Genomic DNA, 144,179 nt, shown 5'->3' with positions numbered 1-144,179 from the left:
AAACTGGTAACTAACACCCTCGAGGCCCAGACTCCTGCCTGAGGCCCATTCATCCATTCCCTCATTAATGAGTCCGGTGCTAGTTTAGGCTCCAGGGAGCACACTCCAATAGCGAGAGCACACGCGGAAAGCAGGCAGCAGCTGGGTTAAGAGAGCCATTAAGAAAGTTGTGGGGTGTTCAGTGACCTTGGGCCTCCTCTCCTTCAGAAAGCTCAACTCCACCCCCTTCGGAAGGATCCCATGCCTCTTCCCAATCCAGGAAGGGCCAGCCCCAAGCAAAACCAGAATCACTGTGGTCTGATCGATCCTGACCCTGCAGGGCTGAGTAGGTCGACCCCTGAAGGTTTCCAAGGGAGTAACTCTGCAGACTGCAAATCCTCCTGAGCAGGTAAAGCTCATGAGTTTGCAGTTGGCCCATCCTTCCCTTAGTAGCAAAGCCTTTAACAGAGTCTCCGGGGCTCCACCTCCCCCCTCCTGGGCTCTCAAGGCCAGGGGCTCAAAAATGGGTGCACAGGAAACGTTGGTGGGCCCCGAAGGGCAGAAGAGTGCTGGGGTTTTAGCTGACTCCAGCAAGGTTGCCCAAACTTGCTAAGAACAGCCGCCCCCTCCTTGCCTTTGTTTTTCCTCGCAGGATGGAAAATGAGTTTCGATCACTGCTCGGGAGCCTGCTAAGTAATTGGAAAGCATGTTGAACAATGTGTTTGGCTGGGCAGCGGAGGCAGGTTTTTCTGTTCCTTCAGCGGCTCACTTGGGCGGCTTAGCGCCTGCTCCTGCGTTAGCACCCAGCTCAGCCTCCAGCCGGCCCCCACCCTCAGCAGCCCAGGCCCCGACTCCCCTACGCCCCAGGTGGCATTCTCCAAGCAGTCTGCCGGGAGGATCAGCAGAGGGCCCCCCGACCACCACCCCCCAGTCTCAGGTCTGCTGAGGGCTCCACCCTGGCCCTGACCTTCAGGAATTCGCAAAAGCAATGGCTCCAGGTGTGGGCTAGGGGATTATGTACCTGGGACACACCTGGCTGGCGTCGAACTGGCTGAATTTCCAAGCAGTTGGGGTCGGGGGGGGGGGGGGGGAAGCATGGAGCCGACTCCAATGCTGTGACAGTCGCACCCATCGATGACACCCAAGGCACCCACTCTGAAGTTGTCATTGAGAACACGGCTGGGGAACAAACTGGCAGGGACACCCTGCCTCCGCCCCTGTGGCAGCTGGGTTTTCAGTTTCTGGGCCCCGCCCCCCCAGAGCCTCAGCCCAGAGCCTGCATCTGGGGGAGAGTGTAGGCTCAGAGGCAATGCCCGGTGTACCAAAGTCGCAGGCAGATGTAAGGGTGAGGACTGAAGGAGCTAGGGATCCAAGTCTCCTGGCTGCTCTTTCAATGTCTCCCTCCTCTTTCCTACCTGCCAGGTTCAGGCCTGCGTCCCACATGCTCGCTGGCAGGAACCTAGCCTCAGGCTTCCTTAGACTTCTGTAAGAGACTCAGTCAGCTAGGACACAGTTTTCTCCAAGCCTTGAACTCCACTCAGTGTCCAGCCTTTGAAGGTAAGAGCATACAACCCCTGTGAGACCAACGGTGCACCTTGTTCTTCTGAGAACTGGTTTGCTCCCACTGCCTAATGGTCTGCTGCCTCGCAGATTCAGGGAAATCCATGGATTGAAGACTTGAACCCATCCCTCCAGCTCCGCCTCACTTCCAGAGGCTGGAAAACCCAAACCCCGTGTACTGGCGTGGATTCTGACTCACTGCCCCTATGGGCGAGAGTAGAAATCCTCCTGAGGCTTTGAATTGCTGGCCTTTCCGTTAGCAACCCAGCATATTTCACCTCCCCAGATGGGTCTGAACTCACAGAAGAGCACCACCTGAGGCTTCTGCTCCACACCTGATGTGATCCACAGGATTCCTAGCGTCTCTGTCATTCACCAGAGGGCAGAGAGTCGGCCCAGGAGGTTGTCCCTTTTTTCTGCACTGGACTCAGCTAGGAAATTATACACAGAAGGAGGTAGGCCAAGGCCCACCCCCAGTCACCACTACTGTCACCAGCACCACCACCAACTACCACCACAATGGCAGCAGTCGCACTAGCAGTGCCAGCAACAAAAATAACTCCTGGCCAAGACCTTAGAGTGCCTCCAGCCTGACCCACTCTCCCTAGACCTGCCCATCCATCTCCCTCACGCCCATCCCCCAACAAAGGGATCTGTAACCGACAAAACCTTTATTAGCACTTTCAGCTCCATTTAACTACAAAAATGGCTTGGTCACAGCTGAGTAGTCCCAAATTTGCCAGTGATTTCCTTTTAATTTACCATGGCTCAGTCCCCCTGTAATACAGGTAGAGGAGGCATATTTGTTCCCAAACTCCCCTCCCGGGGTTAATCATGCACAGAACAAAACTCCATCTGAGCTACTTAATGATTTCATTTCCACCCTAGGTTGGAGGCGCTGTGCCCACAATATTAATGTAGGCGCTCTCTCCCCACACCCCAGATGTCTGCATGTGAGAAAGCACACGGGAGCCTATGAGCTCCCAAACGATTACCTCCCAGGTAATAGCAGCAAACAATAGGTTTCATTTCCCGTCGGCATGTGTCAGATTTGTCCTCTATTCCAAACGCCAGAATCTAAAGCTCAAACTCAGGGCACATCGCCCTCCAGCAGAAGTCTTCCTTGATCAGCCTCTTTCTGAGCCTCTTCCCTATGGGTCCCCAGCCAAGTTTCAGGGGGTGTTTTGCATCTACCCCCGCCCACCTCTGAACCTCCTGTCACTCCCTCCACCATACCTATAATCCATGCACAAGTCCACAAAAGTCCCTTATGGCTCCCTTGTCTCCCTATGTAGGTAATCCTTCTGTCCAGAATGCTTGTGACCAGGGCAGGTGGTGTCTCTGAAGTGTTGCCTAGCCATCACTTCCTCTGGGAAGTTAGCTCGGCACGTTTCCTCTCAATCAGAGAACGCCGCTTTTACTCCGTTTATACTCCTGACTTGTTTCTCACACAGTTTAGCATGACTTGTCTGCACACGAGGCCCCTCCATTACTCTGCACTCCCTGAGGACCTGAAAGACTCTTACCCAGATTCTAGCACAAGGCCGGGGACAAGCATTCAGTCAACGCTCTGTGGACGGATGCAAAACAAACAAACTCACTGCCATCAGTTGACCCTACCCAAACTGATAAATCTTTATGATAGCAAACAGCCTCGGCTTTCTTCCATGGAGAGGCTGGTGGGTTTGAACCAGTGTCCTTTCAGCTAGTAGTCCAATGTCTCACCCATACCACCTCCACCACTGGGGCTCATTTCCACCCTACCACAAACCCACTGCCATCAAGTCGACTGTAATAACGCCTAGTAAATCTACATATGTAAGCAAATCTTACGTTCAAGACTATTTTGCACTCGACTGTTTAAATCTATAGGGACTCATAGCGACCCTCTAGGACAGAGCACAATTGTGCCTTTGGGTTTCTGAGGTTGTAAATCTTTACATGAGTAGAAAGGATCACCTTTTTCTGGTGGATTCAAACTGCCAAGTGTGTAATCCTCTAGACCACCATCTGCTTTAGAACAGGCTAGAGCTGCCCCTGTGGGTTTCCAAGAGGGTCCGCCTTCACCAGAGTAGAAAACCTCCTCTTTCACCTGGTGAGTGGCTAGCGGTTTCAAACTGCTGACCTTGTGGTTAGTGGTTACTCCCAATGGAAACAGTACTGGAAGTTGTGGCATACAGCTCTGACACAGAAGACCTGTGGGGACTGTGTGCGTTTGCGTGGAAACGGCGCCATCTGGTGGTTTCTAGCAGAAAACCTCTCTGTCAGCAACAGAAAGGTTTCCCCCTTTCCTAAACACTACTATCACCAGGCTGGGAGGAAAGAGCTCCTACAGGACCCACTGGTCCTCACCCAGCTGGCCTTCCAGAGCCACGATGGGGCTGGACACAGAGTCACCCCCAGAACTGTGAAGCATGGCCAGCTTCCCTCTCTTTCATCCCTCATCCCCTGAAATCAAAGCTACTTGCAGACCCTGAACATCCTGGCCCTTCCTTGTTAGCAGGCCTTTGGCACTTCATTTCTTTCAATGTTTTTAAACTATGAATTAGGTGAGGGCTTACATTTAAGACTGCCTATTAACTCCCCAACCGTTTACCACCACCACCCCCATACTTCATTTGACCTTGTACATTCTCCACGCTCTCAACTTGGCACTGCCAAGCCCTGGAAAGTCATTTGCTCATTTGCTATCACCAAGGTGACTCACATGTACCTATGCCCATGAGCCCACCCCGCACACCCTTAGATCTGCACATCTGCACACAAAGGCACACTGGCAACCCTGGACTCCCCGGCCTTGTTCTTCCCCCTCATTTTCCACGTGCATCCATCACCACCTCACCTTGGTTTCTTTCTTCCATTCTCCAAGTGTGTCCATCTCCACCCCGGATCTCTGCGTCTGCATCCATTCTGCATTAAACTGTTACTGAGGTACCAGATATAACCAAACCCTTTCCACTTGAATCTTGGTAAATATGTCCCTCTGTGATATGAGTTACATTCGCTACCATCACAGGAGAGACCAATCCCTGGGAAAGAACATCATGCTTAGTAAAGTCCAAGGGTAGAGAAACAGGATGACCCTTAATGAGATCGACGATTGGCACAGTGGCCGCAGCATAACAATATGGACAACCATAAGTGTGCGGATGGAGCAAGAGGAGGCAGTGTTTCATTCTGTTGTACATAGGGTCACTGTGAGTTGAAACGAACTCACCACCACCACCACCACCACCACCACCACCACGGCTGTGGGGTCGCTATGGGTCAGAATTGACTCAATGGTAGTGTGTGTTAAAGGAACTGTCCAGTGCCAACAGTTTGCCAGCCCCTGAACAGAAACTGACCGTGGCAATAACACCTCGTTTCTTCCTCGCCCAGTCCCATAGAACTAATTTGTCTTTATGAATTTTCCTTTTTGACATATTTAATATAAGTGGGATCATGTACTATTGATCCTTTCACTCTGTGTAATATTTTCAAGGTTCATCCATGTAAAAGCATGTAGCAGAATTTCACTTCTCTTTATGGCTGAATCATATTCTAGGCCTTGGATGGGCCTTGTTTTGCTTCTTTTGGGGGCATTTCTGTATTCTCACCTTTTGGCTAGTGTGTACAATGCTGCTGTCATCCTTGATCTCCGTGCATCTGTTTGAATTCCTGTTTTCAAGTGTTTGGGGAACACATCGACTGGACTTACTGAGCTATCGGATCACTGTATCTTTAACTCCCAAACTGCTCTTCAGAGTGGGTACATCATTGTACCTTCCCAGGAGTACTAAACAAGGGTCCCAGTGTCCCCACACCCTTCACCAACACTGGCCAGTGCTCAGATCAGAGTGGTCTCATCCCATTGTGGTCTCAAATTGAATTTTCTTAAGAATAAATGGCATTGAGCATTTCTTTGTGTGTGCTGGGCATTGGCCCATCTCCTTTGGTCGTTAAGTTGTAGGACTCCTATGTTCTGAACATTAAACCCTTGTTAGATGGAGGATTCCCAAATATTGCCTCTAGTTGTCTCTTGAGAAAGTCCTCTGATGAATCAAACTTCTCCACTTTGACGCTCATCCATCCTTTTGCCCTCTTCCATGCTGAGCCATTCTGCCACTCAATGTTTCCACACGGAAATTGTGTGGAATCACGTTCTATTCAGGACATCCTATAGATGGCCCATCAACTCTAAGGCAAGGCCTGGCTCCTTGGTAAGGAGGTCATCCTCAGAAAAACCTCCTCTTGGTAGGTCTTTCCCTTGCTCTCCTGTACAGCTCTAGTGATGGATTTGCATTTACTCTATCATACCCTGCTTCTCTCTTCTCAGAGCTCCCTCTGCCTGGTTCTTAGTCACCTCCTATCTTCCTCTGTAGTGCAGGCAGGCAGGCAGGCAGGCAGAAAGAGGCTTAAGAGGGAAAGACAAGGGAGGGGAAGGTGCATGTGTTCCTGACTTCTGGGAATAGTGTACTGCCCTACCTCTCCCTTTCTCCCTCCCGTGCTGTCTGTCGGCCTGATTCCATTACTCCCAGCACCATCAACGGAAGGTCCCTCACCTCAGCAGAGTGCTGCATGTATGCTTAAGGGCGTTGCTCGACCATGAGGCTCCAACACTAAACTCCTGGCTCTACCACTTAATGGCCACACGACATCCATAAAATCACTTAATCGTGCGGAACTTTCAATGCCTTACCTGCACAATGGGGGTGACAACTTAATAATAATAACAACAATGACAAAGTTTTCTTTTCTAATCAGGGCAAGTTCCCATAATGCGCAGTACTTCTCTTTGCAGAGTTAGGAACACTGTGACAATTAGTCGATTTAATATTAGGCTACTCTATGAAAATAAAAGATGTGAAGGGGGGGGGGATGAGGGGCTGATACCAAGGGGTCCAGTAGAAAGCAGATGTTTTGAGAATGATGAGGGCAACAGATGTACAAATGTGCCTGACACAATGGATGGATGGATGGATGGATGGATGGATTGTGACGAGTTGTACGAGCCCCCGATAAAATGATTTAATTTAAAAATTTTAAAATGTTTTTAAAAGAAAAAAAAGATGCATAAGTCAGAGGCTGCGTGGGTCTTTCTTCTGTGTTCCCTGGCCAAGCCAAGAGGACAGCCACAGCAGAGCAGAGTGGTTGAGACCCAAAAGACTGGAACGCTTACCCAGGGTTCATTCATTCACTCTTCCATCATGAGACTTTAGACAAGGTATATAACCTCTTTACCTTATTTCTTCGATGAAATCGAACAAAAGCAGCAGTGCTAAGAGCCCAATAAAATGATTACAAATAAATAAATAATGTCAGTAGTAATAGCAATGATGATGATTCAAGTAGTATCTACCTCAGAGGGCTGCTTGGAATGGGTTCTGGGGTACACAGAGCGCACTTAGATAGTACTGTGTGGCTGTGGACTACTATCAGCTAATGCCTGACTCACGGCAGTCCCCCAGGCACAAGGAGATTAATTGTTTGATTCATAGGGACTTTATTGACTGATTTTTGGTTAAGTCAACAGACATTTCCCCAACTCCATCTTAGTCTGGACGCTCTACTGAACCCTGCTTACTATCATAGCAACACACAAGCCTCCACTAACAGATGGGGAGTAGATGCACTTGAAAGACCTTGGCTAGAAATCTAACTGGGGTCTTCTGCATGTAATGTGAGACTGCGCCCATGGAATTCCACAGGACCTTAGGTGGTACTTACTCACTGCCATCTGCTGACTCATAGGAACCCCTGAGGGTTGCCAAGACTGTAATTGCTTACAGCGATAGAAAGCTCAGCCTTTCTCCCTTAGAAACTGCAGTGGTTTCAAACTGTGGGTCATGTGGATCGAAGCCCAATGCGTAACCACTGTGAGTACCACACAGTAAGTGCTCATAGACATCAGCCTTTATTATAGCCCATCCTCAGTGCGTTTTTAATAGAATAAGCAATCCCTCCCTATCCTACCCCACCCCCAGTGCAGATTAGAAGCCCTCTTTACGTGCTCAGAGTGCCCCCTACCCCCAGGGCCTGTTTCACCCCAAGTTGTAGCAGCAGTCAATCAGCTCTGTCTCCTTGGCCACACTCCAGAGCCAGGCCCACATAGGCAGCAGCGTCTAACAATGAATCGGTTAATGACGCAGCACCCATACCCAAGATTCAAGAATGGCTCTTAAATAGCATGTCTCTTTATTAGCAGTTTAGGGCACCCACTCCCACAATAAACGATCTACTGCTGAGACCCCTCTGCCCAGGCCTCAATGTTCTGGCCCCTCTTCAGATCAAAGGAAAATAGATGTGCTTACACAGGCCACTTCCGTGACCTTGAGGTACACCAACCTGTAAGCAGAGAAATGCCGATGAGACTGGGACACGTACAAAAATAGAGACTGTCTGAGGCACAGCCCCTAATCAATCTCAATCTCTCTCTCTCTCTCTCTCTCTCTCTCTCTCTCTCTCTCTCTCTCTCTCTCTCTCTCTCTCTCTCTCTCTCTCCTTGGTGGGCAGAGGTACAGCTCAGGCCTGGGCCCTGGTTCTTTTTCATGAAGTCAACCCTGGCTACTTATTTATCCCTAGAGCCTCAGCCCTAAGAATCTGCTCTTAAGGCTCATCAAACGGGAATCCTATTATTATAAATGTCTTTTTCAGAATATGACATAAAAAATGCTAACCAATGCCATCATAACCTCTCTATGGCCCCCATTTTTAAAATTCATAAGAACACACTAACTCCCTGACTACCTCCTGATGGGGGCCTGCATCATGAATCACCCCATCACGAGCCTTCTATCCATTGCTGTGATCACTCAATACCGAGTGCAAGACTACAAAACCAAACCAAACTCACTGCCATCAAGTCGATGCCGACTCATAGCCACTCTATAGGACAGGGCAGAATCATCCCTGTGAGTTTCTGAGTCTGTAACTCTCTCCGGAGCAGACAGCCTGCTGGCCTGCAATGTTGGCACTGTAGTTAGCTGCCGAACAGTAACCACGACATCCCCAGGGCTCTCCTTACCGCGTGCAAGGGTGGAGGTCAAATGACCCAAAGTGATCGCCCCCAAACCCATGTCTCCTCTTCTACTTAAATGCTGTCAAAAGACCAGCAGCACATTCCCAGGTAGCCTTCAGAAATGCACAATTTCAGGGCCCACCGCAGACCCACCAGGTCAACATTTGAAGTTCCATCAGCTCTCCCAGGATCCCAAGGCAAATGATTGGCTTGTGGCACCACAATTGGGAGAGTCTGAAGTTCAATGTCAAATTCTCCCAGGAATCTGAGAGTCTTTTAGGAGCATAAGGCAGTTGCCATCCATCCTCATTGGTCCTGAGTTCAGACCCCCTTATCAAATCCCCACAGCTCAGCACCCCGTTTTTGCTGCTCAGTAGAACCCTCTGCTCTGTTCAGCCCTCTCACCTGTCATTCTTAGCAGTCTGAATAGGAAGATGTGATATATGGGTGACCCGAATCAACTGCCAGGTGCGATATGCTACAAAAGAACAAAAAAGGGAGAGCAAGGGGAGGAGGGGGATGGGCCAGAACCTGCACAGGGCATGCTGGTCATGGCTTGGAGGGGGTATGGGCAGCCACACCAGAGGCTCCTGACCCATTGGAGGCCTGTGAGTAGAATCTTGCAGAAGGTATCCACCTGGAATGGCTCCAGGCCAGCTGGGAGAGGGGGTGTCGGCAGGAGATGAGAGGACAACAGCCTTGCGACTGCTTTTGTCTGGTTTAGCATTGAAACAGTGTACAAGTGGGATTTCATATGCAGCCCAAGACCCACTCCCAATCCTGTCTGTCTCTGCTGAGGAATTTGCACCATGCTGGCCAGGATGCTTACCTTCGTCGCACCTGCTCTATCCGGTCTCGAAGAGCATCCTCTCTCACCTCACTTGGAACTTGGAAGATTCGGGTATGACTGCAAAAGGCCATTCAAACACAGGGACTCTTGAGTCTTGTCTGCCCCTCCCCACTCCCACCCCCAGCATGGTGAAGCTGCCAGACTTGGGTTATATGAATAGTGGGTCTGGCCCCCATCACCATCGGCTTCTGAGCTGACCTCTCACCTCTCTTGTACAATAAGCCCCAGAGTTTTTGATTTTGCTAATCCAGTACCTGCTACACAAAATCCACTGCCATTGAGTCGATCCCTATCTATGTAGGACAGAGTGGAACTGTCTTCGTGTTTTCTGAGACTAAATTTTCACAAGAGCAGGGTGACGCCTGAGGGGTGTCTCTTGGGTCTGAAGTGCCTGCCTGGTGATTTCCAAGCCAATGCTTAGAGACTGTGCCACAAGGGCCCCCTCAAATGCTTGCTTTCCAATAATCATAAGCACCTACAAAGGGTCCTAGGAGGGTGGAGGAATCAGAGAGGTTAAGGACCTTGGCTAGAATTGCACAGCAATAGTCTCCTCCTAAGGTGCAAGTCACACCTTCTGAATGCTTCTCCAACGTCCTTGGCAGCTCTCGGTGCAATGCCAAATCCACTGATGCATGGACGTGATTATGAACCAGGTCAGCACACATGTACCCAAAGCCAAACCCACTCTCATCAAGTCAGTCCTGACTCATAATGACCATACCGGGAACAGAAAAACTGCCCCTTGAGGCTTCTGAGACTGAAAATCTTTACAAGAGTAGACAGCCTCATCTTTCTCCCTTGGGTCCCCCCATGGGTTTGAACCACCAACCTTTTGGTTATCAACCCAATGCTTACACACCTATATGACTGAGGAGGGTTTGAAAGAGAACAGAATGTGTGGTTTGGGGCTTGTTGTTGATTTTCTTTAATAACAAATTCCTCTTCATTCATAGAGTTGCTAATAACCACTGAGAGATATTCAAATTGATGTTGATTAATTTTATCCCGCTTCATTTGCCTTGCTGAGTACAAGCCCCTTCTTATTCTCTCTAACTCCATGTTCCTCTCCTCCCCTAAGGAAGGCCGCATATTTGGTACCCCACTTCTGATTCTGGTGAAGGTTCCTTCTCTATACAATGCCTGACCCTAGGTGCTTTGAACTTTTCAAAGTGGGGAGTGCTATAGCATGGGCACTGCCTCCGGAAATGCAGGCTGGGGAGGAAGACATGCTGATAAATATTGCTCCACAAGGTGGACCAGCAAGGGAGGTGCCTAAAGAAACTGATAGAGGAGGAAGGGGTTTCAGAGGAGCAAGCAATTGCTTCAAGTTTGAGGGGATGAAGGCGAGCCTCGGAGAAGAAGGGGCCTAAGCAGGCAGATCTGGCCAGTGGGAATAGCCCCAGGGGGTGGAAGAGGGCTAGCCCTTTCAGATGCCCCACCATCTTGAAAACTACAGCTTAGCTGGTTTCTGCCCAATTCCGGAGCCTACAACCTCTCGCGAGTACACTCACTCCTGCCTAGCGGTGCTCAAACGGCTACACCCCGTCTTTTCTTAACCTCTCACACACTTTATCTGCCTCGCTAGCCTTTTCTCCTTGAAATTGGAAGGTGAGTCTAAGTCTTTTCTATCTCTTCTGGAAAGCTTAGCAATAAGTAAGTGGTCAGCACATGGCTATCAAACCAATGAATATCAAAGGATACTCCAGAAAGGGACGTGTATGTCCTGACTACTTGGTAGTAAATCGGAGAGGACGTTTGAACTAGTGCCCAGTGCAGACAGCAGCAGAGCTTGTTTATCTTTCAGTCTCCATAGAACTTCTCCATGGAGAACTACATAGATACTGGGCAGTGGCTTCTACAGCAGCTCTCAGATGTGTACTCTTTATGATGCACAGCTAAGATGTGTAAGATGCTGGCAGCTCTGTCCACATTATCCAAACCAAGTAACGCCGCCACATTGAGGGTCCCGTGGTGCTGCCCAGGTAGGCCCTGGGCAGCCTCCTCAAACCCCTTCCCAGGGAGTGCTCACATTCCTTCTGCTTTGTTTTCATTCCACATCAGAATTCTATTTTAAGATGCTGGTGCCACTGGGTTGGATAAACCTATGAAAAACCTTTATGTGGAAAGAAACACATATTTTTCAAGACCTGTTAATGCTCTTGGTCGTGAGAGCAAAGGTAGGCATGGGGGCTTGGGAGGGCAGAAGGCGGTACCAATAAGAGAAATGACACCTGTGGGTTCTGTGAGGAGAGTTTAACCTCTCACGCCCTCTCCTGGGAAGGGATGTAGCAGAGAGGGAACAAGAAGTCCTGGCCTGCCCCAAGGAACAGAGTCCACCTTTCAGTCGATCTCCTTCTGTCTAAAGTGTCCGCATGCTCAGTGGGGCTGCAGTTCACAGTGTAGGAGCCCTGCGCAAGGTCAGGCAAACAGCCCTAATCCGGCACATACGATTTTTGACTCGGCCACTGAGAAATCTCAATACCTCAGTGGAGGGGCTGGCTGTGGCTCCTGCATTTTAAAAGTTTATTTCCCTTTAGCTCTTTAAAACCCAGCCCCTTCTAGCAATTCAAGTGCAAAATTAACAGAAGTTTAAAGCTTCTTCAAAAGCATTTAAGAAATGGTGAGCAGGCCCAGTTTTCATCCTTTGAGTCATTTAAAAATGCAAGAATCCACTGGGGTTCCAATAGAGCAAAAATATTCCCTAACACCCCAAAGCAAGGCGAGACATTTCCAAGCCAAGGAAGGCAAGCCTCGAGGAGAGTGTTCATGGGCTTGGTTCACCTTGATTCCGGAAAAGAGGGTCCATGCCTTCCAAATGGGCTATTTTACCTCCATCTTATGAACTGGATCCTAGTTCTCTCCTCCAGAACCTCTTGACTCGGGTTTGATAGCAAATCAGCCTTTGAGAGATGGTGCTTCACCTAGGAAATCCAGTCAGAATCCACATGATTTCTGTCAAGTCTCCGCCAAGTCCCCTCTCCACCTCCCACCATGTACTCCCGCCCACCCCCCTCTGCACTCCATACACACACACACACACATCTTAGAAGTATTTCTAAGACTTCTTCCCATCCCCCTCCCCTGACCAGTAGCCTCGTCGGTTACCACATCTCTGGTCACATGTATGTCTTGTCCATGGGTGGGAGAGCAGTTGCTGGACATCTTTTCCTTTATGCCTTGGGAAGCCTCCTCTTCAGTCTGAAATGCGAGCACTTTCCTCGGAATCAGTGTCATTCTGCAGCCTCCCCGACTCCGGTTCTCACCCCCACCCCCTTTTCCTCTCCATGACAACATAGCATACAAACCCACTTCACACCTCTTGGCTTCCGCAAAAACTGAACTGACTGCAACTGTCCTGTGAAGTTCGCTAGGTCTCTGGTTCCCACCCCCAGCTATTTCAGAGACATCGGTGAAGTAGAAGTAATGCTCATACATCCGCTCAACCCAGCACTGAGGGCCTGAGGGGCCCACTAACAAATCTTTCCAGGAAACCAGCCGTGTCCTCTAGGATAGGTGGGTGAATTAGCTACACCTCTGGGAGGGTAGCTTGGGGAAAGTTTAATATCATATTAAACATGAGACTTCACTTCCCAGTTCTCTGGAGAGGTAAGCCCACACCTTGCACCCGCTCTAGAAGGTTGGCTAATGAACCAGACGGGGTCTTACTCACTTTTTTCAACCAGTGCTGTACCACAGACACAGCCTCGCTTTCCACCACTTGAATGTCCTGGAACAAGTCGGGAAAACAGAGCCTTCAGAATAGAGAGAAGCCCAGTTCCCTCTCTCTGCACTTTGATACAAAGTTGTCTATTACAAGATGGCTCTGGAAATACAGCAGGGGGTGCCAAGGAAGAAAAGACATGTGAGGAAAACATGTACCTGGCTGTCACCAACCCCACTTACCGAACTGATTTTTGGTGGGAAGGGGAACCCTACACCTTTTCGGGCCAGAACATACACAATCCATGTTGTGATGATCATATTTAGACTGATACTCGGTCTCCTTCTTGGCTCCCGCCTCCCATGGAAGCTGCCTCCAAATGCCTATGGAACAGAGCAGTCATCTAAGGGAGGTGAGCACCTGATTGGCTCATCATTGATGATGTCACAATGAGTTCCCTTAATCTCCAGGGTCAAAGTGGAATTGAAAAAGAGAGGTCAGAGGGTGACGACCAACAGAAACATGGGTGAAGGGAGACAGCGGATGGTGTAAGATATGAAAATAATAATAATTTATAATTATTATTATAATTATCAAGGGTGCATGAGGGTGGGAGGGAAAGAGGAGCTGATACCAAGGGCTCAAGTGGAAGGAAAATGTTTTGAAAATGATGATGGCAACAATGTACAAATGTGCTTGACACAATGGATGGATGGGTTGTTATAAGAGCTATAAGAGCCCCCCAATAAAATGATTTATTTTTTAAAAGGAAAGAAAAAATAGAAAAGAGAGGTCAGAAACAGAGATAAGGGGCTTGGGGCTGGGGGGTTAGAAACAGGCAGGATCAGCCTGGGGCAAGCACACAATGGAACAGTAACACAAGCCATAGCTAGGAAAGGCCGGGAGGGAAGGGAGAAAGCTGATGACAGACCACCAGGCTTGAGAAAGGCTGAAGCAAAAAGAGAGTTTACATAAGGGGAGAACAAGGATGTGGCAAACTCCCCCAAGTCTACTAAACACAGTCAAAGCAATGCCACAAGCACTTCCTCGCCTTAGCCTTCTAGATCACCGGCAAAGAGGAGCCTGGTCTCCTCCAAAAGACCCAGGTAGGGGAGCCATCTCAGCAGGGCTGTTCGCTTCATTTTCCCTATCTTATGTATGTAAATGAGTCAAGTAATTTCTAAAAATACAATCTATTTGGAATCTTCTTGTGACCCCAAATACTGTGTAGTTAAGTCTTGCTTCCTGCACCGAAGAACGTGACGGCTGTTGGGAAACGGAGACTTCCGTTGGCTGAGTTGATGAAGTCATGACCACGAAGGCCAGCAAAGAGAGAGGATTTGCTATTCCCATAAAAACTTTCTGGCTCTGAAACTCACAGGGGCAGTTCTACCCTGTCCTCCTGAGGCACCATGAGTCAGCCCCAAATCCGTGGCAGTGAGTTTTGAGGGATTTTTTTAAAAAAAATCAGAGTTCTATTTTTAAGTTTTTGAGGCAGTATCAAATACCATTTTCCACAATGACTATATCATTTTGCATTCCCACCACCAACAGATAAGGGTAACAGTTTCCTCACATGCTTGCCAATGTGTGTTATTTTCTGTTTTTTATCCCACTGTTGTGGCTGGGTACTGTCGAATGGCAACAGTGCACAGCGCCTGCACAGCCGACTGAAGCACAGCTTGGTCCTGCACGGTCCTCCCAATTGTTCCTCTGCCTAAGCCCATTGTCTCTGTCGCTGTGTCCATCCGTCTCCTTGAGGGCCCTCATCATTTTCCACTGCCCTCCACTTCACCAATCCTGATGCCTTCTCCAGGGATTCGTCTTTTCTGACAACATGTCCAAAGTATGTGAGATAAAGTTTTGTCATCCTTGCCTCTAAGGGGCACGCCAACTGTTCTTATTCCAAGACAGGTCGGTTTGTCCTTTTGGCAGTCCATGGTACTTCCCATCGTCTTTGCCAACAACACAGCTCAAATGTATCGATTCTTCTTTACTGAATGGCCAACATCCACATGCATAGGAGGCAATGAAACAGAGCGGCTTGGGTCAGCACATATTTTGATCTCAGCTATGTTTGCTTGTTTGTAAATGTTTTAACAGTTTTATTGCTATAAATTGCACATATACAATTCAGTGGTTTGAACAGCCATCCAAAGTTTGTTGGTAGCTGCTATCCAGACGGTTTCTGAACAAAGCCCTGCCTAGGCCTGTACCACTGCTTGAGGTGACTGTCCCAGCCACTGGGTCAATTCACCTTGTTGAGCATCTTCCTCTTCGTCACTGGCACGCTACCAAGCCGGATGTGCTCCTCCAGGGACTGGTCCCTCCTGATACTGCGCCCAAAGTAGATGAGACATTTGTCACAGCTTGCTCCACTTTCTAGTCCCCCTAGCAGTGTGTGATGGGTGCAATCTCTCCACAGCATTTGTTGTTTTCTGGGTTTGGAGTTTGATTGGTTAGTTTTGTTCCTGTTGTTTCTATTACTTCTGGTGAGATCATCTCTCACTGGTGTTTTGATTTACATCTTTCTAATTAGTAATGAGAGAAAACGGCGAGGCTTTCTATTCCCAAAGAGACTTAGAAACAATCAGAAGTCATTCTACCCTGACCTCTAGGACCATTCTGAGTCAGACTCAGTGTAATGGCAGCGAGTGAATGACGAATGAGCATTTCTTCATGTTTGCTAGTTGCCCAAATGTCTTCTTTTTATGTTTTTGTGAACTATAAATATACATACAATTTAATGAATAATAATTGTATACAGAACTAAATATTAGAAATAAAGGAGTAACCATTTTAGGTCTAGGAGTCCTGGTAGCATAGTGGTTATGACGTGGACTGCGGTCCTCAAGGTCAGCAATTCAAAACCACCAGCAGCGCAAAAGAAGACAGTGAAGATTTCTACTCCTACAAGTAGGTACAGTCTCCAAAACTACCCTATCCTTTCAGGATCCCCACGAATCAGCATTAACTCGGTGGCTTTAACTCGAGGTTAGTTGTTTTGATTTTTAATCTCAGGTAAATGTCTTAAAATATTAAGGGGGTATCTTTTTATTTTATTTTCTTGTACTTTTAAAATATATTTTCTACTGTTGAACCACCTCTGCATTCCTTGAGTAAATCCTGATATCATTTATTTTTTAAATATTCCAAAGTAAACTATACAATGAAAAAATATTGGAGAAGTTTCATCTCCTTCCCTATCCTTTCAACTCTGCCTTATCTCAGAAGTTAAAATTTTAATTAGTGCCTGGGCTATACCATTTGTGTGTATGTTTTTAAGAAAAGGCATATACATAAATCGAGTTGTAGCTTATTAACATCAAGTGCTAAAATGTGTGCCATACTATGTACAAATACAAATGTGTGTGTGTGCGTGTGTGTTTCATCACCACCAAGCTTAAGATATGGAGCATTGGCACGACCCCAGAAGGCAGTTCCTATCATGAGTATCCCTGGGCAATAGTGCCCAGTAATGATAACCCCATTTTATCCTGGGCCCACTTAAGTTTTGAGGCACACACAATAATACTCTTTGCTCTGGGGTCTCCTTTACATAACAACATGTGGAAGATTCATCCGGGTCGTTGCATGAAACTGTAGTTTGTTATTATTTTATATCTGGATTGCAGTCCACTGCGGTACTGCAAAATGGTTCCCTTTTTAATTTTACTATGGATGGGCATTTGTGTTCAATCTACTTTGATTCTATTAAAGCAATATTGCAATTCATATTCCTATATATATACACACACACGTGTCCGTTTGTTGTACTCTGGTGGCTTGCGTGTGGCTGTGATGCTAGACGCTATGGCACCGATGTTCCAAATGCCAGTCGGGTCACCCACAGTGACAGGTGTCAGCACAGACGGGTTCTCTTGTTCCATGAACAGAAGAGTGCGATCACAGGTGCGGTGGTTCTGAGTTAGGCTGCAATCACAAGCTTGGCAGTTCCAAAGCACCAGCAGCTCCTCAGGAGAAAGACTGGGCTTTCTAATCTCGTAAACAGTTACAGTCTCAGAAATCCACAGGACAACGCTAGGGGTCATCATTGATTCGATGGCAGGGAGTTTATTTTTTCCAAGGAGCATTGGTGACCTTACCTGTATGAACTGCCTTCATTGGCCTTTCATGAGAATCCTTAGCTTGCAGTCTGTTTTTCTGATATTATTATAACCGCTCCCTCATGGCCATTTGTTGGTCTTGGCTTTTAATTGAATCTGTCAATCTTGATTGCAGTTTTATTGCCTTTATGTTGGAATATTAGAATGTTTGATCTATTCACATACAATGCCATCATTAATATGGTTAAATTCATAACTGCTATTTTCCCATTCAGACCATGCCGAAAGGGTGATTTTGCTATCCTTGAGGGACACAAATGTGTGTTTTGTTTTCCATTGTTTCTTTTTTTATCATTTTATTGAGGCTCATATAACTCATCACAATCCATACATACATCAATTATATAAAGCACATTTATACATTCGTTGCCCTTGTCATTCACAAAATTCTCTTTCCACTTGGGTTCCTGGAATCAGCTCATTTTCCTTTTTCCCCTTCCCCTCCCTCCCCCTCCTTCATGAATCCTTAATAATTTATAAATTATTATTTTATCTTATCTTACACTGCCCAGCATCTCCGTCCACCCACTTTTCTGTTGCCCATCCCCCATAGAGGAGGTTATATGTAGATCCTTGTGATCGGTTCCCCCTTTCTACCCTTCCCTTCCCTCCTGGAATCACCACTCTCACCGCTGGTCCTGAGGAGTTCATCTGTCCTGGATTCCCTGTGTTTCCAGTTCTCATCTGTACTGTGGTGCATCCTCTGGTCTAACCAGGTTTGCAAGGTAGAATTGGCACCATGATAGTTGGGGGGAGGAAGTGTTTAAGAACTAGAGGAAGGTTGTGAGTTTCATCATTGCTACACTGAACCATGAGTGACTCATCTCCTCCCCACTTCCCCTCTGCAAGGGATGTCCAGTTGTCTACAGATGGGCATTTGGTCCCCATCATGCACTCCCCCTATTCACTATGATATGATTCCCACCCCCTGCCTTTGGTGCTTGAAACCTGGTCCCCTCGGCCCTTCGTGATCACACATGTTGGTGTGCTGCTTCCATGTGGGCTTTGTTGCTTCTCAGCTAGATGGCCACGTGTTTACTTTCAAGCCTTTAAGACCCAAGACGCTATATCTCTTGATAGCCGGGCACCATCAGCCTTCTTCAACACACTTACTTGTATGCACACATTTGTCTTTGGCATTTATGTGGGGAAGGTGATCACACATGATGGTTTTTGTCCTTTGGTGTCTGCTACCTGATTCCTTCAACACCTCGTGTTCACACAGGCTTGTATGCTTCTTCTCTGTGGGCTTTGTTGCTTCCGAGCTAGATGGCCACTTGTTTGCCTTCACAAATGGTTTTTATTAAAGTATTGTTTGAGTCTGAGAAACAGAAAGAAATCTGAAGGGGCAATACCAAGGCTGTGAAATGGATTCAGTAAGGTTTCCCAATGGAATTCTCATAGGATAGTCTTTGCTACCCTTGAGTTGACAGGTGAGCTGTTATGATGGGGCAGGGGGATGGGGGGGGGTGAGAATCCCTTGGTGCAATTTTCCTGGCCTTTCAGTTTTCTTAAAATTTCTTTATCATAAAGCTCCATGGTTGTCCTATGTTATTCAAGAGAATCTGTCTAGATTACCCTCTGGAGATTGAAAAACAGTCATCATAATCTGCTGAGCTGACCTCTCTGCCTTCAATCTAACTAGTCCCATGAATCCCCTCAGAATCCAGTGGTTTTTTTTTATATTATTCTCTGGGTATTATTGGTAAATCTGAGACTCAACTCCAGTTGTGATTCATTACATAAAATCATGTTCATTAGCTTAGAAGACTGATAAGAAAATTCTCTTTTTGAGCTAGCTGATGTTTGTGCAACACTTCTGGCACCATCAAGCTAAAGGCCACGGAGGCCAAGATGTGCATTTAAAATGGAAAGTGTCAATTCACGGCATCTACCAACTTGATTGTTGTATCGATGGTAATTCCACAGTCTTCTTCCACCAGGACTTCAGCCACGATTTCTTCATTTATTGAGATTGACAGTCAACCTTGTCTTTGTTCATCTGTTGGGATCTTCCCAACTTTCCTAAAATCACGTGATCCATCTAGAAATTGTTGTTATATGATGCAACATTTCCAAAGTAGTCTGGTGGGTTGCATACGTACTGTTTGCCACAAGGTCAGCAGTTCAAAATCACTAGCTACTCCATTGGAGAGATGTTACCGAGAGGATGCTCAAATGTTCGAGTGTCTCCAGGCCTCCATTCTTGTCCTGATTACAAGAAAGGTTCAGGCAAGGGACAAAATTCAGACCAGAGTCAGAGAAAAGGTTTGAACTGAAGGCATGCATTCATTAAAGGGATACTTAGGGGAAGAAAAAGTCCATAGGTCCTTAGCTAATCTAAAAGTCCTGGTAGAAGGTAGAGGACCTTTTATTCAGCAATGGAGGACCTCCTGTGGGCCTTCTGTTATAGGCAGGTCTGTAGGACACCTCCTTTTCTCAGGTAGGTGTGTTGCAGCAGCCCAGACTGTATGCTTAACCCTGGTCTCCAGACCCAAAACCAAATAGTCGATTCGCCATCGTGGATTCCTTTGATGAGGAAAGTTGTCTTACCTTCCCTTCACCTTCCTTTGTGCAGGAGAGGTATGCTGGGGGGGGGGGGGGAAGTGTCTCCCCTCTCCTTTGTATTTCTGCCAGATTCCGGCAATCATTGCCTCCTCTGGCCTGCCATTGTCTAGCTGACAGGAAGGTGAGGATTTTGTTCCCACAGAGTTATCATCTGAGAAGCCGGCGGGGCTGGGGGTCGCCATGAGTGGGAAGCAACCCCATGGCAGTGAGTTTGGTTTGGAGATGGTTGCAAAACTTTCATGATTTTGGAAGCTGTTCATTTGAGTTTTTGTTTAAAATAAATGATATTAACCCTGCCTCAAAATCATTTTATTCCATGGCATAAAAAGTACTCTTGTTTTCTGAGGACAGTCTAATGAGAGGAAGGCCAGTGTGTTACTGCGGTGACATGTTTAATCATATTTTATTTGCAATAAACCTGTGCATGTATAAAATGGAACTGTAATAGCATTATTTTTTACTTTCCCTTTAACATCTTAATTTAGCCTAATCTACTTCAAATTAATAGTAGCCTAATTCTGATAAGTTATTGAAACTTTGTGCCAGTGTAACTTCACTTTCTAATGTATTCCATCTAGCAATAATTGCTGGATCTCTTGCATCTACATATGTGGTAAATCCAACAGAACAGTGGGCACTGTGTACTCTTATACTTACCCACACAGTCCAGCACTTCAAATGCATTGGATCTGACTTCTGACATCTCAGATCATTCATTTAATTTCTGTTGTGAATTTCTTAGTGATTGTGCTTTCATATTTCAAATTTTCCACGGAGTTCTTTATATAATTTGTATCTCTTCATTGAAAATCTGTGTGCTGAGTTCCTTCCTCTTTAGCCATCTGAGGTGGTTAAGATTGGATAATAACTTGAATGGGTCATGATGCAGTTTGGCAGTTATGATGTAGTTCTCCATCGTGAGCTCTACTGTAAACAGAAAACCAGTTGAACTGGAGTTTCTGCAGGGCTGGGACTTGCTTCTGTTATATAAGGATGCACTGGTAAAGCTCTCTTGCTTTACCAGACCTGATTCTGGCATCTGGCTCACCATTATCTGGTCTCCAAGGTCTTTAGACTTGAGCCAGTACCTTGAGCCTCCTACTCATCCAGAGAGTCTTGTCTCTGTAGCCTAGGAATCTGTAGCCTGCCATCTTACTTGCTGACTTTGGATCCATTTTCCTTCACAGCAAAGTGTGCTATCTGACCTGCTGATCTTGGGTTTGTCACCCCCCACAGCAATGTGAATCAGAAGTCTCTAACTTAACATGTCACTCACAGACTTGGAACCTGCCAACCTCTACAACTATGTAAGCTTTTCCTGAGAAACATAAACATAAATATAAATAAATGGGTGTGTATGTGCTGAGAATGTCTATTCTAATTAAGCTTTCTGGGACGGGAGAAATCACTATTTGGCATGTTCAGAAAGTAGACAATATGCTATTAGAGGGGCGTGGTGGGAGAAATGGTTGGCGTTCGTTATAATTTAATAGTGGTGAAGGAAAAATGGACATTGTTGAGGACTAGAAAAGTGAATATAAATATTGTGTGTTGATAGAGTAAGCACTCTGCAACTTTACTAAAATGATTTTTAAAAGCAATCTCTAACAGTTGGACAATAAATAGCATACCAAGAAAATACTCCCAAACAAATCTACCATCAAATCAATTCTGACATCAACCTTATATGAGGTTTCTAAGACTGAGAATCTCATTGGAGACAGACAGCCTCATCTTTTTCCTGAGGTGTGGCTGGTGGATTTGAACCCTCAACGTCCTGGTTAGTTGCCTAACTCTCTGCACCACCAGGGATCCTGCCCAACATAGGAAGGAAGCCACAAAGTAAAATGAACAAAAAAAATAAGTTAGAATGCTAAAGTGTAGCAGGTGTTACTCTGACTATTAATGAGTTGAATGTTCTTTTTAAAAGCAGATATAATCAGAGTACAATAAAGAATATATTTATTAATACACTATTTGTTATATATTTTTTAAAACACCTGCATATTTTAAACAAAGAAGGATTGGTAACCTAGTCAAATACGTAGCCTAAAAGGCCTCCTGCCTGAAATACCTGGAATGCGGGATCAAACGCAGCAGGTGTACTGCTGAGTACGTAGGTAAGTTTACAAGAAGCATAAATATTTCCTAGCAGCTTAAGATCAAGAGGAAATCGAAATGAGGGCTCTGTGCAGGAGGCAAGGATGAGCTGATCATAAAGCTAGCAAGGGAGATAGACGTTCACCTGGAGATGTAACACATGTGGATAACGTGTGTGCCACGGCCTGCGAAGGTAGAGAGTTGGTCCCGAGGAGCCACATCTCAGGAAAAGGAGCAAGGAGAGGAATTGAGCCACTAGCAACAGGGAACACAGTGCATGTCTGGTCTGCGGGTCCCATTTATTAGGCTTTCCCTTATGTTTTCCAATTAAATGTTATCATTTTATCCATAAAGGTAATCCCGAGTTTAGTTAGATTTATTATTTTGTAGTTGTGTCTTCACTGTTGTCAAGGTACCCTTTGAAAATGGCTTTTATTGTTGTTGTTGCTCCTACAATGGATACACCGTTCATCTTGAATCTCGCCATCCTAGCGAGTTCATAGAGTCTTGTAGATTTTCTACTTTCCACCTCCTAGAAGAGAAACGAACACTGGCTTAGTGGGGTCATGCTGAGGCTTCATCCTAATGACTGAACTGACGGAGACAGGAATAGTGGTTGGCGTTGAGGCAGCCAGACATCTGCCTCATTTGAGGTGTGTACATGTGTACATCTTCTTCAAACCAGAAGGGGATTGTATCCTTCACCAAGGGCATTTTTGCAAGACAAGAAGTTTCGGAGGAATTGAGTTATTCGAGGTCTTCATGAGTTTTCTATATATTCCATTCCAAATCTCAATATCTGACTCTTCCTGTTGACGTCACGACTGGCATAGAAGAGCCATCCGGCCTGAAATTCAAGCTGCTTCAAAATGTTGTCACTGTTTCACATAAGTTCCTGGTCTTCTTTCTGTTGTGAGACAAAGGTGTCTCTGCAGCAGCCCTGGAGGCTTTTTGACTCTCACCTTTTATTTTAAATTAGTAATCAGTTGCCCTGATTCTGCATTTTGTCTCTTCACACATTCATTGCCACTCTTCAACATCCACCCAATCCCACAGTTCCCCTCAGTACTCTCTCTCTAGTGCCTCTGAGCTATAAGATAGTCTATGAACCAGTACATCGCCTTTCGCTGGCATTCAGTCTCCAGCCGTCATATGTGATGATCTTGGCACCTGCACTCTTAGCACATGCCAAGGACGATGAATACTAGATCTGGCACTCTAATGGAGCCCTACTATCTATCGCAGGCGACTCCAGAGTCCGATTCGTGGATAGAATGCCTATTGATAAGCCGAGCCTGAAACAGGTGATTGGGTGGGAGTACTTCGAGGTAGCGATGCTCTTCAAAAAAGCACATGTAGGCATTAAGGATGGTAAGACACGAAAGGGGGAGCAATCATCCTAAATCTGGTCTCGGATGGGTTCTAGCATTAGCCTGATCCATGGAGATCCAAACAATGTGCTCTGAAGCATAAATCACACTTTAGAGGTGTCTCCCCTTGAGGCAAAGAGAAATTTTGTCTCCTTTATCAGTTCCCAGCTAAGGGTGTGGGGCCCCCTGCAGCACGGTCTATAATATGATAGAGAAGGAGGCCCTGTCATTCAGAGGACTATCTTCGGAGCTAAGAAGGGCTGATCCAGTAGAGCCGCCATGGAGAGAGGATCTGAGTGGTACCCCACCATGGGGAGAGGATCTGAAAGGGACCCCATCGTGCTTTCGATGCACGTAAATCTTTAAACAGTGTCCTGGGAAACGCCCACTCAGTGATCAGCAAATGGCCCTGATAGCGAGGCTCTCCTCCCACCCGCGAGCCAGAGGTTAGTCAGTGTCTTAGATTGCTTTTCAACCCACTTCAACTGCCCAACTATTTCACAAGCTGCCTTTTTCACCACCGTTAATCTTCCGCCTCAGTTCCACCCACGCGCGCTGCGCCACTCCTCTTCATTTCTTCCCTCCGCAGCACTCATTCCTCTTCCCGTCACTGGCAGCCCTTGCCACCTGGTATTGAAACACCTTCCCCTCAAAGATACTCCTGACCCAGCCCCACTCGCCGTCTGGAGTCCCGGTGTCATACATACCTTTGCCTATTTGCCATCGCCAGCGGGATGTGAAAGAATCACGCCAGGCTTTTTAAAATAACCTCTTGACTCCCCACCCCCGTCCCATCATCTCTTCCGTCGGTGCGCCTATCCTTGGTTGCTCCCGTCAAAGCATGAGAGACCCTTCAGGACATCACTATCAGAATAAAATCCACATCCTAAATCTGGTTTATAAAACCCTATTTTCCATCCACAAGCACTTCCCTTGGCATTCAAATCTCATCATCCCTTTTTCTGTTTCTCAAATTGAGCAAACTCATCCCTGTCTTAATGGCATTGGATTTCCTGTATTCGCTGCAGAGGAAAACAACTTCCAAAACTGAACCTGTCACTCCAAAAAACCAAACACTGCTGTCAAGTCCATGGCGACTCAGTCACCGCGCAGGACAGGGGAGAACGGCCCCTGTGAGTTTCTGAGACGGCAACTCTTCACAGGAGCACAGTGTGGACAAGAGGCCTGCTCCGTCTCCTGGGGGTGACTGCTGGTTTCCAACTGCCAGCCTTGTAACGAGCAGCCAACCGTGAGAGCACTGAGCCCCCAGGAACATTACCAAAGGGTTTCCAGCAAGGCAACAAAGCTTAAATGTTGCCTAGGAAAGTATTCCCTAGTTACCTAAAATAAAGCAGCCAATCAGTTGCCCTGTAGAATTCTATCCTATTTAATTCTCTAATTGATTGGCTGTCTTCATCCACCGGAAAGGACAGATTATCTGCTGTTCCCGAACCATTTATTTTCTCTCAGCCTATCCCTTTGAGAGTCCTGCCCAACAAAGAGAGCGAGGATGTGACAATTCTCCCTCTCCTGTCGATGACATCTCCCATCGCCAAGATTCACTTTCATTTATTAAAGGTATTAGCATTTGCCTCATGGTCTGCCCCTGTCCCCAACATCCATCAACACTCTCCATGATCCCCCGAGGTGACCCACCCAACACATTGGCCTCTCAGCATCTGAGCGCCTCACCTCACCTTCAGTAAATCTCTACTTCACTCTGCCTGAGTCATTCACTCACTGTATGGTCACTCCAGGACTGGCTGAGCTTATTCGAAGTTCTTCTTCCTTTAACATTATGTCCACCTCCACCAAACTCCAACGATGTCCTATTCTTCCAGCACAGTGACTCAACCCCAGCTCCACTCCAAAAATTAAAATAAATTAGAAATTAGTACTCCAAACCCTAGGACCCCCTCACCTTATTTTTATGCATCCATCTTGTTCTTCCCTAATGACCCACTTGCTTTCCTTGGTTTATTGTTACTATTGTTTTTCTCAATGACCACGTCTTTCTCCTTCCGTTGTACTTGCCTGGGAAAATCCACAACCCCAGAGAAACCACAATATCGTGGTCATCACCAACCTCAAACTGACACACAACTCAGCACAATAATTCTGTGCATTTCTCCAGACCAGCTGTCTCCCATTCCTACCTGATCCTCCAACCTTGTAGCTCTCAGCCATGAAGACGAGCCATCAAAGGAGAGCTCTCCCTGCTCCTATGACATCCCTCCCGCGTCTTCCTTCCTGATCCAGGGGAAAACCTTTCTTCTCTTTTCTCAAAGTCCAGGCTATACTGGCAGAGTCTAGATCTCCTCCATTGCTTTATTGCAGACCTTGTTTCTATAGCGACTACCTTGCGCTTTGGCATCAGACACTTCCCTTTCTGTTGAACAGAAAATAGCAACATAAATAGCAACATAAGCTGCATTTTATATCTCTTAACATAATCAGTTAATCCCACCCAAGGACACCAGGCCCTTACCAGCTACTCACCCATTTCTCTGCTCCTGTTTGCTACTAAGCGCCTCAAAATTATTGTCTATGCATGTCTCTGATTCCTCATTCCTAACTCCTCCACTCACACCAGTATGAATTATGCTACCATCTTTTATTTGAAGTTTCTCTCATTAAGGTCACCAATTACCTACAAATTATATGATGGCAAATATAATGAGCACTTTTTCTATTCATATTTATATACATATTTATTGAATATCTCGTTATGATAGGCACTCTAAACAACTTTTGGACAAGTAGAAGTCCTCCCGAGGAGCTTGCATCAGTGAGGCAGGCGCCCAAGTAACAAGCATAACAGAGTGGTAGCGGACAATTCCTGTTGCCTTCAGGTTGGTAACAAAGACCAAAAACTGAGGGTAAACAGGAACTAGGTGCCTCTCAGAATATGCTCATTTCTCAAGAGGACCAGCTATCTCCAGTATAACTTGGTGAGGGGTGCATAGCTGACCATCTCACAACACCCCACTTCTGTGTCCCCAGAGCCTGGGAGGGAAGGGAAAGGGGAGTGTGGTGTGGGCATCCAGAGCAATGGTCCTTGAGAAGAGTGCAGGTGGACAGGAGGCAGCTTCCTCCTGGCTTTTGCTACCAGCTTCTCTCTCAAAGAGAAAGGAGATGAGGCTTCAAGGGGCGGGGCAACTTACTCCTAGAAGAGCTAGCTGGCTGAGATGCAGAAGCTTGGGGACTAGCCTCGACCTGCCAAGGGAGTGCCTGGGAACATCTATGTTTGTGAATATAAAGAAGGTCTGATTCCCCTCTGGTACCTACTCTGGAGCATGGGAGCTGACAAGAGAACCTACTTCGCTCGGTGGGGTCTAGTGTGGCCCACACTGATCAGCTGCAAAGCGGCAACTTCAGCATAAGGATGCTTTTCCACGGGGAGAAAGAAAGCAAATCATTGTAAATGCATATGGTTTATAGGCTGGACTTAGGAGTAAAATGGAAAGAAGTTTCTCCAAGCAGATTGATGAATTTATGGTGTGGGACTTCGGGGTCTTGTGCAGAGGATCTTAGAAACCAAAGCTTCTTGAGATCTTCAGTTAACACCTGGCTTATCGTCAGAGTACAAGGCCTCTGAGCATAGGAGGAAACGGTTCTGTTGAAATGGAGGAAAGACTTTGCCCACAAAGGGAGGCTGGGATGCCAACTGTGTTGGACCACTAACAGCCAGGTCAGCAGCTGGATACCTGCAGCTGCCCCCCAGGCGACAGAGAAGATGTTCTACTCCAGTACTGAGTTAACAGGCTCAGAAACCAAAAGGGATAGTGGCACCCTGGCCCTGGGTCACTATGAGTCAGCACAGACTCAATAGCAGGGAGTGATCTAGTTCACAGGTCTGAGTCAGGTTCCTCCTGCACTCTAGAGCCTAAAACATACCTGCAATCAGTGCTGTTTTCAGGTTTCTAAAGTCTACCAAGCACACTGTCACATGGGTTCTCCCAAACCTTTTGATAGTATACTTCATTTGATGGTCCACTGAGAGCAGTATTGGCATGACTCGCTAGTGTTCCAAGGTGTCACCTTAAAGAATCAATGGCAGTAGAACTTCATCTGGGGAACGCAGCAGCCTGGAAGATAAGGGCCAAAATAAAGGTCCATGATTTGAAAATTGGGGGGCTTTGTTTTAATTTTCTAAGCAATTTCTTGCTGCTTTTTAGCACTGTGAAACAAGTTGCGGTGTGGGAGGAGAGATGGACGGAAAGAAAAGAGACTGTTTAAATAGGAGACTGTACTACACGGTGTGCCTGCCTGTAAAAAGCAAGAACCAGAGGATCTCAGAAATACATATTTTTAAAAGATTTTTCATTATGACTTCCTAAAAAGGAAGGGGGCAAAGGAAAGAGGAAGTGGAAAGCAGATAATGTAGAGACTCGGACAGCCCACTAAAACAAGGAAAAACTCTACAGATACACTAGTATACTCCTAGTGCAATGTTCCCTTGATATAGCTTTGGGGGAAGTCTATCTGGAAGTCTAAAACTGGGGAATGTTTTGTTCATTAACAGATCTATTGTTCCTAGTTTGTCTTGTTGGTTGTCTTGTTGGTTGGTTAGTTGGTTGGTTGTCTGGTTGGTTGGTTGGTTGGTTGGTTGGTTGGTTGGTTGGTTGGTTGGTTGGTTGGTTGTCTGGTTGGTTGGTTGGTGTATTTTTCTTCACCTGGAACAACAGGCAAAAATAGGATGGTTGTACTTTGATTCCTCGCACCAAATGTAATTAGAAGGAGCATAGAGTAGAAGTGATCAATAGAGAGCAAGGTGAAAATGATGGCAGCCAAGTAGAACATAAGGAAGAAAGGATGCCAAGAAAGGAGACAGGCGTTGAGGGGAGGGTGGGACAGCATCCACTTAAGCAGTCAAATTAGCCAGATCCACTCAGATGACTAAGTTGTAAGTGTGCTCATTCCTTCAAGTGAAAGGAAACCCAAAATTCCATTATAGGGCCATTGGCACCTTTGACTGGCAGTGCCACTAGGTCTTCTATATGAATTTCTGCCTAGGACCAGATCCTGTTACAACTGGGGACACATTTAGACAAAGATGGAGTCAAACCATCAAATAATTAGGCAGCACACCTTCCCCTAGAAACCTTGTCTGCTGTTGCTATCTGCTGCTGTTAAATTGGCCCCAGCTCACGTCAACTCCATGCACAATGCAACAGCGCAAGGAAGCATGCATGGTCCTGCACCATTCCTGGGAGCGCCTGTGTATTCAAAACGATAATATATAGGCCTGTCTTCTTGATCAGTCTTAGGCCAGAAGCTTTGCTGAAATCTACTCAGCATCACAACACACAAGCCTCCTCAGACGGAGAGGTGGGAGCTGCACACCAAGTTCACTGGCCAGGAGTCAAGCCCAGGTCTCCTGCAAGGGAGGTGGGAATCCTGCCACTGAACCACAAATGCCTCCAACCATAGATGCTGTCTAGCGGAGCCTGGCCCCTGGAGCTCTGTGCGTGTCAAGGGAACTGAGCTGCACAGGGTGTTCGGTGGCTGCTTTCTCAGAAGCAGATGGCCAGGTCTTTGGATGGACCTTTGATTAGCAGCAGGATGTGTTAACTGTTTACCCCACCAAAAGGCTCCGTTATAAAAAGCCTATAAAGGGAATTAAAACTCAACCAAATTATTGTGCAGTTTTATGTGCATTCAGACATTGGGATAAGTTCTTCTTGGGAGAGAGGCAGAATAAGTTTCAGCTTCCCCTGAAGCCCCACTGCAAATCCTTTAAACTACAAAGAGCATCAGCCACACTCTAAACATCCCTTAAATTGAGATTCTCACATTACACTATGTAATTTTATTACTGTCACGCTTGTTTATTGTCTGTCTCCTTACCACTGGATATGAGCCCAATAAAAGCAGAAACTGCCTATTAGGCGCACTGGTGAATCCAAAGTGAACCGGACAGTGACTCCCACATACCATACATTCAATATATATATTTGTTCAATGACTGAAGAGTAGCTACGTGATTCCCCAGCCTCAATTCCATCCGGAGTCAGGTTGAGGCATGAGTTGAAAATGGACTGACTAGGAGCACATACAGCCAGAGATAAAAGCAGATCTCTGAAGACTTCTGATAAAGAAATGAAAATTAGAAAATGACATGTTTTAGCAAATGTTTATTTATATCAAAATACAAAACATTTCTGAAGCAGAGTAATGTTACATGAGAAGCAATTAAATACTAAACTTCTCGCAATCGGTCTAACTTGCAACACTTCCAGGGGCCTTCGCCGGCCATACCACTAGTCCTCAGAGTTGCCTTTTTACTTTGTTTGCTTATTTTAATGTTCAATTCAGGATGGATATGGAGTGTCACTGGTGATGAATTGGTTGGGACTCAGCAAGCCTGAAAATACCAGCGAGTGGAGCCTGACATGACAGCCTGGGCACGAAGCAGGCTGCACATTGGCTCCCTAATTGATTAAAGGGAGGGTGTCATTTAGTTTGTCAACTGGCAAGAGTCAATGGCCAGAGGAGTCACTACCCTCCATAGCCAGGGCAGGCATTATTGCTTCGTGGTCTTCACTGTGGACCGAGAGAAAGGGGCAGGTCAGCCCATAGCAGTCCACCTGTGTGTAGTGACGGCAGCTAGAGCAGGCCTGGACCCAAGAACAGGGAGCCCAGGGAACCTGCAAGAGGAGCCTTCTCCCCGAAGAAACCAAGAAAGCTTGGGCAGGAGAAAAGCCCTTGCTAGTCTGCAAGTCTGTGATTCGATTGTTGGAGGTACCCACCCCTTGGAAGGGCCTTTAGTAAATCCTTAAGAGTTTGGATATTTTGAGGGAAAAGCACCTGGTTGAGAGTGTAGCTGTTTCCAGTGCGTCTCCATGCCCTGATAGAGAGAAAAGGGAGGGAGACCGAACACAGGGGAGCAAACACTCTCCCCATCCCACATCCATCCACTCCCCGAGCCAACGTGGACCTCCCTTTCCGGGCCCAGTTCATGGATTCACTTTGGCATTTGTATCTTTAAGCATGCCTTCACATGTGCACACACACGTGTTCAAACGCAAAAACCCCCACACATAAACATGAGTGTGCACACACACGCCTGGTTTCCTTTCACACTTGACTCAGGAAGTAGAATGGTGGCCCACATGGTCACCACCCCCCACCCCCATCTTCTCCAAGGCTTCTCCTTGGCTCACAGGTGCCCCCAACCCAGCCCCAGGCTTGGCACAAGCTGGCATTCCCAGGCTTTTGAGAAGAGGGTGAGAGAGCAGGAAGCTCAACAGAGACAGAGTATACAGAATATAGATTACGTTCATATAAGGCTTTGGTACAGCACCAATTTAACGTTCCTAAAGTTTATATTTCTAAGTTGTCTTTTGGAAGAAAAAAAATGCTTACTGAAAAAATAGTGTTTTTATTTACTTTTGAGTTACATACCTGAAGTTTAAAAACTAAGCTTCTAGTTGCCATTCATATTCCCACTCCGTGGTGTTCTTCTATGTGCAGCTGTACAATTTGTTGGTCTGTCTTTTAATGTTGAACCGAAGCTGACCAACACCCCCCCACCCCCCCTAAGAAGCCAGCTTCTCATTAAAACTGACTTTAACCGGCCCATACACACGAAGAGAGAGAACACAGAACCACCCCCTAAATTTCCCACCCCAAACCCCTAGGGAGAAAAAAATAAATAGAAGAAAAAAATACAACAAGATTTAAAGAACCAGAGGAAGGAAGGCGTTTCAGTCCAACCGGACTCTTCAGGAACAGCACCATAGAGCACCCTGGCGCAGTTACATTGTAATACTCAATATTCAAGAAATGGAAACGAGGTTCAAATGGTCGTCACCAGAACGTCATCTGGCATAGATGAGGGGTAGCCCCCAAAGAAAGTTAAGGAAGAGAAAAAGTTCGAAATGAGAGTAAGAAATCCCATGACGAAACAGATAGTCACATCCAGACTTATCAGAAAAGAAAGACTGATGTAAGAGGCCACTGGGTGCCTAGAGGTACTAAGTTCCTAAGGAGTCTTGGGAAGGCAGCATCGGAGTCCCTCCCAACCCACTGCCTGTTCACCCCCCGAGCCTTCTGTGGGTTTATAGACCACAGGATGAAACGAGGGAAAGAAATTCATATAAAAATTACCCCCATGTGTGCAATGGAAGGATTACATACAGAATGATGAAGTCTTTCTGGGCGGTGGAAAACTGTTGAAGAAAAAGGGGACCAGATGTAGTTGGCATGAAGGAGGATGTGCCCCCTTCAAATTAGGCTTAGGAAAAGAAGGAGCAAATGGCGAAAGCAGCACCCATCCATGCCCTTGGTCACTTGGCCCATGAATCGTAGGTAGGAAAATAAGTCTGGATGGAACAATAGGTACGAAATTAGGTCTGGGCGCAATTGTAGTTAGGAAATTAAATCTATTTTCAACATTGGATATATCTATAGAGATATAGAAAGATATTTACTCATGTAACTTGATGAATAGTGATTTAAATTGCTATTCTTCCTTCCAATGATCAAGATAATTCCATAAAATACCCAGTCCCAGTCCCGAGACACAGTCATCATTTCCTGGACAATACTCCAACACTGTAGTCAATCCCTTACTTACAAGAAAAGTGCTGCCTAGATATCCCCCTCTTAACTTCTACATCCCCAACGGGCTCAACATGACCAGCTATAGCAAAGAGGAGAGGTAGGGCCTCAAAAAAAAAAAAAATCAATGTGCAATCAAACTACTGGTTGGTGATAAAAAGTAAACCACATGGCCTCACACTGAGCCTTGGGGAAGCAATTCCCAGTTGATTTGTCTACTCCCAACTTTTATTTTTTATATAGCTGGAAAAAAGTAGCAAAACTATAACAAGACTCTAGAGCCCCTATCTTCTACCAAATGGTAAGAGCACCAACGTTCAATATTCCTTCTACCCAAAGTAACATACCAAAGGGGTGTGTTCCAATCACAGGACCAAGTCTCCATCCCTGGTAGTGACAATCCATTCCACTACCTGAAAGGTTCAATAAGACAGGAAATAATGCTTGTTCCACCTACAATCAAAGTCCAAATCACGTTGCCCCACATGCCTTTGGAAGTAACTGGTCCTTTAGAGAAACTAGATATTTATGTTGGGCTACCCCTTGAACATCTGTCCACCATCACCTGTCTGAGCATGAACTCATGGCCAGGATACTGAAAAGAGAAGAGCGAGCAGAAGTTCCTCCCAAACTCCAAAATTTCCAGGTAACAGATATGACCCTTATCTTCTCTTTCCTCCCAAAGGTGAAGAGTGGCCCACTGAGGAATTGGGTGGGTTTGTGGAGGTCCCCAACCCTTTTTGCTGAGGTTTCTAAGGCTGAAGCCTTAGAAGGAAAGTTGAGTTTGGGACTAACTCTGGGATGACTGGGAATCTTAGTCTCGAGGTGCCTATAGTGCTGGAGTGATCGATTGTGCTGGTTGTATGTGTGCCAGAGGGATAAATAGGCTATGGAGACATGGGGGCGGTGGGGGGGGTGACTCCAAGAGTCAACAGTGCAATGATGTAAACTCCTGTTTGTGTGGATGCTATGGTGGGTTCCAGGAAGTCCCACACTGGGATAGGGCATAGAATGTGAGCTTTATCATGCTAACCTCTCTGAAGAATCTTACTGCATACCCCCCTGATCTCCTGCAGACACTATGGAATGATCTGTCACCTGCCAACATGGACAGTGCCACAGGGGTCCTGTGTTGAAGGCCCGCCAAGCTCATGTTCTACTGTGGCATTGAAAATGGGAAGTATTGTGAGCACCTGATCTTGGCGCCCTTCATGAGTGGCAGGACTCCATAAGGTTCATCGAAAGTCTAACAACCAGGAGTCAGATTTCAGCTCCACCCCAACCTACTCTTCCCAGAACACCCAAAAATGTAAACAGAGCCCTCCCCACTCATGAGGCCTCTTAGCTCCTTTCAGGATCAAATTCCCTAAGACAACTCTTGGGTAGCATCATATTTTCTTTGGGGGACGAGGATTGGTATTGCCTTTTTGTTCTAGTTCATGAGCAAGGATAGGGCAGGGAGATGGCAGCCAGGCACTGTCCGGCTGCTTGCACCATCTGACCCTGCACCATGTGTAAACCCATCCCTCTGAGCTCTTGGCAGGTATGAGGAAATGGCTAGCACCCAGAAGACAGCTGCCAAGACTTGCAAGGGCTTGGCCCCTGTAGGAAATATAAGGTCTGGAATTCTTAGGGCGGCACACTGATTCCTGCTCAAATACGCCAGAAACACATAGCCTGGGTGAAGTTCTTCTAAAAGGCAGTACAGTCCTATAAAAGGCACAGGCAAGGTATCAGGAGAACCCTCCTGCCCATCCTCAGGCTCCCAGCCATGCCTATCACTACCGCTTGGGTCTCCTCTCACACACAGTGTCCCAGGAGTGGGCCAGCTCCTTTCTGGTGGCATTTAATTTTCCAATTCAAAAGAATAACTGACTGAAAATGTGGCACAAAATGCTGCAAGCCACAACACTTCCAGGATCACTGGCACAGATCTCTGGGACCTAAATCCTGGTGGCAGCCTCTCAAAACTCTCCCCAGATGCCTCCGCCCCACACTATTCCTTCGAGGTGCGGCTTGGGTCAAGGTGGTGCAAGCCAGCACAGGCAGGACTCTAAGCCTCCAGCTGACATTCAGCCACGCCCTTTTGATGCTTTTGAGCTAGATTGCTTCAGAGGCACTGGATTCCACTCCAGAACAATGTGGGGATGAATGAGCAGGCTCAACTGCCCATAATCTCAGTAAAGGAAAAACCTGTAGCGATCTAGTATGATCTCTCACAATTGATTCGCTTGCCCTTTCTGCGAGTGTGTTATTTGCTCTCTCTCTCTCTTTTTTTCTTTTTCATTTCTATCCAAAAGCCCCAAAGGTTACTGAAAGGATGAGAAGTAGAGGGAAGAGAGGCAAGGAAGAGATAGCAGGACATGAGCAAGTATCTCAGACCACTGCAGGAAAGGTAGCAGTGCTCAAGGTATATGCATAGGCATAAAAATAAAGCAAACTATGACTTCATAGATAGATAGATAGATAGATAGATAGATAGATAGATAGATAGATAGATACCAGTAAATAGACTTTATATAGGTTTTCTTTATATGTGTGTGCAGAAATCTAGGGTCCCCATGTCTCTTGCCTGGATTTAATCTCTTGCCCTCCCATCTCCCACACCTGAAATGTCCCACTGTCTTGTCTACCAGTCACTGCTATTGCATCTGATCCTTGCTCCCCACCCACCCCCTTATCTAATAAGTCCCCCTCTCTCCTTAAAATATAACAAATTATATATATATTTATATAATTTTATATACAATCTCCATAAAAATACACTAAAGATGGTATAATACTAATTTAACCTTCCTTTTGAAATGTTATCTAGAAGACCAAGAGTCAACCAAAATGAGAATTTCCAAATTTTGGTACTACTGAGGAAAACGGTGTGTCCCTACCAGTCTCTAAGATACACTTACACACACACACAACTTCCGGAACCCAGGAAATGAATACATGGCACAGACCCCTGGCTGTGGCTCAGAAACCTGGAGAAAACCCGATGGCTAAGAGGGAAATGTGAAGCAGTCCCATTTCTGACTCAGCCATAAACTGTCCACTCATGGCAAACCTTTCGTAGTGTCTTGTTTGTCATAGACATACAAAGAGAGAGTGAATGATGGACAGGTCCCCTCTCAAGGATAGCCAGAAGATCACGAGGAGGTCTGTCCTCTCCATCAAAAGGAAATGTTTGCATCTGCCCTAAGCCAAAAGGTAGTTAAAAGCCTTTAAGCCCCCATCACCAATACGAGGTAAGGTAGGGCATTTGTCCCTTACACCTATTAGAGGACCTTGCACATGACCCGAAAGCATGCTCATGGTATTTCTAAGGCTGACAATGCAATTCGCCCCACCAGAGTCCAACCCTTCTCCCCTCCCAGATTCTCTTCCCACCCAGCCACCTCCAATCAGAAACCATGCACAAGTTCAAGATTCCTAGAACCATTTTAAAAAGGGGGTGAGCAAGGAAAAGAAGCCAAGTTGGTGTGTATATGAGGGTGCCAGGGGAAGGGGGGAGCAGCAGGATGGTGGGGAGCGAGGCTTGGCCTAATTCCTAAAACACATCTGGGTAACCCAGTGACAAGAAGAGGTGGAAATGGTGGAGTACATTCCTCCAAGCCCTAAAAGAAAAAGCAGGCCCAGGTGACCATTCCTGTCACCATCTCTTGGGATGGGGAAAGTGGGTAACCAAATTACCAAAACCAGGAACTGAGAGCTCGTGCTGATTTACTCTAACCCCCAATCCAGCTCTCTGAGCCAATGGTACAAGACAGATAACATTTCAACATCCTCTTCAAAATCCCTAACTACAACTACTGACCCGTCACCGAAAAGAACACGCAACTACGAATTGCTGTCCCACGAAGTATTTATCAGTCTCAAGGCACCCTGCCTCCTCTTGTTATAATATATGGCAAAGCATTAATAATAGATGCATCAATGTGTAATCCTTCCTTATCCTACACAGAAACCCGTTGGGGAATGGAGATGTCTTCACACTTGACTCGGTCTGTGCAGATCTATTCCATTAGCTTCTAAGAAGGACATGAAAACCTTTTCTACTCTCTCAGCAGCTCAACATTCAGCACTCAAAACATCCCATGGGGATGTGATATTTGCTCAAGTTATGTTTTATTCTAAAGTACAAGCAGGAGGAAACATGATATTGGCCCAGAGTAGATCCATTACCATCTAGAATAAGGGGTGGTAATGGTCACCCCTAAGGAAATAGTAAGTTGGCAAGAGTGGCAAATTCCAATCTGGGTTTTGGTCCTTGGTTGACTGACTTCTTCTAAAGAAGGCATTTTTAATTCTGCCTCTTGATCTGAACAGAGGTCAACCACGGTGAATAGAGTCTCTGATTTCCCCCCTTCTAACACAAGCACAGCCTAGTGGTTTCAACTGATGAAAAGAGAAGATGAGGTCAAAATGTCTAGGTATAAAACCACTTTGAAGCTTCTTGGTCTGAAGGAAGCTTAGCTCTTCAAGAAGAGAAGTTGTGTAATGCAGAAGTAAATTCCTCCTCTCCATTTCTACCACCTTACGAACATTCCGAATGGAGAGTAGGAAAGGTAAGCTCACCACTTCTGCTTGTGAGAAGCAACTCAGGAAGCCTGTGGAATAAGTCCCTCTCTTCCACTGATATAGAGCTGCTGATAGGATGAGGATCTCAAGACAAGCCTCCTAAATTGGACCTAAAGAGCACCAAAAATAAATGGGTAACATAGATATACTTGTACATCCAAAGAAGATGCCCATGTTCTGTTTGGGCACTTCAGGGTTCCATGGTTATCTAGAAGCAAGGCGGGGTGGCTCAGAAGCAAGATCTCTGCCAAGATCCCATCTGGGTCTCCAGGCCAGTACTCCACCACCATAATAGTCTTCCAATGACTCTGCCACCTCCAACTCGAGCCCATCACACCCCAAATGATTTTCACTGCTGCTACTTTATGTCTTGCCTTCACTCAAGAGCCATCAGCCCTCACCTTCTTGGGATGGTCTCACACTTGATACTCGTATCCCTAGGGGGAACTCAGTTATCATAAGCCCCAAAGAGAATGATAAAGCTTGGTGTCCCTGTTTTCAAGTTTATTGCCACATCCTAGCACCCCTGGTTGGTCCCTGCTCCATGACTGGTCTAACACTATATGCCCCTTAAAGCCTATATACACGTAGTAAAAGAATGTTGCCTTTTCTAACTCCCCCTGCCAAAACATCCCTGGTCCCACTAATGACCCCATTCAAATGGAGCTGGACATGAGACACCTCCCATTGCCCCCTCTCTATAGAAAGAAATACAGTCATAATGGAACCACACTCCATCCTACTGGGCTCTCTGTTTTGGAGAAGGCGCAGGCAGACCTGATGTGCCAGGGGGAGCAGTCATGGGGTATACTTGGGGGCTGCCCACATCCCTCTCCATCTCAGCCTCTGCCTCCTTCCTACTGCTCCTGCAATCCCTGCGATGGCCAAAGCTCTTTTACATGCAAGCAAAGCAAGCCGAAGATGAACCATTAACTTTTCTTTGCCTATGTTTCTCTACATGGGTATAAAATGTCCTTTATGTACAATTCTCCCCCAGCCCACCCCAACACCCCCAAAAATCATTTTCTAACAAAATTGGAAGAAACAGCTCCAGCCACACACATTTCAGACCTGGATTCAAATCCAGCAGCATAGCAAAGAAGCCAGAAGACTGGGAAGTTCATTTCTTCCCTAGAAAAGCCACTGTTTTTCAACCTTAGCAAAAGGATAAAAAAAAAGAAAAGGTCAAGACAGTCTTCATCTGACTGCTGCCCGGTTTCTTCAGCATGAAAAGGGCATAAGACTAAATAACTGAAAGGAGTTCAACTCTGGGTGTTTCCGCTCACAAATCAAAACAGAGAGCAGGGAAACGACTTGTAATTGTCCACCCCAATCTACCCTGCGGAGCCTCCCCCCAACAGAGTGAAGCGACCCCAGGCACTATAGCTTCCTCGAGGAGGGTCCTGGCTCTATTAGCCCTTTGGGCTGCAGAGAAAGTGGGATCCCAAACAACCTCTCATCCCCGTCTCTCAAGGAAACTACTGGAAGGGGGCAGGCTGCTCAGTAGGAAGGCCTCCCTAGCCAGGCCCAGGGCCCCACATGGCCCATCCTCATGGCTCCTTTTCAAGTACAAAGCCAACTCAATACAGGGCGGTCAGCGGGTCTAAAACCCAGGTTGCCGCCTCTTATTGTTCATTTTCTCTCCCTAAACAATGACAGATTCAAATCCCCCTCAAAGGGCCTGGCCAGGTGTCCATCAGGACTCCTGAGACAGCCGCAGCTTCAAGTCCAGATACAGAAGGCAAGGGTAGCTCAGAAGTGTGAAGTAGAGGGGTAAGTCTTCAGCTGATTTCCTCCATGTTAAGGCTGCTGAACCAGAACAGGGGAGGTTAAGAAGATACATTAAGCCTCCCACATGGTGGGGCGTGGGGCTCCTGGGGAGTGTAAGAGTGCACACTGCGACTGTCCCAGCCAGCACTGTGGGCAAAGGATGCCCGAGGATGGGCACACCCCGTGAGAGACACCCTCCAGACCCATCTTCCCATGTGCACATACGGGCAATGATGGGCATGCCGCGAAGTCTTCACTCCCGTCCCACTGCAGAAGAGATCACGTCCTGACAGTTCCCATTACAGTCCTCAATGGAAGCACTTAAAGTTGCTCCCAGGAGTTCAGGGAGGCCCTTGGCCTTTAGGGACACTGGCACAAGACACAAGCCCTCTTAGTAGGGGAAAAACGAGGCCAAAGCCAGTCTAAGAAGGTTGACGGTCGTTCCTTCACCTCAAGGATGCCACAGCAGAGCAGCCACCCAGTGGCCAGCAGAAAGCATCTGGTCTGATCTGACAGAGGAGAGGGAGGAGGAGGGAGGCAGCCCTTTGCTAGCCTGGGACAGAGCTCACTGGGGCTCCCAGGGCGCACACACTGCCAGTCTTCAGCACCTCACCCACTCTCTGAGCAAGTGCGTCTTCCTCCTCATCTTTTCCTTTGTGTTTACCCTCAGACTTGGACTTCCAGGGAGGCTTGGCCTAAGACATACTAGGGTCTAACAGCCTGACATTCCACAGCATTCATATTGCAGCCTGGGATCTGAGCGGACCACAGGTTTTCCTCTGGTCAAGAACGCACAGCAGGAAGAGCCCAAACAGGCTATAAACTGAGCCCATCTGAGATCCCGCTCCCGAACTTCAGGCAGCCCTGGCCCTGGTGGTCCTGGGAGAAAGGCTCAAGGGACTAAACTGTGGTGGTTCCGGGGGAGAGATGGTTCTGCCTTTGGAATGACCCAACTGTCACTCATCATGGCCGTGGGCACCTCTGGAGGGTGGCGTGGGGCACCGTCCTGAAGGCCCTGTCTCAGAGTGACCAGGCCACCCACATGATGAGGGCAGAAACTCCGCCCCTCGGCATGCCTCCCACACAGTGTGTTTCACATAGACGTGAATTGTGATCATGGGAACCACCCTGGCTGAATCTCAAGGGATTGTAGTGGTCTCTGCTCGCTCAGTGGACAAGATGCAGGAAGCGCAGGCAGGCCTCCAGCAGAAATGGGCCAGACCATTCAGCAGGATGCCTAGGAAAGCGTCGCGTCCCAGCAGCGGCCATCCTGCATAAGTCTTTGGGCTAGTTGTTGATGAGTGCAAGGAGACTAAGAGAGCCCCTGTCCCATGCTTCCACGGCTCCCAAGCTCGGCTAAAGTCCACGCCGATGGGGTGGAGGCATTGTCCCAACATCCACTACCATAGTTGCAGCACCAAGAAGAAATACTTCAAGGACCCCAGTAGCTACCCCCATGCTAGCCAGAAGGCCAGTCTCCTACCCAAGGAGAGCGGAAGAGATGGCAAATGTCTCCACTCGCCCCCGGGCCTCTGTCCTACTCCTGGGCAGCACCGGTACCCGACTGGAAGAGATTCTCATCTTCAATATCTATGAGAGGGCTCCGGAGAAGCTTCTGGAGCTAGTAGTTTGAGCTAGGATAAGTTTTTGGCAGAGGAAGATTTATAACCTGGCCTTCAGAGCCCTCCAGAACCGGGGAGAAGGGAAATCCAAGGCACCCCAGGGGCCTTTGATTCCATCCCATGGGAGCTGGAGGCTGGAAGTGGAGGAAGGCTCTAGGGCAGAGAGAGGATCACAGGCAGCTGAGAGCCGAGAAAGAGCCCCAAGGAGGGGGGGGAGGGTTGGGGGGCTCTGCACAGCCACAATTAACCAATCTGGTGAATTGGCTCCCACAAAAGGGAAGGAGGGTCCAATCAGTCACTTTGGAACAGACTCCAGAGGCAGTTATAAATAAAGTCTCGCAGCCGCAGCATGGCACTGGCTGGACTGACAAGGGAGCCGAGTTTGGGGCCCTGAGGGCCTCACCCCTCTTCCCTACTGCAGAGCAGCTCCTGTTTCTGTAGCCTGAGCCAAACTGGAAGGAAGAACAATGCTGGCCTGGCCCTTTGCCAGACCACCCTTTCGGCACCCGGGAACCAAGAAAGGAAGGCTTCTGTGTAGTTCTGTGGTAACACACTGCCGAGCCCCAAAGCAGGCAGTTTGAGTCGGGGCAAGACCCCGGGCCTGCTCTTGATGGGGAAAGGCAGAGGGCAAGGTTCACTCGGCTGAGAAGGCCACCACTGAGCTGGCCAGCTCGCTGTCAGCTACCTCGCAGTGCTCAGTGTCTGCGGTCTCCTCCTTCCTCCAGCAGCCACAGACATAAACAGCGCTTTGCTTCAATGTACACATATATACACATAGAGAAATTCACGTACTACGGACATAGGCATTGGTGTCTCTATCTCTATATATGTAGAGTTTGGAAGATGAGCTGGAAGTCAAGCCCTCATCCAGAACCTGAAAAACTGAAATAGAAGCTAAGAGCCAGTGTTTTCCTCTTCTGCGCTTACCAAGATCTTTGAAGAGAGGAGGAGGGAAATCAATCTACTGAAGGAGGCAGATCTCCCCATCCCAGTTCATTTCCCATCCTCTGCCCAATGCCCCTGGGGCTACCCCAGCCATCCTCTGAGAATCAGCTGGTCTATGCCTAGAGGGCAATGACCTCTCCACAGGGCAAAGAGCAGGCAGACCGGGATCTGGACCATCCTCAGAACAAAGGCCAGGGCGACCCACACTTGCCAAGGAGGACAGGTGCCCACCGCACACCATGTCCTCACGCAGCCTTTATCATGTCCCTCCCCTTGCCCTTCTACCCGACTCCCTGCCCTAGAGTACGTGGGGCTGTGTGGCGCTACAGCAGAGTGGCGTGGCCGGGGTCGTCATGGTCCACACTGTTGAGAATCGCCGTCTGGTCTTCTGGAAGCTGGCGGTGACACAAATCAGAGAGGCGGGCAAAGGGATCGGGGCGAGAGTGTCGCTTCTTCTTTCGGAGGCAGACAGCTTCATCGGGCCACAGAACCTGAGAGCTTGGAAGCTGCTGAGCCTGGGAGGCAGAACCGTCTAAGGAGAAGGGGAGAAGTAGACAAAAGCGGTGAGTGAAAAATGGAATGCACCAGCGCGCACACCTTTTCCCTGCCAGGGCATATGTGCTGGGCTCCTAATAGGAAGCAAAGGAATCCTGCCCGGTGGGAGCAGAGAAACCAGCTTCTACCCCCAACAACAATACTCAGCCCTGCTCCCCTCACGCGAAGAAAGCGGACCGGATAGGATGTTCCTCTCTGTAGACCCCGAGAACCAGTTGACAGGTGTCGTTGCACATCTTGGGCTCAGCGCTTCTCACAATGGGCAGGGCTTCAGCACCCTTTCACCTGCCTCCTGCCACAAGGACGGACGGGCTGAAACGCCTTACGCAAGAGTTCCATCGCCTACAGCACCGTCAGGGCTGGACTCCTCCTCGACAACCAAGGCCGCCTCGCACTGCCTCGGTGGTTCTTCTGGGGAAGCAGTGGGGAGCTCTCGCTTTCTAAAAGATGATGCCCCAGGCAAGGGGCAAACTGTGAAGACTTAAAAATTATTTCAAAACAAAACATTAAAGATATTAGAAGTGGCCAAAAGGAAAATAAAATAAGGTTATGTGGTGGAAAATGACCAGGAGACGGCTTTTTTTATGATTTGAAGGGCTAAGAATTGAGACTTCAATCATGAGAGGTAAACAGCCTTCCAGAGATCTACAGGAAAATGAACCTCCGTAGAAGGAATGGCAAGTGCGCAGGCCCTACGCTGGGAACAAATGAGACACGGTGCTGAATAAAAGGCAGGCCACTGCGCTGCGGAAGGGTACGCAAGAGGAGATGCCGACTAGGTTGGAAAGATGGGGAGGGCCTTCTGGTGGAGAATGGGTCCTGTGCTAGCTGCAACAGGAAGCTTTTGCAAGATGGACATCAGAAGTGTGTATCTAGTCCCATGTGCCTTCGTGTTTGTGTGTACATGCTAACGATGAAGGGAAAGAGGATCTGATTGGCATTTGTTTTTTGAAAGCTCATTCTGTTTGCTGTATATAGATCATGTGATACAGGGAGTACAGGTGGGGGCAGGACGGCAAGTTCAGAGTCGATGGCAATGGTGAAAGCAGAAGATGTGAGCGGCTGAGGAGTGGGTTTGAGCTTGTCAGGACAGTGAGCAAAGGGTCATATTCAGGATAGGTCATAAAGGGTGACTCAGATGGACGAGATGTGAGCTGTGAGGACCTGAGAAGACTTGAGGATGACATGGCCTGAGCGGCTGAGTAAACTGTAGCATTAGTAACAGACTGAGGAAGTAGCCCAGGAGTCGCCGCGAATCGAAATTAACTAGAGGGCAACGGAGTTTGGTTTGGATCCATACAGTAGATACTAAATATCTGCAAAGAAAACAGCTTAGCAGTCTTCCTTTGACACACTCCTAAAGCTACTAATTCAAAGGGTATTTTATTTTGTAAGTCTTAAGTAACTTCCTAAAGTTTAAAAAAAATAATTTTGAATTATCTTAGGAGGCCCTGTCAATGTTCGATAAGCATTGGTTATATTTCAACAGAGGCATCTTTCTAGAACATATGGAGATTTTTACTCTCTCTTGCTGAGAAAATTCTGGCCAACCTACAGAGGCTAGATGCATGCCACAATGTACCCTAAAGCATGGAGGGTCACACCATTTACCACCAAGTGGCTCTGTGGGACAGACTACAATAGCCTCGCAGGGTCTCTAAGGCAGTGCAGCTTGAGGGAAGCAGACTGCCCCATCTTTCTTCCATGTATTAGCTTGTAGGTTTGAACTGCCAACCTGTAAGCTATCAGCCAAACACTTAACTACTGTGCACCAAGATCCCATCATTCCCATGGCCAACTACAAGCCCTGAAATAATAAAGAACTATAGGGATATTTCCAAGGTATGTTACAAAATGGGGGAGAATATATGTGCTATTATCGATGTTAGTAAAAAACACATTAAAGATTATACAGTAGATTTTCTAAATACGTATGCACAAAGGTCCTGAAAGCGCGCGCACACACACACTCACACACAAACAGAAAGAAGTGATTCCCTTCTGTGGGAGGAAACAGAATTGCAAAAGCAACCAGAGATCTTAACCTATCTTTCTAGTTTTTTTACAGGAAAAAAATATATTGGTGCATTACTGGACAAGTTTTATTCAAAAAGAAACAGAGACCCAAAGAAGCTGGTGGACATCCAGTTCTCGAGAAAGCCCAAGGTTGAGACCTTGAATCAAACTGTTCTCAAAACAATGGCAACGCGAGGCGGAAAGAGAGGAGCAGGGCTGTTGCCACCATTTACCGGATCGTTTCTTTGACTTCGAAGAGCCCTTGGATGACTTTTTGGGCTTCTTTATCCGTTGGTATTTCAGCGCCTCCAGCCTCTCAGGTGCAGCAGCATTCCCGGGCGCAGGTGGATGTGTCCTGGAAGGGACAATTAGAGAGGCACAGGTCAGCTCCCAAGCGGGAGCTTCTGCAAAGGGGCTGGATGAAAGCCAAAGAGCCAGCCACTGGCGAGCAGAATACAGTTCTGGGAGTCCAAGATGTCCTGGCTGCTTCCTTGACACCTGCCTTCCTACTGCTCCTGGAAGTGAGAAAATCCAGTCGAAAGCTCCAGCAGTGGGGGGTGGGGGGCCTACCTCAAATGGAAACCAATCGGTAGAGCAATCAGAAGACCCTAGGAGAGGAAGAGAGAGACTTTAATAAGAAGCCCCATCACATACAACTCAAGCTGGAGTGAGTAAGGGTCAGAGAAGGAGGCAGCCTCACCATCTGAAGTTCCTAGAAAATCATCACATTCAAGACCTTTGAATGAAAGGCAAAGGGTAATTAAAACAGAAGGCAAGCCACCGATTATCTTGCCTACAGAACTGCCCTTCTTCGCCAGGAAAGGGAAGGTCAGAGCTAAGTCAGAAACCCACTACTCAGTGAGATGAAGGGGATACACAACCCAACTTGACCAGGCTGCTGCTGCCTTTCCACCTACAACATCCAGGCAAAGCCCCAAGCAACTGCCAGCAGCAACCCGGATCCAAGGCCAACAGTCTCAGCAGGGTGTCTCCTGGCCCTCAGCAGAATAGGCTCCGGGCTCCTCAGTCAGATGGAAGAGGAAAGAAGACGATAGAAGAGAGAGCCCCTCCCATCGGTAACAAGTCTCTATCTCTTAAAATTAAACAGAAAAACGGGTTACTGGGGAAAGAACCCATGTAGGTCTCTCTTCATCCCAATTGCAGAACAAATTTTGTCATGTTCCTGATGGGTTGATTGCCCAGCTACGACAACGTAGGCAATAGTAACTGGAGTCTGTGCTGCCCAGTTGACAAAGGGGACCAAGTAGAGATGAATGAAAGGGTTCGCTGTGACAAGGTATGCATGCTGGGATAACTGTCAAGAGTCATCACAAGAGAACAATCAAGAACATATCTTATCAAGGCTATTTCTTCTCAAGGTAAGCCCACCTTGGACACGAAGGGATAAGGGGAGAAAGAGAGACAGGTCACACTTTGCCACCTGTACTGGCTTTAGCACATGAGCAGGAAAGGAGAGATGTCTGGGGCCGGAGATGGAGGTGAACCACACTCTTCTCCTCAACCCCGCCTCCCCTCCCCCATCTCCAGCAGAGTCCATTTTTGGTAAATCCTGGCTAAAAGGAATCGGACATAGGACGACCAGCCTTATGAGGAGAAAAGAAGTCCCCAGAAGGTCGGCAAACCATCGGAAATGAAAAATGATGGAGAGAGACGGGAAGAATGCAACCCCACCTCCTCAACAGGGGATATCCTCACGGGGAGGCGAGAAGGGAAAACTTACAGACTAATGACAGGCAAGTCTCTGGTCCTCGGGTTTCCTGCATTACTTGGTGATGAAATGACATCCATCTTTTGAGGAAGTTCAGAGAGCACCAAGAAGCGCTAACAAAGTTCAGGTCAAAGACAACTCCTTGAACCCCATAGCCCTCCAGCAGCACCAAGCCAAGAAGCAAACACAGGACCACATACATGAGCACATATACACATACATACAGCCTCTTAGGGAAATAAGTCCACTCACCCATCAGATGTAAATCAGAAGTAAAGTTTGACCCCCAAACCCTATACACCAGTGTCACATCCCTTCGTCCTTCACAGACCCCACAAACTACACATGCAGATCCTGCACAAGAGCCACAGCAGCCGCAGCTGAAAGGGAACTTGAAAGGAAAGCAACACGTAGGGATGTCCTGGGCCCGAGGAATCATAATTCTCCCCACCGCTAAGGGGTTTCTTGACCTGCTGGCCCCTCCTCCTCTGCATGCTAGCTGAGAGGAGAATCAGAGACATGAACCCACCTGCTTAGTTTATCTGTCTCCGGGTCCTGGACAGCCTCTTCAGAAAGACCATACAATGTGACTGCCTGATGGTGGTCTGATGAGGCAAGTGACCCACCTGGGCATGACAGAAACTGGTACAAAGAGCCCCTGAAAATTCCTAGGAACGTTTTCAAGCCAGGTAAAAATTTCAGAGATTAATATTGTTACTACCGTCAACACAGGATCACTGTTTTTGTTGTTCCTATCATACAATACTTATTTTGCACGGAACCATGGCAGGCACTGTGCTCTGCAAACCCTATCAAATAGTTTTCTTTAATTCTTACACCAACCCTGAGAGATCAATACTATATAGGATTCTATTTTTCAGATAGATAAACTGGAGCTTACAGTAAATTAAATACCTTGCCTAACTGTCCAGTTTGTTTTTATTTTTGTTGTTGTTGGTGGTGGTGGTGGTGGTTTGGTGAGTCATGATTCTTGCAATTACACGCCACTGCTTTCCAAATGGGTAGATGAGGATAAATCAAAAAGTATTGCTACACGATCACAGAAACCTTTATTAAAAAAAATTAAAATGTCAAAACATGAAGCTCTTCCTTCTTAACAAGCCCTCTGTCTCCATCTACGCATTTTTAAAGGCTGGGTTTCCATCTCTCCTAACCCTCCTCAGGATCATTCCATGGTGCTCAAGGTGCACTACTTTAACTAGCACTGTGGCATCCTTGAGGGATACGGATCAGGTTCCTTTTACATGTCCTTTGAGTTTGGGGAACAAACGGGAGTCTGAAAAAGCAGGATCAAAATTACAAGATGGATGGGCATCGTCATGATGGGGAATAAAGAATCCTGGGCACAATTGTCCTAGCCTTTTTGTCACCAATACATTTTTCAATTTTCTTAATATTTCTTCCGACCGTGTCCCCCCAGTCACGCTGGGTCCTTTGAGAGAGACTATCTAAAGATCATCCCTTTGTGACCCCAAAGGACAGTTGCTTCTATAACTTTCTGAGCTGACCTCTCTGCCTTGCATTTAACTGGCCCAGCAGATCCCCTCAGAGCCCACCATTTTCATTGGACCTTTCTGTTTTACTGGTCTAATGACTCAGAGACATGTGTAGACAAGTTTCCTTTGGAATGAGCCCATGCATGTGTCCCCTAGTAGCAATACTTTTTGGTTACCCTCATAGAAGCTGCACAGAAGAAAAACACTGCTTCTACCCTGCACCTGGTAAGTAAATCTTCCGTGCAACACAACAGCGACTGTCACCTCTCACCTTCTCTGACTCTATGGCAGAGTAAGTGTTGGACCACAACAGATTAGAGGCTCAAGCTGTCTCCAGGTAAATAGTTCCCCAAAGTGATAGTCCAGGGATGGCAATAAAATAACTTCTCCCACATGAAGCAGTCCAGCTGCTGCCACCCTGACACCTGCTTACCCCCTGTCTCCAATCCTAGCTCCATACTCAAACACAGAAACATGGCAGGAGAAGGCTCTTAGAAGCATCAAAAAAACTCCCTACCTACACAGGAGAAAGACGTGAGGGCAGGGCTACATGTGGGTCTTTACGTTTGGAAAATTGTACAAAACAACCATGAACTTAGGCACAGCAGCGTTGCTTCTGCTTCCACTGCTACTGGCAATTGTCTGGAGTTTAATATGCCAATGTCCCCTTCATTTCCAATGGATATGTGAGGAGAAGTCAAAAAGTATTGCTACACAGTCATAGAAACCTGGATTAAACAAACAAACAAAAGTCTCAAAATGGTCAACTATTCTGTCTTAGCACCTTCTCCTCATATGTTCAGCAGGGCACCTGAAGAAAGACATAGGTATGTTCACAGAGCAGGGACACCCCCCCACCCCCGCGGGGAGTCACCTGGCTTGATGCCCTGCAAACTAACCACACCGATACACTTCCCAGGTACTTCTGCCAATTGGGGAGGCTTTTTCTCCCCTCCTCGGTTACCTGAAAGCAAACCCGCCAAGTGGTGTGGGTCAGGGACAGAGGACCCTCCCTCACGTGGGAGGGAGAGGCAAAAGGGAAGCCCAGGAGTCCGGAGGTCAGCACCTGCCCAGCTTTCACCCAGAGATGATGTCTTTCTAACGGGCTCCTAGTGGGCTTCCAAATGTGAGCACCTCCCTGGGGTTCCCCTAGTCGAAGGGGCCATGTGCATGCCTCAGACCCACCTGCATTGCTCAGGGTCCCAGTACACATGAATGAGCAAGAGGGTGACTTGAAGGTGTGAGACTAGGGTACAGCTAGTATCAGGGAACTGAGAGAATGGCTCTGCCTCCCAGCAGGCCACGACAATGACTAGTTCACACAACACAACTCCCCATTCTGAAATGGGGGCTGGGAAGAGAAAAAAGGGAGAGAGGGGAAAGAGGAGAGATGGGGGAACAATTACAGGAGAAGAAAAACGAAAGACATAGAAGGAAGAAGAAACAGGGAGACGCAACGTAGACAAGAGGCGCCACAGCCTCCCCAAGCAAGACCAAGTGGAGACATGCAAAGACGCAGCATGAAGACAGCTTCTCCAGAGGGCCCCACAGCTGCCACGCCCTGGGCGCCTTCCACAAGCAAGCGGGCAGGCAGGTGGCCCTGTCACCTAGTCCCATGAGGGCTGCCTTTCTCCCAGGCTGGGGGTGTTGGTGGCTCCACATCTCTGCCCGGGGTTTCAGGGTTTGCCACAGAAGAGCAGCGTTAGGAGCATTTGGAGAAGGGGCTCCGGGCACTTTGGCAGAGCTGGGGTTGGAGAGCTCAGAGGAGCTCTCACACCTCCAAGGTCCACACAGGGCCCATTGCTTGGGTCAAGGAGGGCAGACAGGGGCAGAGGAGGGTGCTCCAGAGCTCTCATCCTAAAGAGGGCCCTCAGCAGGGGAGCTGGCACCACTTCCCTTCCCACCCAGTCTCCAGAGCCCATGCTGCTGGGTGCTCTCAGCCAGCCTCAGACCAACTCCATCCCTCCTGGCTGCTGCCTACATGTTAGCCACACATACTGAGAAATGTCCAGGCAGCCAATGCCTTTTCTGGGAGGCAGTTCTTACTGAACCCTGAGTTACAATCGCCTTCCCTTCATGTTTCTAGGTGGAAAGAGATATAGATACTTCTCACCTAAGGAGGCCAGACAGAGCCAAGAGGAGAGCCCTCTGGCCTCACCAAGCAGCTGGCACTCACAGGACATGTCACTGAGGCATTGTGACAAGGAAGTCTCTTCTGGAGGCAGCTCCTTTGAGAGTCACACGGGCAAGCTTCTTTACGAATCTGACACGCCTTGAAATGTCCAGGTTCCTGGAGCTGCCAACCCAGCAGAGCAGATGCCCTTCCACTATCTCTAGGCATTTCTGCTGCTTATCTTATGCCTGGAGACTGTCTGCCTTCCCCCCCTAGAATGCTCCTCAAAATACCCTTCCCTAGTGCTTGCCTAGGACCCAGCCAGTGGAGGTGACTAGTGAAGGAGTGTGAGTGTGAGGGTAAGGCAGTGCACCCCTCAGCCTTGCAGCCCTTAGGAACAGGCTACAGAAAACGGGGCCCCTAGGGCAGCATGGACATGTCCCCTACTCCCAGCCCTCGGCCTGGCAGTGGGGACAGTTTCCCACTGCAGAAGGAAGAGCTGAGCCATGGGCCATCCTAAGGGACCTGTGATTCAGAGCACAGCGGGTGGCCCGGGGTCTTCAGGAGCAGAGGGGCACCATCATGGTGGCTGCTGTGGGGAAAGGGAGGGGGTGTCCAGACCCCAAGGATACAGAGATGCAGAGCAGACCTTGGGCTTCTAGTCCTTGGGTGCATGCAGCCCAGGCTTCTGTGAGAAGCCAGTAAGGAAAACTGCAGGGGCTTGGGGGGGTATGGGGGGGCGGGTGTTCTCCCAGGCTGCAGGCAGGCAGTGACAAAGCGAGGCCAGCGCTGTGGAAGCAGTACTCCGTGAGGGACCCAGAAGCCTGGCTACTCGTGCGGCGGCAGCAAAGGCTGCCACCCTAGAGAAGGAGTGAGGGGGAAGATGGCATGGCTGGCCCCTCATGCCCCTTTAGAGGAAGCAATGGCCCTGGCGAAGCCCCCATCCGTCTGTCCGTCCACCCACCCCCAGCCCGGCCCCAGCCGCGAGGGAGCTCCCTTACCTATTGAGCTGAGGAGAGGCTTGTCTCGACAACACTGCCCAGATAGCTGAGATCAATCAGAAACAAAGCGGTTATCAGCATCGGCTCGGGGAACCGCCCCGCACACCCAGAGGGAAGGAAGGGAGGAGGCAGGGAGCAGAGAACCGACAGGCAGCCGAGAGTGGGTTGAGGGGAGGAGAGGAGACAGAGAAGCGACGGACGATGGGCCAAAGCAGATGAGCGCGCAGCACAAAGCACAGACGACAGGGCTGGGCTGCTGCGACGGCGCACCACCTCCTTCCTGCACACGGGCTCTGACTGAGGGCGCGGCTCCTCCAGGACCACTCCCTGCTCCTCCCACAGGCAGCCACAGGGGTGCTGAGGGCGGGAGGAGAGGCTTGCACTCCCAGGTACCAGAGGGCGGAGGGGAGCGAGGGTCCCTGCAGGAGGACCAGGAAGAATGCTGGGCGCCCTCCTCCACCACCCTGCCTACCCGCCACCCAGTCTCCTCTGGGCCTCTCGGCTCCCCTCCACGGTGGGGCTACACCAAGAAGAGACCAAGGACGAAACCAGCGAGAGAGAGGGAGGGAGCGGCTCGGGGGACACTAGGAGATGCCACCGGCTACTCTGAGCAGGTCACTCCGAAGAAGATGGGGGGAGAGAAGAGGTCCACACAGAGAGAGAGACTGCCACTGGAGAAGAGAGGAAGGGCGAGGAGGAAGACAAGAGAAGAGAGGCACAGACAGTGGCCCAGGCTGACTCGGGTACCTGGAACACCAGCTGCTACAGTTTAGAGGGTGCGGTTTCAGTCGGGCTGCTCCTGGGAGCTGATTTGTCTGTCTGTCTGTCTGCAGCTTCCTGCGAGGCACACAGGTGGGGTGGGGCGTGTGCCTCCAGGGAGAACATTCAGCAAGCCTGAGAGGTGGCTCCCCACCTTCAGGATGATCCCTTAGGGGAGGCTGCGGGGAGGGGGTGGGGGGCGCTGGAGGCTGAAGCTCGCTAGGACTGCTGAGGGGCACTTTGGGAAGAGGAAGCCCCCCTTGCGCGGTATTGCGGGAGGTCACCCGGCTGGGTCCTGCACAGCAGGGAGGAGGGACCAGGGGAGATACGGAAGCTGGACACAGACTTGTGGGCGTAGCCCCCCTGGGTCAGCCACCGACCCCATGATGGCAGACTCTCAGCGGAGCGGAGCGGGAGGACCGCGGGAAGGCACCCATCTGTGCCCGAGCTCCGGTGGCCCCCGGACTGCCTGCAGCGAGCTCCGCGTTGGCTGGGGAGGGCCCTGGCGCTCCGGGCAGGTACCTGGACCGCTAAGCCCCACCCCCACGCAGTGACCACGCCCCGCCAAGGCCAACCTGAAGCGCCCCGAAGGGGCCGCTGCGGCCGGTCCAAACAAGCCCTGTCATTCGGGTGGATGGACCGGGCAGAGGGCAGGGCAGGGCAGGGAATGGGGAGGGGGGGGAGAGGAGAGGGGGTGGAGGGAGCACGGGAGGGGGCCGGAAGGGCAGGGCGGGGGCTCGCGGCTCCGACTCACCCTGAAGTAGGTAACGTCGGGGCGGGGGGCTCCGGCCGGAGCAGCTCCTCCCCCAGGCGGCGCGGGGCAGGCGTCTGGGCGAACACATCCAAGCTGTCCCCGGGCCCCGCGGGGCCCAGCGGCGGCGAGGGGTAGCCCGTGGCCAGCGTGGTGAAGCCCATGGCCGGCCGGTAGCTGGGGCTGCCGCTGCGGCTGCTCTGCGATGGGGAGCCCGTGGAAGAGGGCGTGGACTTGCGGGAGAAGCTGACGGCGGCCGGCGGCTGCAGCGAGATCTCGGCCACGTCGGCCTGCTGCACCAGGCCCGGCCGCGGCCGGGCGCGCGCCGCCAGCTCGGGGGAGGCGGTGCGCGAGCTCAGAGGGCTTTGGGTCAGAGGTGAGAGCCGCGAGGGCTGTAGCACCACTTGATGTAAACTGGGCTCGGCTCGCCGGGCCTGCCGGGGGCTCGGCCGGGGCCGGGGCTGGGGCTCGTACCACCGGGTATCCAGGCCGAAGGCGCTGGGGCCCGCCCGCCCGCCCGGCTGGGCCGGCTCGGGGTAAGGCAACACCGGTATGCCCATGCCTTGGCTGGTGTGTCTGAGCTGCCCTTGGCTCACCAGAGGTTGCATAGGCTTGTCCTGCCACTTGGCCACGGCGGGCCCCGAGGCGGGGCCCCGGCCGGGAGACTTGCCTGCCCAGCTCTTTGGTGCCTCCAGAGACAGGATGCCCGGGTAGGCCGCGGGGACCTGGAGGGCAGCCGGGGGCAGTCCTCGGGGGAGACAGGCCTGGGACTGCAGACTCTCAGCTACCTCGCAGGGGTGTAGCTGGTGAGGGAACATCATGGTCGGGGCCTCCAGCCCCCCGAAGGGGAACTCTGGTCGGCCCCAGGGCTCGGGGGAGCGACCCCCGGTGGGCGTCTGAGTCAAGGGCAAAGTGCTGTTGGACGCATTCTCTCCGTTTTCCTCGGGAATGGTGGGGTGGCCGAAAGGGCCCTCCGTGTGCAAGGGTGGGGAAGACATGACCGAGCTCAGGGGGCTGCCCACCTCCGGCATGTAGAAGGGGGGCGGCTCTACCTCCCCGGGGCTGCTGCTGCTCAGGTACCCGTAATACTGGCCGTGGTGGAAGGGCCGGGGTGCTGGTGGCCGGGCTTGGCCTGTGGCCTGGAGCCGCCCTTCCAGGCTGCTGGGGCCCTCCAGCCCCCGGGGCTGGAAGCGAGGGCTGTATGCTGGTGGTGGCAGGTAGGACTCCTGGCTGGACGACATCGGGGTCAGCTGGGATTTGAGGGCGGCCACAGAGGTGGGCACCAGCGGGTCATCATTCTCTTCATCAGACTGGCGGAACTCGGGGTACATGTCAGTCTCCTCAGCAAACGGGAAGCCCTCGATCCGCCTGCTCTTCATGGACGGCTCCATCTCCGCAGGGCCCATCACGAAGCGCCCGTCGGGGCCCCTGCTGATGAGCTCGATAGGTGTGGTGGCTTCTGCATCAGCCTCGGCCTTGGCTACACTGTACTTCTTACTGCTGATGGCCCTCTTGGTCTTCTTGTACAGCGACAGCTCCTTCTCCCGCGTGGGGCTCAGCATCCTTTTAGCAGCTGGCTGGCCCTGATCGTCGGAGGACTCTGATGGAGCCCGGAGTGTACGAATGCTCTCAGGGCTCACCTTGCCGGAAGACAGGCTAGAGAGGGCGGGAGCAAGCCGGAGGAGCGAAAGCGTAAGAGAAGGAGCCCACCCTTCCTTATCCTGTTAGCAATTACAGTAGCACCGGACTAAGGCGCTCGGGCCAGCTCCATGCTCTGATGTGGGGACCCCGGGCCACTCGCGGTCATTTGAATGTGCATCCCCCATCCTCCAGACGAATGCCACATCTCTGCTACCACTCACTCACTCAGGCCGGTGCCTGCTACGGGAACACCTGTGGTCCTCCAGCCTCAACCCCATGGGCGTAAGTTAGAGCTCCAGAAATACGAGCTCGTTTTCATATGAGCCTAAGGAAAAGGTATGAAGGCAAATCTGGGACTCACAAATTAAAGACTATCATCCCCCTGCGTGCTGTGCGTCTTTAAGAAAAACCATCTAGGAAACCAAATGGTTCCTCCTTCTAAACCAAAGACAAGGAAGTGAGGGGGCTGGATTAACAGAAATGAAACACCCAGGACAGAAAAACCTAACCCTTGTCGCTGAATAATCTGGGTAGAAATGAGTAAATGGGAGCCCTTAATTGATAACATAACAACATACTGTTAAATACCTATGGCGGGGGGGGGGGAGGAGAATCTATTGAGATGAAGATGTCACAGATATGTGGAGGTAAGTCCAAAAGCATGCTACAGACTCAGAGAAACAGTTCTTAAACAACAATACCAAAACTCAGAGCTCTTCTTTCTCAATAGCCGAAGGCATTGCTTCCATCCCTCTGGGCCTCCCCCAAAGAATTTCACATCACTTTTCCATCGCGATTTCCCATCATTGAGGGAGGGTCTCTAGTCTAGATCTTTTGAAATGTCCCTTTGAGTTTAGGGAATGACATGGTGCCTGAAGCGGTGAGGTTGTGGTTTTAAGATGGATGGAGTAAGATCACCCAGTGAAATCCAGTGTCCGATGTACAACACTCCTGGCCTTTTTCTCATGAACGTAGTTTTGAATTTTCTTGAAACTTCATTATAATAAGCTCCTATGTGTCCTTAGAGAAATTCTATCAAGATCACCCCCTTTGGGGATCCACTAAAAAAAATCATAATTTTCTTAGCTGACATCTCTCTCTACCTTGAACTTAACTGTTCCAATAGCTCCCCCTTGAAAGCAAATGTTTTGAAAGGACCTTGTTTCTCTTATGGCGCCGTAATACAACTCAAAAGAGCCCTGGTGGTGTAGAAGGTTACAAACTGGGCTACTATCTACAAGTTCAAACCCACCATTCTCTTCGTGGGAGAACAATGAGGCTTTGTACACCAATAAAGATCTCCAGCTTTTTTTTTGTCATTCATTTTGTTGTTGTTTTGTTTTCTTTTGTTGCTTTGTTTTGCTCTGTCTTGTTTTTTATACATATTATTAGCTCTGCAGGTCTATCTAGATAAGATAGGCAGGATAAACAATCTGGAGGAGAAAACAACGGGACTGATCTGGGGGATCACGGGAGAGGAGGAGGCGGGGGAAAGGTAGTGGGTGTTAACAAACCCAGGAACAAGGGAACAACAAGTGACCTAAAATCAATGGTGAGGAGGGTTTAGGAGGCCTGGTAGGGCTTGATCAAGAGCAAAGTAACCCAGAGGAATTACTGAACCCCAAATGAAGGCTGAGCATGATAGTGGGACAAGAGGAAAGTAAAAGGAAATAGAGGAAAGAACTAGGAGGCAAAGGGCATTTATAGAGGTCTAAATACAGGCATGTATATATGTGAATATAGTAATAAACAACGGTAGGGAAATAGATCTATGTACATTTATTTATAGACTTAGTATTTACGTTGCAGATGGACATTGGGCCTCTACTCAGGTACTCCCTCAACGCATTCCATGATGCTCACCTTCCCAACACGATAGCTGGGGGCATAAGCAAATGTGGGGAAGAAACCTGATGGTGCCCGGCTATCAAAAGATATAGCACCTGGGATCGTAACTGCTTCTAGATAAACAAGCGGTCATCTAGTTGAGAAGCTACAAAGCCCACATGGAAGAAGCACATCAGCCTATGTGATCATGAGGTCTCGAGAGGATCAGGTATCAGGCATCAAAGACCCAGAATGAAAAATCATATCATTGTGAATGAGGCAGAGTGCCAAGTAGAGAGCCAGAGCCCATCTGTAGGCATCTGGACACTGTCTACAGAAGGGTCTCTGGGAGGGGATGAGCCAGTCAGGGTGCAGGATAGCACCAGTGAAATATACAACTTTCCTCTAGTTCTTTAATGCTACCTCCCCTCCACTATCATGGTCCCTATTTTACTTTACAAATCGGCAAGACCAGAGGATGTACACTGGTACAGCTAAAAGCTGGAAACACAGGGAATCCAGGACAGATAAACCCCTCAGGACCAATAATGAGAGAAGAGATACCAGGAGGGGAAGGTGGGGGGAAAAGGTGGGGGGTTCGGGGTGGGGAGAGGGAACTGATCACAATGATCTACATATAACCCCCTCCCTGGTGGATGGATAACAGAAAAGTAGGTGAAGGGACACATGGGTCAGTGTAAGGTATGAAAAAGTAAAAATTTATAAATTATCAAGGGTTTGTGAGGGAGGGGGGGAATGAGCTGATACCAAGGGCTCAAGTAGAATGAAAATGTTTTGAAAATGATGATGGCAACAAATATACAAATGTACAATGGATGAATATATGGATTGTGCTAAGTATTGTAGGAGCCCCCAATAAAATGATTTTTAAAAAGAGATCTCTAGCCTCGGGAAGCCAAAGGGCCAGTCATACAAGGTCACCATGATTCAGAATCGATCGGTGGCAGTAAGCTTAGTGCTTGGAGTTTTAAAGAAACTAAGACAAGTAGATCACTAAGAATACCCATATATTGCCATCCATTGATTTCAGAGTCACATTTAAACTTGCTTTCTTTGGAATAAATCTGCATGTGTATACGCTGGAACCCCATAGCCAGACTTTTTGACGTAGCCTCACACATTTCAAAACTAAAGGGAAATGATTTTTAGGTTATCCACTAATTTGGACGATCCCAAATCTGCTCTCCTCCGTTCATGTGGAAAGCGCACAGTTAACACTTGGATTGACCAGCCATAACCAGCTTGGACACTGACATTCCATCTCTCCCCATAGACCACAAATAGTCATTTCTCCTAGGTCAGAGACACTTACGGAGACTCCAGACTCTTTCTGCAGTGAGTTATGGAGAGTGGGGGGTCTAGAAGGAAAAGAGAAGGAAAGAGAAATACTAAGGCGGAGATGCCATGGACCCCACATGGGTGGCCCCAGGTACCACCCACGGGAAGGATCCTGACAAAGGACAAACTCCTCCTCGCCTCAGGCACAGCACCATGCCCGGCCTCCACGCAGACTCTCCCGAGCCACCCATGTCTCCCACCTCAGTCTTTCAAAGTGACTCCTGCCAGCTTCCATATCTCCAAGGATGACCCTCATTTATAGGAGAGGAGCATTTGGAACCAGGCCAAGAGGGTGGAGTGAAACCCACCTTTTTTACGCTTCAGCTTACGCTTGCGCTGTTTGTTGACAAAGCAGGCTGCCAAGGTGCTGAACAGGATTGCCGCCGCCAGGAAGCAGATGGTGGCCACGATGCCGGCCAGCACCGGCCGAGCAAGCCCGTCCTCAGTCAGGTCCGGCTGGGGGAAGATGTCTGTGGAGGAGGGTGGGGCACTCAGAATGCCACTCCGGTGCCCCACATTTGTGACAGTCTCCCAAGATGCCGCCCATCTCTAAGGACAGGCAGTGTCGGGTCAAGATGCCTCTCTAACACTGCAGACAAGTCATCAGTAGAGGAGCGGGAGTGTGTGGGGCAGCAAACTAATTTCTGCGCAGCATGGTAAAGAGTCAGTAACATCCGTCGCTTCTCCCCATGCGCATACACACTTGAACAATGAGCTACACTGGCCTAGTGCCATACATGTTATCAGTTCTCCTCAAGGTAACGTCTTGAGGTAGACGGCCCAGCTGGCAATATTTTCCTTCTCCAGGAGGGAAAACTGTGATTTTCTGAGTTTGAGGGAACTAGAATCCAGATGCTCACTGACTGCTAGTCCAGTCGCTTCTCCCTAACACCAGGCCATCTCATTAGAGTGAGGGGCCAGGTGTACAGATACCTGAGACCCAATACTGCAACCCTGATCAGAGTGGTTACCCCAGAATCCAAGTCTAGCCATCTCTGCGGTGCGGGCTTTGCAACTTGGCAGCCTGTCTTTCCTCTCAGAGAGGGAACCTGAGAGCTGGGAGGGACAGAAGACACTTTACAGATAAAGAGTGGAGCCCCTTTCTGGTCCCAACCCACCCAGCTAGTTGGCGAGAGACCAAGACTAGCCCCAGGTCTCCTGCTTCTCATGTGTTGGATGATACCTCACAGGAGAGGCATGGCAGACAGTGCGACTTGGCACTTGGGTTCATCACAGGGACAAGCCCAGAGCTGTCCAGGATGCATTGCTATGTCTATACTCGAGGGTAAAAAATAAAATAGTCCAGATCAGGCTATGTGGTGGGGTGGGAAGTGAACGCTACAGCCTGGGGGCTGCTGGACCGAAAAGGAAGTGGACTGGAGTCACTGCATGCTCACCCCCCAGCCGGAGGCTTTGAGAGTCGCTCGTGAAATGAAGAGTGCACAGAAGTTCCTGAGAACGAGCCTGTGAAAACCCCAAGTCTTCTATTCAGCTACAAGCTGTTTGCTGCTCCTCCATCTTCCTGCCTCCTGCCTGAAGGAAAGCTAAGGACAGAGGAGGCTGGGATCTGCTACCTATTGGGACTACCTTTGTATATTTGGGGTTTGTTTATTTTTTAAAAAGGTTCCAAATATATAACAAAAGTCTCCCTTCCCTTCTCCATGTCCCTTCCCCCACAGGACCCTCTCCTGTGGGCCCCACACCAGCCTGAAAACCCCAAGAGTCCCTGAATGTGACTCTGAGGGTTCTGTCTGTCAAGAGGGTGCCATTGCTGAGGCCACTGAGCCTCGTCCTGAAGATGTGTAGGGAGAGGAAGGCGATGAGGGGTAAGCACCCAACAGTAATTGTATAAAGAAACAGATAAACTATGAGGAAGTCTTAGAATAGGCAATCAATACACATGGATAGACCTGTCGTCTCTTCCCTCCGGTTCCCCATCCCACCCCCATTAGGGCTAACAACTGATGGCAAATAGCAATTAAATCGAGTTCTTTTTTGACCACTAGCATGAGAAGCCGGTTGCAGTTCTACCTGGGAGCATCCTATAGAACCTGTTAGTATCCTGTCTTTTTAGCCAAATAAACTATGAAAGCAGAAATGTAGGTCTCAGGGGTGTAAGAAATGCCATAGCTCATGCGCTTTCAACTGGGGTTGGGTGCCCTCCTTTCCAATTAGTTGTTCCACACAGAGACCCGCGCTTGCCTCTGGGGCGCCCATCCTGAGAGTCACAAGATGACCTCCCCCAGAGTACCTGTGCTGGAGACGCCGGCAATGTTGCTGGGCTCGCTGATCAGATCCTGCATGACAGCCAGAACCCGGAACTCATACCAGGTGTCCTGCAGTCCGGGGACAGCACCCTGTCAGCAGGCCCAAGACCCCCCCCTGACTCCCTCCAACCACAACATATGGCCTTTCACAGACGAAAGCCCCGTTTGGAGCAGTTGCCAAGTTATGAGGTGTAGATCCCAACCCAGGGCTGATTTCAAACCACAAGCATGGGATTGCATCTTTGGCATGAGGGAAGACATGTGTTCGACTCCAGCACCTCAGGCAGCTACAGTGTCAGGAGAAGAGGATGGGAGCATCGGTCTCAACAAGGCCAGCTGCTTTCCCTCCCCTGGGCATGGTTTTGTCAAAGCTTAAAGAGGGTCAGCTGGAAAGAGAAATTATTTTCTCCCCCAGGGGCCCCAAGTTGTTGATGAGGAGATCTTCCCTGGCAGGTAATCCTGGGAAGCCATCGATCCAAGCTGAGGCAGCCTGGTAGCCAGGACTGAAGCCAGTGCTCTGAATACACACAGCGGGCTCCAGCCCGCTCTTGCCCATGCCCATGCTCCGGAAACCCTCAGTACAGAACATCCCTCCAATGGGCTTCCACTGCCATGCTAGGAGGAGTCCAGATCTTGGGAGCAGATATGGGAGACTACAGCAATAGGTTCGGTGTTCCTCGTCACCCCTAGCCTGAGTTGGGTTACTTGAAATTCCCAATGGCCCTAGAAAGAGGCATGCTATCTCCAGAATTTAGGTGGGGGGAGAGGCAGAGTAAATCAGGTCCTTACCTGTGATAGGTCCTTTGCAAAGAATTCTCCCTCGGTGCCTGGAATGATGTCATCCAGGGTTTCCCAGCGCTCCCCAATCCGGAACTCCATGATGTAGCGGTCAATGGGGAAGCTGTGGTTGGCAGGAGGCAGCCAGGACAGAAGCACACCCTGCTGGGTCCGGTTGGCTGTGAGGCACCTTGGTGGAGTAACCAGCACCAGGGGTTCTGGAGTTGTGATAGGGAACGCTGTGACCAGAAAGATGGGGAGGGGGTTGAAGGAAGTGCAGAGTGCCTGCGTCCTCACCCTCCCACTGTCCTGCCCAGACACACTTCCCTGGGGCCACGGGTCCCCCGCACTTATGCATCGCCATTTCAGGGGCAAGAGCATGTCACATCACTGGTCTGCCTGCCTGACCCCAGGGTGAGAATTCCGGTCCCAGAGGTTGGTGGTGCTCCTGTCAGAGGCTCTCCGAAGAACCATGGGGAGGCATGAAGTCAAGAACCACAGTGCCCATCGGGATGATTCTAATTCACAGCAGCCTCGTGTGTCTCAGAGTCGAACTGAGATCCACAGGGCTTTCAAAGGCTGGTTTTTGCCAAGTAGATCACCGGTTGACCTTTCTTACAAGGTGCCTATGCATGGATTAGAAGCCTCAACCTTATAGTTAGCGCTTGGGCATATTAGCAGTTAATACCCAGGACCCCAAGTCAATTTTGACTCGCAGTGACCCTGCAGGACAGAGCCGAACTGCCCTGAGCTGCCAAGGCTGTCCACTCTTATGGAAGCTAAATGCCATGACAAATCCTCCCACGGAGTGGCTGGTGGGTCCAAACGGTCCACTTTTCTGCTGGCAGCTGAGCACTCAGCTGTGGTGCTGCGGGGTACCGTAGGAGGAATAGTCTGCTCAGAAAGAGAGGTAGGAGGGGTAGGGGGAACGTAAAAAGAAAAAGAAGAAGGTTGGGGCATGGATATAGGAAGAACCAAATGTAATTAAAATGTCGTCTGTTCTCTTCCAAGAAACTAGGGCTACCTTTTCCATCCTGTCAACCCCCTCCTTGGACAGGTGGAGAAGCGGGAGCCCAAAGAGAGCAACTGAGGTTAGCATCGCATCAGCGCAGGCCCCTGGGTGGTAGCAAAGCAGAGTCTGAGAACGAGGCAGGGCATCTTGGGAACAGTCGGTTGGAGCTGCTTGCTCTCTGGCTTCAGAGAGAAGAGCCGTTCTGGCTGGAGCCAGGTGTGGCAGAGTGAGCAGCCAGGCCCAGCAGGAGATGAGCAGGCATATAGCAGGGGACTCAACAAGGGCAAGAGCCCCACACGAGCCACCACATGAGGCCACAGGCCAAAAGGAATGACCACCAGGCAAAACAGAGGGAGGCCAAAAGGGTTTGCTAATTGCCTCAGAAAGCTTTAGCGAGATGCCAGCATGTGGCCTACCAAGGAAGGACAGACTCCTAAGCCTCCACCTTCCACCTGGGTATCTGGCCCAATACAGCTGCTCTAAACTGAGACTAGGCGCTTAGGAGCAGGCAGAACTCACAGACTCCTGTATGACGAGTCCTTTGAGGGCCATCAAATGACATAACCGTACAAAGCATTTAGCAAGGGGCCTGGCACATAACAAGCAATGGATGGTGCTTGCTAAGACCACACCTTCATCATTCGGTTCATCTACCTCGGGGTAATATCCTCTAGAGACCAGAGCCCCCGGCCCCTCACCTAAAGTGTTCACAGTGACCACCTCACTGAAGGCGCTCGTCCCCAGCTTGTTCTGGGCCAGCACGCTGAACTGGTATGCGGTCTCGGGCTCCAGAGTATCCACCAGCAACCAGTTGGGTCCCGGTGGAACGGGCAAGGACAGCCAGTCGTGGGGCCCAAACTGTGCCCGCTTCATCCTGGCCAAAAAGAAATAGAGAGAGGGCAGGGCACAAGGGGACAAGGTGGGTTCCACTGGAGAGAAGAGAGTGCATGCAGGGTCTTCAGGAAGATGCAGAGGGTGGGCTTCCCCAGGTTCAAGGGCAGGAGCGTTCTGGCCAGAATGGGCTGGTATTGCCCACTGCCCTTCTGGGTCCGGGCCAGTCCCGCTGCTGTAGCTGCTGATACCCCCTGTACTGAAAGGGGCTGGGAGGGTGATTCATACTAAGCTAATGATGACATGGCCCATTGCACTGTGGGCTACTCCCTCAGGAAGAGGGCGCTGCCAGGTATGGCGGGAGGGAACACTGGGAACAGGCATGCACCTCACATGAGCCACTCAGCAGTAGAATCCTACAGACGGAGGCCAGGGGGCCTAGGTGACCACTCCCAGGATCACAAAGAAGGGGCCCAGACTAACCAGAGGGCTTGGTTGAATCATATTTGAATGATCTGGGCACATCCCAGGGACGTATTCTCTTGGACATATGAGACATATGACAAGAAGGATCAGGGGCACTCCATTACAGGACAAGGACCCCTAAAGCCTTAACAGCCGCAATGTGCATGAAAATCCCCGCCCAGGGATGAGTGCTGCCATGGATCAGCATGCACCACAGACACAGGCACAGAGCTGGCTGTTTTAGGTGCAGTACCAACTCATGACCACAGGGAGGAGACACCAGCCCACGGGACTTAGACCTGCAGCCCTCCTTAGTTGCCAGCTAGATAATTGAGCGCATGCCCAGGAGGCTCCCCTCCAGGCTGAGGGCTCACTACGGAGTGGGCCCAGAAGGGTGAGCTGAGGCTGCTTTAAGCAGAGCAAAAAGCAGCTAGCTAGCGGCAAATGTCTGAGTCGATGCACAAAGAGTTAGAGACGGAGACGAGGGAGGAGGGCGCTCATGCCTGGCCTCCACCATGCTCTCACCCTCCGCAGGGCACCAAAGTGAGTTAGCTGTGTTAGGAAATGATGCCAAAGAGGAAGCCTGGAGCAGAACCACAGGCAGCAAAGACACCCTGTCTGTCAACTTAGGCATCCCCAAAGATGATGCCGCCATGCCAAGTTGTGCCCTCCCCTGGCGACCCAGCTGGGAGCCCCATGGGCCTGCAGAGGCCTCCCTCAACTCTATCACTGAAAGCCTGAGGTGGGGTGGAAGGTGGGTTCTAGCTGCGACCCAGAGAGGACAATGAATCCAGGCCAGCTTGACATCTGAGTCCACATGCCTACCCAGAGCTCAGAATGCCCAGGTGAACCAGGGTCTGGAAGCCATCTACCATAGCGCCAAGGCAGGCTATGGGCAGACTCCCTCCCCTTGTGCCAAGCAGTCTCGGTCCAACCACTACAGAAAACAGTATGATGCTTCTGTAACAAGCGAGTGACAGAAAGACCTTCTGACCCAGCACTCGCGCTTGTAGGCATATATCTGACCGACACAAGGGATGAGACACGGACAGTCTGCCTTCATGGCCTCAGTGCACCAAGCACCAAAGGACGGACAATGCCTAAACGCCCATCAACAAATGTCTGGATAGCAAAGGGGGGCCCAGACCAAAGTACAGCAGGATGCCGCTGTGAGGACCACACCATGCCCTCGAGTGTCACAGAAGGACACGCGGTACACGGTCTGAAGAAAAGGCGTGCATATCGAAAGCTGTACTCTGTGACGGTCACTAGGGTCGGACCGGGTGGAGGGGGAGTTACTTTGTAGAGAGTAGACACTTGCTACATGGTCCTGGGTGTTGCATAGAGTCATATACAATAAAGCACATGGGGGGGTGCATAGTTACAGAGCCTGCCGAGACATATCCAAATACCTCATGGTTTGCTAGGTCAAAAGGCTTAGAAAGGTCATGGAGTCATGGAGCCATAAGGTCAAGTGGGATAGCACAGTTCGGAAAGATAACTTTGAGCATCCTCGTTTGGCGAGCAGCAGCTGGAGTTTCAAAAGCTTGCCAGCAGCTCGCTATGATGCAACTCTTGGCCTTCACGCATCTGGAACTAAAGAGGCTGAAGGAAATGGAATATTATAAGAAGAAACGAGCCCATAGGCCTCTAATAGTTGGCCTAAGCCACGGTCTCATCTAGGCCAAGACCAGAACAACTAGATGGTGCCAGGATACCCCTGCTGACCATTCTCATCAGGAACAAAACGGAAGAATCCCTGATACAATGACAAAAAATATACAGAACAAAACTCAAATACCCCAAACCAGCCAGACCTTCTGGACCAAAAGAGATCAGAAGAACCCAGGAGACTATTGTCCTAAGACATCCTTTGACCCTAAAACCGAAGCCACCCCAGAAGTCACCTTCCATCCAAGTGAGATTGACTTTCAAAGTAAACCCTATCACCTGTGAATGCTGTGCCCCTTAAATAGTCAACGCTACAAGGAAGCTTCAAAAAGTTCATGGGGAAAAACTAATCATTATCTTTTCATTCTATTTTGCCACAAACTTTTGGAAACTGCCACCTAGTGAGCCCAAATGGCCAACATTTACCCTGGAGCAAAGATGAGAGGGTGAGGTGGGGCAGGCCAACAAGATTAAGGAAAACAGAACAAACAGAATGGGCACAATGGGAATGCAGGCACCTCATGGAAAAAATGGAAACAACGCCAGAGAGTAATTTTTAGAAAATTTCTTATGTAGGAACCTAGTTTTTGCCTAAAACACAGCACAACATTATTTTTTAAAAGAGGTCTCTGAATCCCCATGAGATCCCTCTGGCATATGCATATCGCCCCGTCCATTCCCCCACCCACACCCCACACCTCCTCGGCTCAGATGGAGCACGCACGGCTGGGAACATTGCCCAGGTGAGTCATGGTTGAGATCGTCCAGATGACTGCCAAACCCCAAGGACCGGGCAAAGGACCGAATGGCTGCATGCAGCTAAATGAGAAACGGCATTGACGGCCGTGAGCCACGTATCCTAGAGCACATGCAGACCCGGAGATAAGGCCAGGAGGGTGGGCACCACTGCCCACTCTGGTTCTGAAACGGCTGGGGAAGGGACGGGAGATTATTTAGCTCTAAGCCTCGGACTGGGCTCTTTACAAAGCCCAGAGGTCAGAGAAACCTGGGGAAAATGATGAGCACTGGACACACACACACACGCGCGCACACATGCACGCACACACATGCACAAAGGCAGTGAGACCACCAGGAGAGGGCAGGAGAGGGTGCTGGAAAATTGAGGCAATAGCCCAAACAGGTCCCCAAACCTTGACAGCTGGGAATTTGCCATCTCCAAGCCCCTCCCAGCCATCATCATCCTGTACAGGATACTCGGCCCTGCCTCCAACCCACCTCACTGTCTGGAAGTCTGGCAAGCCAAGTGCCTTGTCCCGTCATAACGTTTACTCCCACTCCCCAGGGGCAGACTGCAGTTGGGAGGGGAGAAGCAGAGAGCAAAGCATGCGGGGGTGACTCACAGAGGTCCGTACCAAACTGAGAATGTCTGCTCATATCCTCCATCATAGCCGGGCTCCCAGGACACGTTGGCAGCTGTCATGGAGACCTGGACCCGGACGCTGCCCGGGGCATGAGGGCTGGTGCCTGGAGATGACAGGGGACCTCTCAGACGGCACAAAGCAGCAGACAGTGGCACCAGATGCCCATGGACTCGATGGAGGCCAAGATGCTGTGGTCATTGTAGCAGAGTCCTACGTGTGAGCAGTGGGGGCTTGGAGGAGTGGCGAATTGGGGGCGGGGGGAGACCCAGAGGGGCTGACCCTCTGCTTGACCAGATCCAGTCAGTCTGGCAGGTACCAGCACGAGTGTAGGAACACAGACCAAAGAGAGAAGGCCCAGTCCTGCGGACTCTACTCTGTTGGACAGACAGAAGTCCTCCCCCTTCACTTCAGAGGCAAAGACAACACGTCCGTGGCCCACGGGACTTCTCAAAGATGGGACGAATTCTGCTCAGCTCAGCCAATCCTGCCCGCAACAAGGACACTGATGAAGGACTTCAGCTCCAGTTTCTGAGTTCTGGTCTCTCCACTCTCTAGCAGTGTGCCCTGGGACAAAGCATTCCCTCCCCCTTGACCTCCATGTCCACCGATGTGACATGAGGAACACGCTGGCTCACGTGAGCGGTACACACCAAATGGTGCAGCACCTCCCACGGGCCATCAATGCGTCCACGAGCTAACTACTAGCACGGTACAGCTCTGGGACCTCGGGAAGGAGGAGCTACGGTGCCAAGATATCGAGATCCTGCGGGCAGCTCAGGGAACCGGAAATAGATGTGTGATGCTCAGGTGCCCCGGGAAGCTGGGAGACAAGCCACACCCCCACCCCTTCCCCAAGCCTCCCGCATTCTGTCCTCCCCAGTCCCAGGGCAACACAATTCTTTGCTGCTGAACCCTTTCTCCGGACCTTCCAGCTTCCACTTGCTGCTCCGGATGACTGAAGGGTCAGCATGACCCAGGTGATGGGGTGGGGGTGGGGGTGCAGGTGGGAGGAGCACGGCTTATGTCTCCTTTCCATCAGGCAGCTGCTGCGAACATATTGCCCACCTCTCCCCCATCGGAAAAAAAAAATCCCCTGAGCATGGGGCCCGCGTGGCATTTCCTTCCACGATGTCTGGAGTGGGGTCTGCCCCCAGTGGAATGGGCGGGCACAATAGACCATCCTGAGCCAGCAGTCAGCACCTGGGAGGGGCCCCTCAGAGCTCACCTACCTATAACGGTGAGGTGGGTACTGGCAGTGATGCTGGTGACCACGTTGGTGGCGATGCACTCCCACTCCCCGTGGTCTTCCTTGCTCAGTGCCCGGAACTGGAGGCCCCCACCGGGCAGGGCATTGTGCTTACTTCTGCTGGGCTTCCCTACCTTGGCCAAGCCGGGGGTCGGGGAAGTGGGTGAGGAGCAGGGTGTGGGAAGAAAGGGCCACGTCAGGACTGGGGAGGAGATGCCCCACCACCACCTCAGGAGTGTGTGCCCAACCAAAGCGGGGCAGCCCACCCCGCTCTGCCTGTGCGCTGCGGAGCACCCCTCTGCCCTAGGCTTCCGGCCAGCTGGGGCAGGGCTGTCGGGTTCAGTGGGTGGATTGGGGGTGGGAGTGGGGGTGGGGCTAGGGAACCAACACCCAGGAAGCCAGCGCCCGCAGGTACCTTTCTCCATGTGATGACAGGGAAGGGGTCTCCGGCTGCTGCACAGGGAATAAGCAGCTCCCGGCCGGCCTCCTGCCTGTACTCCCAGCCTGGTAGCACCGTGAAATATGGAGGGTCCTACGGAAGGGCAGCCTGTGAAGCCATTGTACTCGGAAGGGCTCCGCTATGATCCCACGCAGCCCTGGAGCCTTACCTTCAGGACGAGTCGTGCAGGTGCAGACTGGCCCATGGTCCCCAAGGTATTGTAAGGCACACAGGTATAAGTGCCAAGAGCCTCCTCTGTGGCCTCCTCAATCCGAATGGAGCCGTCATCCATTAAGGTCCAGCCCAGGTTCTGCTGGAGCAGATGAGGAACAGTGTTCAGAGAATGGACACTCTGCCCCACCCCCACCCGGCCAGTGGAAGAAGCAGCGCTGACAGAGCACACGCTGTGGGCTGGGGGTCCGAGCGTCACAGCAGGTGAGCAAACACTTTGAGAAGGCCAACACCTGCCTGCCTGCCACAGACCACTAGAAGCAGCTCTGCATTGCTCCCGGTGTTCGAGCTGGCAGAGAACCAGACCCCCAGAGGAAGCATGGCCCCATAGGCCGAGGCCTCTCTGGCACCTTTTCAATCTGTAGCGGCCGGCCATCCTTGTTCCACTTGACCGTGGTCGCTGGTGGCTCTGCGTCCACGGGGCAGCGGATATAGCCGTGGATGCCCACGGGCACGTAAATCACAGGTGGCATGTTGAGGACACGGGCCGGATCTGCAAGGGATGAAACAGTGTGGGGCAGGAGAGGAAAAGACACAGTGTGGGGAGCCAGTGAGACACCCAAAAGGAGGCCAAGCCTCCCACCCATCCCTGCTTAACCCTGCATAGACCTGCCTTCACATGCTCCCTCTCTGTCGTCAATAAGTGTGGGGACGACACTAGATGATGCCTGGCTATCCGATAAAATAGCGTCTGGGGCAAGCAGCCTTCTCAGTGCGATGTCAACTAAGTCCACAAGGGAGAAGCACACCAACATCATTCACCGAAGGATTGTATCAATCATAAAATCTAAAGTCGAATGAGGGAATAGCATCCGAGGCTAAATTGTGAGACTCTGGTTGGCAGCAGGCTATGGATGACAGTGGAAGGCCAAGATACATTTGTAGGATCTACAGAGGAAATACACCTCCAGTGATTTCCCTCTCTCCATAAGAGAGGGATGGGAAGATCCTGGTTACCAAACACAGAACATTGGAGAGATGCGTATGGAAGACCAAAATGAGAAACCTAACTTGAATAGTCAGAACCTTATCCGTCAGTTGTGCCCCACCCCCACCCCCTACCCCGGATACACATTAGGCCTGATCTGGTTTTCAAAATTTTCTGTATTGGGGTTTTTGTTTGCTCATATTGGGGGTTATCTCAGATGTGTTGTGTCATTGAAATCACCCTCTTGAATTTCTGTTACGTGTTTTTCTGTTTTCCAGTATGTAAATCCCAGGATGGATGACCCTATAAGGAGAGCAAGTAGACTAAAGATTTTAAGGGGTGCAGTGAGGGAGGGGCTGTGCAGTGGTGGGTGAAAGGGAACAGATGTTGAGTTCAAGGAGGACGGGACTGCGTTGAGACTGGGTGTAGCGGCAATTGCACACTAAGGCTTGATGTGATTGGACTATGGAATGGTATGATATCTGGATTAATTCCCAGCAAAATGGTTTCGGAACAGAAATAAACAAAATTGAAATAAACACTTCATGCTCCCAGGAGCTAAGCATAAGTGCTTGGGCGGCCAGAAAGACTAGCCCCTGCCCTCCGGAACCTACAGCCCACAGGTCCCAAAGGACCCCCTGCGCTTCTCTCACCTGTCAGCCTGTCAACTGTCAAGACTGTCTGTTTTCCATGCTTGCAAAGAATCCAGATCAGGTTCTGGCATGCCCCCGTCTGTGAATCCAATAGCGCCCTCCCATCGAGTCCCTTCTGATTATTAGTGAGCCCTGCATTCCGTGTAGAATTGCTCCCTTCTGGGCTTTCTTGGCTATACTCTAACGGGAGCAGGTTGTTGGAGCTCTCTCCTGTGGGGTCTGTACAAGTCCAACCTTCGAGCTTGGCATGTGCACCATCCGCTTGTAGCATTCCTTGGATGATTCTACTTGCTCATGGCACCTGTCTGGTAAGGACTCTCAATGTGCCACCCCCACCCCCCGCCCCAGCTGTTAGACTCCTAGCTCAATGCCCACATCTCATCACACCACCCCCACCTGTTTCTTCTCATCAAGTCCATCGTGAGCAGCAAGTAGTTCGAGCTTTCCCCCAAACCCAAAGCCAAAGCAAAATGGCAGTTCCCTGGATCTGCCAGTCACCCCTCTCCTCCCAGCCGGTTTTCCAGCTTCTCTGGGCTCAGGCTCCCCATTTGTGCAGCTGGAAAGAGGCCGCCAAAGGAACGAACAGAATCGAGGGGGCGAGTCAAAGGGTGAGCGCATCCTGTGACGTGGGCTGAGTCATCGCCTCTCCGCTTGCCCCAGTTTCCCCAGAAGACTGCAGGGAAGATGCGGGACCTCCAGACAGTGAGGGTGAAGGAGTCGGTACCTTTCAAGCATTCTGAATTGTTCTCAGCATGGTCTTACATAAATGCCAGGCTGAGGTATATATTTAGACCTAGCTTCTGACTTTTTGTCGTCATTTTGTTTTGTCTTGCTCCAGGGTTTTCAAAGGGTTTGCGAATGGGAAATACTCTGAACTGCTTTGCCGAAACAAAGAACCGTGGGTCATCTGCCTGCAAACCCCAGTGCCCTGGATTCCCTTTGCCGGTGAGTGGAAGTAGCAGGGAGCACGTTACAGGCAGATGTTGACAGTTGAGGGCACTGGCAAATCTCTCCCAACAGAAAACAGCCTGAGCTGAAAAGATGGGACCTGTGCCCCTAGGGGTACAGCGCCACTCAGTCACCTTCTTAACCCTGAGACTCGAGTCAGCATCCCGCTGGACTGGGTCTTCCGTCCCGCCGAGGTAGAAGAACCAACCACTCACTTCTTTGAGACCTCCACCTTCTAGCACAGTTTGGGGGCCAAAGTAAGTCTTTTACAGACAAAGTTCTGCTTGTTTTTGCTAACTACGGGTCTGGGTGGGGTAGATATTGATCAAACATCTCTTGGCAGCTTAAAATACCTCATGCTCAAAGTCCTCTTAGTACAACACAGTGGGAGTGGAGAAATGCTCCGTCTTGCCGCAGCACCGAAGCACTGTCTAGCGATGAGAAAGCATTTGGAATGTCAGGTCGGTGAGTCCTGCACTCCACCTACCTAGCCTGGAACCACCTCACAACTGAGGGGTGAACAGACAGCAACATCAGCTCTGCTGGGCAGTCGGAAGATGACCTTGGCCACCTCTGGTCACCGGTTGTCCGTTAGCTTCTCTTGTGAACTCCTGGATGCCCTTCTCTTGGCTGTCCTACTTCTGCCAGCTGCCACTCCCTGCCCCTAGGTGTGAGCAATCCTCCCACATGAGCCCCCCCGGGATGGAGAGTCTGGGACCACAGCAGCCTGGGGTGAGCCTTTATTCCTGGAGTGATGGGCCCAGGCACAAGCCAAGAGATGAAATTAGTCCTCGTTACTCATCATTCTTTCTTCCTCTTCCAATGCTGAGCTTGCCAGGGGGCGGGAAAGCAATGGGCTGTGGCTGAAGGATGAAAGATTAGCAAGGCGAATTTATGTCCTCACACAAAAGCCTAGATTGTTCTGGCACCAGAAGAGCAGCTGGGTCACGGGGTTTCCGGCAGCTCCAGAGCAGAGCGACAGAAGACCAAGCGTGAGACTGATCATGGTGAAGCGGAATCGGGCCAGGCCCGCGCAGAGTCTCCAACACCCTCATCCCACACCAGTCCACAGATGGCGGAGGCAAGCGAGGAGGGCAGGGCATCAGTTGATGCACAGTTTCACGCTTATACACGCTGACAGAGATTTTTGGGGGGGTGGGGGGAAGCACTAAGTGGCAACTTGCTCGAGGTAGAGAGGTGTTGGCTGTGACTTAGTTCAAGGACAACTGGTCAGAAGGCAGAAGGGCCCTTTGCCCTTGAATTCAGCTGCACTCAGTGGATGGTATGAATGAGCTAGCACATGGAGTTACATGTGGCCCTCAGAAACACAGTATGTGATGCATTCCTGCCTACTGCCCAGTCCAGGTCTCATCTCCCCTTGGAATATCTTTCCATCCTTCCTCCATCAGCCACTCCCACCACACTCCCTTGGAGAACTCTAGCCTTTGCTGCCCACAGCCTCCAGGCTGGCTGCAGGGGCCTGCACCCTCTGGAAATCCCCCCAGGGTGGTCCCCCCTCACCCTACTCACACTGCACTGTCAAGTAGGCAGAGGCAGAGGGCGACCGCCCCAGGCTGTTGCTGGGGACACAGGTGTACTTCCCTGCATCCTCTGGCTTCACCCGGAAGATGATCAGCGTGCCATCAATCAGGATTCGTACCCGCAGCTTCAGGTCACTACAAGGCAGACAAAGAGAACAGAGGGGGAGTGTGGGGTGGGGGCTGGTAAATGAGGGCTGGGTCTTCTACCAGCCACCAGACAAGGTCCTGGCGTGACTCATGCTTGTTGCCCATGGGGGAGGTGGGGCCTTCAAACGGGATCGAGAGAAGCCTTCCTGACCCCTCTCTTGCCTCAGCTTATGGGCCATGTGGGCGGGACCACCGCACTGTCTCTACCCAGAGGCCTCGCCTGTTGGCCCAGGGAAAGACCCATGAAGGCAGGAGCAGGGTGCTCACTTCTGGAAGTAGACGTTCTCATCCTGCCAGTACCAGGTGTAGGTAAGGTTGCCAGGATACGCCTCGGCCCGGCAGGTGAGCAGAGCATCCTGGGATATGTTGACAGTGATGTTCTCAGGAGGGGAAACTATGAAAGGAGGCCCTGGGGAAAGAGAGGGATAAACAGTTACCTCATATGAGGAGCGGGGAGGGCACTAGGGTGAAGGAAGAGGAGGAGAACAGCACCAGGGCCTCCCAAGAAGCTCGGCAAGGCCTCCAGATGCCCTCAGCTGGAGGAAGTGGGCTGGGAGACAGCACTGTCCAAGAGTTCTAGCCAACCCAGGTAGTTGTCATGGAGACACCGCAGCTGGTTCCTGTGCCCAGGTTCCTATTCTCCCAACGGCTCTCACAAATGCAGGAGACCCTGAAGTGTGGCCAGATGTGCCCCATCCCCTGATGTGGCTGCAGGTACTCCCTTCAAGCACATATAGGCCCTGCTGTGCACGCGCGCGCACACGCACACACACACACACACACACACACAAAATCTTATAAAATTCTGGCTCTCCAAGCCAGCCATCTCAGTACACACACACACACACACACACACACACACACACACACACACACACACAATCTTCTTATAAAATTCTGGCTCTCCAAGCCAGCCATCTCAGTACGCACACACACACACGCATACATACACAATCTTCTTATAAAATTCTGGCTCTCCAAGCCAGCCATCTCAGTATACACACACACACACACACACACACACACACATCCATCTTGGTCCATCCTTCCCTTTAACAGAGCTTCTGAGCAGAAGGCACACAAGATGGAAACAGGCCAGACCTTAAATCCATAGCAAAGTAAACCCTGGTCTCTGGAGGAGCAAGAGGCTCAAGCTGCTTACCTGCCAGGGCCAGAACCAGTGGTTAAGAGGACAACTTAGGAAAGAGACCAGCAGGGAGGAGAAACAAAGGGGGTAAAATTCCAGCCGGCCCTGATGCAGGTTTTTTCCAGATGGACACCTCCGTCAGTTGGTTGGGTCGCCTTTACAAAAGGGGCCAGCTTTAATCAAGGCTGCAGCGGACCTCTAATCCCAGCTGCTGCCACTATGCAGTATTCTGGGAGGGGGGCACTGAATAAACATGTCCTCAGGGGCTCCCTGCCACCCGGACACAGGCCACACGCAGTTTGCCACTTCTGTCCCTCCAGCAGGTTGGTGGGAGTGAGGAACTGGCTCAGTTCGGAAGCTAGAAGGGGCCGCTCCTCAGACAGTGTCTCAGGCTCCTGGCAGGGAGGCCTGCCATCTTTCTGGGCTGATGCAGCAGACCCCAGTTCTGTCTAACGCTCTGGGTCTTTACTGAAGAGTCTGGGCACAGATTACGGCTGGAAGGTCGCTTCCTGATGCCATCGCTAGTGGGCCAGTGACCCCAGGGGAGGCCCCTCTCTGAAGGAGGCAGGGCTATAGCAGAGGAAGACCAGAACTTCAGTTACCATGGCGCCTTGCTGTCCCCTCCTGGTGACCCTCTCCCATAGGCTGCCCTGGGTGTGCCCTGGAGGAACCAGGTCTGCAGGAGGTCCCCTGACCATCTCTAGCCCGCTTCCACTCGTCCCCGGGGAGCTGGGAGTTCCTTGTACAAAGAGCCTGCTCACAACCGGCTTACCTTGGACAAGCAGGTGGGTGGTGTGGACAGCCTCCCCCTGTATGCTGTATGCTCGGCAGGTGTAGGCACCTCTGTCTTCCCGACTGACTTCCTTCACGGTCAGTCTCCCATCACTCACCTGGGACCAAGAAAGACAGAGCTCAGCACTCTCATCCCTGGCCGCTGAGATGCTCTCCGCAGCCAGGGTGACGCAGTCTAAAGAAGTTGAGGGGAAGTGGCCTCAGGGACGGACACCCGGGCCTGGGGTATTTGACAGGAAATCCATCTCCTTTCCCACCACCCTCCAAGGTGGGGCACAGCCCCTCCCACCACGCCAGTTTGTCGCCTGTCCACAGACAGCGTCCCGCCTCTACCTGGTGCCTGCGCACACCGTTCGGGCACTCACTGAAGTGAGAGACTGCTTGCGGCCAGCCGAAAGGAAGCAAAGGGAACTGTGAGGGGACCGGAAGGGACATAGCTCGTAGTGGTCCTATCGAAGAACGATAGTTACCTGGTATTTCCCGCTAGCACCTAGGAGTGTCCCCTCCTTGAGCCAGGTGACAATGGGCTTGGGGTTCCCAAAAGCCGTGCAGGTCATGGTAATACTGCCACCCTCCTTGGCCTCAATGTACTGGGGGGGTGTTTCTGTAAATGTGGGAGGAGCTGTAAGGGAGACCAAGAAAGTGAGTGATGGAATCCAATCAGGCGGTACCACAAACCCACAAGAACCACAACCTTGGGGCCATGGACTTGGGGCCTGCCCTGGGCCATGTGCTGCACCTAGTCCCTTCCCTGTGGAAGCCCCACCGAATCTTTGCAAGGTGAACGTTATATTCCCTAGTCTACAGGTGAAAAAAACAAAGCCCGAGCCAGACAGAATAATCTGCCCACCAATAAGACAGAGGCAGGAGAGGCCTAGCATTCAAACTCTCTGTGTCCCACATTGGCTAGCCGCCCGTCTAAAGGACACCAAGGCCAGGATCCTCTGCAGCCTCGCATGGATCAGGGAGCCAGGTCACCCAGCATCTGATATTCCCACATTCTGCACAGAAAGGCATGCTTCTTCTGCCTCCTTCTCTGGCCTCCCCACAGGTAGGCAAAGAGTGCGCTCTGCAGACTACTCAACTTTCTTCATTCTCTTCTGAGGATGTCAGCTTAATTCCCTTGCATTGGGGTCTTATTAAAACTTCGTCTTAGGGGCAACCAGCTTTTAAGACACGCAGTCTTCTCTGCTTGAGAAGCTTGGAGAAAGAACCCAGTGACCCTTTCACCCAAGGACCATGCTATCTGTTCTGAAATAACAGGGGTGGGGGTGGGGGGCACATTTCTAAATGCCAGCCCGAAGGGTCCTGGAAATTGCTGCAAGAAGGGAACCGAGCGTCTAAAGGCCTCGGCTTGGAGCCATCGCCCACGGCAGGCTGGGGCAAAGGCTCCCAAAGCCCAGAACCCAAGTCCGGGTTCTAATCTGCCGCAGCTGCTCAGCCTTGGACAACCTCTCTGGGCTTCACCCTCCACCCTCCAGCACTGAAGTGAGGAAAAGATGAGATCATGCTTTGCGAACGCAGCTTGCAAAAGGAAACGTGGCTTAGTGTGCCGTGGGTGTCCTCAGGTTCATCCGGAGAAGCGTTGAGAGACGTCTTTCCTCCCTAGATCTCAACCAGACTAGGCAGAGCACCTTAATGATGGGCCCCGCCCACTGCTACATCACGTCTTCTCTTCCCCCTTCACATGGTTCCTCAAATGTGCCCGAACGAACCTTCCAGACCAGGGGCGTGGCACGTCCACTGCCTCACTTCCCTGCGCCCAGGTCTCACTCCCTGGCTTTATCCCAGAGTTTGCTATCACGACCCTTCCCCCTTCCGCCTGCCCAGCCACCCACCTAAGACTGCAGCGCCTGCGCGCTCCATCCGCTTGTGCTGTGTAGGGTGCATTAGTAGAAGTCATTTTCAATGAGCATCTATTTACCCACTTCGTGTCTGCGCTCCTTACTAGAATCCAGGACCCTTGAGACCCGGGACCGCGCCACACGCCCAGCTTTGCCACGCAGTAAAGGTCTCACCAGATATCTGTTACATGAATAACTGAATGGACTGAATAAGTCGATGAGTGGAGGCAGGTGAACTCGTAGGCCAACATAAACACCAACACGCGGGCTTCTTTAAGGGCAAGGGTATGGCAAGACCATCGTCCTCTTTCATCTGAATCCCCGAGGCCAGTGTGGCTGTCATCAGTGGGAGGCACTCCCTCGGTAAGAATGGAATGAATCGGAAGCACTTTTTATCGCATACCAACAAAAACACACAATGCCCATCGAGGAGAAAATCTGTTCTCATCCAAGGCCTATGGATATACTAAACCGAATAGCAACGAGTGTTCCAAGTCCTAAAATTGAGACCCTGGGTTCTTAAGTGCCAGGCATTTCTTCCACCACCCCCCACCCCCGCCCCCAGCATGTATGCTCATCTCCCAAGTGAGCCTAAGACCAAATACCCTGGCCTCTGCCAGGCCGGCCCCCGGAGACACGGCCAGCACAGCCCTGCCACTGTTACCTCTGGTGTCAAGCTTAAAAGAAAAGATAATAAATTAAATTACGTCCTGAAGTGACAAATTAATTGCTAATTACATAATTACTTTATTATTTAGGTGCTAATCAGGAAAGTACTTTGAACAATTTCGAGTTTTCAGAAAATAACGGGTTGACTCTCCATTATTTACTGGATTAGGTGTTAGTTTGCCAACTGCATTTCCAGGATTAATTCTTTCTTCCTTGTTTTGTTTTTTTCTTTTACAAGTACACTATAATTAATAGTGCAGGTTAGAAAAAGGCCGGCCCCTCCTGCGACAAATCCACTGACCTGAAGTGAGGCTTGAGCTTTGGAGCGATTTTGGAAGTGATAAAGAAATAATTGGGCTTGTTTCCACCCAACTGGTCTTCAAAGAAAACACAGAAGGAGAATGAGATGATTTGTGATTCTAATTTTTCACTGGCCTTTCATTTTCCAAAGGTGAGCCCTGTCAGAAAAGGCCTGACATTAAACATTCTAGTGTGGAAGTGATGGAATGTTGGGCTTGGACTTTTTCTATCAATAATGAAAATATCCATGCGGAATTCGAGACTCGGAATGAAGGGACAGGAGAATGAAGGGAGCAAGATTTCTCTTTCGCCTCATGACGCCTCTGGTCTCATCGTCCCCCTTAGAACCCAGGACAATGGCACAATGTATTCGATGACAGCCCTTAGTTCTAAAGTCTGGAGCCCACTAGACATTCTTAGCTTGTCTGCCTCACATTTCCATAGGAGCAACATGCTGTGCTCCCTGAATTGCTATCCCTTCTCCCACTGGGCTCCCAGTCCCCACATGCTGATACCTCTATGGAATAGCTCCCCCTCCTACACCTGGCTAGCTCCTCCTCCCACTTCAGGTCGCAGAATACAGGACATCTCTTCAGAGGTCTCCCTCGTTTGTGCTTCCAAAGCCCCTGTCATCATCATCATTGGCTCTGTTTATGTTCTTTCTTTTAAGTTTCCTTAGGAGCCAGGACTGAACCGTGTCTGCAGCTGTGTCCCCAGAGTCAACTGGATGAAATGGACACGCAAGAATATGTTTTCCATGGCTGGTTACTGGTGTACAGCGAAGGATTTTATGTTGGCCAAAGTCCTTTCCAGCTTCCAACATGAGAACGGGTCCTTCTTAGGTGCTAGCTGTCTCCCTGCTACTTACATTCATCTGATTTGATCTCTGCTCTCTTGAGAAGGACACTGGTGTTTGCAAACAGTGGATGTTCTCACCATTGCTCAAGATACACCCTCTCAGAGCATTTCATTTAATCCTTCAACAACCCTGCGAAAAGGCAGGGCTTTGCTTCATTGTTTTTAACCAAGGAAACAAAAGCAGGGCTGAAGCCCAGAGAGGTGACTTAGCTTGCTTAGGATCACACAGCTATGACTGGTAGATGCGTGAAATAAGCCCTTTTCCTATTGGCCATCAAAAACAAGCACAACAAACTCGTGGCCATCGAGTCAATTCCGATTGATAACTAGAGACCCTATAGGACAGGGGAGGGGTTCACTGCCCCTGTGGTTTCCAAGATGGTACCACTTTCTGGCCTCCCCTTTCTCGCTGTTTCTGTGGCCACAGTTCACGCTGATGCCACTGCAAACATGAGAGGTTCCTAAGGCAGACAAGCCTCGTCGGTGGACATGGTGACGGAGGGGTAAGACCTAGACATTTCCAAAGGGAGCTCCACCACCCCAATACAGGAGGCCAACTGAGCTCTTGCTGCCACAGCTCACCTGGAGAGAGACCCCCCCACCCCCTGAGCGCCCCCTGCCCCCCACCCCACCACCCCCAGCAATACAACGGAAACAGTGGCTGCGCCTCCAGGTGCCCGCAACAGTGAGGAAAGGGCAGGGAGGAAAACAACCGTCAGGCACACCTGCCGAGGGGTTCAGCCAATAAAACTTTCAGTACCCAGTTTTCCATAGGGGGATGCTTTTCGTGGCCTATTATTTATTATTGGAGCCAAAACTATTGGCATCCAGCAATTAGAGAAATACAAATTAAAACAACAATTAGAAACCACCTCACGCTGACACTCTTAACAAAATGTTAAAGAAAATAGAAAATAATGCACGCTGGCAAGGAAGCGGAGAGATTGGAACGTTCCTCCTTTGCAGGTGGGGCTGTCGAATTGTACAACCGCTATGGAAATCAGCATGGCGCTTCCTTAAACAAATGCAAATACAAATATCCTAAGCTCTTGCCATCTCTCTACTTGGTCTGTACCCTAAAGAAATAAAGAAGAAAACACGAACAGACATGTGCACACCTAGGTTTACTGTAGCAATCTCCACAAGAGCAAAAGGAGGGCAACTATCAAAAACTCCAACTGCAGAAGAACGGATAAGCAAACTCGGGTCTGGTACATTCATGCAACGGAATAGTATACACGCTTGAAAACATCAGTGAGCCTGCCAAACACCTTAAGACAGGAACAGAATTGGAGAACACCGTGCTTTGCGAAGTGAGTCAATCTCATAAAGATCCACATTTCATGTCACCATTGTTATAAAGGAAAAAGAAAAATGGTTTTCACACCAACGGATAAGACCTTAAAGATGACAGCATGGCCAGGGCCAGGAGGCTGGGAGAGACTATGGAGAGAGGGGGAGAGAAGGGTGGGAAGGAGACAAACAAGAAGGAACCACATGCGAGAGTGAGGGGCAGGTCCATGGGACACTGCTACTGACTGGATCGGGTGAGCTGAGCTGTGTCACAACATAGAATGTGTGTGGGGGGGGGGGTTGTTTTTGGTTTTTGAAGTTAGATAGACAAACAAAAGGGAATATAGATATTATATATGACCTATATAATATTATATAATATATAAAAAATCAACAAATAAAGGGCTTGAGGTTTTTTTCCCAGAGAGAGACAGAAGGGTCACAACCTTAAAAGAAACTTCCAGATTCCTTAGACCAATGGATCTAAGCATCAGTCTGAATGGCTATAAAAGGAAGGAAAGCAAAACTGAAACGGATTTGGATTCTTTTGTGACCCACAAGTTTACTTCAAAGTAAAACTTGCTAGCCGTAGATAAAGCCAACCAGCATCTTACATGTGTCCCCAAAGCATCCCCTGGACTGACGTTGAATGGGGAGGGCGAGGTTAGCAAGGCTAGAACCCACACTGCCCAGGGCCCCATCCCTACATCCTCTGTAAGTACAAGCCCGTGTTCAATCAGACCCAGAAGGGGTGTGAATCCAACCTAAGTCCTGGGAGGCGGGTACTCAGTCCACAAGAGAGGGGGGCAGACAGGGCTTTCATTCAGGGCAGAGAAACACTGAGAGCCAGCAGCAACACCAACTAGCATCCCTTCCAACCACAGCCACTCGAGTTCCTGACATCCAAACAGAAGGCCTTCGAGCACTGGGTGGCACATCCCAAACCTGACCTCACTGTTCACATTGGTGATAACCAGGAGCATGTCTAGAACATGACAGTGGTCGAATAGACCGCTGCCACATGTTGAAGGAAGATAAGGGTCCTGGTTTAAAAAAAAATCACCCATCTCCCCCTCTGGAGACAACTTCTGGGTTTTCTCCAGAGTCCCAGCTTCCTTAAGGTTCCCTGAGAGAACCTGCTCTTACATGAGGACACAGAAACACAAGGAACGCTCCAAGAGACTCCAAGAGCCCATACGTTGGTACTACTGTCATAGAGCCACAGATTGCCCCAGGCAGGCCCAGGGGCCTCGGCACCAGCAAGTGACCTCAACAAATCCTTCCCCTGACTCTGACTCTTGAAAAGTATCTGCACACAGCAAGATCCTCTTAAACCGGGACACCAAAAACTGTGGCCACGAAAAATGAAAGTCCTTCCCAAGACCCTGCTGGGTTACAAGAGCATGTACTCCACGCGGGCAGGGAGCGTGTCTGCATTTGCCCACCATTGGCTTCTTATCGTCTAGCATCATGTGCGGGGAACAGCAAGTCTCTGCACATTTCTCAAATGAATATCGTGGAAAAGCAAACAAAACATTAGTCTAGAAAGAAGGATGATCGCGTGGGGCTTCAGGGATTCCACTACAGGGTGGGAAGGCCTTTCCCTATGGCTGGGATGAGGCCAGGGGTAACTGATGAATGATGCCAGGAGAAAATCCAAACCTTCTTGGTTTCAAGAACCAGGGTTCTACCTTCCCAATAAGGAGCTGTATCACCACCACAGCCAGCAACCCCTGCCCCAGCCCAGGGATACGTCCTGCTATGGACCCACTGACCACAGTTGCTTTAGCATGAGGGGAACAGATATCTAGGGAGGCCAATCCCTGCAGAGGTGCCTCTACCGGACAAGGACTGGGGGGGGAGGACTGGGGCACAGTAGAGACAGAAGTGGTCTAAAGCAGGACCCAGGAACGGTCTTTCTGAGCTGCTTCCTGGGGAAAGATTCATACTCACCATTGATGGTGAGATGGACCCAGCTGCCATTGTGGAAGGTGTCGTACTGCTGGTCCAGCATGAGCACTTTGCACTCGTACCAGCCTTGGTCCTCCGAGCGGACCTGCTCCAGCCGCAGCGAGGCTTTATCATGAAGACTGGCCCGGCCTAGGGACAGAGTGGGAAAAGGAGCCCCAGGTGCCATCAGGCAGGCAACAACTCATCATTCCCCTCACCCCCAGCCAAAGGAGGACATTGCCCCATGTCCCATGGCAGGGTCCCCACCCACAGAACAACTGGCACCAGCCTCCAGCCTGGCCACCAGCCACTCTCCCTGCCCAGATCCCCAGCCCCAACTGGCCCCATCCCAGACTACCTCTGCAGTTCCATGAGTTGGAACTGAGAAACGCCTCAGTTCTTAAGACAACTCCAGTTCTTTGGGAGAGCTCTTAAGAGAAACAAAATAATGGCTACAGAGCCGAGAGGAGGCAGGAGAGAGAGAGAAGGTATGGACAGAAGAGGGTAAGGTAGAGAAGCCTCAGGCAAGGCCCAGAGCATCTTCATTCAAGTGAAACAACATCCCTGTCTCGTCTGTGTCCCTGTGACCCCAGCATCCTGCCTCTGTCTGACTCTCCAGGGGTAAGGACAGAAGGAAGCAACCTAGGGACCAGGATGCTAGCATCCCTTTCCAGTTGGCCACCACTGCTAGAGAGACTGCATATCTTGCCACAGCCCAGTGACTGCAAGTGTGGTGAGCAGCAGGCTCTGCAAAGCTCAAGAATGGGGAGAAAAATGGCAGGTAGCAGAAAGACTCCCAAAGACCCCTTCTATAGCTCTATCCACCCCCTCCATGCCCACATTTGTACCTGCCCTCTTTGGCTCCCTCGTGGCAGTGAGTGGGGAAGGTTTCAACATAAGTCAAGCAGGATTGGAACTAGCCTCCCCCTTTTGCTCTATCAGTCCACCCCCTGCCAATGGGGCTTCCTTCCACCTCATCTACTGCCTCCCAAGCCTGCATCATGACCTGACCCACTTCCCTCCTTGTCTGGACACTGACAGCGTTCCTGCGAACGAGACCATCAGCTGTAGTGTAAACAGAGTGCAAGGAACAAGCAGAGGAGGAAAAGAGGAGTGGGTGCGAGAAACACAACTGGGACGTCAGGGTGCCAGATTAATGATAAAAGTGATGTGTCTTGCCTGCTTCCTCCCTTCTTTTAAACCCCAACACATACAAACATACACACACAGACATCTACACCCAAGCACGGTCTTCCCCAACCCACAGCACTCTTCCCTGGCAGTGAGTCACAGACAGTGAGGCCACTGCTCGAAAGAGTAATTGCAGAGCAAGATTCAAACGGGGCCAGGAGGAGGGGGAGGATGGAGTGACAGGGGAGGCACAGAAGGCAGGCAGGCGCCTGCCAGTAGCCAGGAGGCATTGGGGAAGGGGTGGGGATGAAGACTGGGCCAGAGGAGGAGTGGGGATGGCTGGAGACACATACTTACACTTAGGGATGGAAGGAGGCCCAAAATCAGAGCCAAGATGTAGAGAGTGGGTGAAGCCAGACAGAGCAGACTCTGCGGCTGCAGTCAAACCTGGGAAGGGGTGGAGCTGCTTTTCTGCCCCCACCCCACCCCCCACTCCAGCAGGGGGAACCTCTCTCTCTCCCTACTGCCTCCTGTACTCATCTCCGCGGGCCCTCTTCGTGCTCCTAGGCTGTGCTGTTTAGAAAGGCTGTCTGTCTGCAGGACCGCCTGGTCCCTCTTCTCCCCACCGCTTAATTAAAGTCTACCAGGGCCAAAAGGCTGGAATGGGGGGAAGCAAAGACCCGAGGCCCAGAGATAACAAACAGACCAGTCAAAAAGAGAAAAGAAGCGATGGAGAGCAGGAAGGAGCAGTGCCGTCCTGAGAGCAGGTCAGACACGTGCACATGGGGAGTGGCCAGGATGCCTATCAAACTAGGAAGGAGGAACCTAGTCAGGCCCAATGCTCACCTGCATACTCAGGGTCCACGTGCGGGGGATAGTAGCCAAACTTGATGAAGATGGGAATAGGGACCCCAAACTTGAACCACTCCACGACATAGGGTGGAGGCTGCCCTGTCACCGGGTGGATCACGTCGCATCTCAGGACCACACCCTCTCCAGCACGAGCAGTCACGAACTCAGGCTCCTCACGCAGTCCCTGGGCGCCTGGCAGGACAGAGAAGTGAGGTAGCAAGGGGAGCCTCCTTCCAGCAGCCCCTCCCGCTTCTTCTCTGCATGGCACTACCCCTCCCCACTCCCCTAGGTGGGCCATCCCGTCACTGACCTCCCCAGAGGATGCAATGACGGTCCCCCCAGCACCCCCCACCCCACCCCCCCACACACACACTCTCTGCCCTATCACAGATCTGAGAATAGAAACAAGAAGAGGAAAGGAAAGTGGCTCCTCTATTCACCCTCACAGCCAAACCTCCAGCCCAGCCCACAGCCCAGCAGTCCTCAGGGTGGTCTCACCCTTTGACCTCCCCCAGGGGCCAAAGGCGCAGGGATTGGTGGGGACAGAGAGAGGGGGGCAGGTCTGGAGAGTGACTTAGTCTCTATGGAGCTCCTCACCTGCCCAGGGCACTCCCGCAGGAGCGTAGAGACAGGTGGTGACAGTCAGCCCTCCCTGTCTGTCCCACCCTGAGGCGGCTTGAGGTTAGCAGCACAGGACAGGTGGGCGGACTCCACATGACACTGGGATCCCCAACAAGCTAAGCAGGCTGCTCACAGCAACTCCATGGGGAAACCTTTCAGGCTCGGCACCTCTGTATCCTTCAGCTTGTATTCACGCCACCAGGGAGAGGAGGCCTGCGTGGGAGGAGCTTGGCCTCTGGATTTCAAGCCTGGTAACCGTAACCGTGCAGCCACCAGACTGTCTTAGAAGCCTGCCACCACCCTGGGACAGCAGGGCGCTGGAGCAGAGGAGAGGGGCCCTGGGGCTGCTAACTTCCTTCCACAAGGGAGAGAGAGACAGAGAGAGAATAGACAAACTACTAGGTGGGGAAGCACATGGTGGCAGGTGGGGGACACAGGATGGAGGCCAGCGCAGAGAGACCCTCCCTGCATCACCAAGCTGGAGGAGGGTGGTGAGCAGAGCCTGATGGCAGCGGGGGCCCAGGGGGGATGCAGCCCCCACCTCCTCCTGACATTTCTCCACCAGCCTCCATGCAGCGAAGGGCCAGGAGGCTCACAAGGTCACCTTGTCCAGCACACTTCCAACTCAGAGGCTGCCTGGGAAGAAGCTTTCCTGCCTGTCTTCTCCGCATTTCCCACACTGCCCTCCTGTCCCAGTGGGGCAGTACCTGCAACAGCAGCTAAGCACCCAAGCAGCGCAACCTTGACTGCAACCTTGACTGCAGGAGCAGGAGCAGGCTGGCCCCTCCACCACCACCACCACCAAGGGGACGCGGAGCCCAGCAGTGGCGGCGGCTTCAGTGCTGCTCAGGGCAGCTCGGGCTCTACCTCTCCCTGTGTGTCCCTCCCTGCCTCCATCTTTCCTTGTCTATGTGGCTGTGGGTCCCTCCCTCTCTGGCTCTCTTACTCTTGCTAATACCACCCCCACCCCCCTACTTTCTGTGTCCCTGTCTCTCTCTCCTTCATATCTCTGTCTCTCTTGAGCTCTCCACCATTTTCTCTCTGTCTCTGTTTTCCTCTCTCGCTCCCACTCTCTGTGGGTGATTTTGCCCACTTGCCTTTCTCTTCCTGTCCCTATGTCTGTACCAGTGTGTCTGTCTGTCTCTGGGGTGTGTGTGTGTGTGTGTGTGTGTGTGTGTGTGTGTGTGTGTGTGTGTGTTTGGGGGAGGGGGTAATCTGGATTTTTATTTGCAGGGCCTTTGTCTGCTCTGATGTGGAAGGGCCCCTTTCTCTCTGCCTGTGTCTCCGTGTGCCTGTGTTTGTCTGTCCGTATGTGGTCTGTGGGTCTCTGGGTGTCTCTCCTTCCAGGTCTCCTTCCCCCTTCCCCTTCCCCTTCCCCTTCCCCTCTCCGGATCTCTCCCTGCAAGTTGCAAAGAAGGAGGAGGGAGGAGGCCAGCCCTTCAAGAAGCGGATTGGCTAGCGGTGACATCACGGTTTTCTAGAGAAAGAGCTAAGATGACAGAGTATTTTGGGAGCAGAGCAGAGTGAGGCACTCACCTGCCTGAAGCCCCAGCAGGTTCCCCACCCCCACCCCCACCCCCACCGTGCTGGGGCTAAGTTGGAATTCAGGTCCCTCAGGGAGAGCAGGAGAGGACCCAGCTGCCACAGCCCCTCCTCCACAGCCCTAGGGGCCTCCCCAGGGCACCCAGACACGGACCAGATCTGCCTCCAGTAATACTGGACCCAGGAGGGGCAGGAAAGTCGTAGGCACTGTGTGTGTGTGTGTTAGCAAAGAGGTGTGTGAGTGTGCACACATGAGTGTTGGCAGCACAGACTTGGAAAGAAATCAAAAGGGAAAAGCAGAAGCTACTCCCTGAGGGAGGTAAGAGCTATTCTAAGAAGCAGGGACCTGGGGGCGGGGCGAGCGGGGGCGGGGCGAGCGGGGGGGGGGGGGCACCACTTCACAGAGAAGGTGGCTCCTCCCCAAGGCTTCTGTCTAGGATTTGGGGTGAAGGGAACCCCAGCAAAGTTCTGATCTGGAGAGCTCTGGCTGAGGGTGGAGGAGCTTGGGGACAATGCAGAAGGCAGGGTGGCGACAAGGGGGGCCAACTCTGGCATTGGGCTCCTATAGCCCGGCTGCTCATTTGCACCTAGTTCTGCCTCATTCTCACCGCATGGGCAATGAGGCGGCACCTCTCACACCTGCTAACCCTGGCCTTGGCCCCAGGGTGTCTACCCAGTCCACTGCCCCTGGCAGTGTTCTCTGCGCCTCCCAGGAGCTTCAGCCCCAAGGCCTCAGGTCCGTGCCCTAGTATCTTTTCCCAGGAGTATTTTCAAATCCCTGGGAGTCAGGGCCCAGGAGCAGCTCAGAGAGGCCTGGTGGGTTAAGCATCCCAGAATCCTACAGAAGACAATCAAGACGGAAGGAGACATACCTCCGAAAACAGAGAGCAGGAGTGGGAGCCCGTGTCACAGCCCCCACACGCCTGCCTTCCTGAACTCCACAATATTTATTGGTTTTTCTCCATCTCTTGACTACACACATGCACGCGCGTGCTCGCACACACACACAAATAGCATATTCTCTCACTCCATCACACCCACAAACACTTCTCCCTAAGCCTGATCCTTTCTAAGCCAAAGTATGTCTAATAAAACACTTTCTCAAAAAAAGGAAAAGAAAAATGCAAACAAGCAAACAAAGCCGCCGCCACCCCTCCCCAAACAAGCTAAGCAAGGTGAACCCGCTGTAGTAAAAGGGGGAGAGGAGCTGAATGGAGAAGAGCTAGGTGGGCGCAGATATGAGAGGAAGCCAACCCCCAACCCAGGTGTTGGAGATACAAGAAGCAAGTCAGAAGTCCGATGAAAGTGGCAGGGATCAGAAGGGTCCAAACAGGACCCAGGCAGAGCGAACACCTAAGGAGACTGTGGCCAGGGGCACAGCACAGACCGCCACGGGGAGATGAGGCGCATTAGATGGCTCGGACCATCAAAGTGCCCAAGAGGCTGAGGGCAGACAGCCAGGCTACCTGGGGCAGGTGGGCTTCTTCCTGGCAGAGCTGGCTGAAATAACTAACCCAGGATCTGAAGGGGGTAGGAAGGAAGAGGTCAGAGGGGGAGTGAAGACCAATGACGGTGACCTAAGAGAGTGTGGCTGGCATCAAGGAAGAGTCTATGGCGTCACCTTCCTCCATCACTGAGGACTACTGCAGCCCCTCGGACACCTGCTGCCAAGGGCCCAGGCTTCTGCCTCCGAGCGGCAGCCTGGCATTTACAGGGGTGAGAAGGGGGAAAGAGGCAGGACACAGGTTTCTAGTGTCCTCTCCAGGGAAGACAGGAAGCAGCAGCTCCCAAACCTGGCCTGCCTGCATTGAGGGACCATCCAGCCTGCTTTGGATTGGTCTGCCTGTTGGGGCGGAGCACAGTAGAGGGACAGGCCAGGAGACAGGGGGACCCCTGCAGTCTGGCTGACCTTTTGAGGAGCCTGCAGGGTACAAATCTCCTGCTCTCAGGCCAGCTGGCCCCCAGTGGGAAGTGAGTCCAGGCTGCCATTGCGCCCCTGTGTGCACCAGGGGCTGGCAGTCTGCCCACCAGGAAGGACTGGGGAGGGGAGAGGAGGGGGAAGGAGGGGACTGAGGACAGGCAGCACAGAAGGCCAGGAGAAGGCAAAGCAATCCTGACCAACAGTGGTGCAGCTGTCAGGCAAACACATAGAGATTACAAATGCCTACTGAATGCCAGGTCCTGTGCTTGGACATGGCACACACAGGAATTTTCACTTCATGCCTCGGCTTTCATCTGCTTGTTCAAGTTGTCTTGTCTCTCTTGTAAAGGAGCAAACCAGGGGGCTTAATGCTCCCCCCAAGTTCGTCGGGGAACAGGTCGTGGGTTTTCTCCCGTGGCTCTTACTCTACTATACCATCATGCTCAACCAACGTCACACCTCTAGGGGACCCCCAAACTAGCCCCACCACCTCCTTTACTGAGGCATGGCTCAAGGCTACCCCCACCCCAGCCCATGCTCTAGCAGGAGGCAGAGAGGACCAAGAAGGACTAAGGGGGAAGCTGCTGACCCACCCTGGGGAGCATTTCATTCTGGGCAGCACTTCTGCCTGAGTCCTGGAGCCCTATTGGGTCTTGTAGCTGACATGGGTGGACACAGGACATGGGTGCTGGCATCCCTCCAACTTCCTGAATCACAGTCCTCAAGGGAGCCACCTGCCCCTCCTTCTGTGGGCACCAGACTCCAAACCTCGGGCCTGTTATCTAATAATACCCGCGACAGCCCCTGCCACTTCCATCTGCCAGCCTAAAAATAATCCCTGCTGAGTCCCAAGCACACATAACCCCTAGTGGTCCCCAATCCCTCCTCCTGGACAAGTCAGGAGGCTCCAAGAGACTCTGAGACCCAGAAGACTCAGAGGAAAACACCTGGGTCCCCACCAGCCAGGATGATCTGACCCTCTGATGGTTCTTCTCAGACAGCAAGTGGGATGGAGGATCTCCCAGACAACCACCCCTACCTTGGACAGTTCCTCGGAGTAGAGATCTTTATTCTTCCTGACTTCTCCCTTGATGTCCTCACAGTCCTCCTGCCCCCTGCCCCCATCCAGCTTCCCCAGTGGGGGTCGAGGTCAGGTGAGCCCTAGACTGGCCTTGGCCAGAAAATCTCTCCTAGCCCTGTTAAGAGGAAGGTCCTCAGAAGGGAGGACCCACTTCATTTTGTGGGAGCCTCTCTGCTCTAACCCCTCTCACCCGGGCTCCCCCAGAGCAGCCCAGGAGGCTGTGGTGCTATTAGCAACCTTAATTTGCTCTCCACTCCATTGTATTTCCAAGAGCCCTTTCCCCAGGAGTCGCTGACAGGAAGGAAGTCAGTAATTCAATCTCAGCACAGCTCCCTTAATGGCTCTGCTAGGCAGAAATGATAAGCCACACCCACCACACACACTCCTCCTCCCCTTGGCCATGCATCCCCACTCTCCACACACACACACACACACACAGAGCACAGCACATATAGGAGGCTAGGGGACCCAAACAGGTCCACTCCGAGGCCATGTTCCTTGGGTGAGGCTAAGGACGTCAACCACCTAGGTCCAGTGCTTACTCCTGGATGAAGACCCACCATTCCTCGCTCTGAGACCATGAAATGTGGGCACGATTCGCCTCCATAATTTCTGAGGACATGTTTGTGTGCCGGCTATGTGCCCACCTCCTCTTGACGGGTGCCTGTGACCAAGGGGTGGGAGCCGAGGAAAGAGAGGAGTGGCAGAGAGGGGATATCCCCAGCCCCCTCTCTTCTCAGACTAGCCAGACCTCCTTCCTATGCTGGTCCTGCAGGGCATTCGTCTCCAAAACCTTATGAAGAGAAAGCCCAGTTTGTAACCATCCCTCCCACTTATCACAGAGCAAGGACAGAAAGCAGGAAGATGCCTAAGGAAAATGGGTCAATGCCTCTGGCACACGGGGCTTGCACAGTTGTTGACAGCGCCTGGAGGAAAAGAGGTTACAAACGGCCTTCCCTGCCTTGGCATCCCCCTTTCCCTCAGGGGTCCGCCCCTTCTCAGGACTATACACAGGCAACGGGCATCTGCTGCCACACCCACTCTGCTGCCCCTACCAAAAAGCAGATCAATTATCAGCGCACCCTACACTAGCCTCATTTGGCCCCACTCAAGCTTCCCTCTTCCAAAGCCCTGCATTTGGGACCCCAAGAGGGTCCTGGGTCACCTAGATTCCTGTGCAGAATGAGAAGACTCACAAACAAGGACTGGCTGGAGGTGGGTTCCCATCCTGTGCCTGCAGATCACTGGGCCCTGGAGGCTGCAGGACCTCCCTGCCCATCCCACCCATGTATGCAGGCCCACACGCGCATACATATCCACATGGATCCACACACCTCTCTGCCTAGCTGGGTGCTCTTGCTAATTACAGATCTTTCGCAATCCAGATTCACTGTCAAACAAGCTGCTTAACCAATCCCAGGGTGCAGAGGGTCCTTGGATACTTTCTCATAAGCCTGTGAGGGTCTTGAAGTTCTCAGGATGTTGGTGGGGGGAGGAAAGGGGAGAATTCTGGAGCAGAGAACTGTGAAACACCAAATCTGGCCCCTTCCCCTTGAGGTTTCTTTTCCATCCCACCCCGTGGGCATACAGGAAAGCTGTGGGCTATGAGCAGGCACCTAGTAGGGCCTGAGAAGGAGGGGCCCAGAAAGAAGACACAGCAGCCATCTAGACACTGAATGCTGGTGCCCTGGCCAGGAGGGCAGGTGGGGAGCACAGCAGAGCATGAGCACAAGGGCTCCCGGAGGCAAGGAGTAGGCATAGCACGTAGGTGCTGTGTTCGAGCATCCCCACAGAGGTAGCCTCTGTTCCTGGGTAACCAGATCCCACCTAGATCTCAGACCAGGAACCTGACACCACCCAGGAATGAGACCTGACAATGCCACGAATATCAAAAGTCAGCTACAGAAAGGAGATTCTTCTCCTGCCCTGGCCAGCTGACAGATCCGCCCCACTTCTTCTAGGGTGCAAGCTGCAGACACACCCTGCCCCCAGCACGCTTGTGACACAAACTCCTTGCCACATCTTACTTACAGGTTGTCCGTGGGTTCCTGCTCATAATTGATAGGTCTAAACCTCTTCCTTTTAATCTTCATGACCACAAGGAAAGAAGGAAGGAAGGTCAAGACCAAGCAAAGAGTAGAGGGAAATAGTCCAACTCCCACCAGGCTCTCAGGCAGCACCCCACTTTGTTGAGGGACAAATACTCAGAATTGGGAGTTGGCGGAAGGAGACGGCCTTGGCAATGAAGCCCCGGATAATCAGCTCCTCTAGCCCAAGCCCAGCATCAGCCAAGCATGGCCCAGAATCCTCACACCCAGTGGTGAGCTCCCCCAAGTGTGCCTGGGACACATGTGGGATACTAACAGTCCAGCCGCCCCGCCCCCAGGCTTTCTGTGTCCCTGTCTCCTCTACATTCCTCCCAAGCTCAATCACCATCTAGATACACATCATTAAAGTACAAAGAAGGAGCCTACCCCACTTTTATCTTCTCCCCACAAGTCACCAGAGCACAGTTTCCTTTGATAGAGTCCCAACCAAACATCAATGCCCCCACCGCAGGGACCCAAGCAAGTTCAAATCCCCCCTCCCTCCTCAGGACCTCAGCACTTGCCTCTGGAATCCCCCAGGAAGCCAACTCAGCCAGTCAGAGGAGGGGAGACCCTCTCCCACAGGGCCTGATCAAGGCAGGAACACTGCATCTCTAAAGCAAGCAGGACACAGCCATGCCGGACCCTCCTCCTTCCTGGGAGCCTGTGCCCTAGCTTGCCTCCAGTGCTCCCTGCATCCTCCCCCCCCCCCACCCCACCCCAGTGTTGCAGGTATTTCCAAGGATTCCCAAGCAGCCCTGAGGCTGGCATCCTATTCCACATCTCACCAGATGAAGAGAGACGAGACTTCTTCTGACATGTAGCTTTCTGGATTTCCCCCACAAGACAGTCCCAATTCCCCATACCCTCAGGGACTCAAGGGAAAAAATCCAGACAAAGATCTGGATTCCCACAAATTTAACAACATTTAGTGAACTAGGTTAGTTCATCTTTTAAATAGCACTAATGATCACACAAATGCACACACACACACACCTTAAGGTCAACACTGCTAACCTCATTTCTGATTGAAGCCAGTGGCATCCAGAGACTGAGGAACATGCCCAAGGTCAAGGGGTCAGCAAGTAGCAGGACCAGGATTTGAATCCAGGCGGTTTGACTCTACACCTAGAGTCAAATCTAACCACCACACCTAGCTTTAAGTTAAAACAAAGCAAACCAATAAGGTCCCACCCCCCAACCACCCCTGTTGCCAGGCAAGGTAGCATGTCAAGCATTGTAACAGAGGGGGAATCTCTTGGTACGCACAAAGAAAGCAGCACATCCTTTGCTCCAACAGCCTGCAGAGAAGGAAGTCCTTGGGAAGTCCTTCTTTCTGTCTGGCCATTCATTGTGTTGCTACAATATCAACCCATGTGTCTTTATTCTATACTGTGACTTGTCAAAAGCCCATTACTCTGGATATCTCAGCTGTGAAGGCTATTTCAGAGTCTTCCTTCAATGTCTCTGTTCTGCTCTAGTATTCTCCCGTGCTCTGGGGGGTGGGGGGGGGCAGTCCCACAGCAGGAGCATACCAAACACTGCAGGGGAGGATGAGGGCACTGGAAGACTACATGGGGAGTGGGGGTGGGGAGAGAGGTGGCTGAGGCTGTTGAGACAGATTCGCAAGCGCAAGCCCTATCCACCTAATTAATACCCATTCCATGAGTTTTCCTGGTCATCTAGCCTCAGTTTTCCCACCTGCGAAATGGGGAGTTTTAAATACCTCCCAAAGCAACATGCCGCGTTCCCTGTTCACGCTGGGTTTTTGCCTTTCCTTAGACCTGTGCTCAGACCCCCACGGAGCAAAGGGAAGAGAAACTTTCTCAAATCCCTGCCTCCACATTCACTAACACTCCCCACACCCACCAACACACACACACACACACACACACACACACAAGGTGACCCTGTACAGGTGCGCCTGCGGCCACTGCTCTCACACCATGGGGAGTGGATTCTCTAGTTGGAGGGTCCTTCCTGCGACTCCCACCCACGCATCACTCCTCATCTCGGCTGCCTGAACTTGGCCGCAGCCAGCCGGCTCTGCACCCCTGCACCTCTGCACCTCGGTGTGGGGGTGCAGTGCACCGAGGCCGAGAGCTCCCAGTGGTGGCACCGTCGGGCTCTGCTCCAACTTCCATTCAGGAGCCGAGAGCAAAGGTGCCACCCAGAGGCTTGTGGATGGCTTTGCCCGTCTCCAAAGCAAATGCCCGCGCTCGCTCGGGCACGCGTCGCCCAATTCTCTGGTAGCTTCCCTTTGCATCTTTCTCAGCTTAAAAGAGGAAAAAGCGGAAAGAGACGCGTCCCACCTCCGCGCGGCGCTCCAACAGAGGGAATCCCCCGCCCCCGCCCCGCCCGCAGCCTGCTGGGCCTCGCAGGCAGGGAATGGACCCCGCCGCCCGACTGCGGCTCCTTCCCGGGGAACTTTTCCCCGGCTGCGGCTCAGCTACAGAGAGGCTGGCAGCGCCTTCGCCTTCACGCCCAAGCCCCACGCTCCCCAGGCCAGGCTGGGGCACCATCCCGCTCCGCTAGCTCTCCTCCTTTCCCGGGGCTCCGAAAGTCCCCTTTTCCAAGGTAACCAGCTACCTGGACCTCAGGCTGCTGGGGGTGGGATGGGCGCGGGGGAGATGGAGCAGAATAGGGATGCGCCGCAAGACGCTTTGCAGCCAGCAGGCTGCGGACGGCTAGACCCCAGATGCGGATGGGAAGAGTTTAAGCGCTCGGTCCGCGCGGCCCACAGCAGAGGCGCCTCCCGAGAGCTGCCTCCCGGCGCGGGGCTTGAGATCAGACAGCCTGTCCAAGTCACTGCCAACTGCCCGGGGACCCTGCCAGCGGTCGCGAAGCCACCCAACGGCGTCCCGGGACCATCGCTTTCGCACCTGGGGCCATCGCTGCACGGGCCGACCCAAGGCTGGGGGGCGGGGGGGTCGACGGCGGAGCACCAAGATCCGGACACCGCACAGCGTCCCTCTCGGAGGACCCAGGGCGGCTGCCTGGAGCCCCGCAGCCCGGCTCCCTGGCAGTGCCGGGGGCGCGCCTCCTCGGGGCGGCACCACCCGGTGGAGTGGCGGAGGCTGGCCGGGTGCGGCGTTCAGCTTGGGGGTCGGGGCCGGGCGTACAGCGGGCCAACGTCCGGCGGCGGTCAGGGGAACGCGCTGCACTTCAACTCACCTTGAGCAGCCAGCCCTCTGGTGCTGATCACACTTGCTATCAAAGTGGCCACATACCAAATCATAGTACTACCGCCCGCCGAGCCCGAGCGGCATCCTATCTCAGGAGCGCTCGTGCTCCGCTAGACCGCTCATGCCCAGAGCTGGAGCGGGTCCGAAAGCCGGGACGCCACCTCTGCGTCCTGCGCCTGTCCTCCTGCAGCCCGGTGCCGCGTCCCCGAAGCCCCGGCGTGCGCAGCGCCTCTCCCGGCCCGGCAGTCCCGGCGGTGGCGGTGGCTGGCGGTGGCGATGGCAGTGGCACCTGCACTAGCAGCGCGGGCTGAACGAGCGAGCGAGCGAGCGGGCGAGCCCGGGTGAAGCCTAGCTGGGCCGGGATCGCCGGGACCGCCCCCGCCTCGTAGCTATTGGCTAGCGCCACCAGGCTGGAAGCTGATTGGCTTCGGCGCCTGCCGCTCGCGCTGCGCAGGAGACGAGCCCCGTTTCAAGGTGCGTTGAATTGTGGCGAGCACAGAGCCGCAGAATCATGCGCATTGCCTGGGAGCAGTCGTTTTAGCGTCTCTGCCCTGCTCTTCTGGTCGCTGCTCCCACTGCATGGCAAGTTTCCGGAGAATGCAATGGCAGCTTCGCCGGGGTGCCCCCGAAAACCCCGGGAGTCTCGATTACCTCTGACAGGTCTGAGAGCACCGAGCCCCCGCCCACCCAAGGAAACCCAACATCCGGTTTCCATCCAGCAAAGCGCAGTTCCCAGGAGGACAGTGCGGATCCAGTGAGGGGAAGCCCAGATATGGGCAGTCTGGGAAAGCTGGGGGACGTCCTTTGCTAGAGATCTTTTCTAAGAGGTCACGCGTTTCCTCCTCCACCCTCATGCCTTCCACAACCAGACAATCTTCAGTCAGAGCAACACCTCCCGCGCCCCCACCATCCCACCTCCCACCCAAACATGATGTCAAAGCGGCAGCATTCAACCTGAAGGCAGGGGGATGACTAAAATGACCTCTGAAAGTCGCTAGATTTAGGATGAGTCATGGGCTCAGCTGCAGAAGCACCACCGTCACCGTCACCATCACCCACCCACCCCCACCCCACCCCCTACCCCTAAGCACAGGCACACACTGCCTCCCCCAGTGCAGGTCGCCCTTACTCACCACCACTCACCACCACCGCTATCAACTCCGAGCAATCAAAGTGTTTTCCCCTTTCTCCTCGTGCCCATGACTCTCCCCCTTCCCTCCTAACTGGGAGCCCAGCTTCTTCTCAGCAGCACGAAGCCAAGATGGATCCCAGGAGCACTTTATGGCTTTAGGGTGGAGGGAACACAGGGAAGGGGATGAGGCTACTCATTTCTCTACAAGAAGTTAGATGAGAAAACAGGAAGACGTTTATATTTCCCAAGTTCTCGCCTCATCCCCTCCCCCAGTATAGTTGCATTTTCAGAAAGGAAAAAAAGTAGTGTCATGGAAACATCTACTACAAATAATCACCTCACACCCGAACGCTAAGGCTGCAGGGAAGACGGTTGTTCTGTCACGGAGTGGAGTAGCACAGGCCCCTAGGCTGCTGGAGGGGCGACGACAGAGGGACAGCCAGGGAGAGGTTAAAATGTTCGTTCTTCCAGATCATTCCTTAGCCTCAAAGCCCTGACACAGAGGATGAGGCTCCCCAAAGAACAAGGAGACTTGCATCTGCAAACATGTATGTGCTTGCACACGCTCACGTGTACACACGTACACACAGCATGTGTCTAATGGAGCCTTGGAAACTAGAGGAGTGGTTTTCCCTGAACATTTGGACACCCTTAACTCAATACCACCCAGGAGATAAAAACTAATAAACACACACACCAGTACAGCAAGCATGTGAATAGGTGGGGATAAAAGCCATAGCTCCTATCTAGACTCAATATCCAGTTTCAACCTCTGGACATCCTCAGGAGACCCATGCACATCCTCAGGAGACCCATGCACATCCTCAGGAGACCCATGCACATCCTCAGGAGACCCATGGACATCCTCAGGAGACCCATGCACATCCTCAGGAGACCCATGGACATCCTCAGGAGACCCATGGACATCACCAGGAGACCCATGGACATCCTCAGGAGACCCATGGACATCCTCAGGAGAACCATGGGCATCACCAGGAGACCCATGGGCATCCTCAGGAGACCCATGCACATCCTCAGGAGACCCATGGACATCCTCAGGAGACCCATGGGCATCCTCAGGAGACCCATGGACATCCTCAGGAGACCCATGGACATCCTCAGGAGACCCATGGACATCCTCAGGAGACCCAGGCACATCCTCAGGAGACCCATGCACATCCTCAGGAGACCCATGGGCATCACCAGGAGACCCATGGGCATCCTCAGGAGACCCATGCACATCCTCAGGAGACCCATGGACATCCTCAGGAGACCCATGGGCATCCTCAGGAGACCCATGGACATCCTCAGGAGACCCATGGACATCCTCAGGAGACCCATGGACATCCTCAGGAGACCCAGGCACATCCTCAGGAGACCCATGGACATCCTCAGGAGACCCATGCACATCCTCAGGAGACCCATGGACATCCTCAGGGGACCCAGAGTTCCTGAATAGCGACCTTCCTTCCCCACTTCATCTCATATAGACAAATTCCAACTGGATGATAATCTGAGGGAATTGCTCCATGAGTCTTTGTTTTAGATTCCCTTCCTCTGCCGCAGGGCCTTTATTGGGAATTGAGAGAGAGAGAGAGAGAGAGAGAGAGAGAGAGAGAGAGAGAGAGAGAGAGAGAGAGAGAGAGAGAGAGAGAGAGAGAGAAGAGAGAGCAGTTCTCAGACCCTTTTGATACACAAATGATCTATGAGGGGAAGTGTCCTCAGCACTCACCCATACACTTCCATAGCCCCTTGGGAGTGGGGGTGGAGGGAAAATCAGATAGGTGAAATAATACCCTGAGGCAAGTATGCACACATACTTACCAAGTGGATGTGTCGTGACCCGTGTGCTTTCCTGGTGTGCATGTGCAGAACTGTAATAACATAATTCTCCTCCTTCTAAACCATGAAACAGTTATGACCTACCTAGATAGAAATGCTAAATTCCCATGGGTCAGATCCTTTTTCGTTTTCATGCCAGCATGCAAGTTGGAATCATCTAGTTTCAGAGAAACGTTCACCTAGTGGCCTCCAGGGTCCTAGAAAAAGACAGCAGCTCTCACCCGCCACATTGATAGACTTGCCTTGGCTGTCCACTTAGTCCTCTGCAGGTCGATGGTTTCTGCTGGGGAGTTAAACTATCTCTCTGATAGGAAGATCAAAGTTAAACAAATAAAGAGTTTAAGAGCAAGAGTTGGATTAGAAAGGTGTTCAAAGTAATAATCTGTGGAAGAAATATACAATTCTACTGGATAAGATTCTTGGAAACAAGAGCGCAGCAAGATAGTGAGGGGAGAGAGACTAGAAGACCATTTAGATACAGATGACAAATCAGCAGCAGCATCACTATCGTCCTCAGGTATGTCATTTCAGGTCACAGCAAGAAATGAGGCCAGTTGCATCTTCCCCTCTTGACACTTTGCTGAGCTGTGGACCCAGGAAAGGCGACAGCCCCCTCTGTGGCACAGAAGGACCTAGTTGAGTATTCCAGGTGAACATGTGTCCCCACTGCCCAAATGGAAGCGGTACTCTAGGGAATGAACATGAGCCACTTCCACAAACATCTTGCAGTCATCTACGTCCCTAATTACTACCGGACTTAAGCAATAATGGGAGTGTCTGTTGAGTTCTTAACCTCGCAGAAGTGGTTATTCTTTGGAAATATAAGATGCTAGTTTTAGAAGCAACTCTATAGCGGGGGAGTGTCCTCAGCCCTCACCCAGATGCTTCCACACACCCTTGGGCGTGGGGGTGGAGGGCAAATCAGATAGGGGATGGGGAGAAAGGAGCACTATCCTTACTCTCTGCCCATCTACTGAGCAAGTACAGTTCCAAAACAGTAGTCTATTCAGACCTACCACCTCTCACTTTCTTCGGTGGTTCCAGATGACGTCTCTGTGGATCCTAAGTCACGATGGTTGCTGAAGCAGCTACTTGTGAGGAATAGAGACAGCGCTAAGGCAACGGAATTTACCCAAAATGACACCCAAGAACGTGTCAACTGTTTATATAATTAGAAAATTATATGAACCATCTTGCTGTATAATGGACCATCCTAAAACGTAGCAGCTTAAAACAACAAGAGTAATTTATTTGTTCGAAAATCTGCCATTTGGGCCAGGCTTCGTGGAGATAGCTCTTCCCTACTGTGACATCAGGTTCACTGGGGGATGGGACATCCACTTTCAATATAGCTCACTCACATGGATGTAAAACAAAATTGGTAATGACTGTTGGTCTGGGCTCCAAACGAAGTGCCCAATTCCTCTCCATGCAAGCTCACCAAAGACTGATTGGGCTTCCTCACAGCATGGCGGCTGTATTCCATTAGCTGACGCTCCAATAGAACAAAGCAGAGGAAGATATGTCACCCTTTAAGCCCTAGTCCTAGAGGCACAGAGACATTCCTTCCAGAGTCAAAACCTTCCCCAACTCCATAGGAGGGCTTGTAGATACCCACCTCTTAATGAGTGCAGTCTCCGTGTAAGAAATGCCCACGGGATGGGAGATAACGTTGGCGCTCCTGTGTGAATAATGTCATCAGCCATGAAGAGAGCCTGACTCTAAAAGTAAGGCAGAAACAGAGACCGGAAGAAATCTCTCACAAAAAAAGGAGTCTCTGGAGGCTAGAATTTTCTCACTTTTATTTCAAGCTGCCTCAACCAGGCCCAAGCACAAGGGGATGTGCTCTTGTCCCAATCATTGCATGCCTCAAATAGGTACACGCTTGTGAGAGGACAGGAGATGGCCTAGTTACATGCTTGTATGAAGAAATGCACTTGTATATGTACCAAGCGGTTTCCACCAGTGAGCCTGAGTCAAGGGTTTTTAAAGATGTGTTGGTGTCACCTTCCATAGAAACTAAGTGGTACAGAAACCAGTTCTTCAAAAGTTAGCCAAACCGCATCCATCTCACAAAGTGCCTAAAAAGAAAACACCTGCTATGACTCATCAGGTCACTAAGCACTGCACAGCAGAAAATGGGATTCTCAGAGCTCCTGGGGCAGCTCTGGCCAAGCTTTGCCTGCCCGTGGTAAAGGCTCTAGTCGAGAGCAGGGGGGTGGGCACAGTGACCCCCGTTGATACCGTTGGGATTCAAGGCTCCACGGAGGCATCTCAGCTCTGGCCAGAATGAGATTGGGGGCCGGGCCATTCCTCTTTGTCCAGGTGGTAGCTTCCCCATCTATTGAAGGGAAAGGTCGCAGTAGCCAAGATCGCTGGGAGAAGAGCACGGGCAAGCCTGTATGTAGTGTGCCTTTGCCACCAATGTTCCCTTACTCACACAGCCATAGCCTAATTCTTCTGTCTCTAGCACCAGGGAGGAGGAGCTAGGGCCAGATTTTATCCCTCAACGCCGGAGATCTAGATAGGGTTAAATTCCTGAAACCACCCAACGTAACTTTCCCCAGAGCAGCATAATCATGGACTCAATCAAGCAGTTGGTGCCATTCAAAGTAGCAGAAGGAGCAACGGGTCTTGATGGGATCACGAAGACCAAGACTACCAAGCAGCAGGACATGCTAGCATGCAAGATCTCGGGAGATCAAGGACCGGGCTCAGCGAGCCTACGAGCTTACTACATAGAAGCGCCTACGGAGCCTAGTTGGCAGTTCAGTCCTGGGCTGAACGAGGAGCCTTGGTGGCATAATGGGTTACACATTGAGCCGCTAGCCATAACGTCAGTGGTTCAAACCCACCAGTCACTCTGTAGGGGGAAACGAGGCTCCTGTAAATGACTGTGGAAACGATGTCAATGGATGAGGTGTGAACTACACTCTTAAAAGGAAAGGGAAACATGTAGAAAACCAGCATTGCTACTGAGGGACAGGATCCCTCAGAAAGCAAGACACTGGACAGTCCAGTTTGCTGCTACCCAGTACCCTCCAGTCTAACATATAGTGGAGTTCAATAAATGACCATGGCAAAGTAATGAACGGGGAGCAGCAGAGGGACATAGGTGACGTGGTCATGATACAGGCAAGAGGTGGCCAAGTTCACAGCAAAGAGTTATGGGGGGAAATGAAAGAAGAGTAAGAAAACAGTACCAATTGGGGAAATAGGACTAAGAAGAATAAGTGTGGGGCTAAGGACTGAGGGAAGAGAGAGGAAATGAGACCTAGATCTGGTCCTAAGCAAAAGCTGAAGAGGAAGATCTCTTCGCTCAAAGCAACACTGAGGCACCCAGAGGCAAAGCCGGGGAATGAAAGAAGCTCAGGCAATGGATGGGGAGGGCGCTGGGCTTCTGGTTTTGGCCCACAGACGGCCATGTGCAGGGGAGAGTGGGCCTGGAGCCATAGCCGGGGCCTTCAGCGGGTCTATTCCTGGCACACATCCGACCCCCAGACCTCTCGTCCTGGACCCTTCCACACTTAGTTCTCCCCCTACACAAAAAGACCTTGTGTGGGAGAAGCTAGGAGATGCCAAGTGTATCTTTATTCCATTTTGCCCCCCTCTACCCATCCTCTGAGCCTTGGCATGAGTGCCACCAGGCCAGGTGCAGGAAAAGAAGCAAGAAGAGAGGGGTTGGGAGTCAGACTGCAGACAGAGGTTGGAGGGAACGTCGCCTCACACTCACTGTCCCCTCTACTCCTGCCTCCTCCTCTCTGACTCCCCTCAGCTGCCTCTGCCCCTCCAGCTCCCTCTTCCTCCACTGCTTCTATCACAAGATCTCTTTTCTCGGTTCCCTCTCTTTCCCTGCCTTTCTATCCCTACCCTTGTTGAGTTTCACCATGGTGCAGGGAGCCTAAAAACAGAAACATGTTTATTCTTGGAAGCAAACATTCATGATGGTGCTACAACAAGTTTCCATGGTGCTTGGACACAGCCAAATATGGTATGGAGGAGGGATTCCTGGACTCAGAGTCAGGTGATGTGTAGCTCTGCTCATCCCAACCGTGTATCTGAAAGCAAGTTCTGCAACGTCCCTAAGTCTCATTGGGAATTTTGTAAATGTCCAATCATTTAGTCACCTGCCTGCATTCTCAAATCTGGATTGATTAGTTACTATGAGCCAAGGACTCTAGTAGGTGCAGAATGTGAGAGGTAGAGCTCATAGTCCATGGATAATGGGGGTTACTCAGAAGAGCTGGGTAAACAGCAGAGGTTAGTTTAGTGGCCAGCCCATGGTAAGTGTTCAAGTGATACTATGCGCACACAGTATATTAAGTCAGCGAGGAGCACCCATCTGAGCTCCATATTCAGCACAGGAGGCAGTTGTTATGGTCCTGGCTAAAATTAGGAGATGGAATTGAACTTCTAACCTTGCCTGAAGTCCAATGTAGGAGACTCAAAACTAGGAGGCACCGTGAGCTAGTGGAGAGCAAACTGCGCCCCATGTGTGTAGGCCTGGCTATTTGGGAGAGGTCGCAGTGTGTGCCTGAGAAGGGTGTATCCCCTGGGAGGGGTTGGAAGAGGATATAAAAATTGATGCTGGTTTACGAATGTGAAATGTGAAAGGATCAGAGTTTCTCCAGAACCCTGAATGCTGAAGGATTAGAAGTCAGGCTCCTGTCCCACTACCTTTCTAGGAAACTAACTTGGAAAAGCAAATGCCTGTGGACCTAAGGGTGGCAAACTTGCCTGGCCAAGAGTACAGCTGCCCTGGAAGCCTAGTACTGGAGGGGACTGTGGGGGGCATGTCTCATTAAAAGAGTGTCTCATAAGGACTCAGACAATGAACTGATAGAAGGAGGAATGTGGAGAGGGGGCCAGAGGAGCATGCTGCTGTGCCGCCTGCTCTCCTGGCAATTTCCCAAGGTCAATCAAGGGGCACCAAGCAGCCTCTGCTCTGACGAAGGGGTGGCTGGTTTGAAAAGAGCATTTGCTGTGGGCAGAAAGGGCCTTTCTCTGCCCTCGGCTGCCGTCCCTTTGTGGAGACTCTTTGAGGCATAAGCCCTGTGAAAAAGCATGATGTATGGGGGGGAGGGGATGTGTGTGAAGCCAGTTTGCATGGCTTGTCATTCATCATTCAGGGGAATGGTGTCCTCTCAGCAGACAAAAAGGGGGTTCAGTGGCTGGCTTGATTGCCCTGGAGCCTTGGAGATAAGGTAGCTAAGAGATCTTTGGGTATGGAATGTCGGGGTTTGATTCCACCTCGTGAACTTGAGGTGGTAGAGAGAAGCAAAGTGGAGAGAGTGGGATATCAAACCAATATTAGGCAGTATCTAAGAAGGGAAGATTTCATCTAGCTTGGGTCCACATTCAGTGCTCATGGAAGCAGCAGTGGAGAGATCAAATGGTGCGTGGTATTGGGTCAACCCGCTGCCCAAAACCTCTTTAAAGTGTTGGAAAGTGGGGTTGTCCGTTTGAGGAATAGCATGCACCGGCTACAAGCTATGGTATTCTCAATGGCATGTGAAACTTGGACCCGAATAAGGAGGATCAAAGAAGAGTCGATGCATCTGAATGGTTGTCTTGGCAAAGACTATCCAACGTATCATGGACTGCCAAAAGAACAAACCAACCTGTCTTGAAAGTGAGAAAGGTGATGTACTATGTACTATGGACAGGTTATCAGGTGAGGCCAGTCCCTGGAGAAGGACATCATGCATGGTAAAGTAGAAAGACCACGAGAAGGAGGAAAATCATTGATGAAACGGATGGAGGACACAGTGGCCTCCCCCATTGGCTCAAACATCATTGTGAGATAGTGCCGGGCCAGGCAGTGTTTTGTTCTGTTGGACATAGGGTCAGTGTGGATCAGAACTGAATCGAGAGCCCCTCACCACCAAGACATGAAGGAAGTGGGAAATCAGAAGTTTAGTATTGGAATGGTGACACTTTGATGCTCTAGGTTGAAGAATTTGGCGTGATGAGAAACAACAAGACTTTCACCATATGGCATGTTAGTACTAATGAAACCAACATCTCTCCACCAAACACATGCACACATGCACGCGCACTTGCAGCATATTACCCAGCGAGCCACTTAATCCAGCCACTAGAGGAACCCATGCACATGCAGGTAACTGCTCATCTATTCAGGTGTGCACATCAACAGACACCCAAGCACCCAGTCATAGTCAGACTCTATGTAGACAGCCACACACCGTCTAAAATACTCTGTCCACTTAAGTGGCTACTATGGGGAAGTGAGTGACATAGACTCACTCGCCTGTCACAAGGCTAACATGCTCGCCAATGGTGCCTGTAGATGTGGGCACTCATGCTTCCCCGCACCTAGTTCCTGGCCATATGGCCCCAGAATGTGCTTCTCTTCTTGCCAAGGAGCCTTGTCCTAGAAATGCACCTGTCTCACATTCCCCCCCTGAGCCCCTTGTCCCTTGACTTCACCCTGTTTGTCTCTTTAGAACCCAGCTCACCCCTACACCTGCTACAGACTCGGGATATCAGGAGCCAGCAGGTGGCGCCATCAGGAGCCGCATGAAATCAGGAGAGGTTGGAAAGAGAACAAGTGCATGTTTCCAGGAGAAAGAGCCATCCCCACCAGCACTAACCCTTCTTAACTGTGTTCACATCCCAGCCCTGGGAATACATCTACCAAGAGCGTGGGACCAAGGAGAGCAACTCTCCAGAAAAAAAGGATAGGACGCAGACCTGGAGCTCAGAGATGGTGGGAGCTGATGGTGAGGGAAGGAGTAGAGAGAGGGTTAGACAGAGGTCAGGTTCTGCGCCCCTTGAAGAGGCTTGAATGGTGGGATCACGTTTAGTGTACACACATGTTGGTACGCACATCCGTGTACTGAACTGTCATGCTGGTGGACCCCTTGTGTGTCCGTGGACAAAAAAAGGAGTAGCTGCAGTAAGCTTGGGAAGGCAGCGTTGATTCTGGAGAGAGAGAGAGAGAGAGAGAGAGAGAGAGAGAGAGAGAGAGAGAGAGAGAGAGAGAGAGAGAGAGAGAGAGAGAGAGAGAGAGAGAGAGAACACACACACCACTGTGGAGTAGCTCAGGGAGGGAATAAAGGTGAGGCAGAGAGAACTAGAAGTCCGCACCATGACAGTGTCATCCGTACTGTGGCAACCATAGCCGTTCACTTCCTCCTCCTCACTCTCCACACCACATACTCTCCAGGGACGCACACACACACACACGCACACACACACACGCACACACACCACCCACACAGACAGGTGCTCTGCTGCCACATGCAGACCTGCCCACCCACACACTTTCTCACATATAGGCAAGTCCTGAGTAGAAATGGTGAGGCATCAGTATAGATGCAGGAAAGGACCGTTCTGGGAGCACACCATCCCCACACACACGCAGTGTGGCATCTGTACACGCTTAGTGTCTCCCGGCTGCCACCAGGAGGGAAGCGAGGTTCTCCCAGAGAGATGGCTCTCCTGCCCTGCACAGCCTAAATTCTGAGGCTTTGCGGGTCAAGAAGGCAAGTGTGACTTGAAATCAGAGAGCCTCCCCTTTGCCTGAGGGTCGTGGGATGCAAGAAAGAACCAAACCAAACCAGACTCACTGCCATTGATTCGATGCCAACTCCGAGAGATGCTAAAGGACAGGGTAGCACTGGCCCCTGTGAGTTTCTGAGACTCTAACTAGAGAAAGCCTGGCCTTTCTCCCGACGCCTGGCTGGAGACTTCGAACCGCGAGCCTTGCAGAGCAGAGCCCAATGCGTAACCATGACACTGCCAGGACTCCTCAAGAAAGAGCAGTCCCTCTAATAGTCCTTGATCCAGAGTCCCTGCCTTGTGGTCCCCCATGTCCTAAGTGAGCCTCAGATGCCAAACCTCACCTATGTGCGGTCCTCAGCACTTTGGACAGCATCCCAACTAGTGCAATGGGCAGGATCAGTCCCATGAGGCTTGCGACATAGGACGTCCTCTTGTTCTTTTTTTTGGGGGGGGAGGGGGGATTTCCAGAAGAAGAACTGGAGCTAAATACACACAAATTCAATTACATAACTTTTGGAGTCTTAAAAACCGGGGATAAAAACACGCATTTCCCCTTGCTGCTGAGGAGCTCAAAATACCTTGAAGACAGTAGAGCACTCAACCCTGGGCTTGGCACGTACTGAAGCACACACTCAATAGATGGACCAACTGCTCTGATTCTCATCCCCACGAACTGCTGCACCAGGCAGTGGGTAGTCTGCGCAAAGCATCTGGACTGTCTTGAAAAGGCCTTGTGAAGTGGCAGGACTATGAACTAAGAGATTTAGATTTAAGTGTGTCCTGTCAGTTCTTAGTACGTGAGATCCAGGAAGATCACTTACCCTTGACAGAGTCTCCGTTTTCCCTGAGCAATTACCATGTATGTCTCAGTTTTCCTAACATAAAGCCAGTGATGCTATAATAATAGTTGAGGCTGGTTGGGCTTTTCATATGCCAGGTCCTGTTCCAAACACTTTCCAAAAGGGGGGGGGGGGTGAACCCTAATGAGATTAATGCAGTCACCTGTTCTCGTCTCTGTTTTCTAGAATAGGAAAAGAAGGCTTTTTCCTGAGAGCACACAAACAGTAGGAGCAGAGACAGGCTTTGAAGCCGGAAAGTTGGGCGTCAGAGTGCATGATCCTCATCATGATACTGCGCAGCTTTCTTTGTGGCACTGTGATGTGGATGCGATGACAGCCTGGACACGAAGCTAGTTTGATGACTGCAAACAGTATAGTCGCGTGAGGGAGTGTCATTATGTATCTCGGGCTGGCTTATGCTATGAGTAATTGCATGAGCAATGGTTTCTGAGATGAATACAGAAAGTAGCAGGATGAGGGGTAGCATCTGAGACAGGCATATCACACCAAGAACGAGAGAACTGGATAGAGGATGGGCCAGAGTGGGGAGGCTGTGATAGGCATTCTTGCATGACATCTGCCAGTAGATTAGTAGTTGAGCGGTTAAACTACTTAGTGAAAACTTAAGATGACCATTATAAAATCACCCTGAAACGTTCCTCCTCCTTCAACCATTGGCTAGCCAATTCCTTCCCCCATTCTCCATTCTACCACCCTCCACTCACACTCACCATGTGCTTCATCGTGGCTCAGATCTCTGAAGTATAGCCAAATCAAGAGATTAGAACAAGTGCCCTCCTCTATCAAGAAGGATAGGATTTGTTTTTACAACTTATTGTAGAGAAAGGAGACCTCTAGACACACTCCACGGCCCCAATACCACTCATTCTCATGTTGCTTACGTCGTCCTGGAGATAGTTCCATGCTTTTAGAAAATAATCATTCCACATGCAAGAGGAAATTTCCATGCTCTTGAAGACACTGTACCCTCATTTTTGACTGACTGGCCAACATAGAACTGAATAGTCATTGACCAAAGACAGAGGGTCTTTCAAAACCTCTCATCACCATGCTAATGACTTTTTCTCCCAGAATCCTGGCCAGGCTTGCTTTTCCTCAGCCTACTCACTCCTCCATTCCCCTTTTGGCTGAAGAATCCATTAGGACTCTTTCCTCGAGCCCCAACCCCCAAGTTGGCAACACAAACCGAGGCATTTAGTAGAAATGGTTGTAAATTTGTCACCATTAGCAGTGCAATAAAGGCAACTAAGCATTCTAAATGTCCTGTTTGATTTTTGCTCCTTTTCCTTCATCTCTATTGTTCATCTCCTATTTAATCCAGGCTTTCTGCTACCTATGAAAGACACAAAACTGACCTTGGCCTCTCACTCTACTCTGTCTAAAGTAATACGACAGTTGGATGGATTTCAGAAACAGAAATTTATTTTCTCACAGTTTAGAAGGCTAGAAGTCTGAGTACCTTTACTGAGTACCTTTACTAGAAAAAGACCAGTGTCTGGGGCACGTCCTGCTTCATTCCACCTTTCGTTTCTTAGTTCCTTGAAGATCTGTGCTTGCTTGCTTAGCATTCTCTTATATATCAAAAAAAATGTCTATTTAGGACATACACTACACTACTACTGACGCATTAACATAACACAGAAAATGTCTTCCCCAGTGGGACTATAACCACAGATATAGGGGTTAGGATTTACAGTATGTGCTGTATGGACACACAGTAAAATTCATAGCTCCCCTCTGCCCCCAAAATTCATGTTCTTCCCATATGTAAAGCACATTCACCCCATCACACAGCCCCAAATTCCAATCAACTCCTAGTCTAAAAGTCTCATAGTCCAAAAATCTAAATAAAATGTGAGTGAGACTTCAGGTGTATTCCCTGCTGGGAGAAAATCCTCTTCCTTCATGACCTAGATTTAAAAACAAAACACAGGTGACAACAAAATTAGTGAGGATGTAGGGAGATTGGAACCCTTACTCTTTGCAAAAATGTACAATCACTGTAGACAACAGTGTGACACTTTCTAAAAATACTAGAATTATATCTTATGATCTAACAATCCCACATCTAAGCACATACACTAACAATCTAGAGGAACAGACAGACAAACAAACCTATGTTCATTCCAGCATTATTCGCATTAATAAAGTAATGTAACCAGCCTGAGGGCTCTTCAGTGGATGAATGGATAATCAAAATGTGGCACATACATACAGTGGACTACTACACAATATTAAAAGAACAATTATGAATCCATAAAGCATATTATAACATGAGTGGATCTAGAGGACACAGTGGAAATGAAATCCGTCAGTCAGGTAAGGACAAACACTGTATGATTTTAGAAAAAGGCAAGAATAGAAAGCTAAAGAGAGACTAGTATTCACTGGAAGTGATTAGGGATGGAGAGTGGGATGCTCCCTATGTAGGACTTAGAGAGTGATGGGAAAGTAGCATTTTTGGTGATGATAAAAATAACATTGTACATAGGTATAATGAGCATAACTGGCCAAAGCATGTGATGTCGCTAAGGCATGCCTACAAAATAAGAATGTTTTCCCTAAGAAATATGACATATATAATTTGGCAATAACACCAACAATATAAAAATATATGATTACATCTGTGGATATATAAACATATATGTATAAGGGTAACTGCAGATGTGTACATATGTGTGCAGAGATAGAAATGTCTTGTGTACCTATATGAATATATGTGTGTATTAGCATGCATGTCCAATTATAGATAAGAAAGCTACATATATTCATAGACATAACCAATAAGAAAGAACGAGATGGGGATGGAGGGTTACTGGCATAATGTCTCAGTTTTGATGCCGTGGGCTGTGTCTCTACTTATAATAAGTTTTTCTTTTTATGTGTTATACTCCACAAATAAAGGGAAATAAATCTGAAACTAAAAGAGAAAGAAGAAGAGAAGGGTCACAGCCTTTAAAACCCTTCAGTTTTCTTGCCCATCAAATCTAAACATAGGTCTGAATGGTTATAAACAGTAGAACCCAAACTGACTTCAATTCTCTAGTGACACAAGAGCTAGTTTCAAATAAAATTAAATTTAAAATTAAAAGCATAAACTTATATGTTGGGTTTTTCAAGTATGAAGACTTAGGACCTTAGTTAGTCTCGTGGGACAACTCAATAGTTTGGCATAATATAGTTAATAATTTTCATGTTCTTTATCATAGAGAGTTCTACATCTGGGGTCTTAGAACCTCGTGAATCTATTAATCATCAGGAAACGAGAGCTAAGAAAATTGAAGTATCAGAGAAGAAATTAGCCTACAGGGCAAACAGCCTACATGAGCCGTGACTTCATCTACCATGGAACCAGAAGAACCAAATGGTGCTCGGCCACCACTACCAACCATACTGCTTAGGGCACTGAAAATGGGATCTGATAGAACAGGGGGTAAATATGGGTCAGAACTCAAATTCTTGAAAAGTCCAGATGTTCTAGGGAAATTGAGACTACAGGACTTCCTGAGACCATTGCCCTAAAATATGTTTTAAATTTTGCACCAAGCTCTCCCCTGACATAACTTACAGAAAAATAACAGACTGGCACACAAAAGAAAGGATATTACCCATAAGTATGACCCATTAAAAATTATTTACATGAGACAAAAGATTAAAATTTCCTCTAAAGCAAAAATGAGAACAGAGGAGAGAAACAGAGTACTAAAAATTAAACATTCAGAATGCAAGTAAAAAGTGTTGACATTATGAAAAATGTAATTAATGTCACTGAACAATTTGTGTAGCAATTGTCAAATGGTAACCTAAGCTACTGTGCAAACTTTCACTGAAAACACAATGAAATTTTGTTGTTAATTGCTTCACCTCAATGGGGGGAGAACAACTGAAAACGGGAGGATGAGAACAGTTACGCAACTCAAACATTGCAGCCGGTGCTATTAAATGGCACATGTAGAAAATGTTCACTCGGTGTAGGTTTTCCTGTGTGCATCCTCAACAACAACCAGAAAGTAAAATGAAACAAACTGCCTCAACAAAAAGTAAATGCCTTCTTCATCTGTGAAATCTAAAATACAAGTTATCTTGTCTGTCAGCTTGTTGTCACCTGTGGGTTGCTGTACTGCTGGAAGTTATGTCACTGGTGTTTCAGATGCCACCAGGGTCACCCAAAGGGAGCAGATATGAACAGAGCCTCCAGGTTAAGAGCAGACTACAAAAAAAGGATAGGCTGTCCACTTTGGAGGACTTAGCCACTGACAAAAGCACGGACAGCATCCAGAACTATCAGCTAGTAAAGGCCTGGTGAATAGAAGCAGACCAGTGTGCCAGAAGAAGAGACCCTCAAGACAGAAGGCGTCTAACTATGACTGAGGGGCTGCCTTCGCCGAGTGGAGTTGACCACAAGGACACGAGGGGAGAAAGCTTGCGGAAGTAAAGCCTTTGGGTCCTTCACGTGTTGATGGGCATGACTCCAAAAGAGAAGAAACAGCGGCAAAAAAAAGCATGTATGAATAGTTGAAACTTGAAATGTACAAAGTATGAGTCTAGGAAAATTGGAAGTCATCAACATAAAATTGGAAAAAATAAAAAAATAAATGATCAACAAATAAAATGACATGCCTACAGATCAATAACCTAGGGGTTATTGAGACTGGTATGGACCATTTTGAATGAGAAAAATAATGTGTTTTACCATGTGGGAAATGACTTGGCTTTGCATTTATAAATGAAAAGAATATTTCAAAATATATTTATTCACTCTTGGCACAGTGGTCATGCCTTGGGATGCTAACTGAAAGGTCATACAGTTCCAAACCACCAGTCGTTCTGGGAGAAAGACAGGGATTTCCATTCCCTTAAAGAGTTACAGTCTCATAACCCCACAGGGGCAGCTCTCCCCTGTCATATACGGTTCAATTGATATGAGCTGACATCAACTCAATGGAAGTGAGTTTGGTTTTGGTTATTTCGTTTCTTGAAGAATCGTGCTCTCTGTGATGGGATTATATCTATCCGCAGCCCCAAGGAATTCCTATCCATACAACTATTATGAGGCTTTATGCACCAATCTCTAAAGTTAGTAATGAAGAAATTGGAAAATTCTATCAATGCCTTCAGTCTGAAATTGATCAAACAAGTAATCAAGATGCATGAATAAGTATTGACAATTGGAATGCAAAAGTTGGAAACAAAGGGGAGGGAACAATACTTGGAAAATATGGTTTTAGTGATAGAAAGGAAGCTGGAGAGCACATGATAGAATTTTGCAAGACTTGCTCATAGAAAATATCCTTTTCCAACAATATGAAGTCAAAGAGCTAAACAGAGTATTTCAAAGAGGCAGCTTGAAAGGACAAAGTAAAATATGATCATGAAATGAGCAAAGACCTAGAGTTAGAAACCCAACAAGGGAGAACACACTCAGTATAGCATCACATGGAAAGAACTGAAGAAAAAACTCAAGCCATGAGTTGCAATCTTGGAAAATTCTGTGGGTAAAACATCCAATCAGGCAGGAAACAACAGAAGAAGATGGAGAGAATATGCAGAGCCACTCTACCAAAACGAACTAGTCCACATGTAACCATTTTAAGAGGTAGTATATGAGCCAGAACTGATGGTTCTGAAGGAAGAAGTTCAAGTTGCATTGAAATCATTTGCCAACAAAAAGGTTCCAGAATTGATGGAATACCAAATAAAATGTTTTTGCAAGCTGATGAAGTACTAGAAGCACTCACTCTTCTATGCTAGGACATTTGGAAGACAGCTTCTTGGCCAACTGACTGGAAGTGATCCATATGTGAACCCATTCCAAAGAAAAACGATCCAACTGAATGTTCAAATTATAGAACGATGCCATTGGTAATACATGCAAGTACATTTTTGCTGAAGAGTCAACAACACTTGCATCAGAACATTGGCAGGGAGCTGTCAAAGGTTCCATCTGGATTCAGAAAAGGACAAGGAACAAGGGAAATCATTGCTGATGTCATATGGATCTTGACTAAAAGCAGTGGATACAAGAAAAATGTGTACTTGTGCTTTATTGACCATGCAAAGACATTTGACTGTGTAGATCATAACAAACTGTAGATAGCCTTGAGAAGAATGGGAATTCCAGAACACTCCATTGTGCTCGTGTGGAATCTGTGCGTGGATCAAGAGACAGTTGTGTGAACAGAGCAAGGGAATACTGCATGGTCAAAAATCAAGAAAGGTATATCGCAGAGTTGTAGCCTCTCATCATACTTATTCAACTTGTATCACGAAGAAGAATGGATCATCAGGATTGGATGAAGGCTTATTGACAACCTGAGAGATGCAAGTGAACAACCTTACTTGCTGAAAGCCAAGAGCACTTGGAGCACTTGCTGAAGGAGATCAAAGATTGCAGCCTTCAGTATGAATCACCGCTCAATGTAAAGAAGACTCAAATCCTCACAACTGGACCAATAGCTACCTGGACCAATAAGTAACATAAATGGAGGAAAGATTGAAGTGGTCACGCATTTTGACTTGCTTGGATCCACTATCAATGCCCATGGAAGCAGCAGTCAAGAGATCAAAGGACACATTGCATTAGGTAATCTGCATCTTTAAAGTAGTAAAAAGCAAGGGTTTTATTTTGAGGACTAAGATGTACTTGATCCAAACTATGATATTTTCAGTTGCCCCATATGTAGGTAAAATTTGGACATTAGGAACACTGAAGAAGAACTGAGGAGCTTCAATTCTGGTGCTAATAAAGAATATTGAAATTACTCTGGAGTGCCAAGAGAACAAACAAACCTGTCTGGGAAAGAAATACAACCAGAATACTGCTTTGAAGAAAAGATGGTGAGACTTCCTCTTATGTACTTTGGCCATGTTATCAGAAGAGACGAGTCCCTGACAGGACATCGTGCTTGATAAAGTACAGGGACAATGAAATAAAAATAGACCCTGGACAAGATGGGTTGACACAGTGGCTGCAGCAGTGGGCTCAAACAGAACGATCGTGGGGATGGTACAGGACCAGACGGTGTTTTGTTGTACCGTAGGGTCGTTAAGAGTTAGAAATAAGCCGATGACCCCTAAAAATGCCAGTCTTCCTAAATCTTAAAATACAGTGGTGGAACATGTGCACAGTAGACATTTTTATTTTAATTTGGAGAGATTGGAGGGAAAGAAGAGATAACAGCACTAAGAACATTCCAACTTAACAGAACAAATTACGTTAACTCTCAGGCTTAAAACTAGCTCAGTTATCTAAGACCATCTGGGGAATGGCCCTGCCCCGCAGACTCTCAGTGGTGACCACATTCTCTGGATTCTGAATGGAGCCCCCTAGGTGCTGGGCTTCGGTCCCATCTTCTAGGTCCACTAGGATAGCAACTCAGTTTGCTGGGCTTTCTTCGTTTCAATGTGACTAACTACTCCACCCCCCAGACTTGACAATCTCTGTTCTTCCCCCTGTACATGGCAGCCCCACTGCTTCAGTTCTGAAGAGGGGCTCATCCATTTGGCCTCCCAGAATGGCAGCTCCATACTGCACAAACAGGCTGCTAGAGGTCTGACGCTTGGAGCCATAGGAGGCTGTGGCTCCAACCTTTGAACCGCAGATGATTGCGACGCCACCCTTTGAATCTGTCAGACCATGGACCCATCCTTTGAGTGAATGCACCCTACTTGTCACACTCTTCATAACCAGTCTATTGATCTTTACGTTGCCCAGAAATGGTCTTTTCTTTTCTAGGATGGCAATAGACATAGCTCCTTTGGTCTGTTTCCAGCCTGTACAAATCCAAGAGAATCCTTTCATTTGATCTCTGTCTCTTTCAGTCTAGGCTGGCGAGTTTTCCACTGGGATAGTTGATTGGATATATCACTTACAGGCTTCATTTCTTTAATAAAAGATACTAAGTGAGGTTATAGGACACATATCCTACATTTGTACAAAATATTTTTTTTCAAATCCTTAAGTTTGCTTACATTTTGCACGGTTCATTTTGAAACCCATCGCTTTCTTCTAGCATTTTAACAGAAGCAAGCAAGAAAGCCTACCATCTCCTCTTTTAGATCTTACTGAGAAAGAGCCTCAGTCAAATATCCAAATCCATGTTAAAAATTCTACCTCCCACCAAGAACATAATTGAATATCACTTGAACATCATTCAAAACTGTTTTTTGCCACTGCATGAAAAGAATTGCCCTTCTTCCATGGCCCAATCATGTGTTCATTATTTCTTTTTAAAGTCTCCTCAAAGAACATTTAACATCCACGTGCCTACCAGCATTCTGTAGATGGTGCCACACGTATTCGCTATGATGAGAGCCAATTTCTCCACGGATCTTCTCACTTGTTTCTGAGTCCTTGCCAGTCCAGCCTTTGATATTATTGTTGGAATTTTTTTTCCAAAGCTGTGGATTCTCTTCTTCCTCTTTTAGTGAAATTATTTGCTGCATACGAGTGTATAATTTTCAGGGGAGCCTAGCCATCTAGATGGTCATCTACTGCTTGTGTGTTTTTAATTATGCTTAGCAGTATATCTGCACACTGTATTAAGACACCTAAATATGAACATATTTTCCTTTGATTATTTGTATATCTTGGGGTCTTTGATCCATCAAGAGTTTGTTTCATATGTGGTGTAAGATATGGGTCCTACATAAGTTTCCACAAGTGAATATTCAGTTTTGCAAGCACCAGTTCTATTTTTTTAAATCATTTTATTGGGGGTTCATACAACTCATCCCAATCCATCCATTCTTCCACTGTGGCAAGCACATTTGTGTATTTGTTGCCCTCATCATGTCTTCCTAGTCATCAGCAGGATGCATTCTCCGATTTGTGTAGGTCCTTTTTGTTTCCTTTTGTACTATTTTATAGTTTTCTTTGTATAGGTCGTTTATGTCTCTGATTATATTTTGGGTGGTTATTATAAATGGCTTTTCTGATGTCCTTTTCAGAGTTCTAATTGTTAGTGGAAAGGAATTAGTTTGTTTTTAAGTTGATCTGGTTTTCTGCTACTTTGCTGAATCTTTCAATTAGTTTCAGTAATTTTTTTCCTACGTTTCTGGGATTTTCTTTGTATATTGCCATGCTATCTGCAAATAAGGATAGTACTAGTGTCTTTGTCATTTGGATGCCTTTAATTGGATGCCTTTCTTGCCTTGTTGCTTTGATTAAGACATTCAGTGCCATGTAGAATATGAGTGATGATAAAGAGCATCCTTGTCATATTACCAAGATGAGCCAGGGGATACTGTCCATCTTTCTCCATTGACACTCATCTTGGCCATTCACTTTGAGTAAACCAAACTCTGAATCTACTTCCATGGAGTCAGCTCCAGCTCATAGCCATCCTAGTGGCTCGTTCTAGTGGTAGACACACCTATCTAAACTAATACAGGCTAAAGTAGGATATGTCAACCCATCATTCAATAATAAATAGAAGAAGCCAATAATAGGTCTACCACTAGTCTACCAATGTTGACCACTAGTCTGTCAGTTTGTTGTACCGGGGTCCCTCGTGTGAAGCAATGACGCTGGAAGCTATGTCACTGATGTGTCCAATTCCAGCAGTATGTTGAGTATTTCAGCCTCACAACCTGAAGGGGCTCATCTTCAGCATAGTATCAGACAATGTTCTACTGCTCTTTATAAAATTTTCAATGTCCACCTTTCCCAGAAGTAGGCTTCCAAGTCCTCCATCTCAAGTCACTCATGGTGAACAGGTTTTCGTGGAAGTTTCCAAAGGAAGAGAGACTTTCTGGTATTTGAAGTACTGGTGGCAGAGACATAAGTCACGACAGTATGACAAACTGACAGATGAGTGGTGATGGGAGGTTTTGTGTCATGATTTAATGTAACAGTCCAATGAACTTAGGCCACTTAACTGAGATGGTCTGTCAAACTTGGAAGGTTTAGGGTTATCTTCTAACAGGACATCCAGGTTAATAGGACTAATGACATAGTTAATGTTTCTATTCTACCCTCGAGTTCACTAAGTAGTGCTTGGGGTATTAAAAGTTTGCAGGTGATGATCTAAGGTTTAATCGTTGGTCATAGTAACCTTGCAGCAACTGAAGAAGAAGGAAGTCAGGAACAGAAGGATATGTAATGAGGGGCTTCCAGGAACCGAAACTAGATGTTCTCTAGCTGCCATTAATGAACGTTTTGATCAAAGATTTCAAGGAAGACTCCTGCTCCCCCAAAGGGGAAATACACAGCAGAACCTCAAATTCTCAGGTACTCTAGACTCTCTGGAGTGCTGGGGGCTGGCTGAACCCTGAAACAATTGTCCTGAGATAATCAGTAAACTTAGAACCAAAAGGCTACCCTCACGAAACTAAATGATAGTCTAGCTAAATGAATAACAAGATGCCTACCTTCCGCACCGTACTGCTTTAAGAGCTATCTGTCAGGTGTCAAAGTGATCATAGCAGCTTGACATATTAAATGGGAACTTTAGGCAGCAATAAGTTAGCTAGTGGGAGTGGAACGACTAAGAGAAGGAGGGCGAGAAGAGTTGCCCAGCTCACGGAATTGCACATGTAGGCATGGTTAAATGGGTGTCTCGTTGGCTGTTTATATTCTCAACAAGGAAGACCAAGTAGATTTTTTTAAACCTCACACGCTCCCTCTTTCTTGGGTACATAGACATCTGCCATTGACTAGGAGAGGGTGCTTTGGGAGCCACAGGAAACATGCTCTGGTCCCGGGATCAGCTGACTCCAGTTCATTGCCAGCCCTTTCCCACCTGCCCTCTGCCTTCACGCTCAGGAGCACCCACTGCCTGTGAGTCATGGATGTGATGAATCTGATGTGCTATGACTCCCACCTTGGAAGAGAACATTCTGCCAGTTGTGTGGGACACTGGAACCCACTCTGCTAGGATGTGCCTTGCCTGTTAATTTCTTCAAGGGTGATGGAAAAATACCCAGTCATTTCCATAGCAGACAGAGCTCAGAGTAACCATTATAACTCAGCTAGGCCCACTCTAGCCTCTGTTTTCAGGGAAGCATGAAGAAGATCTGCACTGGAAGTACTAAACAATAGGAAAGGAGATGCTGAACATCACACATTACCCAGTCGAGAGACAAGCACAGGCCATTTGCATCAAGGATAGATATGGGAGTCAAAGAGAATGTCAAGGATACAGGAAAGAGACAACAGAATGAGACCGCCTACTCAACATAGCCCAAATCAGCCCAAACAGCATTCTGCTCCCTCTCCTGTGCCCTTGCCCAGCCAATGCTCCAAGGCTCACCACTAGTGAAGGTCACAGAAGCACAGACTAACAAAAGTAGAAAACTCCGTGTGGATTATTAGAGCACACCCCTCTCTCTCATGCTTTCAACATATGGATTTCCCCATTATCATCCCACAAAACGATTCCCAGCACACTGAAGGTATTCACTGGAAGCATTCTCAAAATGTAGCCAGAGAATACTCTGTCTGAACAGCTATCATATCTCGCCAAAGAGAATCAAAATGCACCTCCCCGTCCTACCCACCGTCTTAGCTATCCAGTCCATGCTGCGCTGAGAGAAATACAAAAGGACGGATGGCTTCTAAATCTGAAAAACAAATTTTCTCTCCATATGTTGTTGTCAGAGGCCATCGGGTGAGTTCCAACTCCTATCGAATCTATGTGCAACAGAAGGAAACGCTGCCTGATCGTGGGTCAACCTCACAATTGAACTTATATTTGAGCCCATTGTTGCAGTCACCGCATCAATCCATCTTGCATGGGGCTTTCCTCTTTTTTCACTGTCCCTTCATTTTACCAAGCATGACATCCTTCTCCAGGGACTGCTCTCTCTCTCTCTCTCTCTCTCTCTCTCTCTCTCTCTCTCTCTCTCTCTCTCTCTCTCTCTCTCTCTCTCTTTCTCTCTCTCTCTCTCTCTCTGGATAACACGTCCAAAGCACATTAAGTCTCCCCATCTTTGTCTCTTAGCAGCTTTCTGGCTGTAATTTTTTCAAAATAGATGTGTGTTCTTTTGGCAGTCCATGGTATTTTCAATATTCTTCATCAGCACCGAAGTTCAAATACATTGGATTCTCTTCGTTCTTCTTATTCGATGTCCTGATTTTACATGCATATGAGAAGATTGAAAATATTATGGGTTGGGTAAAGAGTATCTTAGTCTTCAAAGTAAAATCACCGTTCAACACTTTAAAGAGGCCTTGTGCAACAGATGTGTCTAATGCTAAGTGACCGTAAATCTCTTAACTGCTGTTTCCATGAGCATTGATTGTGGACCTAAGCAAAATGAAATCCTTGACCACTTAAATCTTTCCTTCCTTTTTCATTATTGCGATTGTTTATTGTGCCAGCCTGGCCGATAAACACAAGTAGGATTAACTGAAGGACGGAGGGATAAATGGTTCGGTGAGCCTCATCTTGCTTGTTCTGTGCCTCAATTTAAAGGGGTACACTACCTGTGGGGTGCCTAGCCTGTGGACTGTGTCGCTGTAAGTTGAGGTCCCTTTAAGCCCACACGATTGGAATGTTCGTCTCTGGAGCTGGGGTCCAACAGTTGGACAGTTGGTGACCTGCCTTGCTGTTTGCTGCCTGGGTATATATAGCCCAGCTCTCTCTACAGAAGGGGACTGGCAACTGGCGGCTCTCAAGCCTTAAAGGACTGCTAGTGTCTCACTACTTTATAATTTAACTGTTAATTTCTTGTATTATCTATCTGTACATAATTTAATGGTTCATTTCTTGTATTATATAATCTATCTTTATAAATATATTAATATATAATTACTAGCAATCTGGTTTGTCTCTCTAGAGAACCCTGTCCAACACATTTATGTCACCTATTGGTTCAGCTGTGAAGATTTGGGTCTTCTTGACATTGAGGTGTAACCCAGACTGTAGGCTGTAAGCCTCGATCTTGCTTTCAGCAAGCAATGTTGTGTCATCTGCATAGCATAGGTTAATAAATTTCCCACAAATCCAGATGCCATATTCTTTTTCATGTAATCTAGCTTCTCTGATTATTCACCCAGAATACAGATGGAATAAGTATAGTGAAAGGATACAACCCTGACACTCACTTTTCCTGATTTGAAGCCATGCAGTATTCCCCTGTTCTGTCTCCACAACTGTCTCTCAATCAGTGTATAGTTTCCACATGATCACAATGAAATGTTCTGGAATTCCCATTCTTCTTAAGGCTATCTATAGTATGTATAGTATCCATCTGCACAGTTAAATGTCTTTGCATAGTCAATGAAACAGTTAAAAGATCTTTCTGGTATTCTCTACTTTTCATGAAGATCCATCTGATGTCAGCAATGATATCCCTTGTTACATCGTTTTCTTAATTTTGCCTGACCTTGCGCAGTTCCCTATCAATGTACTTCTGCAACCATTCTTGGAAAATATTCAGAAAAATTTTGTATGTGATATTAATGATACTGTTCTATAATTTGAGCATTCTGTTAGGCCACCTTTCTTTGTATTGGGTACAAATACAGACATCTTCCAGTCGGTTGGCCAAGTAGCTATTGCCAAACTTCTTAGAATAGATGCATGATTGTTTTGGGTGCTTCCTCAGCTTATTGAAACATTTCAATTGGTATCCCAGAAATTCCTGGAGCTTTGTTTCTGACGAATGCTCTCAGTGACGTTGGGACTTCTAACTTCTCTACCACTTGTTCTTGCTCATGAGGAATGTGGACTCGCGGTTTTGGGCGCAGTGACTCTGTGTGGCCTCTCCATCTTCTTTGGATGCTTCCTGCATCATTCAATATTTTTTTGCATAGAATCTTTTAAATATTCCAGATCAAGGCTGGAATTTTTTTTCTTTAGTTCTTTTAGCTTAAGATAATGTCGAATTTTGTTTTTTACTTTTTGGTTTTCTAACTCTAAGTCTTTTCGCGTTTCATTATTAAATTTTTTTGTCATCTTGAACTGCCCATTCAGAGTTTCTGCTCAGCTCTTTCACTTCATTGTTTCTTCCCTTTGCCTTAACTACTCTATGATGAAGATAAAATTTCACCCCATGAAGTGAACTGGCCTTTACCTCAAACTCATCTGTCACAGAATTAAGGAACTGACACATTCCCTTGGACTTAAGGGTAAAAATGCCCTAGTGTAAGAAGAAGCAGACGACTGCTAAGCCATGGTTATAGTTGGTGGACTTGTGACTTGATTCAGATTTCTTGCATTTAGTGTGGCCTTGATATACCATGTATTTACTATCTTAATACCCTCCTTGCTCTTTTATGACATGCATTAATCTACTCGGAATTTCTCTGCCTTTGAGAAGGAATATTATTGAAATTTTTATGTTATCATCAACCCCCTTTGTGTAGATAGTGTTCGGTCACTTAAGAGTTCAATCTGTACAACTCAACAATTCATGTAAGTGGTCAGAAGTCAGACTACAATTGTATAATTTCCTTTTCTCAACAGTGTTTTAAATTCTAAACCATCCTTTAAAGTCTAGACCATTGCCTAAACCAACACTATATAAAGAATTCCCTTATGTCCCATGGGAATGAGTTATAAGGTTCTCTATCATAAAATGATAAATGTGTCTCTAAAGTGATCCCCAGATATATGAATGGATTTGGGGCTGGCACTTAATTCTAGCCCCAATAGAAAAACAATTCGTTCTTATGACATGGCCCTGCTTGATGCCCATCCCCATGAAGAGATCGCTGCAGATAGGGGTGTTAAAGCAAAGTGTGGTGAAGAAACTCAATGGAATCTGGCTATCAGAAGCAATAATGTCTGGGGCCATCAAGGCATGTCTCAAAACAAGAAGCCATCTAAGAGGCATCAACTAGTCTGCATAAAAGAAGCGCACCAGCTGTTATGAAGAAACGGTTGTAAATAATACAATGAAAATATATTTTAAAAAAGAGATAATGGTATCAGAGATTAAATTGTGAACATCTGGTCTGTAGAAGGCTATGGATGGCAGTTGAAGCCCAAGTTCCATTTTCAGGGTCCCCACATGCATTAAGCCTCGAGGATCCCCTTTGACCATAGTCAAAGATGTGAATTTATTGCATCTCGGCCTTTTGGCTAAGATCAAGTGTAAAAGATGTGATAGCCTTGTGATAAGACAGAGAATTTGTAAAGTCGATTATGGCTGATGAAATTAAGCTCAATGTAACACCTTATCACTTGATCTCCCTTTTGATCCATTTTAAAAGTGTTCCACTTTTTAATATTTTCTGCTTCCTTTCATTAAGGTTTTTCTATTCATTGTTGTCAGTTTGTGTTTGCTTGTTTGCTTGCTTTCATATTTCCTGTTTGTGTTTTGTGTGATATTCTGTATACAAAGTCCAGGACAGGTGGGCCTCTGGAGACACCGGCTGGATTGACACTTGCCTAGGGATATGGCCGGGGAGGATGGGGAAATATAAAGCTAACAATAATGAGCATGAGAAGAAAATGTTTTGAAATTTATTGTGGTGATGATGTCACCACTTTTCTTCATATGATTGATCAATTAAATTGTGTGATATGTGAAGTACATGCCAAAAAACTTTTTTTTTAAAAAAAAGAGCAAATTTGAGTCTCTTCTGGCATCTACTTTGATTTTTTCTTACTTTCTTGTATTTTAATGACCTTTTTTTGTTCTTCATGTACGATGTTCTTGATATCATTACACCGTTCATCATGTCTTGTCATTAGGGTTTGATGCACCACATATCTTCCTGAAGTGTTCTCAAAATGCAGGTGGAATATGCTTACGGGCATGTGTTAGTTCTTATGCACTTAGGTTAACTTCTTTAACTTCAACCTGAACTTCCATATGAGCAATTGATGACCTGTTCTGCAGTGGATCCTAGTGTCATTTTAGCTGCTGATATTAAATTTCTCTATTATATTTTCCCATGGATTTAATCAATTAGGTTTCTGTTTATTGCATCTGAAGAAGTTCATGTGGATGGTTGCATTTACGTTGTTGGAAAAAGAGACTTTCTATGAACAGCTTGTTTGTCTTGCAAAAATTCTATCATGAAATTCCCATCTTCATTTCTATCAGGAAGACCATATTTTGTAACTACTTTTGCATTCCAATGAATAATAATTATCAATGCATCTTAATTGCCTGCTTTGTCAATTTCAGACTGAAGATGTTGATAGAGTTATTCAATTTCTTCATCACTAGCTTTTGTGGTTGGTACATAAATTTGAATAATAGTTGTCTTGATTGTATTTCCTTGTATGAGGATAGATATAAACCTAGCATAGCCAGAATTGTGCTTCAAGATCTTGAAATGTCCTTTTTGACTAAGAGTAGAAGAACTGTGAGGGTGGTAGAATTGGACAGTGTTTTGTTCTGTTGTGCATACGGTCGCTATGGGTCAGAACTGACTCTCTGTCAACAGAGAGTCTTTCTTCAACTTGGATATCATGTTCTTTTTCATATAGATCAATTCCTTGGATTATATATGTACATATTCCTCTGTCAGACCTACGTATATGGATGTAGTCCTATACATGTTTACATCTCTGTTTCAGTGGAGTATTTATCTATGCCTCCACTCTTGTTGTTAGGTTCCATTGGGTCCAATCCAGGTAGCTGTCTCCCAAAACTCCTGGCATAGATGAGTGTGTGCTCTCAGTGTTTCATAAACTTGCTAACTCATTTCAATTGGTATTCGATAAATGCCTAGAGCTTTGTTTTGGCTAATGCTTGAATGTCTTCCTTCAGCACCATTGGTTCTTGCTCACATGCTCCCTCCGGAAATGGTGGAATGTGGACTGGTTCTTTTTGGTAGAGTGACTATGTGTATTCTTTCCATGTTCTGTGATGCTCCCTGCAGCATTCAATGTTTTGTCATAGAATCTTTCAATATTGCACCTCGAGGCTTGCAGTTTCCTCTTCAGTTCTCTCTGTTTAAGATATGCTGAGGCTGCTCTTCCCTCCTGATTTTATAGCTCTAGGTCTTTGTACATTGCATTATAATATTTGGCTTTGTCTTCTGGCATTGCCTGTTGAAAATTTCTGTTCAGCTCTTCGACATCATCATTCCTTTTATTTTCCTTAGCTACTCTATGATTCATAGCAAGTTTCTGACATTCTCTGCTGACATCCACTTTGATACTTTCTTTTTAATGACCTTTTGCTTTTTTCATAAATAATGATCTTGACGTCCTCCCACAGCTCATCATGTCCTTTGTTATTGGTGTTCAATGTGCTAAATCTGCTCTTGAGATACTCTTGAAGTTCATGTGGGATCGAATCAAGGCTGCATTTTGGACCTAGTAGATTTGTTTGCATTTTCTTCAGCTTTATCCTTGGTTTACATATAAGCAATTTATGGTCTGTTCCATCATCAGCCTCAGCCTCGTTTTAGCTGCTAATTTTGAGTTTCTTCAGAGTTCCTTGCCACAGATGTAGTCAATTTGATTTCTGTGTATTCCATATGGAGAAGTCCATGTGCATGATCATCTATCCTGTTGTTGAAAAAAGGCATTTGCTCTGAACAAGCCGTTGGTTTTGCAAAATTCTATCCTGAAATCTCGATCTTTGTTTCTATCACCAAGTCCATATTTTCCAACTACTTTCCCATTCTCTTTATTTCTATCTTTTGCATTCCAATCTCCAATAATTATCAGTGCATTTTCATTGCATGATTGATCAAATTCAGAATGAAGATGTTGGTAGAATTCTTCGATTTCTTTATCACTAGCTTTTATGTTGTTGCAGGAAGGCGAATAATAGTTTTATTGAATGGATTTTCTTAAAGGTAAATAGATATAATCCCATAGCAGACAGCATTGTATTGGTTTTTGCAATGTCATTTTTGAAATAAATGTCACTATTCCTTTCAACTGTATTACTCTCAGATAGTAAATCATCTGATTTTCTTTTATTTATTTTAAAAATATTTTTATTGGGGGATCATACAACTCTTATCACAAGCCATACGTCCATCCTTTGTTTCAAGCATATTTGCACATTTGGTGCGATCATCTTTTTCAAAACATTTTCTTTCTACTTGAGCCTTTGGTATCAGCTCCTCATTTTTCCCCTTCCGCCCCAGCCCTCCCTCCCTCACAAATCCTTGATAATTTATAAATTATTATTGTTTTTTCATGTCTTACACTGACTGATGTCTCCCTTCACCCATTTTTCTGTTGTCCACCCCCACCCCCAGGGAGGAGGCTATATGTAGATCATTGTGATCAGTTCCCCCTTTCTCCTTTCACCTTTGCCTTACCCTCCTGGTATCACTATTCTCACCACTGGTCCTGAGGGGTTCATCTATCCTGGATTCCCTGTGTTTTCAGCTCTTATCTGTACTAGTGTACATCCTCTGGTCTAACTGAATATGTAAAGTAGAATTGGGGTCATGATAGATGGGGGGAGGAAGCATTAAAAACTAGAGGAAAGTTATATGTTTCATCAGTGCTATTCTGCACCCTGACTGGCTCATCTCCCTGTGACCCTTCGGTAAGGGGATGTCCTGTTGCCTACAGATGGGCTTTGGGTCTTCACTCCACACTTCACCTCATTCACAATTCATCTGATTTTCTATTCAAGAAATTAGCTCCTCTGCATTCACATTTTGAAAGCCCTCTGCATCGAGGAGCCCATATTCTGGCATATCACCCACAATGTCTGATTCCATTCATTAGGCCTAGAGTGTCTGACAATGTTTCCAAGTTATGCATAAAGTTTTCAGCGGCTCCTTCCTTTAAAGTGGGGAGCTATTCTGAGTCTGTGAGCTATGCTGAAACCTGTTCACTTTTAGTGACCATGCTGATATTTTCAATGGCATTGACATCACTTCCAACATAACATAAATAGACAAGCCACCACAGTATGACAAACTGACATTATATTGGCCAAATCCGATTCATAGACCTCTTTAAAATATTGAAGAGCAAAGAGATCACTTTGAGGAAGAAGTCCATCTGATACAAGCCATGGGATTTTCAATCACCTCTTCTGAATTTGAAAGTTGTACATTGAATAAGAAAGATAAAAGAAGAGTTGTTGTACCTGAATTATGGTGTTGGCAAAAGATATTGAAAATACCATGTACTGCTATAAGAAAATGTTCCTGCACATTAGCCATAAGGGAAATGCAAATTAAAACAACTGTGAGATACCACTTAACACCTTCAAAGATAGCCCAATTCAAAAAAAACCAATTGTTGGAGTGATGTGGTGAGACAGGAACTCTCATCCACTGTTAGTGGTCCTGTAGGTATATGCAGCCATTGTGGAAAATTGATTTGGTGATACCTAAAACAAATGGAAACCAAACTACCATATGACCCAACAATCCCCTACTGGAAATCGAGCAACCACATGACCCAGAAGAAGTAAGAAACAGACCACAACCGGACATCTGAGCTCCAATGTTCATTGCACTACAGTTCACAATTGCAAAGAATTAGAAACAACCTAAATTTCAACCAACTGACAAATGGACTGAAAACTCAGATATATACATAAAATGGAGTAATATGCATCCCTAAAAAGCAGTGATGAAAGCAAGAATCACATCATCTCATGGGAACAATTGGAAGAAATTATGCCAAGTGAAATTAGCCAAGCACAAAGGGACAGCTGCAACATGAGTCCATTAAGGTAAGCTCAAAAAGTACAATGGGCATAGAGGATAAGCTACTGAATGCATAAATCCTGGGTCCAGGTGCAGGCACTCTGGCAGGGGTCAGACCCAACCCAGGGATGCATATGGCAGCTAACTAAAACCGGGGGGTGGGGGGGGCAAAAAAAGATGTGGATAGTGAGGGAACAGGGCACTAACCCATAGGGAGGGTATTGTTTATTTATCCACAGGAAAGGGAGAGAGAAACCAGACCTCAACCTGGTGTACCAAGCCTTGAGGTCAACATACCTGCATGAAGCAGCAAACTAACAGAAAAGTCTACAGGGCTGACCCCAATCACAGCTATGTCAACCCCTTCCCAGAAGAATGCACTACAGAGGACAGTCAGGCAGAGTGGCAGGTCTTCCCAGATCACACAGGAGCAAACTAAGAGGGAGAGAGAGAGAGAGAGAGAGAGAGAGAGAGAGAGAGAGAGAGAGAGAGAGAGAGAGAGAACAGCATTTGGCCAATCAAGTCTGGAGGATGACATTCCTGCTCAGAGCAGCCAATGTACAGAGAGGACCATAGGGCCAGCCCCACAAGATACTGTGCCCCTCACTGACCCACAGCACTAAGAGGGAAAGCATCAGAGACAGTGTGAGAATTGTGCCCAGTCTGACAGCCCACACACCTACCCCACCCCACACACAACCTACATACCTCACCCTACCCCCACACACACCAGGTTGAAACATGAAGGGAGTGCAAAATAGAAGCAAGGAGAGAAAAACAACATAGATCCTGAGGAATCCAGAAAATAGACTTCAGAATCAGTGGGCAGGGCTTGGCACCTCAAAAGTCCAGATTGGAAAATATTCATAAGCATCAGCAGACAGACCTGGAACTATTTATAAGTTGGGTTTTTCCCTCTTGTGTTTAGCTATATAAGTAGGCAGGATAACAATCCAGAAGAAAAAAACAATTGGGAAACAGTTCCAGGGGGACATGGAAAGGAGGAAGTGGGGGAAAGGGAGAGGAGAGTCAACAAACCTAGGGACAAGAGAACAACAAAATATCTAAAATCAATGGTGAAGAGGGTGTAGCATGCCTGATGGGGTTTGATCAAGTGCAAAGTATCCAAGAGGAGTTACTGAATGAAGGAGGAGCTGAATGAAGGTTGAACATGATAATGGAATGGGAGAAAAGTAAATAGACATAGAGGAAAGAACTAGGAGGCAAGAGACATTTACAGAGATATAAATATAGGTGTGTACATATGTAAATGTATTAATATATAATGATAGGGATCTAGGTTTATGTACATATATTTATAGGTTAAGTATTAAGGTATCAGATGGACACTGGGTCTCTAGTCAAGTACTCCCTCAACAGAAGAACACTTTGTTCTAATAACCTGGAATTCTGTAACGTTCACCTTCCCCACATGATCACTGAAGTCAAAATGGGCAAAAAGTAAATGTGGTAAAGAAAGCGGATGGTGCCCGGATATTAAAAGATATAACGTCTGGGGTTTTAAAGGCTTAAAAGTAAACAAGTGGCCATCTAGCAGGGAAGCAACAAAGCCCACATGGAAGAAGCACACCAGCCTGTGTAATCACAAGGTGTCAACAAAATTCAGTACCAGGCAGCAGAAGACCCAAAACAAACAACCCTTTTGATGAGAATGAGGGGGGTCAGAATGGAGACCCAACGCCCTCACAGAAGGGTCACAGGGATGAGTCATCCAGAGTACAGTATAGCACCAAGAAAACACATAATATTCTTGTAGTTTTTAATGCTTCCTCCAATGCACACAAACACTATCATGACACCACTTCTACCCTACAGATTCTGCAAAACCAGAGCATGTACACTGGTACAGATAAGAGCTCTGGACACAGGGATTTCTGTCAGATGGGCGACTAAGTAACCCATACCAGAGGAATTCCACAGAAATCAGCCCAGGAGACTCTGCCAGGTCACAGGAGGAGCATCATAAAGATGAGTAGGCACAGATCCACTAGGTTTTGAGGAGCTGTGGGTTTTTGGATTACCAATATGGAGGTTGGCTAAAGCTTAACCTTAGCCCCACCACAGTCTCAGCCAGAATCAGGCTCCTTTGGCCAGCCCAAGGGCTTTACTTCAGCACAGCCACAGCTTGCCACCACCTCTGGGCAGGATTTAAACTCCACTAGCCCCATAGTGAGATGATGTGGGCTCAACAGTATCTTTACTTTTGTTTCTCTCTCTTCTCTACCTCCCCATCCCCACAAACACAGTCTCAGCAGGCTGGTCTTTTTTTTTTCTCCTCTTCTTTTTCTTCTCACATACCACTGCCAGCCTCCAGTTTACTCCCCTTCACCTAGGGCCATTACACCACCCTCCACCAAGCTGGGGGAGTTCCCACCATCTATGGTGAAACATGGGACTAGGGAAATGCCACCCACCTTCTGCCACAAGGGAACTCACACCTACACTCCAAGGCCTTTTAAGCAGCTGGGCGAAATCCCACCCACCCTTTGGGGTGCTCCACTTGACTGGGGAAACCTCTGCCCACCTTCCACAGTGTTCCACGTAGCTGAGGAAGCCCCTAATCATCCTCCGTGGAACCACGTGGCTGAGGGAACTTCCACTTGCTTCCTTTCCAGTGCTCTCCTAACTCTGGAAAATGGTGCTGGGCTTCTCTAAAATGCAAACACCAACCAGCTCCAACAACCTCAACGAGAAAGCAGGAGAAACAAAAGGTAATGTTGGAAGAAGTCCTGGACCTAACAACATGCTTAGAAGAAGCCAAAATTGGTCTGCCACCGAAAGAAATCTTCAGAATGCTACTTGGAGGGAAACAATACAGAAAAGGATGAAATGATAGAGGAGATAAAGGACACACACCAAAGGGAAATGCAAGACCTAAGGGACTAGATAACGAAAGCCAGGAGCAAATGCACAGACTTCACCAACTGACTTGAGGAAGCAGAGAATGTCACCAGTGACCTAGAGCAGGGTGTCAAACTCAATTAAAGCACGGGTGATTTGGTCCAATATGCAAGATACATGTGGGCCACCTCACTTTTACAAATTTTGTTAAATTTATATTTTGAAATGAGGATTCAGGAGTATGGATAAGATCCTTAAAACACTGTATGATTGCTTTTATTTGAACATTTATTTTATTTCGTGTATTTATAAAACTAAAATTATTCTTTTTTTAACCTGAAACGTGTCAGTGCTTTCCTCCTACTAGTTTTCACTTACCTCTTATGCTGTGACCAGAAAATATAACAAATTAACTAATAAAAAACACAAAATATTGGGCAGCTGACAAATGTGATTCACAGTCATAATGGCTTCCCTCTAAAAATGCTAACTAGTGCTGCTACTAGATATGATTCATAACAACACAACCCAGTGTGCTCTTTTCAACCTTTTCACTATTGGGATCTGTTTACATCATGTAACATTGAGAGTGGCAGACACATCACTTCCAAACATTGCCAGAACTGTGTCAGCACGTTTAAACACATCCACAGACCCCCAGAAAAGGCACTGCGCCACTTGTATACTCATCTTCAGTAGTTAAAAGTTTAACAAGGGAATTGTGTATACTGTATTGTTTCAATCTCACCTAAGCTCTATTTTGTTCATAACAATTTTTCTATTTACATTTTATTTCAGAGCATTGCAGGCCACAAAAAATTATCTCAGGGGCTGCATATAACCTGTGGGCTGCCAGTTTGACACACCTGGCCTAGAGCGTAAACAGGCAGACTTCAACAAACAGGCAGGCAATCAAATAAGATAATCAGAAAACCTGAGAGCCATGTCTGATGATATGAATAGGAACAATATGAGAATAATTGGACTACCTAAACAAGACACAACAAAAAAGTCAATGAAAAAAATATCAAGGGAATACTTAGAGGAAAACTTCCCCTGTTAATGACTGAAAACCAGGCAACCATTTCAGGAAGCTGAAAGAATGCCAGATAGACAGAATCCCAAGAAGTCACCAAAGTATATAATAGCTAAATATCCAATGTTGAGGAAAAGGAGAAAATTGTAAGAGCAGCTAGGCAGAAACAAGCATTTACCTATAAAGGCATCCAAATAAAAATATTCTCAGACCTCTCAGTGGACACTGAAGAAGAGAGAGTGGAGTAACATATTCCAAAAATTGAAGGAAAGTAATGCAAACCCAAGAATACTCAACCCAGCCAAATTATCTATCAAGATAGATGGAGAAGAGTCTTCACAGACAAGGAAAAACTCAAAGAATACACTAAAAGAAACCCAACCCTCCAAAAGACCCTTGACCAACTCAGTATGGGCAGAACAGTACTCACCAAGCAGAATTACAGAGCGTCACATAGAACAATCCCACCCACAAGGCAACAAAGAGAAAACAGCCCCTGAGATAGCATTGGCTCAAGGGTGTAAAGAAGGCAAGAATGAAACACACACACACACACACACACACACACACACACACGCATAGCACACTGATAAGAAAAGGAGCTAGGAAAAGAGCCAACACAAAAAGTACAAGTTTACATCACAGAGTTCGCAGATGGATGTAAAAACCCTTAATATCAATGTACTGAACTCAGACACTAAAAGGAAAAGGCTATCAGACTGGCTTAGAAAACACAATCCATCAATCTGCTGCCTCCAGGAGACACATCTCAAGATTACAGACAAAAATAGGCTGGTAATCAAAGGCTGGACAAAAATATATGAAGAAAATGGCAATTCAAAAAAAGCAGGTGTTGCGATCCTAATCTCAGACAAAATTGACCTCAAGGTGCTGGCCATAACAGGAGATAAGGAGGGGCGCTATATAATGCCCAAGAAAACAGTAGACTAAAGACCAGTGAGTATAATAAATATATATGCACCCAACAAAAGACCCGCGAAATTTGTCAAACACTCCAAAATATGAAAAAAAGAAATCACAGGCTCAAAAATTATAGTAGGTGATTTTAATCCACCACTAGCTGAGAAAGATAGATCACAGGGAAAGACGCTTAGCAAGGAGGTTACAAGTCTAAACATTACGATTGGACAGCGTGACCTGATAGATAGTCAGAGCTCTGCACCTGTGATAGGTAGGTTTATTTTGGCAGCCTGTCCAATAAACACATGTGGGATTGATAAGGTTGCAGTTTAATTGAAGGGTAAAGAGGTAAATGGCTCGGCGAAACTCTTACTATCTAATGGTTGGACCAGTGTGTGATTTCCTTAGCTAGTTCTCTGCCTCAACTTGCGAACTACACTACCTGTGGGACACCTAATCCATGGACCATGTGCTATAGTTTGAGGTTCCTTTGAGACTGCTCACCACACTACTTGTGTATACATCACTAAAGTTGGGGACTTTCGTCTGGCTGATTGTTGGTGACCTGCATGCTGTTTGCTGGCTCTGGCTAGACTACCTGTATTGTTCTATAGAAGACTGAGCTGTCTCTTGTGAGTTGAAGGACTACCAGTATATTGACTGTCTCATGGAAGTGAGTTGAACTGAACCTTATGTACTGCTCTGTGGGCTAATTAGCTGTTTATTTCTTGGTGTTGTATATATCTATCCATATATATGTATATATATAATCATAAGTGTCCTAGCTTTGTTTCTCTAGAGAACCCTGTATAACCGACCATGCAAATACCAAAAAAGTCACATACTTTTGAAGCCAACATGACATATATTTGAAGATCGTCCACATGTTGGAACACAAGTTGAATCTGTATGAATTCAAGCACATAGAGATCATACAGACTTCTATCTCTGACCACTATGCCATAAGGATGAAAATCAACAGAAGGATGATTAAGAAAACAATTGCAAACAATTGGAGGATGATTAACTCTCTGCTGCAAAAGGAGTGGGTACTGGCACAGACCAGAGACGAAATTAGGAGGTTTATAGAAACCAATGAGAATGAGAACACGACGTCCCAAAACCTCTGGGACACAGCAAAGGCAGTTATGAGAGGAAATTTGATAGAAATGCATGCACACATGAAAAAGAAATGTATGATGGATATGCTGATACAAAACTTACAGCAATTGGAGAAGATTCAACAGTATAATCCTACTAATGTCAAAAGAAAATAAATCATAAAAATCAAGACTGAGATTCATGAGAGGGAAAACAAGTCAATTACAGAAAACATTAATGCATCTAAAAGTTGGTTCTTTGAAAGGATGAACAGAATTGACAGATTGCTGACAAACCTAACCAATTTCAATAGCAAGGATGAGGAATGAAAGAGGGAACATTACAATGGACCCTAATGAAATCAAAAGGATAATTACTACAAAGACCTGTACTCTAATGAATTCAACAACTTGGAAGACATGGACAAATACTTGAAAAATAATCCTTCCCTAGCCTATCCCAGATGGACATCAAGAACCTCAACAGACCCATAGCAAAAGAAGAAATAGACAAGGTTATCAAGGGATTACCAACAAAAAATCACTGCACCAGATAGTTTCACAGAAGAATTCTACCAAGCATTCAGGGAAGAATTGATACCAATCCTACACAATCTCTTCCAGAACATAGAAAAAGACGGAAAACTCCAAAACTCCTTCTCTGAAGCAAGTATAACTCTGATACTGAAACTGGGCAGGGATCCCACAAGAATTGAGAACTACAGACCAATATCCTTAATGAACATAGATGCAAAAATCCTTAACAAAATACTGGCCAATAGAATACAAATTATATAAACAAATAATTCACCATAACCAAGTGGGATTTATACCAGGGACGCAGGGATAGTTCAACATATGAAAGACTATTAGTATTATTCACCACATTGACATGAAAAGTTATAAAAACTACATGATAATATCGACAGATGCAGAAAAAGCATTTGATAACCTCCAAAACCAATTCCTATTTAAGACAGTCAAGAGGATAGGAATGGAAGGGAAATTCCTCGATATAATACAAATTATATATGTAAAACCAACAGCTAACATGATAGTCAATGGAGAAAAGATGGGGGAAAATTCCACTGAAAAATGGGACCAGACAAGGATGCCCCTTGCCCCCACTCTTATTTGACATTGTACTAGAGGTCCTAGCTAACAACATCAGGCAACAAAAACACATCAATGGTATTTGTGTGGGTAAGGAAAAGGTGAAACTATTGTTATTTGCAGATTATATAATTTTATACGTGGAAAATCCCAAAAACTCCACAAGGGGAGTTCTGGAAGCAATAGAGGGATATGGCAGAGTAGCAGGATACAAGCTCAACAAACAGAAGTCTATCTGACTGCTATACACATCAGACAAGATCACAGAAGAGGGGATCAAAAGGGTAGTTAGATCCCTTCAAAGCAGTCAAGCACAAATTGAAATATCAAGGGATATACCTGACTGTAAAAACAAAAGATCTGTATGAGGAAAAGTACAGAACACTACTACAAGAAACCCAGAGTGACTTCAACAAATGGAAGAATATCTCATGCTCATGGATCGGAAGACTCAATATAGTAAAAATGTCAGTTCTGCCCAAGGCACTATATAAGTTTGATGCTATCCCAATACAAATACCGTCATCTTTCTTCAAAGAATTGGAAAAACTGATTACCAACTTCATATGGATAGGGAGAAGTCCAGAATTAGCAGAGAACTCCCCAAGAAGAAGGATAGAGCAGGAGCTCTTGTTTTACCTGACTTTAGAACCTATTACACAGCACAGTGTTCAAAACACTGTGGTATTGGTATAATGACAGATGCTCGGGCCAATGTAAAAGAATTGAAAACCCAGAAATAAAATCATCAGCATACAGACAACTGATCTTTAATAAGGGCCCCCCAAAATCAAATAGGAATCAGATGCCCTCTTCAACAAGTGGTACTGGAAAGAATGGATATGTACCTGTAGAAAAATGAAGCAAGACTCTTACCTCATAAAATGCACAAAAATAAATTCAAGGTGGATCACAGGTCTTAAGGTAAAACCCAAAACTTTTAGGGCCATTAATGAGAGAATTGGGACAAATCTGAGAACTTTGGTGGAGGGAATACATAGGCTATTGGAAATATGGAAGGATATAAATATAGATGAGTCACAAATTGACAAGTGAGATATACTGAAGATAAAACACCTGTGTGCATAGAAAGACTTCAAGCAGAGAGTATTAAGAGCGCCCACAGACTGGTAAAACATCTTTAGCAAAGACACTTCAGACAAAGTCCTTATTACTAAAATCTACAGTACTCTGCTAGCTTACAAAAAGAAGAAAACCAATTGCCCACTGAAGAGGTAGGCAAAGGACCTGAACAGAATATTCACAAGGGCAGAAATTCGAAGAGCAAATAAAGAAATGCAAGTTAAAACAACTATGAGATACCACTTAACACCCTCAAAGATAGCCCAGTTGAAAAAATCAGAAAGTAACCAGTTTTGGAGTGACTGTGATGAGACAGGAAATCTCATCCACTGCTGATGGACCTGTTAGTATGTACAGCCACTAAGGAAATGATTTGGCAATATCTAAAACAGATGAAAATCAAAACACCACACGAAACATATCATGGCCAGACATTCTGTACTCCATTGTTTATGTTCATTGCAGCACAGTTCACAACCGCAAGGAGTTGGAAACAACCCAAATCTCCATCAGTGAATTAAAAAACTGTGATACATACAATGAAGTACTACGTGTCCATAAAAAGAAGAGATGAACACATAAAGCATACTGCCACATGGGAAGAGTTGGAAGGAATTATTGCTAAGCAAAGTTAACCAAGCACAAAAGGACAAGCACAGAATTAGTCTGCTAAGGTAAGCTTAAAAATATAAAAGGTGATTAGGGGGAAAGCTACTGTATACATGCATTCCTGGGGTGAGGTCCAGGTACTGTGGTATGGGCCAAACCCAATCCAGGGATACATATGTCAGCCAACTAAAAAGGAAACAAAAGGGGAAAAGAGAGAGAGAAAGAGACATGGTTAGTGGGGGAACGGGCACTAACCCACCCAAGGGGAGGGTGTGGCTTATATCTCCACAGGAGAGGGAGAGAGGGACCAGATTTCAACCAGAATGGAGCAGGGAACCAATAGACTGTTATGAGGGGCCCAACCCAATCCTAACAGTGTGGAACTCCCCCTCTCCCCAGAAGAATTCACTTCAGAGGACAGCACTGAAACTATGGATCGGGGAGAAGGGAGCATCTGATCAGAACATACAGAATCAAAGGAAAAGGGAAGGAGAGTGGAACACATCCTGGCCCACAAAGTGCCGAGGACGGTATTCCTACTCAGAGAACCCAATGCACAGAGAGGACCATAGGGCCAGACCCACCAGGAGACATGGCATCCCTCACTCACCCATAGCACATGGGAACACTGGAGGAACAGTGCAGGAATTGTGCTTGATCTGACCCCACCACACCAGGGTGGAACGCTAAGGGTGGGCAATAGATCAGCAAGGGGAGCAAAGCAATGAAGTCCCCAGGGAATACCAAAAACAGACTTTGGGCCAGGGTATGGCACCCCATCAGACTCAACTGGAAAACACTTCTAAAAGTCAAAAACAAACCTGGAACTATTTATAGGCTTTTCTTTTTTAGTCATTGGGTTTTTCTGTTGTTGTTGTTGTCATTTGGGTTTTTTGCTTTCCTTTGTTCTGTCTTGCTTTTGTGCTTATTATTGTCTCTGCATGTCTATCTAGATAAGATAGGCAGGATAAATTATCTGCAGGAGAAAACAATGGAACTGACAGTTTTGGGGGTGATGTAGGAGATGGGGAGGCAAAGGAAATGGGTGTTAACAAACCCAGGGACCAGGAAACAACAAGTGATCTAAAATCGATGGCAAGGTGGGTGTAGGAGGCCTGATAGGGATTGATCAAGGGCAATATAACTGAGAGGATAACTGAAATCCAAATGAAGGCCAAATATGGTAGTGGGAAAGTAAAATAAAATAGATGAAAGAACTAGGAGGCAGAGGACATTTATAGAGGTCTAAATAAAGGCATATACATATTTAAATATATTTATATGTGATGGGGAAATAGATCTATGTACCTATATTTATAGGTTTAGTATTGAGGTAGCAGAAAGACTTTGGGCTTCTACCCAAGTAATCCTTCAATGCAAGAACACTTTGTTCTAATAACCTGGCATTCTGTGATGCTCACCTTCCGGACAAGATCAATGAAGTCAAAATGAGTGAATAAGCAAATGTGTTGAAGAAAGCTGATGGTGCCTGGTTATAAAAAGATACAGCATCTGGGATCTTAAAGACTTGAAGATAAACAAGCAGCCATCTAGCTGAGAAGCAACAAAGCCCATGTAGAAGCAGCACACCATCTTGTGTGATCATGAGGTGTCGATAGGATTAGATATCAGGCATCAAAGACCCAGAACAAAAAATCCTATCAATGTGAATGAGGGGGAGTGTAGGGCGGAGGCCCAAAGCCCATCTCTAGACAATTGGACATTTGTTACAAAAGAGTCATAAGGAAGGGACAAACCAGTCAGGGTGCAGTATAGCACCAATGAAACATACAATGTTCCTCTAGCTCCTTACGCTTCTTCTGCCCCACTTTCATGATGCCAATTCTACCTTACAAATCTAGCTAGATTAGAGCATCTACACTGGTACAGATAAGAGCTGGAAACACTGGAAATCCAGGACAGATAAACCCCTCAGAACCAATAACGAGAGTAACCAAAAGAGGAAGATAAAGGGAAGGTAGGAGGAGAAAGGAGAAGCCAATCACAATGATCTACATATAACCCACTCCAAGGGGGATGGACAACAGAAAAGTGGTGAAGGCAGACATTAGTCCATGTGAGACATGAAAAAATAATAATAATTTATAAATTATCAAGGGTTTGTGAGAGAGAGGTGGTGGGAAAGGGAGGGGGAAAATGAGGAGTTCGTACCATGGGCTCAAGTAGAAAAAAAAATAGTTTCAAATGATGATGGCAATATATGTACAAATGTGCTTGACACATGAATGTATATATGGATTGTGTTGAGATTGTGATAAGAGCTGGAAGAGCCCCCAATAAAGTGATTTAAAAGACAAAAAAAGAGTTCTTGACACATGGAATCCAAGACAGATAACCTCTCGGGAACAATAAGGGAGCAGCGATACCATGAGGGTAGGGGGAAGGTGGGGGAAGAAGAGGGAGAAAGGGGGAACTGATCGCAATGATCAATGCAAACAGCCTCCCCCAACCCATACCTCCACCCCTGGGGGATGAACAATAGAAACGTGGTTGAAGGGAGAGAGCAAAGAGTGTAAGATAAGAAAATAATAATACCTTATAATTTATCAAGGGTTTAAGATGGTGGGAAGGTGAGGGAGGGAGGGAGGGAGAAAAGAGGAGCTGATACCAAGGACTCAAATAGAAAGAAAATGTTTTGAAAATGATGACGGCAACATATGTACATATGCACTTGATACACTTGATGCATGGATTGTTATAAGAGCTGTTAGAGTCCCCAATAAAATGATTTACAAAAACTAAAATACCATGTACTGTGCAAAAGACAAATAAATCTGTCTTCAAAGGAGTACATCCAGAATGTTCCTTCGAAATGAGATTGATGAGATTTTGTCCCACATATTTGGGCATGTTATGTTGTCAGGAGAGACCAGGTCCTGGAAAATGGCATCATGTTTGGTAAGTCGGGTCACTGAAAAAGAGGAAGACCCCTCTAGCCGAGGAATTGGCAAAGTAGTTGCAACAATTGGTTCACACACAACAGCAATTGTGAACATGGTGCAAGACTGGGCAGTGTTTTGTTCAGTGGTTCATAGGTTGCTATGAGTCAGAGTCAATTCAATGGCACCAAACAACCACAACAACAGCATGTAAGAGCCCAAGGACCACCAGCTCTACCCTCCTGAGAGACCCCACTCCACTCGCTCGAACAGCTTAGACTAATATAAAGCCACGAAGGTGGCTTTCTCAGTCACGTGAAGGCTAAAGTTCTGATAGAAGATACCTATAGTTGGCCTCTCTCATCCACCATGCCATTCAGTCACAGGATACTCACTGGTGCTTATCCTGGGTACTCACTGGGAATGGGGAAGTTGCCAGCATCGTAAGCCGCCTTGCCAGTATGTTTCCGGATGTGAATGAGATCCCACCAGTTTCACGCGCTCATAAGGTTTTAAACCGAGTGAGAGGCGACCTTCCGGCAGCCCTTGTTAGCATGCTTCTCGAGCTCACAGGTGTCCTTCAGGAGTTTCCAGTGCTTGTTCTTCACTTTCTCAGCTGCAAGAAAAGCAGCAACAGCCTTATCATCTAACGGCTTTCACCCTGCAGTCTACGCCTGCTCTCCAACTGCAGCTCCCCAGTGGCTCTCTAGCGGCTCCAGCCAAGGAGCGCACAGTCTGCGTGATAACCTCAAAGGCAACGCTGCCCTGAGTCTGTGTTGTTCTCTCGGTCCTGCTGATGGTCTCAACATGAACCCTGCTTCCCTGACCTTCTTGACAAAACATGTAGCCCCTAAACTTCTGTACGAAATCCATCTTGGCTTAAAATGCCCAGAGTGGGTATTTTCCTTTCGTTGAACCTTGACCGCCACAATGCAAGTCAGGGGCAGTCATGGCAACAGTCCAGTTCTACAGGCAGCTAATGAATGCGAACTACATAACTTGATGCTGTACTGGGAATTAGACTCTAGGAACCGTGAAGAACTGTTGGTCGTGGAAGCATGCCCAGCCATCGGTGAAGGTAACACAGGCTTCAGGACCCCTCCCCTACTAGCCCAGCAGCCTAAAGAAGGAGGTATGTGGACAGACTTTGAGAGACATGTAGTGAGTCCTCACTATGGTCCTAACAACGGAATGAGCTCGGACAAGTTGCTCAAGCTCATGAGGCCGTTTATTTATGTTCTCTCTGCTGCTGTTGCTCCCCTGTGTGCCCTTTATTTCTCAGCCCTCAAGACACAGGACAAATGTCCTCTTCCCGGTGAGATCTTTCTTCAGCTCATCCCTTTAATGCCTCTGTTCTGTGGTAACCTCTCTTGGAAACCTTTCCTCTTGGTTCCTAGGAAGTGTTCAATGGATTCAGTTACCCCAATTATGCCAAAGATGCTAACATCTCTTCTTGTTTCACGTGTGTTCAACACACACACACACACACACACACACACACACACACACACACACACGTCTTAAATCAGGTTTCCTAAAGCACAGCCTGAGAAGGACATCTTCAAGCAAGCGGTTGGGGGAAGGAAGGCTCTTCAGGAAGGGAGGAAGGGAGGGAGGCAGGCTAGGGCGGGGAAAGTAGTTTAAATAAGATGTGGCTTCATGAAGTCAGCCTGCTCTCACCCTGGAAATTTAATGCAGGAAAAGCCCTGTAAAGTTGCCTCCTTAGGAAAGGAGCTGACCATGTGCAATCTAAATTAGGCTGTTTTTAGGTTAAAATACCTCAGCCATAGCCTCACCATGTCTCCACCTCCCAGGGCAATTCTCCAGAGAGTGTGCAGCTGTGTGCCAGAGTAGCCCATGCTCCCAGAGCGGCCGGGGAGGAGGACTACAGCTCCCTAAGATGTTGGTGGAGCACAGCCCTCTGGAAGTCTACAATAGCAAGTGCGCTCCTGGGTCCTGAACGACTGGACAGAATGGGCATAGGGAAACCATCATGAGCTCTTAATAAAACTCTTTCTCTTCTATCAACTGAGATGGAGCTTGGGGAAAAGCTTATTTCCACCGAGAGAGTCACGTGGTCATAACAGAGACTTGGTTATGCTGACTGGTATTTGGAAATTATTAACAAACTTATTAATTAAGTGATATAAAGACTCAGGGTGTGCTTTTTTATGAGGTATAAACAGAGCTGTTGTTTCTATTTTAGTTGTTTCTGAGCTGTTCTCCGCCGATATGCACAGGGTTCCACTACAGGAAGACACTGGAGTAGTGCTCTGGACAACCCAAGACCTAGCAAGGCCTATCTGCTGCCTGCGTGCTCTGCAAGGCGGGAGAAGGCTGAGGGCTTCTGCTTCCACAGAGTCACAATCTCAGAAACCCACTGGGGCCACTTTACGCTGTCCTAGAGGCTTGCTGAGTCAGAATCGGCTCAATGACAGTGAATGAGTGAGTGAAGTGCTCTTCAGTGCAAACGTTCATATCTCCCAGGAGGCGGGGGGTTCCTGGTACCTCCTCTTCCAGACTAGTCACAGGATACTCACTTTCCTCCCAACTAGAAGATGATGCTTTTCTTCCCAACGCCAGAGAGGGCAAGGCAAGTGTTGTGTGGGCGATACCCTAACAGCAGCAGGAACTGTGCCTGAGTAACAGCATCAGAGACCAAAGGCTGCTGCTGGTCATCCCCTGTAAAGCATGGACTGCATGACCTCAGCTAGTTCCTAGTATTCTTTTGGCCCAGAAAGAAAAATGGTAAAGCTGGTCTTCCTCCAAGCCTGCAGTGTAGCCTGGACACCTGGGACCTCTGCTTTGGGGTCTGCCAGCAAGGTGATATGTGGATATTTCTTGAAATGGAGCTTCCATGTCCCCCTTACAGAGTCTCTCTGGGAGGCAAAGTCACCAAACAGAATACTAAAGAATTCAGCAAGAAGCATCTCCTCACCGGGTCTGCATCCTTTGCCTTCAGTCTCACTCCCTTACCCTCCTCCTCCTCCAGCTAAAAGAGCAAGTGGTGATTATTCCCAGAGTGGGGACTGACCCAAGAGAATCTCTTCTTTAGCCAGGGAGAAAAAGTGACAGTTACAAGTCCCAGTGAATCTGTCTCTGTCCACAGGCATTAGAAACTGGAACTCAGAACTACTGGCCACAGGTCCTTGGCACATGCCCCACACTCCTGTTCCGGAGATGACAAGACAAATGGTGGCTCCCTGCTCACTAGGCTGGCATCATATATTTTCTTAGTTTACATTTATAAGCAATTAAACTGGCTCCTCTTTGCAGGGTAAGCACTGAGTCAAAGCATTACAGAAGGAGCCACCGTTTTATATGGAATTAGTATCTGCTCCTATGACAAGGAACCACAGAACCACGGGTAATGCAAGTGTAATCAGGGCAATGGGGCTCAGGCTCCGAGAGTGAGGAGATGCAGGTGGCGGGAAAAGAAGAGGATCGGGAGACCCAGCGGCCCCCCGGCATCATTCTCATGCTCTGCCTAACTCAGCTGCTAGCCCTAATCTGCCTCTCAGGCCACAGTCTGCCCTGATTAACTTTATGCCATCCCTGTCACCCAGGAAGTAAACCCCACTTATCTTTAGGCTGCTCCTCCTCCCATGGTGAACACACCACTGGCCCCACCCCAAAGGTGACTCTGAATTTCTGTTCTTTTCCATTTGAGCCATTGTCTTGAGAAATTGATGAAAACTGAAAATGCAAAAACTTTGGGATTTCTACAGCCTTTCAGAAGCCAAGGCCTCCATACCTGTCACGCATTCTGGGCATGTCTTGTCAAAGGAGGTGATGCTTGATCAGGCAAACAGAGCCCTGCACATCTAAATGTGCCGGGTCACAGCCCATCTCTAACCTATGCTGACCCCTGCGGGGTCCTGTGAGATAAACACATGGAGGACAAATCCTGGCCAATACATGTGTAATGCAAATACCAAAGAGGTTCCTCGTAAGCAGGGCAAACTTTGATCAAGAATACCAAGAGGTAGCTTTCCTTTTCTCTGTGCGTCTGCATGGATTTGGCCAGAGCTGAGCAGGTACCCAAAGCCAAGTGTACTTTGAAAAGCAGAAGCTCTTCTTCTTAAGACCCAAAGTCCTGTACCTGCCATGAGCTCTAGGTCAGATTAGTTTACCAGGAGGAAAGAGACATGTCCTAGACTTCTGATATCTGATGGAGAGATCATACCTGTAGGGTTTAGGCCCAAACCATCCTTGCCCTTGACACAGAGAATCCATACCCTCTCCATGTGAGCAAGAAATTAGGGAAGGAATAGGGACAGGGAAGATATCTTTTTTTTCTTCTTTTTACATTTATTAGGGGCTCATACAACTCTTATCACAATCCATACATATACATACATCAATTGTATAAAGCACATCCATACAGTCTTTGCCCTAATCATTTTCAAAGCATTTGCCCTCCACTTAAGCCCTTTGCATCAGGTCCTCTTTTTTTTCCCCTCCCTCCCCGCTCGCCCTCCCTCATGAGCCCTTGATAATCCACAGATTGTTATTTTGTCATATCTTGCCCTATCCGGAGTCTCCCTTCCCCCGCTTCTCTGCTGTCCATCTCCCAGGGAGGAGGTCACATGCGGATCCCTGTAATCAGTTCCCCTTTTCCAACCCACTCACCCTCCACTCTCCCAACATCACCCCTCACACCCCTGGTCCTGAAGGTATCGTCCACCCTGGATTCCCCGTGCCTCCAGCTCCCATATGCACCATTGTACCACCTCTGCCCTATCCAGTCCTGCAAGGTAGAATTCAGATCATGGTAGTTGGAGGGGAAGAAGCATCCAGCATCTGGGGGAAAGCTGTGTTCTTAATCGGTACTACATCACACCCTGACTGACCCATCTCCTCTCCTAAACCCCTCTATGAGGGGATCTCCAGTGGCCGACAAATGGGCCTTGGGTCTCCACTCTGCACTTCCCCCTTCATTCACTATGGTATACACACACACACACACACACACACACACACACACACACACACACCAGGGAAGACATCTTACACTGAAGTTTTCCCTGAGAGTCAACCTTCCAGGCAAGCTGGGTGCCTAGATCTTTTAGACCCCCTCCCACCCCGCTCAAGCACATTAGGAATCTAACCGTTTGTTCACGTCTTCAGGGCCCTCTGATTCCCACCTGAGCCAGCAGTATGAGAGACCAGATTACTGTTGCTGTGGGCACCTTCAAATGGGTATTGTTCCCAGCCTAATGTTGTATTAACATAGCTCTGCCTGGTGATTAGTATGCTATTATATATTAATCATAGGATAATGAAGCATACTCATCTGATTTCTTGCACCAGTTTGCTGCTACATCCCACCTGGATCCTAAAATACCCACTTGCCTCCTCCGTATCTGTAATCCATCCGACCCTAATCAGTTAACCTTGGACACAGACCTCCTTCTGTTGATGAAGTCATTGAAGGATCATTTTCTTTTTAAAATTTATTTTAGTTTGAGGTGTTATTTTTAAATCATTTTATTAGGAGCTCATACAACTGTTATCACAATCCATACATACATCAATCGTGTAAAGCACATTTGTACATTCATTGCCCTCACCATTCTCAAAACATTTGCTCTCCACCTAAGCCCCTGGCATCAGCTCCTCATTTTTCCCCTCCCTCCTCACTCCCCCCTCCGTCATGAACCCTTGATAATTTATAAATTATTATTTTGTCATATCTTGCCCTGTCTGATATCTCCCTACACCCACTTTTCTGTTGTCTGTCCCCCAGGGAGGAGGTCACATGTAGATCCTTGTAATTGGGTCCCCCTTTACAACCCACCCTCCCTCTATGTTCCTAGTATCGCCACTCACACCACTGGTCCTGAAGGGATCATCTGCCTTGGATTCGCTGTGTGTCCAGTTCCTATCTGTACCAGTGTCCATCCTCTGGTCTAGCCAGACATGCAAGGTAGAATTGGGATCATGATAGTGGGGGAGGGGGGAGCATTTAGGAATTAGAGGAAAATTGTATTTTTCATCATTGCTATATCACAGTCTGTCTGGCTCGTCTCCTCCCCGAGACCCCTCTGCAAGGGGATTTTCAGTGGCCTACAAATGGGCTTTGGGTATCCACTCCTCACCCCCCCCATTCACTATGGTAATATTTTTGTTTTGATGATGCCTGATACCTGATCCCTTCAACATCTTGTGATCGCACAGGCTAGTGTGCATCTTCCATGTGGGCTTTTTTTGCTTCTGAGATAGAAGACCGCTTGTTCACCTTCAAGCATTTAAGACCCCAGGTGCTATATCTTTTGATAGCCGGGCACCATCAGCTTTCTTCACCACATTTGCTTATGCACCCATTTGTCTTCAGCGATCGTAACATGGAGGTGAGCACACAATGATATTATTTTTTTTCTTTGATGCCTGATAACTGATGAAGGATCATTTTCTTCTGCCCACATTCCAAGACCCTATTGTCCAAAATCAGGATATTTAGCCCACCAATACATACTTTACATTCACTCCTCTTTCCCACTCACTGGTGGGAAAGATCTCTGAGGAAAACTGAGGCCCAAAAGAGAGGAAATGTACAAGGGGGTTTCAAAGTTGATGAATAATGGACTTAAAAGATGATGGAATTTTTTCCATGAACTTTTTGAAGGCCCTTTGCACTTTGCTGGTTTGCTGGGATTTCCAAATAAGGAGAACAAAATGGGAGCCGTGGTTATCTGAAACTTGTGAACTTGCTCAAGTGCTGATTTAGCTTTGCTTTGTGTCAAGCATTCAGTCACTGATTTTTTTTCTTTTAAAAATAATTTTATTGGGGGCTTGTACAACTCTTATCACAATCTATCCATCCATCTATCCATTGTGTCAAGCACATTTGTCATTTGTTACCATCATCATTCTCAGAATGTTTTCTTTCTACTTGAACCCTTGGTATCAGCTCCTCGTTTTCCCCCTCCCTCCCTACCCCTGTCCTTCATGAACCCTTGATAATTTATAAATTATTATTATTTTGTCATGTCACACTGTCAGACATCTCCCTTTACCCCACTTCTGTTGTCTGTCCCCCAGGGATGGTGTGATATATAGATCCTTGTGATTGATTCTCCCTTTCTACCCCACTTTCCCCTTACTCTCCTGGTATCACTACTCTCATTATTGGTCCTGGGGGGTTTATCTGTCCTGGATTCCCTGTGTTTCCAGCTCCTATCTGTAACAGTGTACATCCTCTGGTCTAACCAGATTTTTAAGGTAGAATTGGGATCATGATAATGGGGCGGGGGATATTAAAGAACTAGAGGAAAACTTTATGTTTCATCATTGCTACACTGCACCCTAACTGGCTCATCCCCTCCCTGCAACCTTTCTGTCAGGGTATGTCCAGTTACCTACAGATGGGCTTTGGATCTCCATTCCATACTCCCCCTCATTCACAATGATATGGATTTTTCTTCTTTGATGCCTTGTGCCTGATCCCATTAACTCCTCAGTTCGACACCTCATGATCACACAGGGTGGTGTGCCTCTTCCATGTGGGCTTTGTTGTTTCTCAGTTAGATAGTCACTTGTTTATTTTCAAGCCTTTAAGACCCCAGACACTATATCTTTTGATAGCCAGGCACCATCAGCTTTCTTCACATTTGCTTGTGCACCTGTTCCACCTTCAGCGATCATGTTGGGAAGGTGAACATCCTGGAATGTCACTTTAATAGAACTAAATTTTCTTGCATTGAGGAAGTACTTGACTAGAGGCCCAGTGTCCATCTGCTACCTTAATACTAATTTAATATTTGTTAAGCCTTCATTATGTGGCAAACATGGTTTTAGGTAACAAAATTGACAGAGTCTCTGCCCTCGTGGAACTCCATCTTAACCATCTGCGAGTTCATCATCTAAGGAGGACAGTCCAAAGCAGCCATTTATCTGAATTCCTCCTGATGCACTGTCATAGAATGGGAAGAAGATACCAAAAGGAGAAAAGACACCCTGGCCTCAAGGAATTTCAAGCCTGGTGAAAGATTGGACAAAAGGGATTAAGATTTACAAATAAATATTGCTCAATTGTTTAGACACCAAGTCATCAAGAGCATATGCCTCTGAAAGAAGCCTGTTGTACTCTAGCAGGGAGGATGCTATTAAGAAGTCCTTTCAGGGACCAGGTCCTTCGTCTGCGGTTGAGGCTTAGCTTTTGCAGACCTGAGTGGTTTTTCACAGTCCTTCTATGTGATAAATGTCATTTGCAAAAAAAAATATCAATTTGCATACACTCATCCACATATATCCGGGTCATGGGCTGTGCCCAGATTTATGGTAAAATGTCCAGCATTTGGTAATGCCATGACACTGTTGAGGTAAAGCGTACTGGTGATGGTGAGCATAGTGAGGTGGGGAGATGACTTCTAAGGCAGAATAAATGGACATGTGGAGATCACATTGGTGCATGGTGAATATTTGTAAGATTTAAGCCCTCCAGGCAAGTTATCCATCGCTCATCATTGTACCCTCCAGTAGATGGTCTATTACATGACCTTGCGGTCTTGGCCTCCTGGTATTCACACTTCCTTTGTGCTGACTGGTGGTACAGTAGAATACGATGGAACCGCAGCATGGGCTTCCGATGCACAGATCTGAGAGCCTTCCTCTGACTATCTCCTTCCACCTCTGCATGTCCCAGCATAAACACTCCAAGAAATCCAGAGTCTGGGAAAACCAAAGCCCGCAAGCAAGAGCTTATGAGCAACCTCTCTTAATGAAGGGAGCAGACAATGGGCGATTGCATTTATGGAAAGAAGTGTGTGGAGGGGACTTATAACAAAAAGATACCTGGAGCAGATGGCATCTGGGACCAAAATTTTATTTTCAAAAATAAAAAAATCAAAGTCATGGAAAATCACAGCAGCACATTATTACACCTGTACTCTCACCCTAGAGAATGATCCCAAAAGAGAGGAGTCAGAAAGGACATCGACTTCCTTGAGACAAGGCTGTTATAGACTTCAAGTAGAAAGACTGGAGGAGGAACAGGTAAACTGACAATGCCTTCCATAATAACAGCAGGATCCCAGAGATGAGGAGGTAAAGTAGAGGATCCAGGATGGTTTAAGGTCAACGTATCACGAAGAGACCACCTTTTCTCCCTGTATCCTTTCCTTCCCCATCCCCTTACACTCCAGCTTCAAAACACACACACACACACACACACACACACACACACACACACACAGAGAGAGAGAGAGAGAGAGAGAGAGAGAGAGAGAGAGAGAGAGAGAGAGAGAGCCCTGCAAGAAAATAGCATTTGAGAAATCAAAATCAATTCAACTCAGCAAACTTGTGTGCATTCAATTATCTCCTCTATGCTAGGTACCATGCCAGGTATGGAGAGTGCCAAGGAAAGGAGAATGCATCCCTTGCCCTCTATAAGAGTATTCAAGGTTATGTCATAATACTACTTGCATCAGTCCAATTAAATAAGGGGAGAAAAGATGAATGCTCTCTAGGAGCTGGGGACTGAGGGAGAAGGCAACATGTGACCCTTGCAGAGTGAATGGAGGATGAGAGTGGTCGGGGGATAACAGGTGAGTAGAGGCAGGGAGTCATGACTGTATGCAAGTTTGTAGAGGGTGGTCTGGTGTCTGACTAGAGGGCCTGCTCCCATGGAAGCCAGTAAATAGCTTGTACACTCGAGTGTAATGGCCATTGTAAAAAGACCTTGGACTATATCCCAGGGACAATTTTTAAAATTAGATGTTATGAAACAGGGAAGTATGACTGATAACTCGCTGAGGGAAAGATAACTCTAGCGTCAGCAGTGTGGGGTCTAGAAGATGGGGGGCGGTTATGAGGAGGAAACTTGGATGTCGTTAGGGATCTGGGTCAGTAGTGCAGGTGAGAGGTGGGCAGATATGAATGAGGTTTG

General features: G+C 48.3%; 2 protein-coding genes across 2 annotated transcripts; both read right to left on the bottom strand.

The window, feature by feature from the left end:
• Nucleotides 1–7,562: 7,562 nt before the first annotated feature.
• Nucleotides 7,563–13,370, bottom strand: SPATA19 (spermatogenesis associated 19). The gene is made up of 7 exons (XM_075527992.1): nucleotides 13,293–13,370; nucleotides 13,060–13,116; nucleotides 12,495–12,587; nucleotides 12,219–12,310; nucleotides 9,369–9,446; nucleotides 7,833–7,866; nucleotides 7,563–7,643 (listed from the first exon to the last, which is right to left on the bottom strand). The coding sequence occupies exons 1-7, from the start codon at nucleotides 13,368–13,370 to the stop codon at nucleotides 7,563–7,565; spliced, it is 513 nt and encodes a 170-aa protein (XP_075384107.1).
• A 21,198-nt stretch (nucleotides 13,371–34,568) lies between these two features.
• Nucleotides 34,569–92,075, bottom strand: IGSF9B (immunoglobulin superfamily member 9B). The gene is made up of 20 exons (XM_075564070.1): nucleotides 91,758–92,075; nucleotides 81,326–81,523; nucleotides 79,352–79,498; nucleotides 72,905–73,056; nucleotides 72,415–72,532; nucleotides 70,763–70,904; nucleotides 70,338–70,483; nucleotides 66,629–66,771; nucleotides 66,217–66,357; nucleotides 66,024–66,140; nucleotides 65,592–65,742; nucleotides 64,354–64,465; nucleotides 60,712–60,887; nucleotides 59,014–59,240; nucleotides 58,209–58,293; nucleotides 56,266–56,427; nucleotides 55,932–55,977; nucleotides 51,134–52,786; nucleotides 43,494–43,615; nucleotides 34,569–41,221 (listed from the first exon to the last, which is right to left on the bottom strand). Exons 1-20 carry the CDS (start codon nucleotides 91,819–91,821, stop codon nucleotides 41,013–41,015), a joined length of 4,311 nt encoding a protein of 1,436 aa, XP_075420185.1. The 5' UTR covers nucleotides 91,822–92,075; the 3' UTR covers nucleotides 34,569–41,012.
• Nucleotides 92,076–144,179: the final 52,104 nt, after the last annotated feature.

Source organism: Tenrec ecaudatus, chromosome 12 (genome assembly GCF_050624435.1).
Source record: "Tenrec ecaudatus isolate mTenEca1 chromosome 12, mTenEca1.hap1, whole genome shotgun sequence".
NCBI classification, from domain to species: Eukaryota; Metazoa; Chordata; class Mammalia; order Afrosoricida; family Tenrecidae; genus Tenrec; species Tenrec ecaudatus.
The sequence above is the reverse complement of the archived record's forward strand: the minus strand, read 5'-3'. Positions and strand labels throughout refer to the sequence as shown.

Coding starts and splice junctions, on each gene's coding strand:
- SPATA19 (XM_075527992.1), bottom strand. CDS start 13,370: ATGATCATCACAACATGGATTGTGTATGTTCTGGCCCGAAAAGGTGTA. Junction 12,588..13,059: donor TACAGCACTGGTTGAAAAAA/GTGAGTAAGACC, acceptor CTCGCATTTCAG/ACTGAAGAGGAGGCTTCCCA. Junction 7,867..9,368: donor ATAGAGCAGGTGCGACGAAG/GTAAGCATCCTG, acceptor CTCTGCTTACAG/GTTGGTGTACCTCAAGGTCA.
- IGSF9B (XM_075564070.1), bottom strand. CDS start 91,821: ATGATTTGGTATGTGGCCACTTTGATAGCAAGTGTGATCAGCACCAGA. Junction 70,905..72,414: donor CACCCACCTGCTTGTCCAAG/GTAAGCCGGTTG, acceptor CTCTTTCCCCAG/GGCCTCCTTTCATAGTTTCC. Junction 66,772..70,337: donor TGCCTACTTGACAGTGCAGT/GTGAGTAGGGTG, acceptor CATCCCTTGCAG/ATCCGGCCCGTGTCCTCAAC.